The sequence below is a fragment of the Oryctolagus cuniculus genome, chromosome 17 (genome assembly GCF_051225735.1).
Source record: "Oryctolagus cuniculus isolate XC-2025 breed Fujian yellow rabbit chromosome 17, ASM5122573v1, whole genome shotgun sequence".
In the NCBI taxonomy this organism is placed as follows: Eukaryota; Metazoa; Chordata; class Mammalia; order Lagomorpha; family Leporidae; genus Oryctolagus; species Oryctolagus cuniculus.
Window position 1 is genome coordinate 16,082,833 of NC_142883.1, and position 130,221 is coordinate 16,213,053.

At 41.2% G+C, this 130,221-nt stretch overlaps 1 protein-coding gene across 1 annotated transcript; it reads right to left on the bottom strand.

Moving 5' to 3' along the window:
- Nucleotides 1-2,364: 2,364 nt before the first annotated feature.
- On the bottom strand, nt 2,365-62,923 carry EFCAB3 (EF-hand calcium binding domain 3). The gene is made up of 20 exons (XM_051825081.3): nt 62,899-62,923; nt 61,044-61,148; nt 59,345-59,398; nt 58,419-58,523; nt 55,794-55,847; nt 54,738-54,842; nt 54,610-54,663; nt 53,804-53,908; nt 50,178-50,231; nt 47,470-47,574; nt 42,597-42,650; nt 36,491-36,581; nt 33,620-33,696; nt 28,663-28,806; nt 26,483-26,554; nt 24,386-24,506; nt 12,007-12,200; nt 10,926-11,110; nt 7,046-7,168; nt 2,365-2,775 (listed from the first exon to the last, which is right to left on the bottom strand). Exons 1-20 carry the CDS (start codon nt 62,921-62,923, stop codon nt 2,449-2,451), a joined length of 2,154 nt encoding a protein of 717 aa, XP_051681041.3. The 3' UTR covers nt 2,365-2,448.
- Between the last annotated feature and the right edge of the window lie 67,298 nt (nt 62,924-130,221).

A 130,221-nucleotide genomic window follows, 5' to 3' on the forward strand; every position in this document is an offset into this window, starting at 1 on the left:
CAGACCTACTTAGAAACATTCTGTCTTGTCATCCTATAAATACAAGGAATATTCTAAGAATTCTAATATTTTGGCATCCAAATTATGTCTCTTACATTCCCTATTATACTCATAGCTATTCTAAAAAAGTCTCCTGTCAAATCATTATTCTTGATTTTGGATTAGAAAATATGATTACTTATCTATAAGGTTCTTTTCTCTAACATCGCAAGTTTGTAAAGAATGGCAAATATTTTTAGACTCTCACATATTCAGATAATGCAAAAATACTTCAAGGGTATTTCAGTAAATAGTTTTGGAATCGCTCACTATTTTCATTGCTTTTTGATAATTTTAAATCATAATCTGTCCTCATCAATATTGAACATTTCTGTTCTCTGGATCATACTTTTTGAGAATAATGATTTTAAAAGTATGTGTATGCCAGTTAGGGTGGACGTAGTCACACAACTGCAAACCAGTCTCTTGGAAGACTGTTAAAAATAGGTGATCTAACCCCTTACATTTTTAGATAAGTATTGACACAGGAGATGAAGCACTTTTGCTACCCTAACATAGGTTAATGTGGATTACAACTTCGTAGATTCAGATTTCCTGAGTCTAGAAGTGATCTGTCTGTGGTCAGCCATAAAGAACCACAGACAAATGTTCTAAGAACTCTTAAGAGTGGAGCTGGGAAGAATCAAAATGTTCTGGATGATACATACTTAAATACGATTAAAATAGTAAATTTTATGTAACATATATGAGAGTTCTTCAAAAAGTTCATGGAAATATAATTAAAGATAAATACTGGTACATGAATTTTTGAAATTGATGCATATTAGGGATCTTCAGAAGGTTCATTGGAAATGCATATTAAGAAAAAATTATGCATAGACTTCAAGTTTTTTCAACCAAAACAAGTTTTCTCTCTTTTTAAAGATTTCTTTCTTTTGGGGCTGGTGCTGTGGTGCAGTGGGTTAAAACCCTGGCCTGAAGCACTGGCAGCCCATATGGGCGCCAGTTCGAGACCTGGCTGCTCCTCTTCCTGTCCAGCTCTCTGCTATGGCCTGGGATAGCAGTAGAAGGTGGCCCAAGTCCTTGGGCCCCTGCACCCACATGGGAGACCTGGAAGAAGCTCCTGGCTCCTGGCTTTGGATCAGCACAGCTCTGGCTGTTGTGGTCATCTGGGGAGTGAACCAGCGGATGGAAGACCTCTCTCTCTGTCTCTTTCTCTGTAACTCTTTCAAATAAATAAAATAAAATAATTTTTTTTTGACAGGCAGAGTGGACAGTGAGAGAGAGAGACAGAGAGAAAGGTCTTCCTTTGCCGTTGGTTCACCCTCCAATGGCCGCCGCGGCCGGTGCGCTGCGGCCGGTGCACCGCGCTGATCCGATGGCAGGAGCCAGGTACTTCTCCTGGTCTCCCATGGGGTGCAGGGCACAAGGACTTGGGCCATCCTCCACTGCACTCCCTGGCCACAGCAGAGAGCTGGCCTGGAAGAGGGGCAACCGGGACAGAATCCGGCGCCCCGACCGGGACTAGAACCTGGTGTGCCGGCGCCGCAAGGTGGAGGATTAGCCTAATGAGCCACGGCGCCAGCCAATAAAATAAAATCTTAAAAAAAGAGATTTCTTTCTTTTTTGAAAGGCCAAATTACAAGGGGTGAGGGGGGAGAGAGAGAGAAAGAGAATCTCCCATCTGCTGGTTCACTCCCCAAATGGCTGCAATGGCCAGGGCTGGGCCAGGCTGAAGCCAGGAGCCAGGAGCTTTATCCAGGTCTCTCACATTGGTGCAGGAGACCAAGCATTTGGGACATTTGCAGGGAGCTGGATTGGAAGTGGAACAGCCAGGACTTGAACCAGCATCCATATTGGATGCTGGTGCCGTAGGTGGTGGCTTAACCCACTGTGCCACAGTGTCAACCCCAGTTATGTGTGCTTCTATATTAAATGTGTTAAAGTATGCAACAACAAATGTGATGAGTGAGACCATCTATTTTTAAGAGTAATCCAAGCAATAGGTGGTGTGCAGGTGTGTGACTGAGGAACCTGGGAACACCCACTTTAGTGAAGGGTCCCGGGGTGCTGGTGATTCTATTCCATGAAAATGAAAGGTCTTTTTCATCTGTCGTCTCTGGTCTCTTTCACAGTGATACCAAAACCTCGGGTGCTCATGACTTGCCGAGTCCTTAGCTCAAAGGCCAGATCTCTTCCTCCCTGCTGAGGCGCAGGCAGCTTTTAGCCAGCTGGGGGCAGCAGACTGCAGCTGATTGCTAGGCGCCTATTTGCTAGTAGAGACTTAGAAAAGGGAAACCATTTTATGACTTAAATTTTACTGGTCAGAATCCAAAAGATGTCAAAATTTCCAGCTGCAAAGAATGTACCAGACAAAATCAAGAAAGCATAATTTTGATAACTATGAAAAAGTAGTTTACGATGAGCTGTTTAGAAAACGTAGAAATTTCATTGTCGAAATCCTTTGAAACTTTTCCTTTTCCTTTTCCTTCCTGTCTCTGTGTCGCGCTCACTGATATCCGGTGAGGAAGAGAAGCCAGAGTGGTGGAAGGAGCTTCTGTTCATGTAGGCATCATGTAACCGTAAGTCCTTAGGAGAAAGCAATTCTTGGCAAACATTCCAGGACCATGTGTAAGTAGAGAAGGTGTCATAAAAGGACTCATTATTAGTCTCTATCCCAATCAAATCCCCTCGGATCTTCCGCCAGAGGTTTAGCATTTCTCTTCGATGCTCAAGGGCAATTCCTAAATTATAGTTATCAGTAGCTCTCTTCACCTGCAGGGAGAGAAAAGAAGTTTACTGTAGTTACCTTAAACTATCTTTGGTTTATAGGCCACAGTTACAAATATCACATGAGTTATGTTCCCAGACTACTTGATAGTCACCGAGTTTGTAGGTTGGGCAGTGCCTGTGGAGGAGGCTAGGAACTGATAGACAATCAAAATGTTTAGTTGCGAATAGTGAGAAGAAATTTTATAAGAATATTACAAACATTACAGAGTAAAATAGAAAGAAATGTGTGATGGAGACAGAATCTGAATATAGAATTGGTATCCACGTCAGCCAAGGACAGGGAGAGCCATCTGAGAGAAAATGCTGATTAGGTCACCAAGGACTGGGTCAAACTGAGGGAATGAGTGGTGATGGGAAAGTGTTCCAGGGAGAGGGACAGCATAAACAAAAGCTCAAAGACAGCAAACATCCTGGACTTGGTAGGAGGGTACAGGCACTTTGGCACTGTTAGATGTCCAGGTTAAAGTTGGAGAGAAACAACAATCATGGAGGAGAGGCAGGTCCCTAGACTTACTCTTTTTTATTTATTTTTATTTTTTTGACAGGCAGAGTTAGACAGTGAGAGAGACAGAGAGAAAGGTCTTCCTTTTCCGTTGGTTCACCACCAAGTGGCCACTACGGCCGGCACGTTGCGGTCAGCGCGCTGCGCCCATCCGAAGCCAGGAGCCAGCTGCTTCCTCCTGGTCTCCCATGCGGGTGCAGGGCCCAAGCACTTGGGCCATTCTCCACTGCCTGCCCGGGCCACAGCAGAGAGCTGGAGTGGAAGAGGAACAACCGGGACAGAATCCGGCGCCCCAACCGGGACTAGAACCCGGGGTGCCGGTGCCACAGGCGGAGGATTAGCCTAGTGAGCCGTGGCGCCGGCCAAGACTTACTCTAGTAAGTCAGGGATCTCAGTGAGGCCAAGGACAGCCCTTTGCTCAATGAAAATCATGCTGCAGTGTAGACTGTTTGTGATGGAAGTAGATAGTGTTCCCCAGTTGTTTGGAGCAGAAAAATAGTTGCAAACCCCTGCTTTCCTTTAGGGAAGTGTTCAGTTCTAAGCTGGACAGTGAAATGGTTGACTCTTTTTGCTAGATCACTGGCAGCTGTGTGGAGAGTGCTTGGTGGGGATTAGCCACGGTGATTAGGCTGCTTGTCCAGCAATGAGGAGTTGTTGGGCAGGCAAGACCTCAAGAGGACCTCAACTGAGGCAGTGGTAATAGGACTGGAGTGAAGGTAATGCCTCTAGGACAACGAGAGGGACTGGCTTTGTTGATTGGTGGACTGAGAAATGAGGCAAAAAGCCTAAGTAAGGGATGGCTTCTGGCCTTGTAGCTTCAGCCACTGAGTAGAAGATGCTATCCACAACCATGGTATAGAATGCCCAAGGGAGAGCCAGTTTGTGCCAGGAGACAAGGAGTTTGGTTTTGGTCATGTTGAGCTTGATGTGAGACATAGCGTAGAGGTGGGAATGTTTATCAGGTGGTCAGTGAGGTAAGATAGAAGTACAGTGAAGAATTCCAGGCCAGGGATGGACCTGAGAGTTATCACTGTAAGAGTAGCAGCTGAAACAAGGAGGTAGATTGAGAGAGCTCAAAGAATACTGGTCCTGCTGTTCCTTGACCTGAAGCAGAGACTCCAATATTCTGCAGCAACTGACTGGGTTACAGGGATGACAGACTATTGATTTGTAAAGCCTCTTTGCCTTATAGAAGCTGGTAGCCCAGGGTTGGAGGCTCTGTCTGGAAGCAGAGTGACTACATGCCCTGATGAGACAGAGGCCTGGCAGCTCACTCTGTGTTCTTGTGGCTACAGTAGTGCACTTTTGTGGTTCCATTAACCCCATGTTGACCACTGCCAATTTCCTTCTCTATGCCTCCCACCCTCACTCCAAATTTATTGAGGGTATGATCTCCATTTCTTCTTTATGGTATCTCATAATTTCAGATCTTCTAGATAAACAGTTACTGAACAAATGGGTAGAAGAGTGTAAATGATAACAGCAGTAGGATGAGACTAGAAAATGAGGAAATATCAATACTTAAGGGACAAACATTCAGGAAAGACAAGAGAGAGAAAAGGATATAGAGCTACAATGAAAGCCAAAAAATGCAGTATTATAAAGCCAGGGGGGCAGAAGTATTAAGGAGAGCTTGATCATTAGTGTCAAATGCAAAAGGGGAGTGGCATAAAATAAATACACCCTAGTGTATCTCCGTGAGATACAAACATTGCTAAGGGGCTGGCATTTGGCATAGTGGGAGGCCATGGACTTGGAAGGCCCACAGTCCATGTCAGAGTGTCTAAGGTAGTGTCCTGGCTCTGCTTCTGAATCCAGCTTCCTGCTAATGCAGACCTTGAGAGGCAGCAGGTGATGGTTTAAGTAAGTGGGTCTCTGCCACCCACATGGTATAACAAAATTTATTTGAAAGGCAGAGAGACAGAGATAGAGATCTTCCATTTGTTGGTTCACTCCCCAAATGCTTGCAATAGCTGGGGCTGGGCCAGGCTGAAGCCAGGAGTCCAGAACTCAGTCTAAGTCCCTCATGTGGAGTAGGGGGGATCCAAGTTCTTGAACCATCACCTGCTACCTCCATAGGATGCATATTAGCAGGGAGCTGGAATCAGAAGTGGAGCTGCAACTTGTACCCAGATACTCCAATATGTGGCCCTCCATGTGGCATCTGTACCTCTGGACCAAACACACACCCTGGAGACCTGGATTCAGTTCCTGGTTTCTAACTTTGGTCTGGTACAGCCCTGGCTGTTGTGGACATTTGGTGGGTAAATCAGTAGATGCAAGATTTGTCTGTCTCCTTCTGTCTCTGTCTCCTTGCCTTTCTAAATAAATACATAAATAAATAAGTAAAATTTAAAGAAATAAGAAGTCAGAGCACAAAAGTATATAGGCGGGGCTGGCGCTGTGATGTAGCTGGTAAAGCCACTGCAGCATTTATTATAGCAGCTAGGAAGATAATAATAATAATAATAATAGCTTAAAGGGGGGGGGCATGGGCATCCCATATGGGCGCTGGTTCAAGTCCTAGCTGTTTCATTTCTGATCCAGCTCGCTGCTATAGCTTGGGAAAGCAGTAGAGGATGGCTCAAGTCCTTGGGCTCCTGCACCTGCATGAGAGACCTGGAAGAAGCTCTTGGCTCCTGGCTTTGCATCGGCGCAGGTCTGGCCATTGCGGCCATTTGGGGAGTGAACCAACGGATGGAAGACCTCTCTCTCTCTCTCTCTCTCTCTCTGCCTCTCCTTCTCTATGTAACTCTGACTTTCAAATAAATAAATAAATACATACATATTAAAAAGTATATAGGCAGCATAGAGCTGTGGTTAAAAGTGAGTATTTTGGAGCCAAGCTGTCCTTGCTTCAAATCCTTGATGCATTATAAGCTATGTACCTTTGGGCAAATCACTTAACATGTTTGTGCATATCTGCAAAATGACAAGGTTGACAACAGTGCTTACCTGACAGGGTTGCTGTGCTAATTAAGTGAATCAATACCTGCAGGCATTTGTAGAGTACTTGTAGTGCCTGGCAGTTAGGAAGCACCCTTAAAATGTTGTTTTTAAAAGGATTTATTTATTTATTTGAAAGGCAGTGTGACAGAGAGGAAGAGAGCACTTCCACTTGATGGCTTGCTCCTCAAACGGCCGTAACAGCCAGGGCAAGGCCAGGTCGAAGCCAGGAACTCCATCCAGGTCTCCCATATTAGTAGCAGGAATACAGCACTGGGCCATCAACCACTGCCTTCCCAGGCACGTCAGCAGGAAGCTGGATTGGAAGTGGAGCAGCTAGGACTTGAACTGCTACCCCGATACAGGATGCTGGCAGTGCAAGTGGAGGCCTGACCTGCTGTGACAGTGTGCCCCCCCCCTTTAAGCTATTATTATTATTATTATCTTCGTAGCTGCTATAATAAAGATACTTTCACTCCTCATGTTGCCTGAGTACACCACTCACCGCAACAGTACGTTTACTGCCTTAATCAGTTTGCTTTTCCAGAGGAACAAATGTCCCAGAAACGATGCTGAGTATAGCCGCATAGGTGATTAGCGGAATGAATCGTCATACTTCACATTTGAATCCATCAGATTAAAGAGCAAAAAATGTCATTACAATGGATTAAAATGAGAAGCTACCTTACCTCCTTTTAAAGACACAGAACAGGTAAAAATTCTCTTAGTTTTATGGTGTGGTGTTGAAGCGAAAAATACTTCTGTCAGTGCTTTCTGGGGAGGCGTTCAACAACAGATACTCACGTGCTGCTTAATGGCAGCTGCATCAGCCACCGTCCACGTCTGCTTCCTCTTGAACGTCTGATCAATGGCGAGTATGTCACTCGTATAGCCGGAGGCAGGGTCGATGGGCTTTATGTTTGCTGCCTTTGTGCACATTTTGAAAAGGTTAGTGATAATTTTAGTTTGGATTATATAACACAGACATAATAAACAGAAGAATATTTTATTCTAAAATGATTTGTATAGGATTTATAAGATAATTGCTGGCAGGCTCTGTGGCTCACTTGGCTAATCCTCCACCTGCGGCGCCAGCACCCCGGGTTCTAGTCCCAGTTGGGGCACCAGATTCTGTCCCGGTTGCTCCTCTTCCAGTCCAGCTCTCTGCTGTGGCCCGGGAAGGCAGTGGAGGATGGCCCAAGTGCCTGGGTCCCTGTACCCGCATGGGAGACTGGGGGGAAGTACCCGGCTCCTGGCTTCGGAGAGGTGCAGCGTTGGCCATAGCAGCCATTTGGGGAGTGAACCAACGGAAGGAAGACCTTTCTCTCTGTCTCTCTCTCTCTCACTAACTCTGCCTTGCAAAAAAAAAAAAAAAAAAAAAAGCCAAACTATTTGTTGGCTGTTTGAGAGCCCCTAGTGTGGTTCCATGTGTACATGGGCCTTGAGTCAATTCTTTTTAGTAATGATGAAGCCTGCACAGGAGCAGTGTCCACCACATAGTTTATGTATAGAATGGACAGGGAGGGCAGAGAGAGGCCAGTTCCATCCTGACCCCAATTTCCCAAGGCATCACAAAGCACTGGGAATGAATGTGCAGGGGCCAGCACTGTGGCGCAGTGGGTAAAGCTGCCACCTGCAGTGCTGGCATCCCATATGGGCGCCGGTTCCAGTCCCGCTGCCCCACTTCCAATTAGCTCTCTGCCATGGCCTGGGAGAGCAGTGGAAGATGGCTCAAGTCCTTGGGCCCCTGTACCCACGTGGGAGACCCAGAAAAAGTTCCTGGCTCCTGGCTTAGGATCGGCACAGCTCTGGCTGTTGCAGCCAACTGGGGAATGAACCAGCAGATGGAAGACCCCCTCCCCTGCCCCGTGTCTCCTTTTTCTGTGTAACTCTTTCAAATAAATAAATAAATATTAAAACAAAAAGAAGATGAATGTGCCTTCCACCAGACACTGCTCAACCTCTGGTACTGTCAGTCTTCTCATGGGGACCAGCCACGTGTTTTCCCTGTTTTGGGGCTACTGAACAAGGCACAAGGAAATCACATAACTACACTGACTGCTTTCTTTGAAAATGTGTATCACCTAGTCTTAGGCCCTCAGTATTGCTTGATAGTTCTCTTCTTCATTAGCTGTTGATTATATTACAGTGCTCCTAGTTGCTGCTGGAAAACCAGACCTTAAACTGCCTTATACCTTTAAAGCTATCTAATATAAATTTTCTTTCAAGACTTTTTATTAGCAATAATTATGCATATTTATGAGCTACAGTGTGACCTTTCAATAGATGTATGTAATGTGTACTGTTCAAACAGGGTAATCAACATTTCTCTGCTATTGACATTACTTTATGATTGAAGGCTTGCAGCTACTAGGTTAGTGTGAACCATAGTCTCCCCACTATGCTGTGTAACACTAGGAACTTAGGATAACATGAATTTTCTCAACCCTTCTTTCCACCTTTCCTTTCTCCATTCTTTAATTAATTTTTCCTGCTTTGTTCTTATATAGGAGAGTTTTTCCTGATTTACAAGGCCAAGGTCTCCTCCTTATTCTTTCTTTACTCATTACTAGATATTTTCTCTCTATAGGGCCAGCTTCATGAGTGCACGAACTGTAAAATTACACCTTGCACTTAGGAGTGCCCTGTATTTGGTTTGAAGATCTGCTGTTGTCTTGAAATTCTTGGTTATTTTCAAAGAATGAACCTACAGTCAGTCCTGAATGTGCCTTCTACATTCAATTTTTCTTTCCCCTGAGCAGTGATTTGCAGACTTGACTGCATGTTAGAACTTTAAAAATATTGAGGCCTGAGTCACATGCCCAGAGATCTGATTCAGTTAAAAAGGGCTGTGGGCCAGTGCCGCGGCTCAAAGGCTAATCCTCTGCCTGCGGCGCTGGCACCCTGGGTTCTAGTCCCGGCTGGGGCGCTGGATTCTGTCCCGGTTGCTCTTCTTCCTGTCCAGCTCTCTGCTGTGGCCCGGGAGTACAGTGGAGGATGGCCCAAGTGCTTGGGTCCCTGCACCCGCATGGGAGACCAGGAGAAGCACCTGGCTCCTGGCTTGGGATCAGTGTGGTACGCCGGCTGCAGCGCGCCAGCTGCAGCAGCCATTGGGGGGTAAAGGTAAAGGAAGACCTTTCTCTCTGTCTCTCTCTCTCACTGTCCACTCTGCCTGTCAAAAAAAAAAAAAAAAAAAAAAGAGCTGTGGTGGCTACAGATGGGCTCAAGTATCTCAAGTCCTGAAACCACTTTTTCAAACTCTGATTCTGTATCAAGCTGTATGTCCAGTTCCTTTTTCCTTAGCAGTTAAGTTTTTTATAGGATGAGTTGATTTACATGTTCATTTATTTAATTTTGTCTGCTTTATCAGTTTCTGATGATACGTGATAAAACTCTTCCATTGTGATTGTGAATTTGCCTATTCATTTAGCAGTGTCCCTTATATTTTGTAATATAATATATACATAATGATTTTAAAAAGTCTAAAGTTAATCCTTGCAATTATAATTATAGCCTTATCTGTCAATTTTCCAGGTGCATAGAGGGCTCAGAATATTATATCTTCTTTTTTTTTTAAGATTTGTTTTATTTATTTGACAGGCAAAATTAGAGAGAGAGAGAGACTATCATCTGCTAGTTCACTCCCCAAATGGCTACAACTGGGGCTGGGCCAGGCCAAAGCCTGGAGACTGGAACGCCATCCAGGTTTCCCATGTGGGTGGCAGGTGCCCAAGCACCAGGGCTATCTTTGGCTGCTTTCTCAGCCGCATTAACAGGGAGCTGGTGCTGAAGTGGAGCAGCTGGGACTCGAATTGTCCCAAACAGAAACTTACCCTGCTGTACCACAACGCCTGCCCCAATTTTCTTACTTTTTTTTTTTTTTTGACAGGCAGAGTGGACAGTGAGAGAGAGAGACAGAGAGAAAGGTCTTCCTTTGCCGTTGGTTCACCCTCCAAGGGCCGCTGCGGCCGGTGTGCTGCGGCCAGCGCACCACGCTGATCTGATGGCAGGAGCCAGGTACTTATCCTGGTCTTCCATGGGGTGCAGCTTGGGCCATCCTCCACTGCACTCCCTGGCCACAGCAGAGAGGTGGCCTGGAAGAGGGGCAACCGGGACAGAATCCAGTGCCCTGACCGGGACTAGAACCCAGCGTGCCGGCGCCGCAAGGCTGAGGATTAGCCTAGTGAGCCGTGGCGCCGGCCTTCTTACATTTTTAACTCTCACTTTTTTTTTTTTTTTTTTTTTTTTGGACAGGCAGAGTGGACAGTGAGAGAGAGAGACAGAGAGAAAGGTCTTCCTTTTGCCGTTGGTTCACCCTCAAATTAATGAAACCAATGATAGGTCTAACAAATACCATATAGCGCTCTGTCCAAACGAAAGGGATTCAGGAGTCTTTCATTCTGAGAATCTCCCAACCCTCGTCCACATGGGAGGGAGGACCTGAGGACATTTTCTGGTTATTCTCCTTAGGTTTTCCATCTCCAAGTCCAAACCTACTGTTGCATTTTTCAGTAAACTTAACTATCTATTGCAGTTAAATGAAAGAGTTACACCTGGATTTAAATTCAGGGTCATGGTTATAGAATCTGGTTAGAAATATGACTAAAAATACTTATCATAAAAAGCATAGTATTAGTTCTGCTAAGTACTTCAGTTAACTAATGTTATGTCATCTAAATCTCACCTGTGCTTTCCAGTCTCTTTTATGAAAAAAATAGTCCTCAAAGAAATTCAGAGGCTCCTTTCTCCTTAGCATTTCTAATTTCTGCATGTCTTTGAATGGCTTTCCCATCACCACCCCGTCCACGTTAGGAAACAAGGGAAAGATGGGTATTTTTGAATATGGGCTATCTGAAGGGGAGTTGCATCCTAGAAAGATCAAAACAAAAACAGTATCACAAACAATGTTGGAAGAAACTAACTTAAAAGACAAACATGGAGCCTGCTCTGCTCTCTGTTCCTTTCCTCAGGGCCCACAGCCCCTCTTCTCCGCGCTCTTGCCCCTCCCCACCCAGCCACAGGCTTTAGGCTTCCTCCAGGTGTCGGAGGGTTCAGAGAAGATGCACTGTGGGGACCTATGAGCCAGCCATGGGCCCACATGCTAAGGCTTGGCTTGCTGACCATTGGCATTAGTTACTGCTGTGTGGATGTTTATGGTTTCTGTTGAGCTGTGATATCGGGACCGTTTCATAACCCCAGGCTAGAGTCAAAACAACTATGGCCTTGGGGCTTCCCGTACTTCTTTTCCCACTGACCAAGGCTGAGCAAACACCAGGTGGAAGCTTGTTGTTAGCACCTGAGTCACCTGCTACGTGACCAGGAGCTTGATTGGATGAAGGCGCGTGATCACCTTTATGGTTGGACAAGGAGCGCATGGACTGTGCGTGATCAGGCACCCAATTGGAGCACCGCCGCATGGACTGTAGCATGGACTAAGCTTGCATTACACGCTTCAACAATGATATACTATATAAGCTGTTTGTGATATGGTACGGGAGCTTCCCCTTTCTTTCGGAGCTCCCCTTGCTCAAGTGTTTCTTTCTATCCTGTTTAAATAAAAGTCTGCTGAAGACCGATCAGCTGGGAGCAGTGTCGTTCCTTTGCGGGCAAGGGAGCGACAATGCACATTTGCTTTCAGATGATATCTGTGACTGGGACTGGCCACTCTTCATAGGCTGCGCTCCTGCTCTTGGCCTATTTGCTTCTGACTGGTTATATGTGAATAAATCCTTTAGAACAGTGGGGAGACAGCAAATGGTTCTTACTCTTGAGCTCTTCAAGAAATTTAAACAAATCCTTCTCTTTCATTATTGTCATCCGGGCAGCATTAGCAAAGGCAGCTGTGCTTGAGCTTGGAGGTGTGCATATATCTGGCCTGAGTCTCCTTTTTCCATAACCCATAGTATAGGGATTCCAATATATTCCTGTGCCAGTGTCCTGGAATTTTCTTCGAAAATAGCTTAAAAAGAAAAAGTAATTCAGAAGTGGATACAAGAAGTAAACAAGTAAGATTTACATATGGGATAAATGTATCTTAAATTTAATTTGCATACTCATTCAATAATACTTGAGTGCCTATTTCTATGACATTTGTAGAGTACACATATATATGCATATATAAGTATACATACATAATAATAATATATCTATTTGTAGAATATCTACTTTTCACAGGCCATTTGACTATTTCATATTTACAGCCCTTAGTCTTTGGTTTCCTTCTTCCCAAAGACTCTCAGTTGTATGTAGAAAGCCTATGATTCTTGACAAATCTGTAAATGGCACCAGCTTGAATACATATGTTCATAATGCCGCTTATACTGTATCAGTCTGTGTTGGCTTAAAAACTTTTTTTTTAAAGCTTTTTATTTGTTTATTTGACAGGTAGAGTTACAGACAGTGAGAAAGAGACAGAGAGAAAGGTCTTCCTTCCATTGGTTCACCCCCAAATGGCCACCACAGCCAGAGCTACACCAATCGGAAGCCAGGAGCCAGGTGCTTCTCCTGGTCTCCCATGCAGGTGCAGGGCCCAAGCACTTGGGCCATCCTCCACTGCCTTCCTGGGCCACAGCAGAGAGCTGGACTGGAAGAGGAGCAACAGGACTAGAACCCAGCACCGATATGGGATGCTGGCGCCACAGGCAGAGGATTAGCCAAGTGAGCCACAGCGCCAGCCCCCAACTTTTTTAATTGAAAGAAATTCTTATAGAGAAATTAGAAAAATAGGAAAGTATAAAGAAGAAAGTACTATCAGTAATGTTACTATTCAGCATAAATCACTACGGATGGCATTTCTTTCCAGTCCTTTTTTTTGGAGGGGGGGATGCTGTATGTGTATATGAACAGGTTTAGGAGATAGGTGACAGGGTACTTTGTTAATCTTTAAGCATATATTCAGCAGACTATGTATGATAAGGTATTCTAATTCACAGTACACAGATACCAAAAAACAAATGCTTCGGACATCAATGACTCAGAGATGAGATGCCTTGCTGCGAGAAGGGTGCACTTCACCGTGCTGGGGCAAGGGCCTGGCCGTGCACTGCTTCTGAGGTGGAAGGATTTGTTTCTCACTGCTTTGGTGGAGGAGGCTTCAGCACAAGTGTGGCAGACCTGCCTGTTAGCTGTGCTGATCAGACAGCCATTCTTCTTGCTGTCTCAGAGGACAAAGGTCCAGGACATTGCTTCTTACTATTCTATGGTCAGATTTTTCTTTCTTTCTGTTTTGTAAAGATTTTTTTATTTATTTGAAAGGCGGAGTTCCAGAGAGTTGAGAGGAGAGATCTTCCATCTACTGGTTCACTCCCTAAATGGCTGCAGTAGCTGGGGCTGGGTCAGGCTGAAGCCAGAAGCCAGGAGCCTGGAACCAGGAGCTTCATCCAGGTCCCATGTGGGTGTAGGGGCGCAAGCATGTGGGCCATTTTCAACTGCTTTTCCTAGCCACATTAGCAGGAAGCTGGACTGGAAGTGGTGCAGCCAGGGACTCGAACCAGCACTCATATTGGATGCGAGTACTGCAGGCGCCAGCTTGACCTGCTACGCCACAGTGCCAGCCTGGAGTTCACTCTAGAACAGCATCAGGAGGCTTCACTTCTCTCTGGATGATGCCAGGCAACCTTTTTTCCCCTTCAGCCTAGCAGGAAAGAGCTCATTCTACTGTGTGTACTGCAGCCACGGTTGCACAGATGTGACTGCAGCATTCTGACTCTAGACTCATTTATAATCAGATACGTCTTTGCCTACCTGAGCCCAACTATCCACAATGTCCTCACCTTGAAAATAATTTTAGTTCTCTTAATGTCATTTAACTCACACCAGCTCCTTTGAGGTTCAGCTTTTCTTCCCCTCAAATTATGGTCTATATCCTCTGTATATAGTTCTTGGCACCACTGGGAACTTGTTAGAAATACAAATTCTACAGCCAGTGCCGCGGCTTACTTAGTTGATCCTCTGCCTGCAGTGCCGGCGCTCTGGGTTCTAGTCCCGGTCGGGGCACCGGATTCTGTCCCAGTTGCTCCTCTTCCTGTCAAGCTTTCTGTTGTGGCCCGGGAAGGCAGTGGAGGATGGCCCAAGTGCTTGGGCCCTGCACCCCATGGGAGACCAGGAGAAGCACTTGGCTCCTGGCTTCAGATCGGCGCTGCACGCCGGCCGTAGCAGCCATTTAGGGGGTGACCCAACGGAAGGAAGACCTTTCTCTCTGTCTCTCTCTCTCACTGTCTAACTCTGCCTGTCAAAAAATAAAAAAATAAAAAAAAAATACAAATCTTAGGCCATACTTGTAAGTCTACTAAATCATCAGTGCTGAGTTTAATGTCTTAGAAATCACCCCAGGTGACTATGACACATACTTATGCTAGAAGACTTCTTCTCTAGCCTATAGCCTTCCTTTTTTCCTGAAATTCTGATCTTTGTTTGACAGTTGTATACCGTATTTACACTAATTGTTTCATGTATGTTTCTTTTTTTCAAAAGATTTATTTATTTATTTATTTGAGGGGTAGAGTTACAGACAGTGAGAGGGAGAGACAGAGAGAGAGGTCTTCCATCCACTGGTTCACTCCCCAGATGGCCGCAATGGCTGGAGCTGCGCCGATCTGAAGCCAGGAGCCAGGAGTTTCTTCAGGGTCTCCCATGTGGGTTCAGGGGCCCAAGGACTTGGGCCACCTTCTACTGCTTTCCCAGACCACAGTAGAGAGCTGGATCGGAAGTGGAGCTGCTAGGACTAGAACTGGTGCCCATATGGGATGCCGTCGCCCCAGGCAGAGGATTAACCTACTGTGCCATGGCGCTGGCCCCTCATGTATATTTCATAATCAAGCCATTGTCTTATCTGTGCTTTTGTTCCTACAAGTTATATAATCCTACTATATTTGCATAGTCCAGTTATGCAGAATTTTGGGGTATATCTAAAAATATAGGAGAGATATTTTTAGCAACATGATATTAAGAAGTTTAATAAATGGAAATATTATATATATCCAAAATAAAAAATCAAGCCTGCATGGAGGCCCTGAGATATCCTGGGTGAGCCCACTCTTCACACATTTCCTTCACCTACCAACAGTGGTGCTGTCTCAGGTTTCACAGCTTTCCCGAGATTTCAGTGAATTCACTGAACAATTCTAGCCGTGTACTTTAGGCACATCATTCAGTTCCATTATCCGGGTGTCTGAGTAGCTCTCTACTTCACAGTATCAGTATGAGGAGTAAATGAAGTCACACATGCAAAGACCTTAGGACAGAATGTGAAGCAAAGTAAAAACTCAACACATGGAAGGTGTGTTGGTACTCTGGTTCTTGGTAAGATCTGTATTCAAACACACCAGGATTTCTGTATGTTCCACTGTTGTATTGAAGAGATCTTTTGGCTCTTGACCCAGACATTTTCTTCACCATTCTCCGGGGAGGAAATCCCTCTGCCTCTCTCCTATTTGTATCTCCTGTTTGGTGGATGCTGTGCCTTCCAGTTTATTGTGTATTCTTCCTCCTGGGGGAAGGTGTATCCTGTAGGAGCTTCCTGAGGAATAATGTATAAGAAAACTCTTTGAGCTTTGATAATCCAAAATTTTCTTCACCTTTATACTTTGAACAGTTTGATAGGTTAGGTTGGAAATCATTTTTCTTCATGCATTGGTCCACTGTCTTTTGTATTCCAGAAGTCTTATGTTCCTTTTTTGTATAGAAAAAATATTTTTTCCTTATTGGAGGCTTTTAGAGTTTTTTTTTCCCTGGTAACTAAAATGATCTCTGTCATTAATGTCTTGTACTATGTGAATTAACGGTAATACTAGTCTTCAAACAGTACTTTATACTTTGTGTGTCTGTGTGGGTGCAAACTGTTGAAATCTTTTCTTAGTATATACTAAGTTGATCTTCCATATATAAAGATAATTAAAAATGAATCTTGATGAAGAATGGGATGGGAGAGGGAGTGGGAGATGGGATGGTTTGTGGGTGGGAGGGTGGTTATGGGGGGAAAACCGCTATAATCCAAAAGTTGTACTTTCAAAATTTATATTAAATAAAATTTTCTAAAAAAATAAAAAAATTTCCTTCCTTCGTTTGGTTTTCTTGTTCACTGTCTTGAAAGATTATTATTTAATGTTGGATTGATTTTCTTACCTTTTTAATTTTTTCTCTGTCTTTAATATTCTGAGATATTTCCGGAATGGAATATTTCATTTGTACTCTCCTATTTTAATTTCCAAGAGCTTCAACTTTGTGTTTTGGTTCTCATTTGATTATTTATTTTATATAGTTTCCTGTTCTTATTTCATGAATGCAAACTCTCATCTCTTAGAAAATCTTATAATATTCTTCTATGTAATGCATTATCTCTGGTTCCTGAATCCATTCTTCACCTCCTTCTTTCTTTCTGTTTTAATCTTTCTTTGACAACCCAGATTTTCCTTAAATATCTCCTAATCCTTGGATGTCTATTCATATGTCAGAGCAAGAGTAGTCACTCTTTTTTTGTGTGTGTGTTTTTTTTTTAATTTTCTTTTTTAAAAATTTTATTTATTTCGTTATTTGAAAGTCAGAGTTACACAGAAAGAGAAGAGGCAGAGAGAGAGAGAGAGAGAGAGAGAGAGAGTCTTCCATTCGCTGGTTCACTCCCCAGCTGGCTGCAAGAGCCAGAGCCAGGAGCTTCTTTCCGTGTCTCCCACGTGGTTGCAGGCGCCCAAGGACTTTTGCCAGCTTCTACTGCTTTCCCAGACCTTAGCAGAGAGCTGGATCAGAAGTGGAGCAGTGGGATGCCAGTGCCGCAGGCAGAGGATTAACCTACTGCGCCACAGCGCCGGCCCCAGTAGTCACTCTTTAAAGCCAGTTAGCAACTCTGCTATGTGGGTCTGATTGAGTGGGAGCTCCACTGTCAGGTAACTGTCTGGAGACTTGCTTTATTAAAGGGATCTGAAATTTTTAAAAGATTGATACATACTAATCGGACACACTGGGGCCAGCATTGTGGTGCAGCAGGTTAAGCTGACACTGGCATCCCAAATCAGGGTGCCACTGGAGTCCTGGCTGCTCTGCGGATGATCCAGCTCCCTACTAATGTGTCTGGGAAGGCAGCAGAGCAGGACTCAAGAACCCGAGTCCCTGCCACTCAGGTGGGAGCTCCCGGCTTGTGGCTTTGGACTAGCCAAGCCCTGGCTGTTGCGGCCATTTGGGGAGTGAGTCAGGAGACGGAAAATCCTCCTCTCTATGTCTCTCCCTCTCTTTCTCTGTCACTCTGCCTGTAATAAATAAATACACACATAAGTAAATCTTTTAAAAATAATTGGAAGGGAAATAACATAACAGGATACAATGTGTTTTGTTTTGTTTTTTTTTTTTTTTTGGACAGGCAGAGTGGACAGTGAGAGAGAGAGAGAGAGAAAGGTCTTCCTTTTGCCGTTGATTCACCCTCCAATGGCTGCCGCAGCCGGTGCGCTGCAGCCGGCGCACCACACTGAACCGATGGCAGGAGCCAGGTGCTTCTCCTGGTCTCCCATGCAGGTGCAGGGCCCAAGCACTTGGGCCATCCTCCACTGCACTCCCTGGCCACAGCAGAGAGGTGGCCTGGAAGAGGAGCAACCGGGACAGAATCCGGTGCCCCGACCGGGACTAGAACCCAGTGTGCCGGCGCCGTAAGGCGGAGGATTAGCCTATTGAGCCACGGCGCCGGCCCAAAGTGATATTTCAATACATGTCTACCAGGGTAATTGAAAATGTTCTTGGAAAAATGAGTTACAATCTAAGTTTCTGGGACTGGTGTTTGGCCTAGTAGTGATACCAGTTAAGATGCCCTTGTCCCACATCCGAGTGCCTAGGCTCTGATCCTGACTCTAGCTCCTGCTAATGCAGAGCCTGAGAGGAGCAGTGATGGCTCCATGAATTGGACTCTTGTCACCCATGTGGGAGACCTGGGTTGAATTCCTTCCTCCAGGGGCTACTGCAGGCATCTGGGGAATGAATCAGCAGATGGGAACTTTGACTGTCTCTCACTGTCCCTCTCTGCCTCTCTCTCTCAAAAGAAAAAAAGGATATTTCAATACAAAATAATTCACCTAATAAAATTATTTTATTATTCAGAAAGTTCACGGAAATATGTATTATGCAACACTATTCATAGATGTCAAGTGTTTTTACAGTAAAATAAAATTATCTTGTAATTCCATTTTTCCACAAACTTTTTGAAGTCTCTTTGTACAATGTGTAATAAGATCAGGGTAATCTGTTTATCCAGAACTTCAATATTTTTATTTTCTTTATGTGGGAAATATTCAAAATTCTAGTGAGTGATTTTTGAAATATAAAATTAAATGCTGTCAATCATAGTTACCTGACTGTTACATTAGGAATTTTTCCTCCTATCAAGTTGTACCCTTGAGCTCATTAACTGTCCTCTTTGCATCCCCTTATTCCAAGCCTATTCTATCACCATTCTATTCTCTGAGAGCAACTTTTTTTTCAAAAGGTTTATTCATTTATTTTAAAGTCAAAGTTACAGAGAAGGAGAGCCAGAGAGAGAGAGAGAGATCCTCCATCCACTGCTATATTCCCCAGATGGCCACAATGGCCAGGACTGGGCCAGGCTGAAGGAAGGTGCCAGGAGCTTCTTCTGGGTCTCCCACATGAGTGCAAGGGCCCAAGAACTTGGGCCATCTTCTGGTGCTTTCCCAGGCACATTAGCAGGGAGCTAGATTGGAAGTAGAGCAGCCGGGACTCGAACTGGTGTACAAATGGGATGCCGGTGCTGCAGGCAGCGGCTTTACCTATTAGAGGTCCAACTCCAAGATCAACCCTTTAGCTTCTACATAGAAATGAAAACAGGCAGTATTTGTCTTTCTGTACCTGACTTGTTTCAATCAGCATAATGTCCTCCAGTTCAAACCATGTTGTTACAAATGACAGGATTTCATTATTTTTTATGGATGAATAATATTCCATTGTGGAAATAAACCATATTTCCATTATCCATTGATTTGTTGATGGACACCTATGTTGATTGTATACCTGGGCTGCATTAGGAATCGGAGGTAATTACCTCTTATTTCTTTTCCTTTGGATATATACCTACTTTGGATCATATAGTCCTTCTATTTCTAGTATTCTTGCATACTGTTTTCCATTTGACTGTACTAATTTACATTCCCATCAAGTGTATGTCCCTTTTCTCATCTTTGCCAGCATTCATTGTTTAATTATGTTTGAATGGCAGATTGAGAGAGAGAGAGAGAGAGGCAGACAGGGATATCTCCCATCCTCTGGTTCACTATACAAATGCCTGCAACAACCAGGGCTGGGCGAGGCTGAAGCCAGGAGTTAGGAACTCTATCCTGGACTCCCGCATGAGTGGCAGGAACCTAAATACTTGGGATCATCTGCTGCTGCTTCCCAGGCACATTGGCAGGAAGCTGGATTAGAAATGGAGGCAGCACTCAATCCTAGGAACTCTGACGTGTGATGTGTGAGTCCCAAGCAGCAACTTAACACATTGTGCCACAACACTCTCATTGTGGTTTTGATTTATATTTCCCTGATGATTAGTGGTGTTGAATATTTTTTCATATATATGTGATTGTTTATACTTTTTTTTGAGAAATATTTATTCAGATAATTTCCCCATTAAATTTTTTTCATTTATTTGAGAGGAAGAGAGAGAAAGAAAGAAGGGGGAGATACATAGACAGAGAGATAGTGCTGCCATCTGCTGGTTTACTCCCCAGGTGTCACAAAAGATGGGTTGTGTGGGGCTGAGCTGGGAGCTGGGTCTTCCACATGGGTGCCAGGAAACCACTTACCCGAGGAATCACTGCTGCATCCCAGGAAACGCATTAGCTGGAAGCTGGAGTCAGGAGCTAAGTTTGGGCATTGAATCCACTCTATACAGTTTTCTGTTCCAGGATGCAGGCATCTTCACCAGTCTTTAATTTCTAGCTTGAATGTCTACCCCCATTTACTCATTTTTTAAATGAATTATTTCTTTTTTGATGAGTTTTTGAGTTATTTTGGGTATTAATCCTTTGTCAGATGATATCTTCTATTTCATTTTTTTTTAGTAGTTTTTATGGTTGTTTCTTTATTCTGTTGATTTCTTCCTTTGCACTGCACAAACTTTTCAGTTTGATGTAATCCCATTTGTCCATTTTTGCTTTTGTTGCCTATGCTTTTGGGGTCTTATCCAAAAAATCATCGCCTACACTTATGTCTTAAAGTGTTTCCTATATATTTTTTCTCATTGTTTCATATATTTTGTTTAATTATTTAATACATTTTAAAAAATATTTATTTACTTATTTGAAAGGCAGAGTTACAGAGAGGCAGAGGCAGAGGGAGAGAGAGAGGTCTTCCATCTGATGGTTCACTTACAAGATGGCTGCAAGGGTTGGAGCTGGGCCAATTTGAAGCCAGGAGCCAGGAGCTTCTTCTGGGTCTCACGTGGGTGCAGGGGCCCAAGGACTTGGGCCATCTTCCACTGCCCTCCCACGCCACATCAGAGAGCTGGATTGGAAGTGGAACAGCCAGGACTCGAACTGGTGCCCATATGGGATGCTGGCTCTGCAGGTGGCAGCTTCATCCACTATGCCACGGCAGGCGGCCCTCTTTGATCCATTTTATGTTGATTTTTTGTATAATGTGAGAGACAGGGATCAAGTCTCAGTCTTTTCTATATGGATGTCCAGTTTTCCCAGCACCATTTATTGAAGAGGCTATCCTTTCTCCAATGTGTGTTTTTGGCAGCTTTGTCGAGAATCAGTTAGCTGAAAATGTGTAGATTTATCTCTGAGATCTCCATCATGTTTTACTGGTCTGTGTTTCTATTTTTATGTCAGTACCAATACAGTTTAGGTTACTAAGGCTTGGTATTGGGATGCTTCCAATTTTGTTTTTTGCTGTACTCAGTTGCTTTGTGGTTCTGTGGTTCTTTATGGATTTTAGGATTATTTTTCTAGTTATGTGAGGAATGTAATGAGTTTTAATGGGGCTTGCATTAAATCTACAAATTGCTTCAGGTGGTACGGACATTCTAACATTAATTCTTTCAATCCATGGATATGTGAGGTCTTTCCATTCTTTGTGTCTTCTCCAATTAATTTCATCAGTGATTTTCATTGTGGAGATCTTTTATTTCCTTGGTTAAATTTATTCCTTTTAATTTTTTGTAGCTATTGTCAGTGGGACTGCTTTTGTGATTTGTTTCTCAATAAGTCCATTATTGATGTATAAAATGCTACCAATTTTTGTATGTTGGTTTTGTATCCTGCACCATTACTGAATTTATCAGTTCTAGTAGTCTTTGGGTGGAGTCTTTCTGCAAAGGGGGACAATCTGACTTCCTCCCTTCCTATGTCTTTTATTTCCTCTTTCCCAATTGCTCTAATACTTTCAGTACTCTATTGGAGTGATGAGAGCGGATATCCTTGTCTTGTTACAGATCTTATCTATTTAAAAGATTTCTTTCTTTCTTTATTTGAAAAGCAGAATGACAGGGTGGGGAGAGAGGGAAATTGAGATCAGAAAGAAGAAGGGAGAGAGAGAGGGAGGGAGAGGAGGAGAAGGGGAGGGGGAAGGAGAGGGAGACTATCTCCCACTTGCTGGTTCAATCCTTAAATGGCTACAATGGCCAGGACCTGGCTAGGCCAAAGCCAGGAGTCTGGAATTCCCCGTGGGTCTCCCCATATGGGTAGCATGGGCCCAAGTATTTGAGCTATTTTCTGCTGCTTTTCCAGGTTCATTAGCCAGGAGCTGGACCAGAAGTAGAGCAGCCAGGACTTGAACTGGCAGTTTGATATGGGGGATGTCTGCATACTAGTGGTGGCTTAACTCACTGAGGTTCTAGTTCATAAAGAAAATGCTTTCAGCTGTTCCCCCTTCAGTATGATGCTGGCTGTGGGTTTACAATATGAAAAATTTATTACATTGAGATTTTCCTGTATAACTCATTTGTTCAGGGATTTGTCATGAAGGGATTTTGAATTTTATCAAGTGCTTTTTCTGCATCTTTTTTGACATTATGATTTTTATTCTTCATTTTGTTGGATATTGGTAATGTTGATAATATGTTGATGTGATATGTTATGTGTATTCATTTGTGTATGTTGAACCATTGTTGGATCCCTAGGATAAATTCTACTTGATCATGATGAATGATCTTTTTGATGTGCTGTTGGTATCCCTTTGCTAGTATTCATTCTGTTGATGATTTTTCTGTCTATGTTCATCATGGATATTGGTTTATAGTTTGTTTTTGTTTTGTCCTTGTTTTGTTTTGGTATCAGAGTAATGCTGGCCTTGAAGAATGAGCTTGGAAGAGTTCCTTTCCTTCCGATTTTTTTTTTTTTTGAAGAATTGGTGTAAGTTCTTACTTAAAAGTTTGGAAAAGATTGGCAATGAAGCCATCTGGTCTTGGGCTTTTCTTTGGGAGACTTTTGACTACTAATTCAATCTTACTACTCACTGTTGGTCTGTTCAGGTTTTCCATGTTTGCCTAGTTCAATTTTGGTAGGTTAAGTGTGCCCAGAAATTTATCCATTTCTTTTAGGTTTTTCTTTTTTTTTTTTTTTTCTGGGGGTAACTTTAATTTTTTCTTCTGTGGTAGGTTTTTCATACACCTGCTCATAGCAGTCTTTGCTGACAGTCACATTGCCTCCTTTTTCATGTCTGATTTTACTTACTTGTACCCTTTCTGTTTTTCTTGATTAGTCTAGCTAAAGGTTTGTTAATTTATCTTTTCAAAAGGCCTTGAGTTGTATGGGGTAAGGGACAGAGATCAATCGTTCTTCTGAATATGGATATCTGATTTTCCCAGCACCATTTATTGAATAGACTGTTTTTTTCTCCACTGTGTGTTCTTGGTGCCTTTGTTGAGAATTCGTTAGATGTAGGTGCATGGCTTTATTTCTGGGCTTTCTATTCTATTCTATTTGTTTATGTGTCTGTTTTTATGTCAGTAACATGATGCATCAAGGATCTTTTAACTGTGTATTAGTATTTTTTTTTCTCTTAAGCTAGTGAATTTTCCTAATATCATATATCATTCCCACAATTGTCATTCAAAGTGGCTAGTATTCTCTTCAAATGAGTAAATTGAGGTTAAGAAGTAAGCCGTGTGCTAAAACTAACTGTGTATTAAAAGCAGGTATTTAAATAATTGTCTTTCAATTAGAATGAAAAGTAGAATTTTCTATACTCTCTGTTCTATATCTGACAGAGAAATTTGATAGAATAAAGATACTACTACTGAGGGGCAGAAGAATATTTTTATATTGTTCTTGATATTCTATAATTTTAGGTCTAAGTAGGATATAAGAAGGCTTATACATTAACAATTAACATTAACATCAGCAATGATAACATTTGTCTGATTTATTTAATACAATGATAAATATAACTTGCAGACTTTTATTTTTAGTGCTATTTGCTGGAGTAAATGAACATAATTGTGTGAGAGAACGTTTCCTCATCCTTTATTCTCAAGTCTAATTCTGGCTCTGCTCAACCCAAATGCTATTTTTGGAGGTCCCGACTTGCTGTACTTCGTCTCAAGAGTGAGAGGACTCTTTTTTTTTTTTTTTTTTTTTTGACAGGCAGAGTGGACAGTGAGAGAGAGAGACAGAGAGAGAGAAAGGTCTTCCTTTGCCGTTGGATCACCCTCCAATGGCCGCCGCTGCAGCCGGCGCACCGCGCTGATCCGATGGCAGGAGCCAGGATCCAGGTGCTTTTCCTGGTCTCCCATGGGGTGCAGGGCCCAAGCACCTGGGCCATCCGTGAGAGGACTCTTGAGAGTGGCTGATAGCTCAGTGTGAATGAGATTCTTGTATTCCAAACTGGATTTCCAACCCACCCAAAGTCATCCCTAGAAAAGTCTTTTTCTGCTGGGATTCTTTGGCCTGGGGCAGAAGAAACTTTATGGACTACCATAGACCCCCAGTGGGACCCTGAAATGATCTGAAGTCAGCCTTGCAATTTCCGAGCTGGGCAGGACAGTGGTGTCCTGAGTTTCGCTCAGATACCTTCTTTGTTTTGGACCAGAGCCTGTGGAGTAGCTGTTACTCCAGAGAGAGTACTCCACAGAGAGTAACAGCCGTGTTACTGCCATGTTACAATCCTCATACTTCTTCTGATAAGGCCATTTTTGCTTCTGTCCTTGCCACTTACCTTACTATTTCCATTATAGCCTTTCGCGGTAGGGCTGAGGTCTCTACAAGCTTTGATAGGATTTCAAACAATAGGATCCCTGGGTTGCCAGCAAAATCTGAACAGATTCCCTTTTCCGGAACTAGAGACGTTAAAAAAAAAAAAAAAAAAAAAGAGATTTCAAAACGTGTTCTGAACAAATTGTCTATCACAAAAGTAATAAACTGACAGTTTTTTTCCCCGAGTATTTTTAATAATATCAAGTCACAGCCTCACAGCCTAGTGATACAGTAAAGCATTAAAAATCTGTTCTACTTGGTAGAAAGGTCATTTTGATTGCTGAGTAGACAGAATAATCATGGAATAATTAAAATAAAATGAAAAATACTTCTAGCTCAATTACTTCTGTAAACATAACAAGAAACTGTTAGGAAGGATTATAGTCTTGCTCTTCTATCTAGGCAATGGAATTGTTGATAAGCATATCTGAGGTGTGTAGGTAGTGCCCATTTACTATTGCAGTACCTGTAGGCAGTAACTTTTTGGCCTAAGGATGGCTCATATCTTATGAGTAGGTTTTCCAAATGGTATATAGTAATGAAGTAGGCAGGCATACAGGTTAAAATTGTTAAATTTGTGAACTGGAAGACCACGCCTTTGCCGTGCTCCTGTGTGACCTCATTCCCCTACCTGGCCACACCTGGGTGCCCACCAGCCAATCAGGTTAACCACTCCCCTTTGGAAGTGGGTTATAAAATTAAGTAACCACCTTTATGGAGATTTCTTTATATGCTTAGCATTTTAGTGCTCAGAATAATTTTTGGTGACTTTCATCATTTTATGTTGTAAATCTGATTTCAAGTATTTATATCAATTCTTTACTCATTAGTCCCTAGCCACAAATACTTCCTGTACTACAATAATTATTTTAACAGCTTCAACATTGTAGTAAATTTTAAGACTTCAAAGAAACAGCTACTCATATACCCCCGCTCTCTTGCTCTGATATTTAGATAGATAGGACTGATTATATGTAATATATTACATATGATCATATACAGATATAAATATCATTTATGCAATTCATTATATGAATATCCTGGCCTCTTGCTAGGAAGGGGGCTTGCTGTAGCCCTGCGCCTCCAGGGCACATGGCCTTTGGGCCATGTGCTCTAGGCTTCCTGGCCTAGATGCTCATCCAGGTGGCTGGTTCCTGGTGCTTGGTATGAACCCCTATTCACCTCTCTCCCCTAAATAAGCTCTCACTCTCCTATGCATCTTTCTCACTAAATAAAAGTTTAAAACGTACCATGCTGCCTTGTTTATCTGTGCCAGTATTTAGAATTCTCTAAATATTAGGCAAGAACCCTCTTGGGCTTATTAATATCGGGGATTTAGTAATAAGCCCATGGTGAATCGTAAGGCACCCCAAATTCCGGTAGCGCATGTGGCACCCTAGATAGCATTTCTAGGGAACTTTAAGGGGCCACATTTCAGTGTAAATTTTAGGGGGTCATCTCCGATTTCAGTAAGAGTATTTGGGATTTAGAAGGTATTTACCCTAGAGTAACAGATTTTCCTGTTAAACTCATAAACAAATCTTGAGCGTACCAGCAATATTGCAAGTATACCTGCCTATTATCTATTACCTTGCCCAAGAGTGCGGTAACCTCTGGCAGACTCTCAGCACTGAGGAGAGAGGCTTCACCAGGGTGAGGAAGCTCCATACCCCAAATTTGCATGAGAAACAGCATTTTTGTTTTCCCCAAAACAAAACATTCCTTTTGTAAAAGGAATGCCTCCCAAAGTGGAGCATGCAGTTGGTGAACAATTCAGGCACTATGGAAGATGCACTCCTTGAGTGTTCTCTGAGGCCAGAGGGCAGTGTCTTCCGTAGGAGGCCTTTAGGTAATGCCAGTGCCTGCTTGAGGTTTTTAAGTTAAAATTCCAAAACCATCAATTTGCTTCTAAATATTGTTTTGGAGGAGCAGTACAAAAGTAAACCACACCCCAAACTACACTTTCCTGATTTGTCTCCTGACTGGGTTCCTGAGTAATGTTAATTTACTATGTAGCTACCCAACTGCCTGCCATCCATTCAGTAAGACCTCTACTTACCTACAGCTTTGAAGAAGCGGTTCTTATCTGTTAGCACTTTTACGAAGTCTGAGAAGTTCACCTTCCCATCTCCTATAACAGAAATCTAAGGTTCAGAACAAGGCTAAGATATATTTTAATTATCACAACAGATATTGACATAAAGATTGAAATACTCCAGACCATTTAAAACCAGATCATTGTAGGGCTGGAGCTGTGTTTAAGGTTAGCACCGGTTTTCTTCTTTTTTAAAAATTTTATTTAACAGGAGTGGGAGTGTGGTACAGTGGTTAAGTCACCACGGGTCACCCATATCCCCATATCAGAGTATCTGGTTCAAGTCCTGGCTTGCCTGCTTTGGATCCAGCTTCTTGCTAATGTGTACCCTGGGAGGCAGCAGGTAATGAGTCAAATGTTTGCGTCCTTGCCACCTATATGGGGACCTGGATTGACTTGAAGGCATCTGGCTTCAGCTTGGCCCAGTCCTGCCTGTTGTAGGCATTCAGGGAGTGAACCAATAGATGGAAGATCTCTATTTTTCTGCCTTTCAAATGGAATGCCAGTAAATTTTTAAAAAGTTGAAAAAAGTTCACAGAATTAAAAATATGCTAAAAAATAAAAAATATCAACAAAAGATTTCTGGTTTTTAAAAATTCAATATTGAGCCGGCGCCATGGCTTAATAGGCTAATCCTCTGCCTTGCGGCGCCGGCACACCGGGTTCTAGTCCGGACGGGGTGCTGGATTCTGTCCCGGTTGCCCCTCTTCCAGGCCAGCTCTCTGCTGTGGCCCGGGAGTGCAGTGGAGGATGGCCCAAGTGCTTGGGCCCTGCACCCCATGGGAGACCAGGAGAAGCACCTGGCTCCTGCCTTCAGATCAGTGCGATGCGCTGGCCGCGGCGGCCATTGGAGGGTGAACCAACAGTAAAGGAAGACCTTTCTCTCTTTCTCTCTCTCTCACTGTCCACTCTGCCTGTCAAAAAAAAAAAAAAAAAAAAAAAAATTCAATACTGGTGGGCCCTAAAGATGCAATGAAGATTTGTACTGTTATGAATCAAACAGAAACATAGAGCTTAGATTTTCTTACACTAAGAAAATGTGTCAAATAGAAAAAGAAAACACAAACAAAAAATAATAAGAAAATAAAATGTGTGATTTTTGAAGTTGTTAATGCTTTTGTATCTGTTATTTCAAAATGCCCTCCAAAATATAATCTGAATTTCATATTGAAACAAGACAATCACTCTTAGCTTCCACATAGGATTTTTCAAAGAATAGTGCATTTTAAAAAATATTTTATTTATTTATTTGAGATGCAGAGTTAGAGAGAGAGAGAGAAAGAGAGAGAGAGAAACAGTCTTCCATCCATTGGTTCACTCATCAAATGGCTGCAATGGTCAGAGGTGGGCCAATATGAAGCCAGGAGCCAGGAGCTTCTTTTGGGTCTCTCCACATAGGTGCAGAGGTCCAGGCACTTGGGCAATCCTTCACTGCTTTCCCAGGCCATAAGCAGAGAGTTGGATTAGAAGAGGAGCAGCCAGGACAAGAACAGGCACCCATATGGGATGTTGACACTGCAAGCAGAGGCTTATCCTACTACATCACAGCACTGGACCCAGAATAGTGCATTTTATAACTATAATTTGATTTATGACTTATACACATAACTCTCATTGATATTCTTAAGGAGAAACAGTCCCCCTTATCTATGGAGGATATGTTCCAAGACTCCAGTGGTTACCCAATACCTGATAGTACTGAACTCTACATTTGCTATGTTTTATAATATTCTATCATACATACCTATGATAAATTTTAATTCATAAATTAGGGACATTAAGAGATTAGCTGATAAAATATAACAATTATAATAATGTATTGTGAGAAAAGGTATGTGAATATGGTCTCTCTTCAAAGAGTAAAGACAAATACTAACATTTTCAGATCACAGGTAATTGAAACCATGGTAATGGGGACTACTACATACTCTTTCAGCAAATAAATGAATGTATTTCTCATGTTTATGTAGTTACAGGGGGATGGAAACATTTGGGGAGTGAAACAACAGAAGGAAGGTCTCTGTTGGTCTGTCTCTGTCTTTCAAATAAAATTTTATACACACACACATACACATGGTCAGTGACACAAAATATGTATTCACAAAAATCTCATGAGAAAAATAACAAGAAGTCAAAATACTCACCATCAATATCAGCACATTTTAATTCATTGTAGACTTCATGCTTGGTTAGATTCATTCCCAACTTAGCTAAAGTACACATCATTCCATGTAAATCAATACAGCCAGTTTTATCCTTGTTGAAGAAGTTGTAGGCATGTTGGAAGGCTGGGTATAGAAGGATTATGTTAGTAAGTACAATTATTCAAGAAGAAATATATATATTGTCAATGGGACTAGCATAGACAATACAGTTGGCTAGAGATCATGTTCCGGAAAAATGTTGAGAGAAAAATGAAGAGTTAACAGACATTTCTTATAAAGGATAGTGTCCTTCCCTGGTATTTGAACTGATTAGTAGAAAACCAAATGTGGTAGGCGGGTGGTCTTCCAAAGAAGCCCATACCTTACATCCTTGGAACCTGTGAATATGCTACAAAAGGAACATTAGACACAATTATGATAGATTATACTGAATTATGAGTGGAACAGTCTGATTACATGATCTCTTACAAACCGAGATGCAAGAGAGGTACAGCAGACGAAGTCAGGGAGATTCAGAGCATGAGAAGGACTTGACCTACCACTGCTGGATTGAAGATGAAGGGGCAACATGGTGATGTGGAAAGCAGCAACTCTAAGGGGCTGAGAGAGGCTCCCAGCTGATGGACAGCAAGAGAACTGGGACCTCAGACCTACAACTGCAAGGGACAGAATTCTACCAAAAATATAAATGGCATGGGAAGCAGATTCTTTTTTCAGAGTCCCCAAATAAGAGCCTATATTGGTCAACACCTTAATTTTGGCCCCATAAGACCTGAGAAAAGAAACCAGCTGAGCCTAACTGGACTTCTGACCTGTAGAACTGTGGACTAGTAAGTTTGTGTTGTTCTAAGATGTTAAATCTGTGATCATTTGTTAGAGTAGCAACATAAATTTGACACAAATTATATGTATGTGTGTGAATGTTTTGTATAGACCCAATGCTTTTTCAGAGAAATACTCAAGATATTCTAAAATTAGTGAATTAAGAAATAAGCACAGATAAAGTATATCCCAAAAGATACAAGAATAAAACTTATTTCTTACCACATTCAAGTGTTAGCATTTCTATGTACAAAAGTGGCTAATCCTGTGGAGATAATGGTAGTTATCCTATCATATTACCTATGTGTGAAAAGGTAACGTTTTCCTCTTAATAAAAGATAGGCATATCTAAGACCAGAACCAAATCACCTCTAATTTGTTTCTATGAGTATGCTTTAAAAAGTTTGTGGAAAAGTGGAATCAAAAGCTAAGTTTATTTTGGTTCAAAATATTTGAAATCCATGTATAAAGTTTTTATAATACAAATTTTCCATGAACTTTCCAAAAGCTCCTAATATTTTCCCCAGTATTTCTTTTTATTTTTAAAAATTTTTTTATTACTTTTTTATTTTTATTTTATTATTATTTTTGACAGGCAGAGTTAGACAGAGAGGGAGAACAGAGAAAAAGGTCTTCCTTTTCCATTGGTTCACTCCCCAAATGGCCGCTACAGCTGGCGTGCTGTGGCCATTGCGCTGCGCCCATCCGAAGTCAGAGGCCAGGTACTTCTCCTGGTCTCCCATGCGGGTGCAGGGCCCAAGGACCTGGGCCATCCTCCACTGCACTCCTGGGCCACAGCAGAGAGCTGGACTGGAAGAGGAGCAACTGGGACAGAATCCGGCGCCCCAACCGGGACTAGAACCCAGGGTGCCGGCGCCACAGGTGGAGGATTAGCCAAGTGAGCCACGGCACTGTCCTCCCTGTCGCTCCCCCTCTTCGTGGAGGAACGACACAGGACCCTGCGCTGTTCTTTCGTCTGCTCGGCCCTCCCCGGGTTTGCTGCTGGTTCTTCCCGGGTTGGCTACTATCCCTTCCACCTCCGTGGAAGGGCAGTTCCCCCTGGCCACATTCCCCACTTCCGCAGGGGAGCGGCACACCGCCGGCCGGTTCTCTCGGGGGCTGCACGGGTGTTCCTTCAGCTAGATGTTCCCCATAGATGTTCCCTGGTGCATGCCGTCTCTCTCCTCCTTTATAGTCCTCCTCCGCCAATCCTAACTCGGCTGCCCACACGCCGAGTACGCTGCTCTCCTCCAATCAATAGCAAGTCCTACAGTTTATTAGTTGAACTGGAGGCAGCTGTGCGGAAGCTGTTTACTTCTCTCCCAGCGCCATATTGTGGGAGAGCAGATGCATAGAATAAGTCTTAATTCCAGTAACTCAGTCCAGTCCGGGCTGCTCCCCACACTCCCCAGTATTTCTATCATGTTAGTAGGCATTCATTCATCCTTCATTCATGCAACTTAACCAGCAAATATTTATTTCATGCTTTTTTATGTGCCAGAGGCTGTTCTAAGTGCTTAGGATACATTAGTTCACTAAATAAACAAAGATATCTACCCTCAAATAAATGTGGTATGTGCTATAAAAATATAAAGAAGTCATGCTGGGTAGGGGGATTGGAAAGAAAGACAAATACTCATAGAATTCTTACAGACTCCCATCTTTATATCTACCTCCCTACCAGCATCTGTACCCACGTCTTCTGCCTTCCTCCTGTTGCACAAATGAACTTCACACTAGAGATAATCCCTCCATTATGCATTGGAGCCCATCTTTTCTCTCACATTCAAAGAAGTTACCAAGAAAGGGTATCCTTATTTCTAACACTAATAGTTTTTCAATGTTATATTGGTGCTATTTTCATACAAAGGTACTCTTATTTCTTCCTCAAAAAATATATATTATGATCTGATTTCTCCCTTTATCTACCACTATTTTGGTCATTTGTCTTTTCTTCATATTAAAATTCCACCATTTATTTCTAGCAGTATGGACTTGGGATGATTTATACTTTAGGTTATGATTCAAACCTTTATTATTCTTTTTTAAAGATTATTTATTTGAAAGGCAGAGTGACAGAGAAAGAGAGAGAGAATCTTCCATTTTCTAGTTCATTCCCCAAATGGCCACAACAGCCATGGCTGGGCCAGGCTGAAGCCAGGAGCCAAGAACTCCATGCAGGTCTCCCACACAGGTGGCGGGGCTCAAGCACTTGGGCCATCTTCCACAGCTTTCCCAGGTGCATTAGCAGGGAGCTGGACGGGAAGTGGAATAGATGGACTGGAGTTGGCACTCCAATATGGGTTGCCAGTATTGCAGGCAGTGGCTTAATCCACTGTGGCATACCTGTTTTCTTATTTCTCTTTTGTTTAAATTGTTCAAGAAACTGGTAGAAGGCAGATTATGTAGGCACAGATACTGGCAGGGAGAGAATGAGTTAGGAGGTGGGAGTCCATGGGAATTGATTGCTTCAGTTGTTTTCAAGGAAGTAGGAAGCACAGCCATCAACTGAGAGTGAGGATGGGAGATGTTGGGGGATTTTGAGGCATTCATTAAACAGTTACTAATGAAAAAATGAATTTCATAGGAAAGTTGTGAGGATTAAGCACTAGAGTGACCACAATATCTAGTTTCTACATTTGAGGCTCTGACATCTGGGGCTATGTTGACCTTAGAGGGACCATCTCCCCGAGGACTAGTCAGTTCCTAGAGATGGAAAAAACAAAACAACAACAAAAGACTAGCTGTGAGTCTTATGCAAACCCAACAATCTAGAGCTTATAGCCCCCAAATACTTGCTGTCTTGGACTCTTACACCCTGGGCCACTATTGGCCTCTTCTAATAATCCAGGGCCAGGTTTTAGACAACTAGGAATATCCCCTGGAGCCCAGGGCTCACTGAAATCATACAGACTAGCTGATACTAAACCTGTCTGTCCATTTCTTTCTGTGAAAACCATACTAAAGGCTGTTTTCCACATTCTGTGCCCAACCCCTAACCCTTGACCCCATGTCTGACCCTGGTATGTCTTCATGTGGCTCTGTGAATAGTGTGCTGTGCTTCCTGATTCTTAGGGGTCTGACAGTATAACAATCTTCCTTCATGACAGACACTTCTGTGTCTGCCTGTCTTACCACATCTGATTAAAAGAAATACCTTAAAATAAATATCACCTTATATTAAGGCATTTTAGAAAGCTTAAAATTTTCTTAAAACCATCAACTGTTATTCTTAAGGATTCCTCTCAGTTTTACAATTAGGAAAGCAAAGCTGATCTTGACCATTCTTTACATTTTCGCAACCATCTTTCCTAGCAATAAAGGATAATCTGATTGTTCTCCTATGTTAATTTTTCAATTGGTTCCTAATTTGGAGAGGTGAAGCTTTAGCTTCTGCAGAATTCAAACACAGCCGTGCTTGACTTCACTCAGCCTTTCCAGTGCATAAGGCCTTCCCTTCTTCCAGACTTAAGACTCTGTGCCTTCTGCCTGGAACACTGTGCTCTTTGCCTGACACACCCCTGCTCACCATTCAGCTTTCTCTGGGACTCTCCTCTGCTCCAAAGCCCAGATAGGACACTTTCCTTTATGCTCCCACAACACTCTATGCTTCTTCTATCATAGCTTGCGTCACATTTCATTTACATGACTCACTCAATAAATTCATGGTTTAACTATCTTCTCTCTTCTTGTCAGGATGATGTCCGATGTATTGTGTTGCTCACTTATAGGACACTGTTGCCTTTAAATATTTATTTTAAGTTAGCTCATTTTGTTATTAGAATTTTTTTCTCTGAGAAATCCTGGAATATTAGTTGTGTTTGTACTGTTTCATTACTTGACTCATAGTTGACCTTGCTTTTATTCTTTTCCATACCCACAAGTTCTTTTTAGAATAAAATATTTAGTCAGTACTGTAAGTTCTAGAGAGACGCCCATTTGAAAGCAATCCCCTCTCATTTCACAACATTTTTTCCTCCCTCTTTTTCCACTCTCTTAAATGACAAGGGTAGTGTAGATAACCCTTGAAATTCCAGATCTCTTTTAGAGAAGAGAGGATCAGATCTATCAAGGGGCATTGTTTGTGCTTTAACTTTGAGATGATTCTCATTACCTTCCACTTGTGAAGGGCTCAACTTCTTCTCTTTGTGTTGTGATTGGCATTGAAGAGATTCTGGAAAATCTTTATACCTGAGAAGAGACAGGAAAAGACTTAGATCACACACACCACAAACACATGAAACCAGCAAATATCAGTCCTGTTCATCAGTTTTTGTTGACTGGGATGACTGTAAACATCACAACATACCCAGAGGCACATTACATATCTGTTCCTGTCACTACCAATGGCTAGAGTATAGACAAGTAGAACATGTTGGCCACTGAGGACCACCTCTGCCTATACTTGCCATTATCCTTAGCTCCCTTAATAAATTCTGATTTCCCCCATTTTGCAAAACAGGAAACCAGGGCTCAAAGGGACTAAATAATTTGTCCCAAGTCACTCAAGTAATAAATGGAAGACCTGGGATTCAAACCCAGGTTTGTCTGAATCCAAAGCTAAAGGCTAAATTTGTCTGATTTCTGGTGTTAGAAACATATTATTTCACATATTTAAAAGTTTATTACTTTTATATATTTGAAAAACAGAGTGAAGAGAGAGGGAGAAGGAGAAAGGGAGAGAGAGAGAGAGAGAGAGAGGGAGAGAGAGGGAGAGAGAATCTTCCATCCATTGGTTCACTCCCCAAGTGACCCCAACAGCTGTGGCTGGACCAGGCTGGAGCCAGGAATCCCATCCAAGTCACCCATGTAGGTGGCAGGGACTCAAATACTTTGCCATCACCTGCTGAGCCATCACCTGCTGCTTCCCATGATGTACATTATCAGGAAGCTGGAATCAGAAGTGGAGTTGGGACTCAAACCCATGTATTCCAATATGGGATGTAGGTACCCCAAGTAGCATCTGAACTGCCGTGTCAAAGGCTTCTCTTGTCTCTTCTTTGTCACCTACTTGAACTTCTGAAAACTCAAGTTTGCCTTTACTCTGATAAGTTATCTTATATTTGTTATAGTTCTAAATATACACAAATATCTTTTGCTTGATGTAAAAGATGCATTAGGTGGGGAAATATGTTGTTCTCAAGAAGCAAGAGGAAAGTACAAGGCCAAGTGGTGTCAAGTTTTTATTGATTACATCAAAAAAAGATATTGCACAATTTCAAACCTTTACTTGGATTGAACATTGGAGAAACTAATTTTATAATGTTTCAAAGAATTGAAGAATCTTAGATTTGTAATGAACTCAGTCAACCTCTCATCAAATGTAAGATTTTCCTAAAGATATGGTATTATGTGGTCTTTGCATGACTACTTTCAGTGATAAGGAACTCTGCTTCAAAAGACAGCTCGACAGGGGTGGGGGACATCTGGCCTGTGGGCCATAGAAGGCTGGAGAAGTTACTTGATTTGACTCTGCCCTGGTGACCACAGGTAGGACTCAAAATTCAATAAATCAATAGCAGGCTAGTTTTTAAACTGATCATTTCACATGGCCCACAAATGATTCTATAAATATCCAAATGGCCCTTGACAGCAAAAAGATTCTACAGTCTACAGGGTAGGGAAATGTGACATCAAGGGTTTGATTGTTATAAGATCATCTTGTCCATTTCTTTCTTAGGAAAAGTCTGTAGGGGCCGGTGCTGTGGTATAGCAGGTAAAGTCGCTGCATGCAGTGCTGGCATCCCATATGGGCACCGGTTCGAGTCCCAACAGCTTCACTTCCAATCTAGTTCTCTGCTATGGCCTGGGAAAGCAGTAGAAGATGGCCTAGATCCTTGGCCCCGTACCCTCGTGGAAGACCTGGAAGAAGCTCCTGGCTCCTGGCTTCAGATCAGTGCATCTCCGGCCTTTGTGGCCAATAGGGGAGTGACCCAGTGGATGGAAGACCTCTCTTTCTCTTCCTCTCCTTCTCTCTTTGTGTAACTCTGACTTTCAAATCAATAAATAAATCTTAAAAAAAAATTAAAAAGTCTGTAATATATTTCTTTAGCTGTGGCATACCCAAGTTCACTAGGAAAAGTACCTTCAAACTGGAAAGGGAAATGGACAATTGTGGGGGAGGAGACACTTGTGGGCCCTCACTTTCCGTCCTTAGTAGGTTTATTGGAAGTGGTTTTTGCTGAGAAAAAACCATTGCTAATGACACAGGCAAATTTCCCTCCCCAATTTTAGCCCATGGTTGGTCATGGTTGACTTACCAGATTTCACTTGATTGGTCATATTTAACGTATTTAACTATTCTTTGTATTTCGACTTGCTTAGGGGCTTAGATCTTCCTTATGATCTTATTCTCCTTTAAATTGGCACTCAAAATCTATACAACTGGTAACTCCTTGAGTATTAAAGGATATTCCGCACCCTAACACAAAAACAGCCTCTCGTTTGGGAGAACAGGAAGAACTGTTTCTCCAGTCAAAAGGCTGATCTTGGGGCAAGTATTTGGCCTTGTGCTTATAATGCCAGTTGACACCAGAGTCCCATATCAGAGTCCTGGGTTTGATTCTTGGCTTTGGCTGCTGACTCCAGCTTCCTGGTAATGCAGACCCCGGGAGGCAGCAGGGATGGCTCAAGTGATTGCGTTTCTGCCCTCCTTATGCAAGACCTGGCTTGAGTTCCCAGCTTCTGGCTTTAGTTTTGGTCTGGTTGTGGCTATTGCAGATACAGGAAGAGTGAACTAGCAGGAGATTCATTCATTCTCTCTCTCTCTCTCTCTCTCAATAAATTAATTTAAAGTTAAAAAAAGAAAATATATTTTCAAAATTTATCCTTGTTTTAATAACAAATCTATCTCAATTCAGAATATCTTCAGAACAGACATTTGAAGAACATTCTAACTTGTCTCTTCATAGCCTTCGTAGGTATTAAATATGTTCATAACCTTAATAACTCTTCATCATAATGCATTAATAAATTTATTACCTACCTCTTGCTGGGGGAGAGAGGTACTTTTGTTAGAGGATTCAGCTTGAATTTTGATTTAAGTTCCGAAATTTCCATGTGGTCAGTGACTCTGTCTGGAATTCAGAAGATATCATTAAAGATCAACTCACAAATTGATTCCTTTACTTTTAAAAAAATGTTTTCCTCCTCTTCACCCTTCCCGGAAGCCTCCACTCTACAGCCCTTATGTTCTTTCTCAACTTTCCCAGCTCAAGACCTGAAGTTTGAAAAGCCTGGGACCTCAAGGAATGGTAATACATGCAATTCAAGTTAGTTATATGCAAAGGTGGAGGCCATGTGGAAGGGTACCTTTATTGTTCACATATCTCTAAGCAAAATTTCTTGCCATTGCTCCCTTTCAAATAGTGCTAAGTGGAATGAGCCAGTCACACAAACACAGACACTGGATGTTCTCACTTGGATGCGGAATCTTAGAGTCAAACTCAGGGGAAGGTGGTGTTGTGCAGAGGGTTAGGCTGCTGTTTGAGATGACTGAATCTCTTGTCAGGGTACTGATTTGAGTCCTGGCTCCTCCCTTTCCTACTCAGTGCCCTTCTAATGTGCCTAGGAAGGCAGCAGGTAAGGACCCAGGGCCTTGGGTCCCAGCTACCCCTACGGGAGGCCTGGATGTGTTAGGTAGGAAGTTAGATATGAGCTTATGTGTGTGTGACAGGCCTAAAGAGAAGACATCTATGTCCAGCATATGTATCTACATCTCAAAGTCATCCCGAAAACGTTTCAGGGGCAGCCCTGCATTCGCATCCTGCCCTGCCCCCTTCTACCTGATGACCTGCCAGGTGGGAGCCCCGCCCCTTCTGCCTGACAAATCTTCCACAATCTCCCAGATGCAGCCCAGTATCTGCATTTCAAACACCCTGCTCGGATCCCCATTCTCTAGGGGGTCCTGCTCACCCTTCCTCTGAACCCAGGATGGCGCCAGCTAGGTTTCCTCCTGTCTGATGCCTTCAAGGGAAAACTCGGATAGGAGCTTCTTAATATTTACAGGCATAAAATCCTTTGTTTCAGGAGGAGATGTGTGAAGACAGAGACCCATCTCCTTAACCCCCCCACCCCACCACCACCACCTCAACCGGACTGCACGCTCAGCCCTCGGCCTCTCTGCTGTCGCCCGCCTGCCTGGCCAGGTGTAATATCTCCACTCAACCATGTAACTGCACTCTTCCCCCAGTCCATGCAACTGAGCACTCTCTCTCAGGTCCTGTCTGGAGAGGTGCCCATCCGTCCTTACAGATGTCCCTGCCCTAATAAACTTTGCTACTTTTACTTTCCACTACTCTGTCTCACGCCTGAATTCTTTCTTGCGCGAAGACAAGAACCCTGCCATTTCTCCGGTAACAGATGGAGTTTTGGGCTCCTGATAAACCTGGCCCATCCCTAGCTGTTGGAACATTTAGGAAGTGAACTGGCAGTTGGAAGATTCTCTCTCTCTCTCTATTATTCTGCCTTACAAATAAATAAATAAATCTTAAACAAATAGTCAAACTCAGAAGCAGAGAGTGGTATGATAGTTACCATGGGCTGGGAGGAGGGCAATTTGGGGAGATTCTGGTCAAAGGCTACAGTTTCAGTTATGGAAGACTAGTGAATTCTGAAGGTCTAACATACAGCATGGGGACTGCAGGTAACCTAACTGTATATGAAATTTGCTAAGGGAGTACAGCCTAAGTGTTCTCACTGAACCTTTTCCACAAATGCTAACTATGAGGTGAAGAATATATTAATTAACTTGACTGTAGTGATTATTTTACAATGGATATGTATGTCAAATTGTAGGCCTTAAATAATAAAAATAGGGCCATGTGATAGAGATAAGGCATCCTAGATATAGACGGAACAATATTTGCATGTCATAATAGACAGAGAATAAAATGTTACAGAAATTCTAAAATAGTTGCCTTGTTGTTTATATCTGAGATATCTGCCTGGTGGTAAGTCAGTTCTCCCAGTTTCTTTCTGGGACACCCATGCAGACACTCGCTGTGTCAGTTGTAGTGAACCTGCTGGTCTCCTAGAAGCAGGGTCAGGTGGGATGCACGCTGTCTTGCTACTCCAAACCGGGGAGTGGACCCCAACTGCTAGAGCTCGCCCTAGTGCTCCCTTCCGTCTTCTGTGGGCTTGAGAACTAACAGGTCTCTGGACCAGAAGCTTGGTGGGAAGGTCTCCCTGCTTTGTTTGTTGGTTTTCTCTTTCCAATTTCCTTTCAAATGTAGAGGTTAATAGGTGGTTCACTGACAAGAAAACTGGATGGCTAACTTAGGAATAATGGACAGTAAATACTGTTAAGCCATGAAGAAAAAAATTCCCTGCACATTTGGTTAGAATTCATTCCATTTTCTCAGATGTTCACCTTGCAACCTGGAAAGCAGTTGTTTGTAAACAACTCAGATATACATGCTCAAAATCTGAACACCTACCAAAGAGCTGGGAACTCCAGAGAGGCTCAACAGTTTAGGCACTTGAAAGGTGCTGTGGAATCATCCTCGTGGTTTGAAATAATCATTATTTAAAAAAAAAAACCCTCAGTCTCTCATAAAAGATGATAATTTTTTAAAAAGGACTCCGCATAAGAATCCTACAAAATCCTGATATTCACCTACTTTTCAGCTGTGCTTCTACTTCCGGGCTTCAATCAGATCCAGAATCCAATAAAGGGTTTGTTCCGTCATACAACTGTGACCTCATTCATTGCTTAGGCTCATTCCCAGGGAGAGAATGACCCACAGGCTCTTTCTACCCTCACAGCATGTTTCCTGTGCTTAGTGAGGTGCCTTGGGATATGTGAGGGCGTGAATACCAGAGTCAGAAAATTTTGATGCTGTTGGGATTTGGGAAGGGGAAAGTTTGTTTTTCTTAATCTAAGTCTTGTATCAATTTATTGTCATTAGTGAGCTGAAAGTTATTCAAGTAAAACATTTTGCCCAGATGCCTTAACTAAATGGTGATTAAGGACCATTTCATTAATTGCTTAGGCCTTAAACAGGGACAAAAAGTCAAATTCTGTTAAGCTTGTAGTCTTTAGTATTAGTGGGGAAAATATTTTTAAAAAATTAAAATTTATCTTCTTTAAGCAGAAACCAATGTATTCCTGATCTGACATGTCTCACCTAGCTTTGTGAATCTTGTAGCACAGTAGTTAGGAGTGCCTTTAGCCAATCAGAGCTAAGCTAGGTAGGTACTGGGGCCCTTAATAGTGTTTTTTTTTTTTTTTTTTAAGATTCATTTTATTATTTGAAAGGCAGAGTTACATAGGGAGAGAGGGAGAGAGGAAGAGAGGGAGAGAGGGAGAGAGGGAGAGAGGGAGAGAGGGAGAGAGGGAGAGAGGGAGAGAGGGAGAGAGAGATCTTTCATCTGCTGGTTCACTCCCCAAATGGCCGCAATGGCTGGGGCTAGGCCAGGCCAAAGCCAGGAGCCCAGAGATTCTTCCAAGTCTCCCACGTGGGTACAGGGGCCCATGCATTTGAGCCATCTTCCGCTGCTTTCCCAGGTGCATTAGCACAGAGCTGTATCAAAGTGGAGCCGCTGAGACTCAAACTGGTGCCCACATAGGATGATGGCGTTGCAGGCAGCAACTTAACCCACTGCATAGAGGGTAAAGCCACCACCAGCTGTGCTAGCATCCCATATGGGCGTCAGTTTGAGACCCAGCTGCTCCTCTTCCAGTTCAGCTCTCTGTTATGGCCTGGGGAGGCAGCAGAAGATGGCCCAAGTGTGTGGGGCCCTGCACCCATGTGAGAGACCCAGAAGAAATTCCTGGCTCCTGGCTTTGGATTGGCCCAATTCCGGCCATTGTAGCCATTTGGGAAGTGAATCAGCAGATGGAAGATCTCTCTTTCTCTTTCTGCCTCTGCCTCTGCCTTTCTCTAACTCTGCCTTTTAAATGAATAAATGAATAAATCTTTTTTAAAATGACCCTAATACAACTGTTTGAATTAGCAACTCTTTAATTATCTGACTACAGTAGACTGGAATCTCTATCGGTCAGTATTTATTAAGCACCTACTATGCACTGAAAAATGAAGCCTCAGCAAGAGAAGGAACTTTGCTTATTTCTTGTTTATTGCTGAACGTTTTTAAGCAGTGCCTTATACGTATTGATGAATACAGATTATACCTGATCATGTAGCACTACTTCTAAATTCAGCAGCATGATTCAAACGCTGGGCTTAAAGCTGCCAAGCGAACACTCCTGAAAGTTTTCTGCCACCAGCAACATTAGCAGCAATAGTTGGGATAGACTGTTCTTATTCAAACAAGTATTATTATTTTTTTCTTTTTTCTTTTTTTACAAATAATAAAATACAGCAAGACTCACTTGGAAACATTAAGTGTGGGTTCCTAGAATTCAAATTTATCTCCTCTTATTAAAGTTCACTTTGTGGATACTTGCTTAAGATCTCAAATTATTCTTAAATCCTTTTAGAAATGCAACTGGGCTTATATACATATACCACTTTTAAAAATCACACTTCTTGGGAAATGCAGGTGCAGATAGTAAATTAGTATTGCTTAAGACTGAAGTACAAGACTGAGGTTGTGGGGGTGGGAAGAGGGAAGAGGAAAAATTTCACCTTTGTCTCTACCAATCAATTTCACAGCATAGGGGCTGGTGCCGTGGCTCACTTGGTTAATCCTCCGCCTGCGGCGCCGGCATCCCATATGGGTGCCGGGTTCTAGTCCCAGTTGATCCTCTTCCAGTCAAGCTCTCTGCTGTGGCCCGGGAGGGCAGTGGAGGATGGCCCAAGTGCTTGGGCCCTTGCACCCACATGGGAAACCAGGAAGAAGCACCTGGCTCCTGGCTTTGGATCGGCGCAGGCCTGCTGTAGCAGCCATTTGGGGAGTGAACCAACAGAAGGAAGACCTTTCTCTCTGTCTCTCTCCCTGTCTATAACTCTGTCAAATAAAAAAAATTTTTCACAGCCTAATGTTCAAACCTTCCATTCATTCTTTTCTATGTAATCATAGAACATAGCATTTTGGCAATGGGGAACTTATTCAGAAATAATTAAATGTGTTAAGGGGGCTGTAAACAAAAAGTACTGAGGTCATCTATTAAATTTCAGAGGTAGGTCATTAGAGATATTTATATGTAGTGAGGAATTTAACATTAGTATGAAAATGTAAGTGTAAATTTTGGAAGCCAGAGTTGAATATCAAATACATGAAATGGGCATTTGCATAGTGGAAAAGATATTGCTTTGGTGTCTTACCATAATGGACTGCCTAGTTTTGAGTATCAGCTCCCCCCCCCCCCCCTTTTTTTTGACAGGCAGAGTTAGACAGTGAGAGAGAGAGAGACAGAGAGAAAGGTCTTCCTTCTGTTGGTTCACCCCCCAAATGTCTGCTGCGGCTGGCGCGCCGTACTGATCCGAAGGCAGGAGCCAGGTGCTTCCTCCTGGTCTCCCATGCGGGTGCAGGGCCCAAGCACTTGGGCCATCTTCCACTGCCTTCCCGGGCCACAGCAGAGAGCTGGACTGGAAGAGGAGCAACCAGGACAGAATCCGGCGCCCCGACCGGGACTAGAACCTGGTGTGCCGGCGCCGCAGGCCTAGTGAGCCGCGGCACTGGCCCCCCTTTTGATTTTAGCTTCCTGCTAATGCACACCCTAGGAGGCAGCAGGTGATGGCTCAAATACCTAGGTCCCTGCTATCCACATGGGAGACCCAGATTAAGTTTTGGGTTCTTAGTGATGGCCTTGCCCAGTCTGGCTGCTCTGGGTATTTGGGAAGTGAACAAGCAGATGAAGAGCTCTCTCTTTGTATATATCTATTTCTGTCTCTTTCTCTCTCCCTTTTTGACCTTCTGACTTTTAAATAAGTGAAAGTAACTAAGTGAAAAATTTAAAAGTCAAAGGAAAAATTGTGTATGCATAGAAAAAAATTATGGTGATAAAGTTACAGATTATCATTAGGGGATATAATTAAGAATTATTAAAACTTTTCTTTATTATTGTTTTATTTTCTAAACATAGCAGTTTTCTATAATACCCACATATTACTTTTGTAATCAAGAGAAAAACAAAATAAATACGCAATGTCAGATTACCAAATTTATAACAAGTTTTCACTCACATTTAATCTTCTTCAGGCCCTCCTTTATTGACTGCACAGTAACCTTTCCATTTCCTGGAATGGGAGTCAAATCATAAACATAAAAATGGATGAAAATTACTTTATTAATAAATATTAAAATATTTTATCAACACATATTATTTATCGATAAATATTGAAATATAATTAAATGTCAAAATGTTATATTGAAATAACCTACTATGCTGAATTGCTTCCATGAGTTTTAGAAGAATAGGAAACACTGGTTTGCTTTGGAATTTGCATTCATTTTTCTCTCAGATGAATATAATACAAAAAAAGAATGGATTTTCTCAGGTAGACAAAAATCTCTACTTTTTAAATGTGCTTCCTTGTGGCTGAGGTCATAGTATAGCAGCCTAAGCCACGATCTGTGATGCCGGTGTCCCATATGAGCACTGGCTGGAGTCCTGGCTGCTACACTTCTCATCCAGCTCCCTGCTAATGCACTAGGAAAACAGCAGGAGATGGCCCCTGCTGTCCATGTAGGAGACTCTGATGGGATTCTGGGCTCCTGGCTTTGGCCTAAACCAGCCTCAGCTGTTGTGGCCATCTGGGAAGTGAACCAATGGATGGAGGATCTCTCTTTGTGTCTTCCTCTTTTTGTCACTCTGCCTTTTAAATAAATAAATAAAATTTTTGTATGTGTGTGTGTATGTAAAGTATAGACACACATATATCTGTGTATATGTACAACAGCACTCCTTCTCTGTGCTTCAGGGGATGTCCACGTTCCTTAGATCACAGACAGGAAAAGGACATCACAAACAGAACCACGTCTCCACTTGAGCAGCATCTTTGCCAAATTCACATTGACAACATTAAAAAAAGGGAAGAGACAAAGAGAAATATGTTGGGAAATATTCAGAGCCGGAACTGGTGGTGATGTGGGAGGAATCTTGCTGTGTTTTCTGTTTTGAAAAGTATTTTTGAGCCAACACACTGGCAGTGGTGTGCTTGTCACCACTGAGGATAGAGCATGCTTCTCTCACCAGAAGGATCTGTCCACATTTGTTCAGCCCCAGGTCTTCTCTAGGAAGCCCAGGGTGACCAAATGTTCCCTTAGCACCTTTGCGTACATTCACTGTATTTCAACATTAATTTGTTAATGTGCCTAAATTCTCTATTTGACTATAAGCTCTTTGAGGACATGGGTTTGACTCATTCATTTTTTGTGTCCTTAGCATTTCACACACAGCCTAGCACAGAAAGAGGTTCCCTTCCTTTAAAGACTTTATGCTGTTTTGGGCATCTGACCTAAGGAAGAGAGCAAAAGGGTGCCAGTGAGTACTGAAGGACATTGACAGAGATGTGCAGAACAGGACCAGAAAAGCAGGAAGAGAGTAGTTGGTACCTTAGAAGTTAACAAGAGGGGCCAGTGCTGTGGCGTAGTAGGCTAAGCCTCCGCCTACAGCACTGCACCAGCATCCCATATAGGCAGCGGTTCGTGTCCTGACTGCTCCAGCTCTCTGCTATGGCCTGGGAAAGCAGTGGAGGATGGCCCAAGTCCTTGGGCTTCTGTACCTGCATGTGAGATTTGGAAAAAGCTCCTGGTTCCTGGCTTTGGATCAGCCCAGCTCTGCCAGCTGTGGCCATTTGGGGAGTGAACCAGTGGACAGAAGAACTTTCTCTTTGTCTCTCCCTCTCTCTGTAACTCTACCTCTCAAATAAATAAATAAAATCTTTAAAAAAATACAGAAGTTAATGAGAAATCTAAAAACTTATTTATTTCTCCATTTGTTTGTTTGACAGATAAAATTGTACATAGAGTATGCATTACATTTTAGAAATTATTTGTTTTTAAATTGACAAAAATTATGGTGTACAACATGATGTATATTATGGAATACCAAATGAAGCTAATTACATGTGCAATACCTCACATACTTACATAGTTAATTTTTTGTGCTGAGGACACCTATAATCTATTAGCAATTTTTCTTTTTTTTTTTTTAAAGAGAGAGACTATTTTTATTTGTTTATTTATTTGAAAGCCAGAGTTACACAGAGAGAGGAGAGGCAGAGAGAGAGAGAGAGAGAGGGAGAGAGAGAGGTCTTCCACCCGATGGTTCACTCCCCAGATGGCCGTAATGGCTGGAGCTGCGCTGATCTGAAGCCAGGAGCCAGGAGCCAGGAGCTTCTTTTGGGTCTCCCACACGGGTGCAGGGGTCCAAGGACTTGGGCCATCTTCTACTGCCTTCCCAGGCCACAGCAGAGAGCTGGATGGGAAGTGGAGCAGCCGGGTCTCGAACCAGCGCCCATATGGGATGTCAGCACTTCAGGCCAAGGCGTTAACCTGCTATGCCACAGTGCCGGCCCCAAGAGAGAGTATTTTTTTAAAAAAGATTTTACTTATTTGTGCAGATTACGTCAAGGGACTGACTGCTCACACAGGAGAAGGCCCAGTGAAGGACTTGGCATGAGGCCCCGAGCCCGAGAGTCGTCAAGGATGTTTACCTCTGCAGCAGCAAGACGAGGCGGCTGGGCCTCGACTGATAAATCCCCTAGAAAAAAACCCTACTAGTAGGCATGTAGGCCTTGGACCTTGCTTGTTTTCTTAATCTGCTGGCTATGCTGTTTTGCACCATAATAGGCATGCTGAGAAATAAAGTTTTGGCAGTCTCTCTAAGAGTTGTCCGTGTCCTATGTTTTCCAGAGAAGAGTCTCGCAGGTCCTGGGAGCCTAGAGCCCCCACAATTTGAAAGGTAGAGTTACAGAGAGTGAAGGAGATACACAGAGAGAGAGGTCTTCCATCCACTGGTTCACTCCCCAGATGGCCACAATGGCCAGGGCTGTGCCAGAGGGAAGCCAGGAGGCAGGAGCTTCATCTGGGTCTCCCAAACTGCTGCAGGGACCCTAGCTCTTGCGCCATCCTCCTATGCTTTTCCAGGCACCTTAGCAGAGAGCTGGATCAGAAGTGGAGCAGCTGGGACTGGAACTGGTGCACATATAGGATCTGGCATCGCAGGTGGCAGCTTTACCGGCTATACCACAATGCCTGCCCCAGCAATTTTCAAGTATACAGTAATTTTTTTTTAAGCAACTATAAAATTCATGCTGCACAACAGATCTCTCTCTCTTTCTCTCTTAAAGATTTATTTTATTTGAAAGGCAGAGTTAGGGAGGAAGAGAGAGAGAGTGAGAGAGAGAGAGAGGGAGGGAGAGGAAGGGCGAGGGAGAGGCAGATGGCCACAATGGCCAGAGCTGAGCTAATCTGAAGCCAGGAGCCAGGAGCTTCATCAGAAACCAGACAAGAATATGATCTTGTATTGTGAATCTTTAAAACCATGAACCAAAATAAACATTCATCCTTCATAAGTATCTTGTCTTAGGTATGCAGTTGTAGTAACATATGGCTGACTGATAGAGCAACCAATAAATAATTATTGGTTGAATAAATCAACCCACAATCTCATAAATTCAAGAGCAGAACTCTTCAGAAACTATCTGCAACTTCACTGAAGTATTGTAATAAGAAATGCTGCCCTCCCCTCCAAAGCACTTACATAATTTTATTTTTTTGGTATCAGAATTTAAAAGAAAGTAGTAGAAATAAAAAGTAGTTGTATAACATGACTCAGTGAGTAACTCATGTAACTAGACTCAATAAACAAATAAAAGTCTCAGTAAACACAATAAACAAACCAACCAATCAACCCAAACTCTCCCTCTCCTCCTGTGTATCTCCCCAAGGTGCATTTTATTTTTTTAGTTCCAATCATTGTCATGTTTTTCCTTCTTCTGTGGGATAGTATTGTGTCCTCAGACACATTGGTTGTATTTGTGATTTACAAAATGGAAATCCAGGCAAAATCAAAGTATCAACTCTTCATCTTTTAGGTCCTTGATACACAAATTATGGCCTGTGGACCAGCATCACTGGAATCACTTGGTAGCTTACTAGAAATGCAGAATCTGGGACAGGCACTGTGGCACAGCAGGTTAGACTGCTGCCATGATGCCAGCATCCCATAAGGGCCTACTAAAAGATAGCCATTGCATTTACTCACTGTAAGGCTGGGAACTCCCAAAGTCAGGCAATCTGTGTATAATTTTCAGATATGCCAGTGTTTTCAACTATACATTGTTATGCAGAGAGCATGCTATTACAGAACTCATGCAAACGATCACATTGCCACAAATACCTTCATGAAAGTTTTTGAATTTTAGAGAAATTAAATGGGGATGGAGAGGTAAATGCCTTTGTTTACCAAATTATAATCTAAACCATAGAAAATATCAGGAAAAAGTTTTCCTGCACCCTAGAAGATGAACCATTCAAATACAGAACCAACAATATATTTTTTTTTTTATTTTGACAGGCAGAGTGGACAGTGAGAGAGAGAGACAGAGAGAAAGGTCTTCCTTTTGCCGTTGGTTCACCCTCCAATGGCCGCCGCGGCTGGCGTGCTGTGGCCGGCGCACCGCACTGATCCGATGGTAGGAGCCAGGTACTTTTCCTGGTCTCCCATGGGGTGCAGGGCCCAAGCACTTGGGCCATCCTCCACTGCACTCCCGGGCCACAGCAGAGAGCTGGCCTGGAAGAGGGGCAACCGGGACAGAATCTGGTGCCCTGACCGGGACTAGAACCCGGTGTGCCGGCGCCGCAAGGTAGGTGGAGGATTAGCCTAGTGAGCGGTGGCGCCGGCCCAGAACCAACAATATTTTAAATAAAAGACATAGAAATCCACAATTTTCATTAATTCATTCAGCCTCACATAACTAATTCTTGTTTGATCTCCATTAGCGGTTTTATGAATTTTCTACTTTTTTTCCCCCTTCTGAGTACAGGAACTTCCTTTTTTTTTTTTTTTCTTCATGGAAGACAACAGAATTACTTTAAAAGAACACTTACCGTTATATGTCAAGTGAGGAATCAACTCTTTCATTTCTTCTTTTGTGAGCTCATTTCCCTCACTTGCTAGAAAGTTGTCTAAATCCTGGGTGTCAATCACCTCTCCTTAGAAATGGTGAGAAATGAGTGCAGAAATATTACAGAACCATTTACAAAGAATAAAAGATACTATCTGTGCTTATATAGATCATCACCCATGTATACTCAGGATTATTAGCAGAATCAGAAAAAAATTCCATGTCTTTAATTCTGATTCAACGAGACAGAGGTGGCTACAAAGAAGACAGTACACTGGAGGTTAGGAAATAGTTGGTAGGCTGTTGTGAAATCCATAGCAAATTAAACTACTTATAGGGATTTACTTTTATTTTCTCTTTTCTTCCTATCCCACTTGAATATCTAATTTTTTTCTATACAACAGTTTTTAAAATTTAACATAAAATTTATTTAAAAATACATTTGCCTGTATTTATGCTTCCTGGTCATTACACATTCCAAGAATTTTATTTATCTTAACATACTCAGAATGAATTGAATTTTTCCTCATTCAATGAAAAAATAATGCAGCAACATTAATGATTAATGTAAAAGGGACAAAATATAATTTTACCACCCTACACAAAAGCCATTTTTAGCTTTTCATATTCCATTCTGGTCTTTCACAATGCAACTGTACTTTTACATTGTGGTAATCTAATACACATATAATTCTGTATTTTGCTTTTTAAATTTAAAATAATTCTGTTATAAACATGCTTTCATGTTGCTATATGATGTTCACAGTTAACATTCCAACACATAATATTCTATTTAACTGATCTAAAAAGATTTATGTAGCAATTCCTATATGGCTAGATATATTTTTAAATTTTAAACCATTTATTTAAGGAATACAAACTTCATGCATTTCATAAGCACAACTTTAGGAATATACCTTCCTTCCTACCCTCTCTTCCACCCCTCCTCCTCCCTCCTCCTCCCTCTCCCATCCTCAGTCCCATTCTCCACTAAGATCCATTTTCAAATAACTTTATACACAGACGACTAACTCTATACTAAGTAAAGAGTCCAACAATTCACAAGAAAAAAAACCAATAATAACAAAAAACTGTTCCTCAACAGTTGGGACAGGGCTATTCGGTCATTGCATCTTGAGGTTAATTTCACTTTAAAAAAAATTTTTTTTTAGAAACTTAGAATCACCCAAGAATGATACATCTTTTGTAAGCACTTAATTATATGAAGACATAATTATAATACAACTCTTTGAGGCCAGAGGTTCTGCATGGGAAGTTAGTGCACAGTGCCTCTTGTTAATTTAACAATTAACAATCTTATGCATGACATCAGTGATCACCTGAGGCTCTTGACATGAGCTGCCTAGGCTATGGAAGCCTTTTGAATCCACAGACTCCTTCAGTATTTAGACAAGGCCATAAGCAAAGTGGAAGTTCTCGCCTCCCTTCAGAGGAAAGTACCTCCTTCTTTGATGATCACTTCTTTCCATTGGGGGTCTCAGCCACCGAGGTCCTTCATGTAGGACCTTTTTTGCCATAGTGTCATGGCTTTCCATGCTTGAAATATGGCTAGATATTTTTAATCTGTGTCAATTTTCTCACTGTATGAGCATGAAAGTCTTTAGGTAGAGATTTCTTTACAATGACGTTATTTCCACAGGATAACTTTCTAGGAGTGAAGTGAGTGGGGAAAGGGGTATGAACAGTTCTGTGACTGCTAATATCTATTACTACACTGAAGAACTCTTTTGGGGAAAATTTCAGAGAATACTATGAGCATTGTTTTATAAGTGCAGATTAGTTGTTTACTCAACTTTACCAGTATCCAAAAGAATGAAACATGAGTTATATATTTTTAAATTCTTTTAAAAATTAATATACAGAGAACAGATTTAATGTAGTTAATAGATATAATTCTAAGAATATAATGATACTTCCTTCCCTTCTTCTCTCTCTCCTTCTTTTTAACTTTTGTGGTGACATATTTTTATTTATTTATTTATTTTTGACAGGCAGAGTGGACAGTGAGAGAGAGACAGAGAGAAAGGTCTTCCTTTTTCCATTGGTTCACCACCCAGTGGCTGCTCTGGTGGCGCGCTGTGGCACACCGTGCTAATCTGAAGCCAGGATCCAGGTGCTTCTCCTGGTCTCCCATGCGGGTGCAGGGCCCAAGGACTTGGTCCATCCTCCTACTGCACTCCCGGGCCACAGCAGAGAGCTGGACTGGAAGAGGAGCAACCGGGACAGAATCCAGCGCCCCGACCGGGACTAGAACCCGGGGTGCCGGTGCCGCAGGTAGAGGATTAGCCTAGTGAGCTGCGGTGCTGGCCTGCGGTGACATATTTTTAATTTACTTTATAATCACATATTTAATGCTCCACTAAATAAAGAGTTCAACAAGTAAAAGCAGAAAGACCACTGTTTAGCAGAAATATAGACAAGGCTACAAATAATTATCAAATCCCGAAGTGTCAATTTCACTCATAATACATTAAATTTTTTTGGTACTCTATATATTACCTACCACAAATCAGAAAAAATATGTGATATTTGTCTTTTTGGCTTATCTCACTAAGCATGTTATATTAAATAATTTTAATATTTATGAATGGGAAACATTGATCTCTAACATTAATCACAAAGTATTATGATGCTATTTATAATATCTTTCCATCATAGCTCTTAACTTACCCTTGATGTAATTGACAGCATCCATCAATTCATTCAGATCAACTGTTCTGTCACCTGTAAGGCAAGAGAAGCATACTTCAGAGCCAGAAGACTGATGTTACTGAGACTAAAATTTGTATTGTATAGAATTCTGAAATTATGAATATCATGAGACTTTTCTTTTTCTAATTTTCCTTATAATTTCATGTTCTTCATAAGATATCTCTTATCTTCAGAGTTAACAGGGTTATTTTAGAAACAAAGAAAGCTTTCAATCTACAATTATCATTATTGTATCTTCCTTTTTTCTTTGCTTTTAAAAATTATTTATTTATTAGAGAGAGAGAGAGAGAGAGAGAGAGAGACAGAGTAAGTCACCTAGGGTTCTCCCATCCACTGGTTCACTCCCTAAATGCCTACAACATTCAGAGCTGGCCCAAGCCAAAGTAAAGAGCCTGGAACTCAACCCAGGTCTCTAATGTGGATGGCAGGGACCTAAATACTTCAGACATCGCCTGCTGTCTCCCAGGGAGCACGTTAGCAGTCATTCTAGAGCAGAGCCAGGACTCAAGCCCAGGCACTCCTACATGTGATACAGGTGTCTCAAGTGGCACATTAATTGGTATGCCAAGTGCTTGCCTAAATTAAGAAATGATTGGTTACACTGTAGTGGAAGATAAACAATGATACATAACCAAAGAATAAATTGAGTTACTGCTAAGATGCTACAAAAATAAAATAGGCCTGTATAACTAAGAGCAATGAGGGATGGGAATGCTGTAGATAGGCCATTAGCCAAAAAGTCTCTCTGAGGACTATTTGGGTTGAGGCTTGAATGATGAGAAGGGGAGTGAAGAACTGGAGGATGATCACTTCATGTGAGAGTATGTGCAATAGGCCTAGGATGGGAATGAATTTGATATGACTGAGAGACCCCGAAAAGGCCCATATGATAGGTACCAAATTATGAAAGGCTTTGTACACCATGATGATAAAGTTTGGATTTTATTCTGGTTGCAATGGAATGTCATTGGAGGCCTTGGAAAGGGGAGAGTAACTTGCCCTGACCTGACTTTGCCAAGGTCACTCTGGTTAGTATGTGCAGGATGAAACAACTGGAGGAACAGAGACTAAATCACTGTTTCAGTGGCCCAGGAAAGAGATGATGGGGCTCAGGTTATGGTTGCAGCAGTGAAGATGGTGATAAGTAGACGGATTTAGGACATAGTTTTCAGGAAAACCTAGATTTGAATTTGGAACATGGCGGAAAGGGAAAAATCAAGAACGACAGCTTGTTCTCTCCCTCCTTCTCATCAGCAAGGTTCTTTGAGATGCCTTTACTGAGATGGGAAGAACTTGAGATTTTGGGGGGAAATAATCAATATTTCCATTAAATTGATGATGCCTGTTAGAAATCCAAGTGGAAGACAGGTGTTTGGCACCGTGTTAAGATGTTGCTTGGGAAGGCTGCATCCCATATCAGATACAGTGCTTGACTTGAGTCTGGCTCCTCCACTTCTGGTACAGCTTCCTGCTGATTTGTACTCTCAGAGGTTACAGTGGTGGTTAAAGTTCTTGGGTACCTGCCAATTGCATGGGAGAGTTCCTTGCTTAGCCTGGCCCAGTCCTGGCTATTGTGAGCATTTTGGGAATGAACCAGTAGATTGAACATCTTTCTCTTTTGTTTCCATTGAAATGACGAACAAATAAAAATTACACACACAACAAAGAAATCCAAGTGAAACAAATACTGATGTGAGATACCATTCCTGACATAGGGAGATAGAGCTAGATATAAATTTACTCTATCAGCCTTGAGAAGGTATTTGACCCAATGGATGTAATATCCTAGGAAGAAGGTGTAGATAAAAAAAGCAGCAAAGGGACTAGTGCTGGGGCACTTCATTATTTAGAGATTTTGTTGGGGAGGAAGAGTCAGAAAGGGAAACTGAGAAGCTGTCAGTGAAGGAAGAAGCAAAGGGCTTCAGAAGTCTAGGGTGGGGCTGGTGCTGTGGTGTAGCGGGCTAAAGCCTCCATCTGTGGCACCAGCATCCCATATGGGCACCATTTTAAGTCTCGCCTGCTCCTCTTCCAATCCAGCTCTCTGCTATGGCCTGGGAAAGCAGCAGACGATGGCCCAAGTGCTTGGGCCCCTGAACCTATGTGGGAGCCCTGGAAAAAGCTCCTGGCTCCTCGTTTCCAGATCAGCCCAGGACTGCGGCCATTTGGGAAGTAAACTAGTAGATGGAAGACCTCTCTCTGTCTGTCTGTAACTCTATATTTCAAAATAAATAAATAAAATATTTTTTAAAAGTCTAGCAAAAAATGGTTCAATAAAGAGGGGTAGGGGGCCAGTGCTGTGGCACAGCAGGTAAAGTCACCACTTGCAGTGCTGGCATCCCATAAGGGCGCCTGTTCAAGTCCCAGCTGCTCCACTTCCAATTCAGCTCTGTGCTAAGGCCTGGGAAAGCAGTGGAAGATGGTCCAAGTCCTTGGGCCCCTGCACCCATGTGGGAGACCTGGAAGAAGGTCCCGGCTTTGGATCGGTGCAGCTCCAGCTGTTGTGGTCAACTGGGGAGTGAAACAGTGGATGGAAGACTCTCTCTCTCTCCATCTCTTTCTCTCTGTGTGTAATTCTGACTTTAAAATAAATAAATAAATCTTAAAAAAGAGGGGAGTTGTTACTATGTCAAATGATGCAAGTAAAATAAAAACAGACAATTGACTATGAATATTAGCAAGGGGGTCATTGATGATCTTATTCAGAGCTGATTCAGTGTGTGGTGGGGATGAAAACCTGATTGGAGAACTGGGGAGTGAATGGGAAGTGAAATGGAGATAATGAATGAAGACAACTTTCTGAGACAGCTCTCCTGTGAAGAGGAACTAAGAGATGGATTGGCAGCTAACAGATGATTGGCACCATGGAAAATCATAGCAGCCTGTCAATGGAAATAGGTGGAGAGGGAGGAAGTGATGGCACAGGGGAGAAAAAGGGGCATTGCAGGAGTTGCCTTTGCAGAGGCAAGAGGAAGTGGGGTCAAGCACAAGTGGAAAGGTTGGTTCATGATAGAGACAGATTCTTTTCCCTTTATAGCAAGACAGAGGCAGGACATATAGACATAGCAATAGGTAGGTTGAAAGAAATGGAGGTAGGAAAATGAGGACATTCTTGTCTAAGTGTTTTCTCTATGAAGTCTGAGGTGATGTCATCAGCTGACAGTTGAGATGAAGAGATGCTAGAAATTTGAGTGGAGACAGTATGGAATTGTCTCTGAGCATGAGAAAGTCAACTTTCAGCAATGTACAAGGACTTTTTGTACCTTAGGGGTATTAGTTCTTTGTCTTGCAACTATTGTCACCTTCTTCATCATTTTACTTTTGGTTTTCTTAATTTTTCTGTTAAATTTCCCTTCAATTCATTTTCCTTCCAGCTCCCTTAGGTGTGTGGCATTCCCAGGCATGGCTGGGTCCTGCAAGTGGAATCCCTTACACACATTTTGAAAAGTGTTTTGAAGATGGGATTTCTTCATAAGTTAGGATTCAGTCTTCCTATTTATATTTATGTCACTATGAACAAAATGGCTTTCAGCAATTCTAACTGTTCAAACATTCCTCTAGAGAATAGTGATGTCTGTAATACTCACCATCAGTCGATAGTTGGGTCATTAATTCCTTGTGTTCTTTATTTGTGATTTGAATTCCCATGCTTTCCAAAAGAGACTCAACTTTCTTGACTTTGACCCGTGGGCCTTTGGAGTAAAGGGCATGAAATAGGAATATGAATGATTATGCTTAAAAGTGAAAAATGCTAATTGTAGTCATCCATCAAAAACCCCAATTGAAGGGTAAAGCACAAGAGCACAAAGAAACTTACATGTGTGTGTCTCCCTAGTGTCTCATAACATTTGTGTAAGTGTGTTTCCCTAGATTCAGATGTCTGTTAAAGTAGGAAAAAAGTGAGAAAGGTAACAACTGAATTGTTAGTAGTGTTTACCTTTATGGACTGGATTAGGGGGACTTTCATTTCATTATATTCATTTTTCAAGAGAATAATTTCCTTGTAGTATTTTTTGTGTTTCTTAGAGTATTTTCTAGCTCAAAATTAAAAGAATATTTATCTATACAGAATAGGTATGCAAAGTGGAAATAGGATATTTCCCTAATACTGATCCAGGGGACTTTGTTTTGTTTCTGTGATGGGTTAATAAAGAGGAAGTAGGCAGGTCTAATGATTCATGGATGATACAACGACCAATCTATGTAAGTCTAGTCAGAAAAGAGTGTTAGAGTCTTCCTACAGTAATGTGACATTTATGTTCCAAGAAAGAATGCTAAGGTATAAGTAGTAATAATGAATCAATAAATTGGCAGAAAGCAAAGTTGGAATGTTTAAAAGAAAATGTTAAACATAAGGATTTTATACTTGTTTTTCATCATGCTTCTTACTCACCTTTGAGGGCTTTCACACCTTTTAGCAATCTATTCTTGGGTACCTTCCCACTAGCTGTAAGATAAGACGTAATTCAGAACAGAGGTTAAAATGGTGGGAAGATTAACAAAACATCACTGAATACTCACGGTAAAGGGACATAGACTTCAGCAGTTCCTTGTGTTCTTCAGCAGTGAGTACCAGCCCCATTTCCCTCAGCACATTGTCCAGGTTACTGACATCAATCTTGTCTCCTTTGGAAAGATGGGAATTGGTAATATGTAAGAATATCAGGAACAATGATTATGAAAATAATGACCTATGTGGCATTATCTTTAATTAGAAGACTAAAACTGCACAGATTTAAGGGACATGTGGATGTGTAATCTAAGTCAGAAGAAGAAATTATACTTTTAATTCATGAGAAAGAAAAGTTCATATAATTCAGGTGCAATTCAAATACCATCATATTACCTGAATTATGGGGTCTTTGGAAAAGAAACTATATATATATATATATATATATATATATATATATATTTTGACAGGCAGAGTGGACAGTGAGAGAGAGAGACAGAGAGAAAGGTCTTCCTTTTGCCGTTGGTTCACCCTCCAATGGCTGCCGCGGCCGGCGCGCTGCGGCTGGCGCACTGCGCTGATCCGATGGCAGGAGCCAGGTGCTTCTCCTGGTCTCCCATGGGGTGCAGGGCCCAAGTACTTGGGCCATCCTCCACTGCACTCCCTGGCCACAGCAGAGAGCTGGCCTGGAAGAGGGGCAACCGGGACAGAATCCGGCACCCCGACCGGGACTAGAACCTGGTGTGCCGGTGCCGCTAGGCGGAGGATTAGCCTAGTGAGCTGCGGCGCCGGCCAAGAAACAATATTTTAATGACCATACTACAAAAGCTTCATCTTAAATGGTTTTGGCTAATGTCATGATGGCCTAAATAATGGTATGTGAAAAATACAATTGTTAAAAACTCAAGATAGGTCTACACAGGAAAAATCCCAAATCAAACAGTAAGATTATGAAACAAACATTTAACTACTAAGTATAACTACTAACTACTAAGCATGAATGGCAATTTAGTATGTCATCAATAACTTGAAGGGGGAAAATGACTGTAAAGTATCCTAATGTTTTTTCTATGAAGCATTAAGGTCTTGGTTAATGATTGTCCTTTTTACCAAAATTTCTTTCTCACCTGTGAATGTTTTTGCTTCATCCATCACCACATTCAAATCAACCAGTTCATTCTCTGTAGGAAAAGACAATTCAGATACACACTTAGGAAAATGATATGAAAAATTTAAGTTACAATGTAAAGGGATGGAATTCAGCTATTTTTCATGATTTTCTCTGGAAACTCTTTTAACTAAAAATAAAAAAGAAACATAAGCTAGAAAGAGATAAAGACATAAATTCAAAGTCAACTTCCATTTAACTACTTCTACTTCTACTGTGTATAAAGTATCAAATGACTCAACACTGCTATGAAGCAAGTTTAACAGTAGTGCCTTCTAGTAGGCCTCCTCCTTCAAACTCATAAGGGGAGTATTTGTCCACTGACATACTTGAATTTTAAACCTGGAAGTCATTTATTTACATAAGCAGCTAATCCTGGAACCTTAACAGCATGCCATCTCATCTCTCTCTATAAATTTTGCTTATGTTTCTTCCCCTACCCCTCAAGACTGTAAACTCTTTGACAGCAGGGATCATGCTTTAATTCTTTTGTCACTACCAGATATTAATTGTCCACTTTGTTCAGTGTTTGTATGTAGAGCTTGTGCCAGCCAAACAAATAAGTGAATTCCAGTGACACAGAAAGAGTCACCCTGTTGGAGTAGAAAAAAATATTCAGTAATTTTTAAAAAATTTTTAAAATAAAAAAAAAATCTCATTGGTAACAATACCTTTATTAGTTGCAAACATTTTAAAAAAATATTTAATTATTTGTTTGAAAGCCTGTGTGTGTGTGTGTGTAAGAGAGAGAGAGAGCTATGATTTTCCATCTGCTGGTTCACTTCCCAAATGGTCTCAACAGCCAGGACTGTGCCAGGCTGAAGCCAGAAGACAGCATCTCTGTTCTGGTCTTTCTATGGGTGGCAGGAGAGCAAGCACTTGGATTGTTTTCAGTTGTCTTCCTAGGTGCATCAGCAGGAAGCTGAGACAGAAGCAGAGTGGCTGGGACTCAAACCAGTGCTGATATGGGATGCTGGTATCACAAGTGGTGGCTTAACTCACTGTGCCACAATGCCAGTCCCTGCAGTTGGAAGCATTTTTGAGAACTTCTAGCTAACATGAGTATGTAGGGGGAAATATCACAGTTAAAAAATAATTTGTGGCGATTTTTTTTTATGATAAAAACAGGGGCCATATAAAATTATAAATAATTCTCAACATTCTTAAACTCAGGAAAGTGAGGTTCGAAATTATAAGCTAGGCCAAAATTTTTTCTAGTGTCGGCTACAGATAGGGATAGCATGGAAGAGGTTTGCTTTAGCAGTGACTTAACTTTAGTTATGCCTGCCAGTCACTAGTTGATAGTAGAAACCTTGAGTTAGAAGAGAACTATTTATTTATTTTAAGTTGGCACATACTGGCTCTACCTGAGAGATGTGATATCTGGCTCTCAGATAGAAGTATGATTTTCATTAGATTTGCATCTATTTAAAAAATTTATTTCAGGGAGCCAGCATTGTTGTGTAGCAGATTAAGCTGCAAAGGAAGACCTTTCTCTCTCTCTCTCTCTCTCTCTCTCTCACTGTCCACTCTGCCTGTCATCCCATATGGGTGCATGTTTGAGTTCTGACTGCTCCACTTCAGATTCAGCTCCCAGCTAATGCACCTGGGACAGCAGAGGAAGATGACCCCAGTCTTTGGGCCCCTGAACCCATGTGGGAGACCCAGATGAAGCTCCTGGCTTTTGACTTTGGCCTGGCCCAGCCCTGGCTGTTGCGGCCATTTGGGGAGTGAACCAGTGGATAGATTTCTCTATCCCTGTCTCTCCCTCTCTCTTTAAAATAAATAAAAAATAAAAAATAAATATAAAAATTTATTTTTAAGGCAGGGAGGGAAAGGGACCCCCCCCCCACACACACCCACCCCACACACAAACGGAGAGAAATAGAGAAAAATCTTCCATCTGCTGGCTCACTCCCCAAATGTCTACATCAGCTGGGACTGGGTCAGGCCAAAGTCAGGAGCCTGGGACTGAATCTGGGTCTCCCATGTGGTTGGCAGGGACCTCATTACTTGGACCATCAGTTGCTACCTCTTAGGGTGCGCACCAGCAGGAAGCTGGAATTGGATGATGCAGACGCAGAACTCAAACCCAAGAACTCTGATATGTTTCCCAAGAGGTATCTTAACTACTTTGCAAACAACCTCTCCTTTATCAGGTTTTAAATGTGGAACCTACTGGCTCAGGGATTGAACCCAAGAAAGCTCTAATGAGGCAAATCTTAACCTGGGCTTATCCCTAAGCAGTTTCTTCATAATGAATTATGTCAGCTTTGACTGTTTGACAGTTTTGTCCAGCTAAATTGATCTGAGTTATTATTGAAACATCATCCTAACTAAAAATAAAAGGTATACATGGGAAGGAAGGAAGGGAGAAAGAAAGATGTGTGAAGCAAATATGGCAAAATGATAACATTTGTTGGCTGTGCTTACCAGGCACACAGCATTTGTCACGTTGCTCTCTGTTTTCACGTGTTCTTGAAATAGTACATAAGTTTTCAAAGAGATTAAAAAATAATTTCAGAAAAACACTTTCAGGGGACCTAAACTTGTTCCTTGGTACAGCGGTATCTGCAATACTTACCATCAACTGGCAGATGGTTCAGTAGTTCCTTATACTCCTCCTTCTCAAGTTCAATTTCCATGCTCTCCATAAGGGTCTCCAGGTTACTGACATGGGCTTTTTTCCCTTAGGAAATAAGAAGGTGGAAACAAGAAATGCAAGTAATTCCAAGAAGTGGAAGATGCTAGCTTGGGGAGCATGTGTCACTCTAAGTGGTGAGTGAAACATACTAGCCATTTAAGTGACCCACACAGTGTGGAGAGTTGAGAGAGAAGCTCACTCAACATTGAGCTATAATTTCCAATTGAAGTAATCATGGATAAAAAAGAAGTAGACACATCTGATGAATTTTTTTTTGACAGGCAGAGTGGACAGTGAGAGAGAGAGAGAGAGAGAGAGAGAGAGAGAAAGGTCTTCCTTTGCCATTGGTTCACCCTCCAATGGCCGCTGCGGCTGGCACGCTGCAGCCAGCGCACCACGCTGATCCGATGGCAGGAGCCAGGTGCTTCTCCTGGTCTCCCATGGGGTGCAGGGCCCAAGGACTTGGGCCATCCTCCACTGCACTCCCTGGCCACAGCAGAGAGCTGGACTGGAAGAGGGGCAACTGGGACAGAATCCGGTGCCCCAACCGGGACTAGAACCCGGTGTGCCGGCGCCGCAAGGCGGAGGATTAGCCTACTGAGCCACGGCGCCGGCCACATCTGATGAATTGTAATAAAGCCAACCAACCTATATAAAAGTAGAATTTGAAACTTGCTATAGAGGCGTAGTTAACGATGACTTCCTCAAATACAGTAACCCCCCCAAAGAATGGAAGATTGTGAGGCATCAATTCAGAATCAGAAAACTAGAGGAACAATGGGATAGCAAGATTTTAATAAGTGAGAAATTTTAAAAAGCAAATGCAAAACATAATAAATTTTAGCTGCTGTTCTAATTAGTCTTACCTTGGAGAGGCTTTATACTATCCAGTAATCTTTTCTGATACACTTTTCCGTCTTCTGTAAGATACAGTAACATTGAATCAGAAAAAAGAACAAGAAACTGTTCAACTTTATGAAACATTTATATCATTCACCTAGAAATTTATTCTGTTCTATCCTCAAATAATAAGTAAATATGGTCAATGTACCCCCTAGTTGGAACACCTGGCATTGGTTGATGTTCCCCACAAAAACACACATACATGCTTCTTTGTTTTGCTTTGCTTTCTTGTTGGTTGCCTTTTATTTTACTTTGACCCCTTTGCCTTTCCCTCTTTTCCCTGCCTATGCCCTGGGTATATGAAGCATTCCTATATGTTTAATATAAAAAGTAGACCTAATAAAGGGATAATATTAAAAAGTTACCAACATGAACAGAATAAAAATAAACATTTAAATAAAAATTAAAAAATTTCTCTAAACAAATTCTTTCCACAAATAGAGGTGAAATAACTGGAACAGAGAACAGGGAGCATCTGCTAGCCCCTCCATCCTAGTGGACTCTGTCATTCCGGGAGGCCAACACCCTGTGCCAGGGATGTCTGCAGTGTGGAAAGAGCACTCAGTGGGGCAGGTGTGCAGTGAGGCTGCTGCCTGGGACACCTGCATCCCATATCCGCGCACCTGGGCTTGCGTTCTGGCTTTGCTTCCATCTCAGCTTCCTGCTAATGTGCACGACGGGAGGCAGCAGGTGATGGCTCGAGTGCTTGGGTCCCTGCCACCCCTGTAGGAGACCTGGATCGATTTCTAGCCTCCTGGTTTTGGCTTGACCCAGCCTGGCTGTTGCAGACTTTTGGGGAATGAATCAGCAGATGGAAACTCCTTCTCTGTCTCTGCCTATCTTTCTGTTGCCCTGCCTTTTAAATAAAATATTTAAATAAACAAACAAATAAAACTTAAAGAAAGAACTCCCAATGTCTGGCATGTGTCTCAAGTACATTACAGCTTGTGCATATCTCTTCCTGCGTTCTCAGAATCAAAGCCCTAAGGAGGCTGTACTTCTCACAACTGGTCTCCTGAAAGAGCACTCTGGGAGGAATGCTAGACAAAATGAGTGGCCACAGCCTTAGGTGTATGTGGGGAAAATCCTGACAAGGATTGAACATTCGCTGCCCGTGATGCTACTTCCGCCTCTAGGGACACCACAATCCCGAGTGGTGTGGAACAAGAACTATGGGGGCTGGGAGAATGTTTTTGTGATAGTACAGGCTGGCCTCTAGGGCCTTTGGGGCAAGTATGCAAGTGTCCAGGAGGAGGACTTGAGTGGTTGACTGGTTGTGTCACTGACTGATCAGAATGGATACGGATGGTGTAAGCATGGGATCCTGAAGGACCCCTGCTCTCAGTTGTTTGTCTTTTGGTTGCTGTATTGTGGTGAGATATGAGGGCTACTAGTGCATGGACTGAGGACTGGGACGCATTGGGGACAACAGAAGAATCTGTGTAGTTGTTTAAATACTCAGTGAGATCCAAGTATCTGAATGCAAAAAGAGAAGACTCATTTAAAAGTTTCTCACTTCTAAATTAAAACACAAGTGAAAAGGACAGGATTTTTTTTTTTTTTTAATTCAAGAACCATGCTTTTCTGAGGGTATTTCCCACAGTCCTTACCCAGAATTCCACACAGTTTCCCTGGGTGCCATGCTAGTGGCTAAATACTCACGGCTGATTGGCAGAGTTTTTAACAGCATCGACTGTTCTTTTTCAGTGAGCCTGATTCCCATGTTTCCCAGCACATTTGTTAAGTCACTGGTTTCAACCTTTTTTCCTATGAGTAGATGAAAATTGTTTCAGTTGACAACAATAACATTTAATTACTGAAAATTATGAAAAACAGCATCCAGAACAGCGCTACCTATAACTGCAGAACAAAGTATAAATACATGAGCCAACTTCACTTACATAGAGTTATTCTGAAATTCAGGATCTGAAAGCGTTCTTGAATCTAAATAAGACAATAACACTTCTATTACATGTATGGGTCAATGTAATTGTAAAGAGTGACATGGGGACTGTATAATTCCTGAAAGACCTATGATAGTGTTAGGGTTTGAATGTTTGAATCCTCTTCAAAATTCACATTGAAACATTTTTTAAAAAAAATTTTTGACAGGCAGAGTGGACAGTGAGAGAGAGAGAGAGAGAGAGAGAGAAAGGTGTCTTCCTTTGCCATTGGTTCACCCTCCAATGGCCACCGCGGCCGGCGTGCTATGGCCGGTGCACCGTGCTGATCCAATGGCAGGAGCCAGGTGCTTCTCCTGGTCTCCCATGGGGTGCAGGACCCAAGGACTTGGGCCATCCTCCACTGCACTCCCTGGCCACAGCAGAGAGCTGGCCTGGAAGAGGGGCAACCGGGACAGAATCCGGTGCCCCAACTGGGACTAGAACCCGGTGTGCCAGCACCGCAAGGTGGAGGATTAGCCTAGTGAGCCGCGGCACCGGCCACATTGAAACTTAACCTCCAGTGCAGTGGCATTAAGAAGTGGCACCACTGGGGCTGGCGCTGTGGTGTAGTGGGTAAAGCCGCTGCCTGCAGCGCCAGCATCCCATATGGGCGCCGGTTCGAGTACCAGCTACTCCACTTCCATCCAGCTCTCTGCTATGGCCTGGGAAAGCAGAGTAAGATGGCCCATGTCCTTGAGCCTCTGCACCCATATGGGAGACCTGGAAGAAGCTCCTGGCTCCTGGCTTCAGATCAGTGCAGCTCTGGCTGTTGTGGCCAACTGGGGTATGAACCAGTGGATGGAAGACCTCTTGCTTTCTCTGCCTCTCCTTCTCTCTCTGTAAATCTGACTTTTAAATAAATAAATAAATCTTTGGGGGAAAAAAAAAGAAGTGGCACCGTTAAGAGGTGATGAGGTCATGGGTCTCCTCCCTTATGACCAGGACTCAGGCAATATAGCAATTGGCTCTTTTTTTCCTTTATGCCTTCCACCAATGTGGGGACTCAGTATTTGGGGCATCACTTCTAAGCAAACAGCACTTCTCATCAGACACCAAGCATGCGGTGCCTTGATGTTGGACTTCCCAGCTTCTAGAGTGATGAGAAATAAATTTCTACTGTTTACAAATTACCCAGTCTGTGGGATTTTGTTATAGAAGCCTGAGTTGACTAAGACAGATGGTGTATAGAATCTACATAATTCCATCTGCATATAATATCTCTGTTACTACTTCATGGCCTGAATTATGGGATCGACTATTCATAGTGACTATATTTCCTGATGCAAAGACTTTCTACTGCAATATGCAGTGTTCAGTTACACTTTGGTTTATAAACAGTCAAAAAAACACATTACTGACCCATATATTGAATCAGTTAATACTTCATGAGAGTGTTGTATGCTTCCTAAATATCTAATAGTCTAACTCTTATCAATAAGACAAAATGATCAACAGGTAAAAGAGCAGGGGGAACTAATAATTGATTGATGAAAGGGGTAAGCTGCTTTAAAAAGGTAATTCTCTACAAAGATTAAGATCTCAATTTTGTAAAATTTACAGAAACTCACAATCACCTGTAAAAGTGTTTGCTGCATCCATCAACACATTCAGGTCGACCTTTTTATTTTCTGTAAGGAAATTCAGAATTTAGAGATTAAGATACTGAGACTTAAAAAGTTATATAAAATTCTTAAAATGTATATGGGATTACAGTAATTTTATGTTTTATTCTAGATTTTTTAAATTATTTTTAAATATATAGGAATATATAACAGAGGAAAGATTTAAGCTTTAAGTATATGTTTATTCATATATAACTATAACTTCTTTATTTCATAAGCTGTTAGCTGTTTAAAGTCTTTTTTAAAATTTATTTTTCAGGAATATAAATTTCATAAGCACAACTTTAGGCATATAGTGATTCTTCCCACCATACCTGCTTCCCACCCACACTCCCACCCCTCCCCTTCCTCCTTCTCCCCTTGCCAGTCCCATCTCCATTAAGATTCATTTTCAATTAGCTTTATACACAGAAGACCAACTCTATACTAAGTAAAGATTTCAACAATTTGCACACATACACACACACAAACAAGTTTTACAGTTAACACTCATAATAAAACTCATTGAGCACAGGGGTCCTGATTGGAAAGTTAGTGCACAGTGACTTCTGTTGCTAAATTAACAATTAACACTCTTATGTATGATGTCAGTGCCACCTGAGGCTCTTTACATGAGCTGCCATGACTATAGAAGCCTTTTGAGTCCATAAACTCTGTCAGTATTTGGACAAGGCCATAAGCAAAGTGAAAATTCTCTCCTCCCTTCAGAGAAAAGTCCATCCTTCTTTGATGGCCACTTTTTTACATTGTGGTCTCACTCATAGAGATCCTTCACGTAGAACATTTTTTTTTTTTTTTTTTTTTTTTTTTTTGCCACAGTGTCTTGGCTTTCCATACCTCAATGCTTTTGTGGGCATTTCAGCCAGACCAGGAAGCCTTAAGGGCTGATTCTGAGGTCAGAGTGTTACTTAAAGCAATTGTCATTCTATGAGTCTGCTGTGTGGATGCTTCCCATGTTGGGACATTCTCTCCTTTTTAATTCTATCTATTATTATTACCAGGCACTTGATCCTATTTATACAACTAAAATATTTTTTAAAAAAAGATTTATTTATTTGAAAGGCAGAGTTACAGAAAGGGGGGGGGGGAGAGAGAGATTGTCCATCTGCTGACTCACTCCTCAGTTGGTCGCAATGGTGAGAGAGAGAGAGAGAGAGAGGTCCTCTGATTGCCATATCTACTAGTTCACTCCCCAAATGGCTGCAACAGCCAGGGCTGGACCAGGCTGAAGCCAGGAACAGGAAACTCAATTCAGGTCTCCCATGTGGGTGGCAGGAACTATCACCTCTTCCAGAGTGTGCATTAATATGAAACTGGACCAGAAGTGGAGGAGCTAGGACTCCAAGGAGGCACTCCAATATGGGATGTTAGCACCCTAAGGTGACTTAACTGCTGTGCCAAGTGTCCTCCCCTCTTCCTTTTATTTTCTCTTACCCTTCCCTGTTTCCTGTTATTTTTCTTCTATATCCTACTCTTTGATTCCACTTTTCATCTCTCAAATATTCCTTTATTGCATTTTTTTGGTATCCCTGTAGCTTCAGGGACCCTTTGAGGTTCTATTTTAACCCTGCTGGTTTTTCTTAGGGGTTGAAGTTACCTTTCTTTCTTTCTTTCTTTCTTTTTTTTTTTTTTTGACAGGCAGAGTGGACAGTGAGAGAGAGAGACAGAGAGAAAGGTCTTCCTTTGCCGTTGGTTCACTCTCCAATGGCTGCCGCGGCTGGCGTACCGCGCTGATCCGAAGGCAGGAGCCAGGTGCTTCTCCTGGTCTCCCATGGGGTGCAGGGCCCAAGCACCTGGGCCATCCTCCACTGCACTCCCTGGCCACAGCAGAGAGCTGGACTGGAAGAGGGGCAACCGGGACAGAATCTGGTGCCCTGACCGGGACTAGAACCCGGTGTGCCAGCGCCGCAGGTGGAGGATTAGCCTATTGAGCCGCGGCGCCAGCCACCTTTCTTTTTTATTTCTTTTAAAAAGATTTATTATTTACTTGAAGGGCAGAGTTACAGAAAGGCAGAGAGAGAGAGAGAGAGAGAGCGCGAGATTTTCCATCTGCTGATTCACTGCTCAGCTGGCAGCAACAACAGCCAGAGCTGGACCAATCTGAAGCCAGGAGCCAGGAGCTTCTTCCAGGTCTCACATGCAGGTGCAAGAGCCCAGGGACTTGGTCCATCTTCTGTTGCTTTCCCAGGCACTAGCAGAGAGCTGGATCAGAAGTGGAGCAGCTGGGGCCGGCACTGTGGCATAGTGGGTAAAGCTGCCGCTTGCAGTGCTGGCATCCCATATGGATGCTGGTTCCAGCCCTGGCTGCTCCATTTCCAATCCAGCTCTCTGCTGTGGCCTGGGAAAGCAGCAGAAGATGCCCAAGTCCTTGGGCCCTTGCACTCGTGTGGGAGACCTGGAAGAAGCTCCTGGCTCCTGGCTTCAGATCGGCGCAGCTCCAGCCATTGTGGCCATCTGAGGAGTGAACCAGCAAATGGAAGACCTCTCTCCTCTCTCTTGCTCTCTCTCTCTCTCTGCCTCTCCTTCTCTCTATGTGTAAATTTAACTTTCAAGTAAATAAATAAATCTGGAAAAAATGGAGCAGCTGAGACTCAAACTGCTACCCACAGGGGATGCTGGCACTGCAGGTGACAACTTTATCTGCTACACCACAGCACCGGGCATGAAGACACCTTTCTAAAGATTAATAACATAGAGCCTGGCATTGTGGCACAGTGGGTTAAGCTGCCACCTGGGACACCTGCATCCCATATCAGAGTGCTGGCTGAATTCCCTGTTACTCTGCTTCAGATCCAGCTCTCTGTTAATGGACATGGGAAGCATCAGATGATGGTTCAGGTACTTGAAACCCTGCCGCCCACAGCGGGACAGATGGGGCTCCTGGCTTCTCATTTTGGCCCAGCCCTGCCCTGGATGTTGCAGCCATCCGGGGAGTGAAACAGCAGCTGGAAGATCTGTCTCTCCTCTGTCCCCACTCTTTCAAATAAATAAATAAATAAATCTTTAAAATTAGTATTAACATTATGATTAGGGAATGCATTTTCATAGTCTGATACTGAGTGTCCTCTAAGGACCTTAATTCAACCATGTCCTAAGCACATTTTCTCTTCATTTTGCTCTCTCTATGGTCTCCCCACTGATCCCTTTTTCATTGCTTTCTGGCAATTATATAAGCTATAAATCTTTGGCTCACACTTTTAATACCTCTCTCCCTTTTCTCCACCACGTCACATCAGTTTTCCCCATTTATGGCCAGGATGGTTCCCTAGGTAAGGCCCAATTCATGTCTCATCAGCACTGTTTTAAATTGTTTCTCTGTCCCCAGTTTTCCGTCCCCACCATGTCTTTCCTCGCTTTAGCTATAGATTGAAAGTGTCTTAAATGCTTACCAGCAACTGGTAGGGTGGCCTGCAGATTCTTGATTTCTTTTTCTTCAAGTGTGAATCCAGTGTTTTCTAGAACTTCTCTTATGTCACTGATACTAACCCTCCCTCCTTAACAAAAAGAAGGAAAAGTAAATAAGGATGTCATAAAATGAAAAATACAGGCCATAAACCCCTACCTAAAAATGAAATCAGAAAAAAACTATTTATAATATATCATGTGGGAGTCAGTAACAGAACATGCTTCCATTATTAAAATTGTTGGAGCTGTTTATATTGGGAAAAAGATATAAAGAAGTTGGCAACTCTGGCAAACTCGGGAAAAAGGACAACCAAATCATGTTATTCTGATCAAAAAGTAAGATTTGAAACTTGCTACGGTAATAATAAATCACCTCTGAAATGTAACTATATATAAAGGAGGACTCTAGAAAGACTTGGTGTTTAAAATGTAAAAGGAGAAATAACAGAAAACAAGAAGAAATCACCAAAGAAATAATTGCTAAAATTAAATATATAGAAACAAAAAATGTTCATATATAAAAATACAACATGATGAACAAAAGACTTGTAGTTACTTATGCTTAGGGAGGGTTGAGGGCTATAGATAATGACTTCTAATGGGTACAGAGTATCCTTTTCAGGTGCTGAAATGTACTAAAATTGAATGTGGTGATGGTTGCACAACTGTTAGTATATTAAAAGTCACAAAATTATATAATTTAATTGAATGAATTATATGGTATATGAATTATATCTTGATCAAGCTGTTGTGAAAATAAAACAAAATAAAATGCAACTAGTCAATTGAGAAAATATTTACTATAGCTATGATGATGTGCTAATATTTAATATGTAAAGACATCATTCAAATTAATAGGAAAAATGTTCAGACTCTAATAGACTAATGGACAAATGCCCTGGAAAAAAAACTTAAAGACTGATAGGCATATATAAACATTTTCTGCTTCATTCATAAAAAAAAATAAAAACAACAATTTGACCCAATTTTTCACCTATCCAGTTAGTAGGAATCAAAAAACATGAAAATAATATATTTTGGTTAGGGTACAGTAGTTATAGGTATTCTCACAATGTACAGAGGTGTAAATTAATACAATCTTTTGGGGAGGTAAATTGAGGTACACATCAAAGCCTCAAACATGGTAAGGCCTTTGACCTAGTAATTCCTGCTGAAAGAATATGTCCAAAGAAAATAACTTTAATGTTGGATCAAGATTTATGTACCAAGATCACATGCATACAAACAAAACCCTGAGATCACCTAAATGCTCAATGAGAGAATGATTAAATTATAATACAACCATATGATCTAGTCATTAAAAACAATGTTTATAGAAATGTTTTAAAGGACATGGTGAAATTCCTATACTAAAAGTGTGAGTTACATAAACTATCCTGTAAGAGTTTAATCAGAAATATACACACGTACATAGGGAAAAGAGTTAATTCTAATAAAAAGTAATATTTGATTATAAATAATTACATTATGCTACACTATATATTCCAGGTTATCCCCAAATGTTCAGCACCTAGTAGACAACCAAATATTTATTAAATAAAGTGTATTATTTTATGCTTGTTTTTTGCCAGAAAAAAATGAAGTAGAAAAATCTCAAATTGGATTATCCTTATGCTTTTTTCACTCACGTTTGAAGGATTTCACAGCATCCAGTAATTCTTTCTTGAATATCTTTTTATCATCTGTAGAACAAGACAATTATATTCTTAGAGTCATAAAACCAAAGCATATACTTATCAAGGGAAATTTAGAAACTTATCATATTTTATCCTTAATGAAATGAGATATTTGTAAAACTCAATGTAATGAACCTAACAACCAGATAGACTACAAACCTGTTGTTAGTGGCACCCAATGGTGCTGAAATATTCATAGCATTTTCCCCCCATTTTCTCCCTTCTAATTTGACTTTATCTTCTCTTTCTTCAGCCTTCTTACCTTTCTTTTTCTTTCAGCTTATGCTTTAAACCTTATATTTCTCTCAAGGGAATGTAATAGCTTGTTTGTCCTATGATAGGACATCTGACTGAAGTGGTCCCTGTTTCCTAAACCAAAATCTTAATGATAAGAACAGAATTTTTAGAAATGTTAGCTAGGATTTACTGTTTAAAAATATTTTTAATTGACATAAAATATTCAAATGTTAAACTTTCTAATACGAAACTCTAAAAAAAGATATATATTAAAGTTTTATTTATTTGAGAGGCAGAGCAACAGAGAGAGCGAGAGAAACAGCAAGAGAGAGCCTATCACTCCTTCACTCCCCAAATCCCCACAACAATCTGGCAAACCAGGAAGCCAGAAGCTCAATCCAGGTCTCTCCTGCGGGAGGCAGGAACTCAACTACTGTCTCCCAGGGTATGCACTGGCAGGAAGCTAGAACTGAGAGTGGAGCTGGAACTCAAACCCAGACTCCTGGGCTTCCCAACTGTCGTCTGAAGTGGTAGGCCAAATATGTGCTTCTAAAAAGATATTTTAAATTGACACAAAATATTTCAAATATTAAGATTTCTAACACAAAATTTTAAAACCAACCATTCCTGAAATTTAAGAGGGAAGGAACTTCAGGAAATATAGTCCATGCTTCCCCAAGATGGACGATGGAGCCATGCACACAGCAGATAATCAATAAAGCTTATTGAATAAAATACATTTTCACTCATGAGCAAAGGAAAATACATATAAATACTTACCAGATATTGGCAGCATTTTCAGAAGCTTTTTGTATTCCTTATTTGTCATCTCTATTCCCATGTTTTTCAGAAAATCTTTCACATCCCCAACATGAATCTTCTCTCCTTCAGAAAAAGAGAAACAGTCTTAGGCGAGAGAATATAAGAAGTGTGTGATATCTGTATAACCTGGTAGCATTATAATTACATAGGTAAAATGCTAATGTTGTCTATATCTATATGAGGGTACTTCAAAAGATTCATGGAACAAAATGTTAAAAAATTGTAAAATAATGGGGCCAGTGCTGTGGCATAATTGGTAAAGCTGCTGCCTTCCGATGCCAGCATCACATATGGTTATCAGTTTCAGTCCTGGGTGCTCCACTTCTGATCCAGCTCTCTGCTATGGCCTGGGAAAGCAGAAGATGGCCCAAGTGCTTGGTCCCCTGCACCCAGGTGGGAGACCTAGAAGAAGGTCCTGGATCCTGACTTCCGCCTGGCTCAGTCCTGACTGTTGTGGCCATTTGGGGAGCGAACCAGTGGATGGACGATCTCTCTGTCTCTACCTCTGCCTCTCTGTAACTCTGCTTTTCAAATAAATAAATAAATCTTTAAAAATATTGTAAAATAATAATTTTTAAATATAAGAAAAAGTTCATGGAAAATAGAAATAAAAGTTAAGCTTACTTTGTGTTAAAAATTTGAAATTCAGGGCCGGTGCCGCGGCTCACTAGATTCACTAGATTAATCCTCCGCCTGTGGCACCAGCACCCCGGGTCCCAGTTGGAGCACCGGATTCTGTCCCGGTTGCTCCTCTTCCAGTCCAGCTCTCTGCTGTGGCCCAGGAAGGCAGTGGAGAATGGCCCAAGTGCTTGGGCCCCGCACCCGCATGGGAGACCAGGAAGAAGCAACTGGCTCTCGGCGCAGCATGCTGGCAGCAGCGTGCTGGCCGTAGTGGCCATTTTGGGGGTGAACCAACAAAAGGAAGACCTTTCTCTCTGTCTCTCTCTCACTGTCTAACTCTGCCTGTCAAAAAAAAATCTGAAATTCATGCAGTTTTTTCATAAAACCACTTCCCATGAACTTTCTGAAGACCTCATAAACACACACAGATTATGTGCATATATGTTATAATGTTAGTATATTAAAAAATATATAAAATCTTTCTCAGATGCAAGAGGAAGAGCAAAGCACAATGAAGTCTTTTTTAATACTTCTTTCATGACAATATAATACAAAGCAAACAGATTCAATGTAGTTCAAAGATACAATTCTAAGAATCCAGTGATATTCCTCCCTCTTTCCCAACTTTTCCCTCCCTCTTTTCTTCTCCCTTTCTTCCTTTATAATGAAGTCTTATTTAGCTTTTGAAGTCAAAAAGGGGAGCCACCTAGCTTTGGCTTGGTTCAGCTATGGCCATTGAAGCCATCTGGGGAATGAACCAGCAGATAAAAGTTTCTCTCTCTCTCTCTCTCTCTGTAACTCTTTCAAAACAAATAAATCAATCTTAGAAAAAAAAAATGGAGGCAGAAATTTTCTTTTAACCTAAAATAGAACCTCTTGCAACAATTAAACAATATGATAAATAAAATAGGGATTGCACAATTTCTCAGTAATTTGGAAGCTTTCTGATAGCTAATATAACAAATTCAACTACTATAATAATAGCTCCAGTCTTCTTTGTCTTTTCTCTGGTTTTCCCTATCTTCTTCCTCTTCTTTTTTCGCTTGAACTGTGGGGTAAGTTTTTAAAACGACAAAAAGCTGGTAGCCTGAAAAATTTTAACTTTCAGTGAATTTATGTTATATAATTACATTGTAAGCTTTGGGAAGGAGAAATAATGCTTTTAAATTTAGCTGTAAATCACATTTCTGCTTTGCCAGCTGGCTCCATGGTGAATTTTGCCAATGCCATGTTCTAGAAAGTCAGAAACGCTGAAAGACGAAATTTCTTCTTGCAGAATAGAAGCCAGCCTTCAGTATTTCAGTCTTCTGGAAACAGCTTCAAGATACTCTCAGGGACATTAGCATCAGATTTCATAATTCCATCACAAAATGACAATCTACAAGTTTGATTCAGCCAAATTATGATTCAAAGATGCTTGTAGAAAGAAAAGATTTTCAAAGACTGACTTTTACTCAAATAACTAAACCCCAATAGGAGACAAAAGTTAGAAGTAGTGATGTGAAAAAAAAAATGATAAGTATGCTTAAATCTTGCAGAAGTTTAGATTAAAATTGAGTTATTCTTGCTTTCAATATACTCACTTGAGAATACCCTGTTTCAGGTTAAATACAGTTTCTGTTATTCGGAGCCTGCTGCCACCCAGCTGAACTAGAACGGAAGTGAACAATGCTGACTGTTTCATTTTAAATTGACCATAACTTCAAGTGAGTCCATAATGCTTTCGGCTTTATGTTTTGCTAATCCATTAACCTTCCCACTCTTCTTGATGACACCGTGCCTCTTTCTCTTCTTTTCAAACCATGGTTTCCTCTTCTTTCACTTGGTCACTTTTATACTATTTTTTTTCTTTTATCTTTTTAATTAAAAAAAGCCTTTTTTTGGACACCACTTTGTTTACCTGTCTTTTCACTTCTTTGCCCTCCAGCAGAAAAACTCTTCAGATAGTCACATTGATTCTAAACCTTATCCTCCCATCCTTTTGAACTCATTTTAGTCAAGTTTCTTTCTGCATTTACCACTGGCAATTTCTCTTTTGGATACTGCCTATGATCTCCATGAACTAAATACAATGGTCCATTCTCAGCTCTTACTTTACCTGACCTATCAACAGCGTTTGTCTCTGTTGATTTACCCTCCTCTCTGGTACGCATAGCAGATGCTGAAGATGTCCTCCTACTCACATCCTTTTGGCAATTACCATTTCAACGCATGCTAGTCCACTTTGTTGTTTTAATATTGAAAAATTGCTATTTCACCAAAAAATGTGAATTTAATAAAAGAATGACAATCTACAAGTTCAAAATATTTTTACTAAGCACCAAGTAGAGTAGTTTCCAGCCTTTTAAAGAAGAACTCTTTTATTATTGAAAGAGTGCCTACAATTTAGTTTGACTTTTTTAAAAAAATACTGATTTATTTATTTGAAAGGCAGAGTTACAGAGAGAAAGAGAGAGTGTTAGAGAGAGAGAGATCTTCCATCTGCTGGTTCACTCCCCATGCAGATGGAAGAGGCCCAGTACTCGGGCCATCTTCTGCCTCTTTCCCAGGCACATTAGCAGGGAGTTGGATGGCAAGTGGAGCAACCGACTCTGAACCGGCACTTATATGGGATTCCAGTGTTGCAGGTGGCAGCTTTGCTTGTTGCACTACAGTGTTGGGCTCCTTATTTAAAAATTTAAACAAGAGATCTACAGTGGCCAAAGATTCTAATTAGCACAAAAGCATCAGCTTAACACCCTTATATTGTGAGTAAAAACAACTTATAAAGATTTGTTTATTTATTTTATTATTTGGAAGGCAGAATGACAGAGAGAGGGAGACAGGAAAAAAAAAAATCTTTCATCTGCTGGTTCACTTCCCAGATGGCTACAATAGCCAGGGCTGGATCAGGCTGAAGCCCAGAACCAGGAACTCAATCCAGGTCTCCCAAGTGGGTGACAAGGAATCAAGTGTTTAAGCCACCACCTGCTGCTTCTCAAGTGCATTAGCAGAGCGGGGTTGGAAGCAGAGCAGCCAAAACTTGAACTAGTGTTCTGATAAGGGATGCAGACACACTAAGCAGTTTTTAATGTACTGTGCCACAAGACTTGCCCCCAAACAACCAAACAATTTTTGGTGTGAGTGGACAGTGAGAGAGAGAGACAGAGAGAAAGGTCTTCCTTTGCCGTTGGTTCACCCTCCAATGGCCGCCGCGGCTGGCGCGCTGAGGCCGGTGCACCTTGCTGATCCGAAGCCAGGAGCCAGGTACTTACCCTGGTCTCCCATGGGGTGCAGGGCCCAAGCACTTGGGCCATCCTGCACTGCACTCCCAGGCCACAGCAGAGAGCTGGCCTGGAAGAGGGGCAACTGGGACAGAATCCGGTGCCCTGACCGGGACTAGAACCGGGTGTGCTGGTGCCGCAAGGCGGAGGATTAGCCTAGTGAGCCGCGGCGCCGGCTCAATTTTTAAAAGCTTTGTGTAACCTATACATTCTAATTGAGGGGTTCGTTGGTAATCATAGGTTCATGTGTCAAATGACCTAGCTATATTACTGCTCCTTTGGGGCTATATATATATATATATTTTTTTTTTTTTCCCAGATATTCCCCCTATGGGATTAAGCTCCAGGTATCTTCAAAGCTAACTTGCTTGCTCAATACTTTCAGCTGCTTTTGTTCATTTCTCACACCTCACCTCCTATCTAGGTTTCCCGGGGCCACTTTCTAAGGAAACTTCCTGCATATGTGATCCTTATCTCAGAGTTTGTTTCCTGGGTCACTATATTCTCTTGGTTCATTTCAGGACATTATATTCTCTTGGTTTTCCACTGCATACTTTTTCTTTTATCCTTTGCTTTAAGACCTCTTAATAATGAATTGCCCTCAGGATTCATTACTTAGCTTGCTCCATTTATTCTTACTCCTTGGGTAAATTCAAACTCATGACTGAAAATACCATTTATATGCCTATCACTTTCTTTTTTTATTTAAAAATTTATTTATTTAATTTGAAAGTCAGAGTTACAGAGAGATAGAGGGAGGAAGGTAGAGAGAGAGAGAGAGAGAGAGAGTGAGAGGGAGATGGAGAGAGAGAGGGAAAATGGCTGCAACTGCCAGGGCTGGGCAGGAGCTTCATCTTGGTTTCCCACGTGTCTGCAGGGGCTGAAGGAATTAGGCCACCTTCCTGTGCTTTTCGAAGGTCATTAGCAGGGAGCTGGATCAGAAATGGAGCATCTGGGACACAAATTGGCCTCCCATATGGGATGCTGGTGTCACAGGCAGCAGTTTCACCTGCTGTGCCACAATGCTGGCCCCACAATTGCATTTTTTTTATTTGACAGGTAGAGTTATAGACAGGGAGAGAGAGAGAGACAGAGAGAAAGGTCTTCCTTCTGTTGGTTCACTCCCCAAATGGCCACCACGGCCGGCGCTGCGCCAATCCGAAGCCAGGAGCCAGGTGCCTCTTCCTGGTCTCCCACGTGGGTGCAGGGGCTCAAGCACCTGGGCCATCCTCCACTGCCCTTCTGGGCCACAGCAGAGAGCTGGACTGGAAGAGGAGCAATCGGGACTAGAACCTGGCGCCCATATGGGATGCCGGTGTCACAGGTGGAGGATTAACCAAGTGAGCCATGGTGCTGGCCCACAATTGCATATTTTTTAATCCAATACATTTTTCTTGAATTCCTGTCTAGCTAGTAATTTTGTACTTGACATCTGAATATAGAGGTCTTCAGATATCTCAAAAAGTCCTGAACTCTTAATTCTCTTTCACCCAAACTTGTACTGCTGGCAACAGTTAATGGTAAGTACATCCTTTTAGTCAGTTGCTCAGGACAACAGTCTTAGAGTCATTTTTAACTTCCTCCTTTATCTCAGGGATGGGGAACATCTGCCCCGTGGGCTGAACAAAGCCTGCAAAATCATTTTATCTCGTTCTACCAAGGCAATTGCAAGCAAGACTCAAATTTCAATAAATCTATAGTAGGCTAATTTTTAAGTTGATAATTTTGTATGATCTGTGAATGATGTTATAAATATTCAAATAGCATTTGACTGAAAACAGGTTCCCACCCCTGCTTTATACAGTGCTTCATATATCTAAGCCGTCAAGAAATTCTGCGGACTCTTTAAAAAAACATATCCAGGGAGTGTGTTCCTAGCCTAGCAGTTAAGATGTCAGTTAAGAAACCTGCATCTTATGTTGAAGTCCCTGGGTGCATTTCCTGGCTCTGGCCCTTAACTCCAGCTTCCTGCTGCTTCCTGTCTCCTGGGAGACAATGGTGATGCCTCAAGTAATTGGGTTCCTGCCACCCACAAGGGAGACCTGAATTGAGTTCCTGGCTCCTGGCTTTGACACTGGCCCAGCCCAGACATTGCAGGTATTTGGGGAGTGAACCAGTAGATTGGCGCTCTTTCTCTTTATTTGTCTCTCCATCTGTTTTGCAAATAAACAAGTTAAGTTATTAAAAAAATATATTCAGAGCCCAACTACTTTTTATCATCTTCATTGCTTGCTTTTTTTTTTTTAAAAAAAAAGATTTATTTATTTTATTTGAAAGTCAGAATTACACAGAGAGAGAAGGAGAGGCAGAGAGAAAGGTCTTCCATCCGCTGGTTCACTCCCTAATTGGCTACAATGGTTGGAGCCGCGCTGATCCAAAGCCAGGGACCTGGAGCCTCTTCCAGGTCTCCCACTTGGGCCATCTTCTACTACTTTCCCAGGTCATAGCAGAGAGCTGGATTGGAAGTGGAGCAGCCAGGATTTGAACCAGTGCCCATATGGGATGCTGGCACTGCAGGCAGCGGACTTCTCTGCTAGGCCACAGCGCTGGCCCCATCTTCACTGCTTTCTACCCTGGTTTATGTCACCACTGTCTCTAACATTGGTGACTCTAAAGGCCCCCTAAATGGTCTCCTTGTTTCTACTTTGGCTCCTTCCTTCCACTTCCCCCAAGTCAATTCTCAACCTAAACTCCAGAAAGATCTGATCAAAAGCTGGATCAGATCCTACCACGCCTCTGCTCTAAACTTTGCAATGGCTTTTCATTTATCTCAGAAAATAAGCCCAGTCCTTGCAGGGCTTTAATAATCCTGACAGATTTTGTGTCTATTTCCTTTCTCTTTATCCTCTATTACTTTTTTTTCTTAGTTTTTCTTTAGCGTTCACAACTTTCTCACATACTGTACACATATCATGCACTTACATTTTAGCTTTACTATCTATTGCTTGTTTCTCCTACTAGAATGTAAGCTCCATGAGGGCAGCGCTCTTTGTTCCATTTACTATTGTATCTCAAGTGCCTAAAACAATGCCTGCCAAAGTAGCAAATACTCAACAGATGTTAAAATGAATGAATGAAGGAAATATTATTGTGTTGAAAATATAGTTTCTTATTAAACATAAATAACACACAGTATAATCCCCATTGTAACATCTCACATACCTGTAATCTTTTTAACTTCATCCATCAACACATTCAAATCAATATTTCCTTTATCTTTAAGACAAAAAGAAGAGATTAATATAAAAATGATATAAAATCCTCCTTAAATTATGAAATAGAAACCCAAAATTCAATATTTTGAACACATTCCTGAGAAGTTTATTATTTTATCACATCAGATACTTACCAATTTAATGAATACAGCTTCTGTTATTTACTCTATAAACTATCAAAATCCAGACAGCACAATGCAAGAGCAAAGCTCAAAGCACTCTTCTTTCCTTCAGGACAATCTATTAAGTTATTATTTTCAGGGGGTAGGATTTATTTATTTATTTGAAAGGGAGAGAGAGAGAGAGAGAGAGAGAGAGAGAGAGAGAGAAAGAAAGAATCCTCTATTCACTGGTTTACTCCTCAAATGACCGCAATAGCTGGAGCTGGGCTGATCTGAAGCCAGGAGCCAGTGGCTTCTTCTGGGTATCCCATGTGGGTGTATCCTGGGGCCATCTTTCACTGCTTTCCCAGGCATATTACCAGGGAGCTAAATCAGAAGTGGAGCAGCCGGGACTCCAACTGGTGCCCCTATGGCATGCTGGTATCACAGGTGGTAGCTTTACCCATACATTATAGACAGTGTACCTAGTTTCTTTAGTTAGTATTTTTCACCCTCAAGTCTGAAGCCACTGTAGTCAATGGATACATTTTATTTTATTTTATTTTTTTTTATCTTTTATTTAATGAATATAAATTTCCAAAGTACGACTCATGTGTTACAATGGCTTCCCCCCCCATACCGTCCCTCCCACCCACAACCCTCCCCTTTCCCACTCCCTCTCCCCTTCCAGTCAATGGATACATTTTAAACAATTTGTAAAATTACAAATTTGAGGGGCTGGCACTGTGGCGTAGCAGGTTGAGCCTCTGCCTGTGGCACTGGCATCCTATATGGACAGTTGTTTGAGTCCCAGCTATTCTGCTTCTGATCTGGCTCCCTGCTGGTAGCCTGGGAAAGCAGTGGAATGTGGCCCAAGGACTTGGGTCCCTGTACCTATGTAAGGGACCCAGAGGAAGCTCCTGGATCCTGGCTTCAGGTTGGCTCAGCTCTGATGTTGCAGCCATTTGGGGAGTGAACCAGCAGATGGAAGACCTCTCTCTCTCTCTGCCTCTGCTGCTCAAATATATAAATATTTAAAAAAATTCTATTATTTTAATAGGTAGGATTATGTTTGGAACCTTCAAGTTAACATCCTCTCATGATAAAAACCTTAAGTAAATTGGGACTAGAAGGAACATTTCTCAACACAATCAAGGCAATATACGACAAACCCACAGCCAGCATCATTTTGAAGGGAAAAGTCAGAAGCAATTCCACTAAGATTGGAAAGTGGACAAGGATGTCCACTGTCACCATTGCTATTCAATATATTTCTGGAAATTTTTTCCAGAGCCATTAGGCAAGAAAAAGAAATTTAAAAGGATAAAAGTTGGAAAGGAAGAAGTCAAATTATTCCTGTTTGCAGTTAACACGATCCTATATATGGTGAACTAAAGACTCCACTAAGAGATTTTGGAACTTGTAAGAGAGTTGGTAAATTACAGGATATAAAATTAATATACAAAAATCAATAACCTTTGTATACACAAATAATGCCATGGCTGAGTAGAACTTGTAAGATCAGTCCTATTCACCAATAGCTACAAAAAATTTAAATACTTTGGAATAAATTTAACCAAGGAGGTGAAAGAGTTCTACAGTGAAAATTATAAAACATTAGAGAAGTAGAAGAAGACACACAAAAAATGGAAAAATCCTCCATGTTGGTGGATTTGAAGAATTAATATAATCAATATGTCTATACAGATTCAATGTGATCTAATCAAAATATCAAAATTCTTCTCAGATCTAGAAAAAAAATGCCAAAATTCATATGTAAATACAAGAGACCCCAAATAGCTACAGCAATCTTAAACAATAGAAACAAATCCAGAGACATCACAATAACAGGGCAGTTATAACCAAAACAGCCTGGTACTAGCACAAAAATAGAAATGCAGACCGATGGAACAGAATAGCAACCCCAGAGATCAACCCACACACTTACAACCAACTAATCTTTGACAAAGGAGCTAAAATCAATCCTTGGAGAAAAGACAGTCTTTTCAAAAAACAGTGCTGGGAAAATCAGATCTATGTGTGTGGAAATATGAAGCAAGACCCGTACCTTACACTTTATACAAAAACCAACTCCCAGTGGATCAAAGATCTATATCTATAAGTTTATACCATCAACTTATGAGGAAAACATTGGGGAAACTCTGGAAGACATTGGCATAGGCAAAGGCTTCTTGGAAAAGATTCCAGAAGCACAGGCAATAAAGGTGATAATGGGATTACATCAAACTACAAAGCTTCTGCACTGCAAAGGAGACACTCAACAAAGTCAACAGGCAATGGCCATAATGTGAGAAAATATTTGCAAACTATGCAACTGATAAAGGGTTAATATCCAGAATCTATAGAGCTCAAGAAACTCAACAACAAAAAAACAAAACAAACAACCCAGTTAAGAAATGGGCAAAGGCGATGAACAGGTATTTTTCAAAGGATTAAATACCAATGTTCCACAGACATACATGAAAAAATGCTAAGGATCTCTAGTGATCGGGGAATTGCATATAAAAACCACCATGAGGTTAGAATGGCTATCATTCAAAAAAATTAAAAAACAATAAATACTGGCAAGATGTAGCGAAAAAGGTACCCTAATCCACTGTTGGTGGGAATGCAACTATTACAACCACTATAGAAGACAGTATGAAGATTCCTCAGAGATCTGAAAGTAGACCTACTATATGACACAGCCATCCCAATCCTGAGAATTTACCCAAACAAAATAAAATAAGCATATGAAAGAGTTATTTGTGCATCCCTGTTTATTGCAGCTCTGTTCCCAATAGCTAAGATATGGAATCAATCCAGATGTGCATCAGCTGATGACTGGATAAGTAAAATGTGATATATAAACACTATGGATTACTACTCAGCCCCAAGAAGAATGAAATCCTGTCTTTTGTAATAAAATGGATATGACTGGAAACCATTATTCTTAGCAAAATAAGCCAGTCTCAAAGACAAATTCATATCTTTTCTCTGCTATGTGGCAGTTAATATAGAATTAAAAAATACATAGGAATGAAATGGACATTTTGTGATATGATTGTTATTTTTGACCTGTGGGGAGCAACTTGGACTAGACTAAGTTACTGGAATTAAGACTTATTCTATGCATCTGCTCTCCCACAATATGGTGCTGAGAAGGGAGAACCAGCTTCTACACAGCTGCCTCCAGTTCAACCAATAAACTCTAGGACCTGCTCCTGATTGGAGGAGAGCAGCGTACTCGGCGTGTGGGTAGCAGAGTTGGGATTGGTGGAAGAGGACTATAAAGGAGGAGAGAGACAACATGCACCAGGAACATCTAAGGGGAACATCTATCTGAAGGAACACCTGTGCAGCCCCTGAGAGAGCCGGCCGGCGGTGTGCCGCTCCCCCGCGGAAGTGGGGAAAGTGGCTAGGGGGAACCGCCCTTCCACGGAGGTGGAGGGACGGTAGCCAACCCGGGAAGAACCAGCAGCAAACCCGGGGAGGGCCGAGCAGACGAAAGAACAGCGCAGGGTCCTGTGTTGTTCCTCCATGAAGAGGGGGAGCGACATGACCCTTGTTTATACTCCTGTGACACTCTTGTCTTCCTACTTTTTGCTTGTTGAATATTATGGTTGGAGGCAAATTAAGCCTTAATATAGAGTGGATTAAAATTATGTTTTTGCAAAAACTGATGAGTAGTTGGAGGGAAGGAGATTTGGGTGATGGTGCAAGTAAGGGAATTGTGGTGGTCTACCTGGAGCTGTACCTATGGAATGCATGAAATATGTTTTGTTTGTATTAGTTAAAAATTTAAAAAAATAAAAGTACTATACACTGAGTTGCATTAATTTTATACTTTATTTATTTATTTATTTATTTATTTTTGACAGACAGAGTTAGTGAGAGAGAGAGACAGAGAGAAAGGTCTTCCTTCCGTTGGTTCACCCCCCAAATGGCTGCTACAGCTGACGCGCTGTGCCTATCCAAAGCCAGGAGCCAGGTGCTTCCTCCTGGTCTCCCATGCGGGTGCAGGGCCCAAGCACTTGGGCCATCCTCCACTGCCTTCCCGGGCCACAGCAAAGAGCTGGACTGGAAGAGGAGGAACCGGGACTAAACCCTGGGTGTCGGCACCACAGGCGGAGGATTAGCCAAGTGAGCCGCGGCACCAGCTTTAATTTTTTTTTTTTTTTTGACAGGCAGAGTGGACAGTGAGAGAGAGAGACAGGGAGAAAAGTCTTCCTTTACTGTTGGTTCACCCTCCAATGACCGCCGCGGCTGGTGCTCTGCGGCCGGCGCACCACGCTGATCTGATGGCAGGAGCCAGGTACTTATCCTGGTCTCCCTTGAGGTGCAGGGCCCAAGCACCTGGGCCATCCTCCACTGCACTCCCTGGCCACAGCAGAGAGCTGGCCTGGAAGAGGGGCAACCGGGACAGAATCAGGCGCCCCGACCGGGACTAGAACCCGGTGTGCCAGCGCTGCAAGGCGGAGGATTAGCCTAGTGAATCACGGCGCCAGCCCCGGCTTTAATTTTATACTTTTGCTATTTCTTCTTGGGACAGGTATTCCTGACCATTTTCTGGTGATATTTTCTCTTTTAAAAATGCTTTATAATTTATTCATTTTAAAACAATTTATAGCATTTTGCCATATTCATTTTTGTTGACTTTTTCTGAGTTCCAGTAACATAAAATTTCTATCTAATATGAGAGTACTTAAAAAATTCATGGAAAATGGAATTATATGTTTATTTAGGTGTAAATATTTGAAATTCATTCATAGTTTTTCATGATATTTATTTTCCAGGAACTTTTTGAAGTCCTCTTGTATGTGCCAACTTTAGCTAATTCTATTCATAACATTACTATATATATATATATATATCCTCTTAATTTTTGTAAATTCTAGTAGTTCATGGCAGTATAGCACTATGGTTAAGATAAAACTTTTGGAGACAGATTTTCTGTCCTCCCACCACCTCTGACCCCACCACTTACTAGCTCTCTGACTTTCACAAGTTAATGACTTCTCTGTGCTGTGGTTTCCTTACAGGCAAAATGGGATAAATGGTAAATATAGAATATAGAATTGTTTGAAAAATTAAATAAGTTAAATATATAAAGTGCTTAGAATAGTGCCTTGCACACATCATAACTAAATTTCATAAGTCATTGTTATCTAATGCTGATTAGCAACAAGGACTGAAAAGTTAATATCCTAAATATCCTCCTTAGACCTTGGCATTTCCTGTGGTGTTACAAGAAGAGTTGACAGTTGCCATTTTTGTTAGCTGATTCTTGGTGATTGTTCTAAATGTTCTAAGCAATGTTTGCTTGCTGTGGTCAAGGCCTCACTTTCTTTTTTACACATACAAACTATCTTCAATTATTCCAACCTTGATATAAAGCTCATATTCAAAGTTTTACTAAGGAGCATATTGATATTAAAAACTCTCACCATCAACTGGTAGGTGGTCCATAAGTATTTGGGTGTCTTTCTCCTTGAGGTCAATTCTTGCATTTTTCAGGAAAGTTTTCACTTTATCAGAAGACACCTTTGTCCCTTAGGAAAGAAGGAGATGGATAGGAGAAATATTTGTGTGATGTAAAGAATGGATAATTCTAGTGCATGTCTAAGCATCAATACCATATATAGAGATTGAAGAGAAAAAAATACTTAAAATATTCCAGTGAATCTGATTTTGGTGTCTAAGTCAGGAATTCTTAAACTGATCTGTGGGATTCTGTTATGGCTTTTAAGGGAACTTTTAAGAGAACAAAGTGAAGAGTTAGCGGTTTCTGGTAAGCCATGACAAAGACCAAATTAATGTCTGTAAATATGTCTGCACAACATGATTTGAACCTTGCTAAATTAATGGAGAAAAATAAATAAATGAATTAATAAATAAAGTGCATGGGTCTCACCATGAGGGGAGAGAGAGAGAAAGAGAGAGAAAACGCTAGCTCTTCCATCCCCTGGCTCACTCCTCAAATGGCTATAATGGCCAGGGCTGGCTCAGACTGAAGACAGGAACCAGGAGATTCCTCCAAGTCTCCATTTGAGTGCAGGGGCCATCCTCTGTTGCTTTTCCAAGAGCATTAGCAGGGAGCTGAATCAGGAGTGGAGCAACTAGGGCTCGAACTGGTGCTCATATGGGATGCTGGTGTTGCAGCAGGTGGTGGCTTTACCTGCTATGCTGCAACGCCGCCCCTGGAATTTTTTTTTAAGATTATTTTTACTTTATTTGAAAGGCATAGAGACAAAGAAAAATATAGGGGAGATGTTAGAGAGATCTTCCATCTTCTTGTTCATACCCCAGCTGCCCGTAACAACTGGGGCTGGACCAGGTCTGTCAGAAGCCCAGAATCCAATCCAATCTTCCTCATGGATCATAGAGACCCTAGTACTCAAGCCTCCCAGGATGTGCATTAGGTGGTAAGCTGGTTTAGAAGTGGAGCCAGAACTAGACCCAGGCACTCTGTGAGATATGGATGCTGGGTGTCTCAAGTGGCATCTAAACCACTGAGTCAAACACTATCCTCTACATCCCAAATTTTTAATGTCAGATGATATTCCAGGTCCTATTTTTGGAAATTCAAGATCAATATGACTAGAAAAGGTCCTAATGATCTGAATGTTGAAAAATTGCTTTTCCTACTGATTCTCTTATATGACTTTATTTTGGAACCATTTTTTGGGTCTACTGTACTTAAACCATTTTGATGACTATAGTGTACATAAAGCATTTAAAAATAAACACTGAATTAATAAATAGTTGGGACAGCAGGATCAATAATTTGATAATTACAAAATTAGAAAGTTTTTAAAGACAGTAGAAAAGCTCAGTTTTACCTGCCTTTTCACCATGCATCTCACTTACCTTGAAGATTATTCAATTCTTTCATCAATCGGTTCTTATATACCCTTTTTTTGTCTGTAAGACAGGGAAAAATTCAAGTCTCAGGCAACAATAAAGGTATTCAAAAATAGCATAAACAGGCCGGCGTCGCGGCTCACTAGGCTAATCCTCCGCCTTGCGGCGCCGGCACACCGGGTTCTAGTCCTGGTTGGGGCGCCGGATTCTGTCCCGGTTGCCCCTCTTCCAGGCCAGCTCTCTGCTGTGGCCAGGGAGTGCAGTGGAGGATGGCCCAAGTGCTTGGGCCCTGCACCCCAAGGGAGACCAGGATAAGTACCTGGCTCCTACCATTGGATCAGTGCGGTGCGCCGGCCGCGGCAGCCATTGGAGGGTGAATCAACGGCAAAGGAAGACCTTTCTCTCTCTCTCTCTCTCTCACTGTCCACTCTGCCTGTCAAAAAATAAAAATAAATAAATAAATAAAAATAAACAAAAATAGCATAAACTTGCATAATTTATAAAACAGACTTTCAAATGTCTTATTCTAAAAATTTATATACTTTCACTTTCAAGAATAAAACTCAGGAATTAAAACAGCCCTCAACTTGATGAAATCCTTTTGGTAGTGGGAGGGATGGAACATTTCTTACACACAGAGTTACAAAAGTTCATATGCTCAACCTTCTTCAAAGGCTATTATGGTATATTAAAGTAATTATTTTATTATGTGAAAGAGAGAAAGAGAGAGATCTCATCTACTTATTTGCTCCCAAAATGCTTGCAACAGCTAGGGCTGGGCCAGGTGAATCCAAGAGAGAGTTTAATTTGCATCTTTTACATGGGTGGCAGGGACCCAAATACTTGAGCCATCACTTGCTGCCTCCCATGGTGCACATCGGCAGGAAGCTGGAATCAGAAGTGGAACTCGGATTGCAGCCTAGGCAATCTGAGGTATGGGTGTCTCAGGAAGCATCTTAACTTCTACACCAAGTGCATTCCTTTATTTGAGTGTTACACACCCACACACACACACAAAGTCCTATCTGCTAGCCCACTCCCTAAATGCTGACATAGCTGAGACCTAAGCTAAGAGTCAGGAACTCAATCCAGGTTTCTTGTGTGGGTTACAGGAAACCAACTATTTGAGCCATAACCAGGGCTCCTCAAGGTTCTCATTATCAGGAATCAGAAGCTGAAGCTAGGAATTGAACCAAGGTACTCTGGTGTAGGATGTGAGCTCTTTTCTTTTCTTTTTCTTTTTCTTTTTCTTTTTTTTTTGATAGGCAGAGTGGACAGTGAGAGAGAGAGACAGAGAGAAAGGTCTTCCTTCCGTTGGTTCACCCCCCAAAGGCCGCTGCAGCCAGCACGCTGTGACCGGCGCACCATACTGATCCGAAGGCAGGAGCCAGGCGTTTCTCCTGTTCTCCCATGGGGTGCAGGACCCAAGCACTTGGGCCATCCTCCACTGCACTCCTGGGCCACAGCAGAGAGCTGGACAGGAAGAGGAGCAACCGGGACAGATTCCGGTGCCCCGACTAGGACTAGAACCCGGGGTGCAGGTGCCACAGGCAGAGGATTAGCCTAGTAAGCCACGGCGCTGGCCACCCCTACGATTTTTTTAATACTCACTATCAGTTGGCAGATTATTCAGCAGGTGCATCTCTTTATCTTCTTTGAGTTTTATCCCCATATTTTCCAGAAAGTTTTTCAGGTTACTAACATTAATCTTTTCACCTTTAAAAAGTAAAAAGTTATTAAGTTTTAAAATTGGAAAAATAATGATTCTACATTATGAAATATACCTGTACAGCATTATTTATTGATTAAACATTAATTAAACATGAAAAGAATTCTGGCTATTAAAACACAATCCTAGAGCTTTTTGGCTAAAAGAGTAATGATTAAAGTTAGGCTGTGATTAAGATGGCAGAGTAGGGAGGGAGCTTGCTGCTCTAATCTATGAGAAGATAGTTTAAAAAAAGTGGAGAGTGCAAGTCGCAGGGAAGAGTTTGGGAGAAAACAGCAGAGGAAACTCTATGCAAATTGGAGGGACACAGTGGACCTACTTGGAAGGCAAGGACACATACAACTCAGGACTCCATCAGCTGAGAGCCTTGTACTAGCATTGGAGAGTGAGGTGAGACTAGACTGCAGCAGCCCAAGTTACTGGCAAAAAAGGTGCAGGAAAAGCCTAGAGGGAATCCAGCTTGGATCCCTGTGGGGGATAGTGTACCTGCCTAACTAGAAGAGGAAAAATAAAGAGGAGGCACGTTTTCTCTCTCCCCAGTCACCCTGCAATGGCATCCAGTAACAAGCTGACAGGCAGCAGGCACCATTTTGGACATACATAACAGCTGCACCCAGCAACCAGCCAAGCTGAGACTCCTGAGTCTAGTGGGGAGAACAGACAGGAGGCTGGGTGCTCGTTACTGAGAGGCTTATGTGCCAGGACTGTGAAAACACTGAGGTTGTGTGAGAGGACTCGGGATGTGGCTGGGACTTTGGGCAGTCACTGGGGGAGGCTCCACGTGATCAGGGCTCCCTGGTGAACTGGTGAAGGACATTGCTGGGGAATCTGAGCTTACACTGAGGACTGAACAGATCCTTTGTGTGGTCCTTGTGGCAGAGTGGACAAATAAAACACCCACTGTGGCTAGTGCCCAGGCAATGATCTCCTTTGAGGAGAGGAGCTCAGCTGAGTCTACGTCAACAGACAAGAACAAACCTCCCTTCTATTAAAAAAAAAAAAAAGAGATTTACCTCGCCAAACCTGATGTGTCACCTCAGACATGCCCTTTACTGAACAGAGCTCCTTGGCCACACCTACCACATGCCAGTAGGTATTCCCTGAAAGCAGACACTCCACTAATCCACTCAGACACAGTCCAAAGATAAAAACTGCCACAGTGAAAAAACAAAGAAGAAACCAATGAGTATTTCCACAGGTGCTGAAAAAAAATGCATCAATTCAAGAAACAAGAATAAGGAAGACAACATGATGCCCTAAAAAGAACACAACACTATAATACTAGATTGTGAAAATGATGAGAATGAAGAAATGCCAGAAATGGAATTCAAAAAATTGATCATAGGATTACTTAGAAGTAATCAGAAGAAAATGCATGAACTAATGAAATCCATACATGACAAGAAAGAAAATTTCTCCCACAAAATTGAATTTTTTTTTTAACCAGGCAGAGTGGACAGTGAGAGAGAGAGACAGAGAGAAAGGTCTTCCTTTTGCCGTTGGTTCACCCTCCAATGGCTGGCGCGGCCAGCGTGCTGCGGCCGGCGCACCGTGCCAATCCGAAGGCAGGAGCCAGGTGCTATCCTGGTCTCCCATGGGGTGCAGGGCCCAAGCACCTGGGCCATCCTCCACCTCACTCCCAGGCCACAGCAGAGAGCTGGCCTGGAAGAGGGGCAACCGGGACAGAATCTGGCGCCCCGACCGGGACTAGAACCTGGTGTGCCGGCGCTGCTAGGCGGAGGATTAGCCTGTTGAGCCGTGGCACCGGCCAAAAGTGAATCTTAAAGAGAAAGCAAAATGATATCTTGGAAATGAAGAATTCAATAGAACAAGAAAAATCAATGGAAAGCCTTACAACAGGATCTGTGAAGCAGAAGAGAGAATATCCGACTTAAAAGACAAAGCACAGAAAATTATACAGTCAGGCCACACACAGGAAGAAATTAGAAAACTAAAAAACACTGTTGGGAATCTATGGGATGCTATCAAATGATCCAACATATGGGTTCTAGGAGTTCCTGAAGGCATGGAAAGACAGAAAGTATTAGAAAACCTTTTTAGTGAAGTAATAACAGAAAAATTCCCCAATTTGGAGAAAGAAAGAAACATCCAAGTATAGAAAGCACACAGAACTCCTAATAGACATGACCAGAAAGATCTTTGCCATGACACACTGTAATCCAACTCTCCATAGTAAAACATAAGGAAAAGATTCTAAATTGTGAATGAGAGAAATACCAATTACTTTCAGAGGATCTCCAATTAGACTCACAGTGGACTTCTCATCAGAAACCCTACAGGCTAGGAGAGAACAGCAAGATACATTCCAAGTCTTAAGAGAAAAAAGAAAACTGTTAACCCAGAATCACTATACCATCCAAAACTCTCATTAATGAGTGAAGGTGAAATAAAGACCTTTCATGACAAACAAAAATTGATAGAATTTGTCACCACCTATGTAGCCCTGCAGAAGATGCTTAAGGATGTGCTGCACACAGAAACATGGTCATCACTATGAAAGGTGAAGGTTTTATAGTCTTCTTAATCCCATGTTATTGCACTATATGCCTCAAGACCACTCAATTCTTTCCTTTTTTTTTTTTTGACGAGCAATTATTTAATTTAAAGCCCCCAAATAAAGCAAGATAAGTCAAAATTATTTGATCTCAAGTTGCTGTTTGTTGGCTCTCCTGTCTTAACATTTTATTTCAGAATAGTTTTACCCTTACAAAACAACAAGTGTAAGGTAATATTATAAGGAGTTTCTATTAATGCTCACTCCACTTTCCCTGTCATCAGCATCTCATACTAGCCTCTCTGTCACAATTAATGAACCACACCCAGCTTCCCCTATTTTGTTTTATCCAAACTCCTTTTATTCTCCACTTCTAGCTTCTAGTAATCAATATTCTTTGTCCAGATTGAGTTTTTTTAAATTTTTGTATTTAAGGAAGAGAATTTTCACATTTAAGGGAGAACATACAGTATTTGTCTATGTCTAGCTTATTTCATTCAACATGATATCCTCTGATTCCATCCATTTTGCTACAAATGATAGGATTTTATTCTTTTTTTATAGCTGAATAGTATTCCATTGTGTGGAAATAAAATTTTCTTTATTTATTAATCTGATGATGGACACCTTGACTGATTACGTATTTTGACTTTGGTGAACAGTGCTGCTATAAACATGGTGGAGCAGGTATCTCTTGACTCAGTGAGTTCATATCTTTGTGATATGTATCCAGTAGTGGGAATGTTATATCATATGACAGGTCTATTTCGAGTTTTTAAAGAAACCTCCATGCTGTTTGCCACAGTGCCTGTACTAATTTACAATCCCACCAACAGTGTATAACAGTGTCCCTTTCTTCACATCTTCACTGGAATTTGTAATTCTCTGCCTTTCAAAAAGTAAAAAAAAATTAAAATTTATTTATGTTCAATTATTTATACATTCAATTATTATATATAGTCATTGTCTATATTTCCACTAAACTAACGTCTTTTAACTTTTTATTTTTTAAACCTCTTATTCAGTGAAGTATTAAGCCTTTTTACTGTAATGTAAATTTAAAATAGGTTTACTCAAAAACTAAAAAAAGAAAAAAGAGTAGAAGGAAGGAAGTGGAAAGGAGATAGGGAAGGAGGGAGGAGGGCAATTTCATTATGTTCTTAGACTTGTATCTACAAATCATATTGAATCTGTTAAAACTGATTAAAATTAAAATAAAAAAATTTTATAAATTTTTTAAATTAGCCATTTAGAACAGATTCAATGTGATTTGCAGATACAATTCTAAGAACACAATGATGGGGCCAGTGCTATGGTGTAGTGGGTAAAGTCACCTGCCTATGACTCTGGTATCCCATATGGGCACCAGCTTGAGTCCTGGCTGCTTTACTTTCTTTCTTTCTTTTTTCTTTTTTCTTTTTTTTTGACAGGCAGAGTGGACAGTGAGAGAGAGAGATACAGAGAGAAAGGTTTTCCTTTGCTGTTGGTTCACCCTCCAGTGGCTGCTGCGGCCAGCGCATCGCGCTGATCCGAAGCCAGGAGCCAGGTGCCTTCTCCTGGTCTCCCATGGGGTGCAGGGCCCAAGCACTCGGGCCATTTTTCCACTGCACTCCTTGGCCACAGCAGAGAGCTGGCCTGGAAGAGGGGCAACCGGGACAGACTCCGGCGCCCCGACCGGGACTAGAACCCAGTGTGCCGGCGCCGCAAGGCGGAGGATTAGCCTAGTGAGCCGTGGCGCTGGCCAATAGTATAACATTCTTAACCATTGGTTTGACAGTGTTCTATTTCCTTTGTCTGTAGACAGAGGCTTCTTAAGCCAGCTGAGCTTTCTGTTGTGTCTCAGGATTCAATGAGACTGCTTTTCTCTCTTCTTCGTGGCAACTAGCATGCAGTCTACTTTCTCTGAAGTTCTTTCCATAAAGGTGTCCAGGAAGTTAGGTGAAATCTCCCAAGCTCTTGTCTATTTTTCTGTCACAGAAAAACTAACATGTACAGATTTTTTATTCTAAGGACTTTAATATAAAGTATTCTAGAGGATCAACGATCACTCAGCTCTCAAAAGTAAGGGTAAGACACAAAGCTGACAGGTGTGTTTAGTAATTAATCTGGTTTTAGTTCCTAGTTATGAGGATGGAAATCACCATTTATCCTTGCCCCTTGCAACTCTTCCCATCTGCTTGCAGGATGGCTTGCGGTTTTCCCTCACGGTGGCTCTTTTCTGCAGCTCATAGATGCAGCTTAGGCAGACAATTTGGATGTCTCACTCACTTTCAGTTCCAGCATAGAAAACTCTTGCTTCCCATCCTCTAGAACCACGGTGAGGGAAACACCTGAGGAGTGAGCCTATCATCTGTGGAGTACCCAGGAGAAAGTGTGTGCCAGGGTGGTTTCTCTCAAAATGCTTCAGATTCTCCTGTGAAGCCTTGGACCGTAGGTTTCTAATATTTTCCTGTAACCAGCTGAAGAGAAGGACTCTCCAGACACAGCAGAGTAACTGCAAACATTTGATAAGACATTGACCTTCTGCCTCAAGGGCGTTGGTCAACAGTATGCTTTACCCACACAACTCCTGTTTCCTAAAAGCCCTTTAAAATGTTTTTTCCTCTGCAGTCTATTTGCTTTACCACCTGAACTTTCTTTTCCATTGCTAGGCTTCGTTTTGACCCTTCCCACACAGTGCCTTCCTCAGATACGGATTTCTTTACACCTCATTTCTTTACAGGCTTTTCCTTTCCTTTCTTACAAGCTACACTTCGCCTCTTCATAACAGACTGTCCTAGTGCCTGTTAGTGCAAGTTGCTCATTTTTATATACCTCATTGGTCTCAAGGCTTGACATTCTCCTAGGCTGCCATTGCTGCTTTGTACCCACACCAAACAATTCTTTTGAAGCTTAGAAAATTTGGTCTCCTTTTTTTGGTCACCTATTGATTTCACAGTCAATTCAGAAACTTTTTCTGTGACCCATAGTCGTTCTCCACCCAAACTCATGCCATCATTAAAGAATTCCAGCCTTTATATGGACATCTCATCCAACAGTTAAGGACCCAAACTTCCTGACCTTCTTGTCCTTACTGACTATCTCTTAAATTCTATATGAGTTAACTATCATGAACTCATCCTGAATTTTGTCATCTCCTAGAAGTGCTCCACTTTTTTAAAAAAGAGATTTATTTACTTATTTGAAAGTCAGAAAGAGAGAGAGAGAGAGAGAGAGAGAGAGAGAGAGAGGGAGAAAGATCTTTCACTGTTTTATAACCCAAACGGCTGCACCTGCTAGGGCTGGGCTGATCTGAAGCCAGGGTCCAGGAGCCAGGAGCTTCTTCTGGGTCTCCCACATGGGTGCAGGGGCCCAAGCACTTGAGAATTCTTCCATTACTTTCCCAGGCCATTATCAGGGAAGTGGATTGGAAGTGGAATAGCTGGGACTCGAAACGGTGCCCACATGGGATGCTGGCAGTGTAGGTGGTGGCTTTACCTGCTATACCATGACACCAGCCCCAGAACTGCACTTCTAAAATCTTAAATTCTAACATATTAACTTCTGGCCATAATCTCACATTCTTCTATAGTACTTCTTTTACGTCCTTACTCATACCACACCTATTATAATCTCATAGAAACTTTAATTCACTTTTCTTCAAGTCCATAATTTCCACCAAAACTTCATTTCCTCCCCTATACACACTAAGCCACTTAACAACTCTCTTGACTACACATTTTAAACTCACTACACTTTCATTCTTTGGTACATCAGCCTAAGTTCTAAACTGGTCCAACTAATGAGTATTATATAATCCTGTGAAAAATTGCTGTTATTCTGATATCCAATTGTGATTAGTCTCTTGGTGCTTCTCAGAAATATCTTCATGTACTCCTGATAAACTCTAGTTCATGTTCTTTAGCAAAGTTATACCAAATCATCAATGTTCTCCTTGAGTCCCTCATCATACCAGTGTTCCTTTCCTTTTGGTAGATGTTTCTGCTTCCTGCTGTTCAGAGAACATTGACACTTCTTTTAAGAATCAGCTCATGTGTTGGTGCCCACTCTATCAAATCATTTCTCAACCTTTATTTCTCAGGTGCAAGTGACCGTTTTGCCCCCTTTTTTACTTGCACAGACTTTCAACATTGTACCTACAATATTTTATTGCATTTCTGTTTACATATATATGTTTTCTCCTGTGTCAATGATATAAACTACTATAAAGTTGTTTTTTTGTGGAATATAATAGACATTTAATAATCAGTTCATCAAAAATCTAACCAACCTGTAAAAAGACTGCCTTCATCCATTACTGCATCCATGTTAACCTCTCCTGAATCTGAAAGACAAGACAGAATTGTTTGCATGAAGATGATAATAGAAAGAAATATAGGTATAAAATAAATATACACATTTTTATGATTTTTCTCTAGATTTATCCTGTTTTCATTCCTGTGGGGAGCAACTCGGACTAGACTAAGTTACTGAAATTAAGACTTATTCTATGCATCTGCTCTCCCACAATATGGTGCTGGGAGAGGAGTAAACAGCTTCTACACAGCTGCCTCCAGTTCAACCAATAAACTGTAGGACCTGCTCCTGATTGGAGGAGAGCAGCGTACTCGGCGTGTGGGTAGCAGAGTTGGGATTGGTGGAAGAGGACTATAAAGGAGGAGAAAGACAACATGCACCAGGAACACCTGAGGAACATCTGAGCAGCCCCCGAGAGAGCCGGCCGGCGGTGTGCCGCTCCCCCGCGGAAGTGGGGAAAATGGCAGGGGGAACCGCCCTTCCACGGAGGTGGAAGGGACGGTAGCCAACCCGGGAAGAACCAGCAGCAAACCCGGGGAGGGCCGAGCAGACAAAAGAACAGCGCAGGGTCCAGTGTCGCTCCTCCACGAAGAGGGGGAGCGACATAATGGTGCCGTGACTCGGATAGGAAGCCTAGGCAGGGTCTAGTGTCGTTCCTCCACGAAGAGGGAGAGTAACACATTCCAAATGGAAAATGTGAAAAAACAAGTATGATTATTCAAAAGGATACTTACTTCCCATTTCTAATATTACTTTTTATTCTAATCAGATAGTGAACTCCATCTAGTAGAATTCTAGACCAACACTCAAAGAGCAGCCCTCTCTGCATTGTCTGGAAGAACTCTATTTTAGGATTTTAAGACCGGAAAGCAACTTCGACCACAAATTTCCCAATAGGAATTATCTGACACAGAGCACTGCCAATGCATATTTTTATCCTGAATCCACAGGATAGCTTAGGCTGTTTTTCTTTCACATATAAAAGAGCTTTGATCAACCTATGGAACTTTAACAATATTTAAATATTTTTAATATTTATTTTGTACTTTTCTTTTAAATCAGGCTACTGAAAATAGACAGCATGACAGATGGTCACTGCCTCAGAGGAAGATGTCTTATTCATTCTCATGTATTTATGTTTTGTGTATCCATTTGGATACTGAATGTCCCACAGAGACCCATATGTTAAATGTTTGGGTCCCAATCCCAACTTCTTACATTAAAATTGTACTGAGTGGAAACATTTCATTATGTCATTGGCATTTTAAAAAAAGATGTATTTATTTATGTGAAAGGCAGAGTTTCAGAGAGAGAAGGTGAGACAGAGAGAGAGATTGAGATCTTCTAGGTTCACTACCCAAATGGCCATAATGGCTGGGGCTGGGCTAGGGGTCAGGAGGTTTATCTTGGTCTCCTACATGGATGCAGGGGCCCAAATACATAGGCCATCTTCCGCTGCTTTCCCAGGCACATTTGCAGGGAGCTGGATTGGAAGTGCTACAGCTGAGACTTGAACTGGTGCCCATATGGGATGCTGGCGATGCAGATGGTGGCTTTAACCTGCTGTGCCATAGCACTGGCCATAGCATTTGTTTTTAAAGATTTATATTTACCTTAATATGGTTTTCCTTCTCATTCTGCTTATTACATTCAAACTTTCCTTATCATATGTTCCCTCCATTTATTTATCTATTTGCCTTTCCTTTCAGCCTGCTAATAATTTCATCAGTGTTCTGACACATTGCTAACGCTTAGCTAAATTTGAATTATTTTTTAAAAGATTTATTTATTTATTTGAAAGTCAGAATTACACAGAGAGAGGAGGGGGAGAGAGAGAGAGAGAGAGAGAGAGAGAGAGAGAGAGGTCTTCCATCTGATGGTTCACTCCCTAGATGGCTGCAAAAGCCGGAGCTGCACTGATTCGAAGCCAGGAGCCAGGAGCTTCTTCCAGGTCTCCCACGTGGGTGCAGGGGCCCAAGGACTTGGGCCATCTTCTACTGCTTTCCCAGGCCAGAGCAGAGAGCCAGATCGGAAGAGGAGCAGCTAGGTCTTTAACCAGTGCCCATATGGGATGCTGGTGCTTCAGGCCAGGGCGTTAACCCGCTGTGTCACAGCGCTGGCCCCTAAATTTGAATTATTAAAGTGTTTTAATAATTATTAAAGTGAATTATTAAAGATAGATATCCAACTATCTTTATGTATATTTATAACTCAATGTTCTATAGATATCTTGAATGCAACTTGAATGCAAAACTGAAACTATTCTCTTGAAATTGTAACCTGAGGGGTGGCAATGTGACATAGTGGGTAAAGCTGCTGCCTGCAGTGCCAGCATCCTATATGGGCGCCGTTCAAGTCCTGGCTGCTCTACTTCTGATCCAGCTCTCTGCTATGTCCTGGGAAAGTTATAGAAGGTGGCTTGGATCCTTGGGCCCCTGAACCTGCATGGGAGACCTAGAAGAAGCTCCTGGCTCCTGGCTTCAGATTGGCCCAGCTCTGGCCGTTGCGGCCATTAGGGAGTGAATCAGTGGATGGAAAAACAAACTCTCTTTCTCTCTCTGCCTCTGCCTCTCTGTAACTTTGCCTTTCACCCCCCCCCCCCAAAAAAAAAAAACCAACAATAAAAGAGAAATCATAACCTGAAACTCTTTTTAAATTCTTGAAATAACCTGTGATTGATGACTTAACATCAAGACATCCCTTCCTAAAATTTTCCATTCTTTTAAAAACTGATATATAACCAGTTCTAAGCCTTATTAATTTGTTGTAAAGTTAAATTGAAAATTAATTTAAAAAATTTAAATTCTAAAATATTTCCTAATCATTTTCTTATCCATCAAGTTCAATTTCCTTTCCCAAGCTCTCACCATCTCTTACTAAGTCATGGAAATATCTTCTAAATTTGAGTGTTTGCTTCCAGTAATGCCTTCTAAATTACCATTAGCACTGAGTTTCCAAACAATAAATACTTTAGATATACCACTGCCTACCATACCTACAGTATGAAGGCTAAAATTGAAGACAAGAATAGACAATTCAAGCAAAATAGTTGGAAACTTCAATATTCCACTCAATGATATATAGAGCTACTAAACATAAAATCAATAGGATAAAGAATATTGAAGAATATTATCTGCCATGGAACAAGCCTCATGCAGTTTGAAAGGACTGAAATCATAGAAAGTATGTTTTTTGACTACAAAGGAATAATTGAAAATCAACATAGAGGAAAATTTAGTAAATTTAGAAATTAAGCAGCACATCTCTAAGTAATCCATGGGCCAACAAATCATATGGGAAAACAAAAAGTATTTTGAATTGAATGAAATGAAAGCAAAATATATGAAAAATCTGGGATGTAGCCAAAGCAGTACTTAGAGGAAAATCTGTAGTTGTAAACATCTAAATTAGAAAATAAGATCTTAAATAATCCAAACTTTAATCCTAAGAATCAAGAAAAAGGAGAGTAAGTGGAAAGAAGGAAAGATAAGAGCTAAAATCAATAAAACAGAAAAAGAAACTTAGTGGAAAACATTGATTTTTTTTTGCAAAGGTCAACAAAATTTACAAACCTTTATTTAGACTAAATAAAAGTTGAATCACCACTGACTGTAAAGAAGTTAAAATAATTTTAAAGGAATATAATGAACAATTTCACAGCAACAAATTAGACAACTTAAATGAAGTGGACATTTTTCTAGAAAGGCACAAATTATTGAAACTGACCCAAAAGGATGAGGTTAAACTCCACAGCATAGGTTAAGGTCCTTTCAGGTGTTCAGCCTTGGTAGCCTACCTGTCCAGTCTTTGTCCCATCATTGTATGCCATGAAGTCTATCTTGTAGTAGTAAGGAAATACTCGCCTTTCTCCTATCATCCCATCACTTTCCATGTATTTATGTTTTTGTGTGTATTGTTCTTCTCCTCTGGAATGCCTATTTTTTTTAAACTGGAGAATCTCTACCCCTCTTCTGAAAAGCTTTTCCTGTGATCTTTGCCCTGGCAAGCTTAACGTTTTTACCAATTTGAATCCCACCGAAAATGTTTTCAGTATTATAGCATAACCACATGCATTATGATATCAGGCCTGTTGGCATGTAAAATTCCTTCTTATTCTATGAACTCTGAAAGTTAAGAATATCTGTTATTTTGTTTTTATAGTTTTAATAGCTTATTAGGTATGCAGTAAAGTCTACTGCATGAATTGATGAATTCTTGAGGACTGGACCCCTCTTTCTCCCCCTCCTTCTCCCCTTCCCTTTTCCCCTTCCCCCTTTCCTTCTTCCCCTCCCTCCTCTCCCTCCCCTCCCCTCCCCTCCCCTCCCCTCCCCTTCCTTCCTTCCTTCCTTCCTTCCTTCCTTCCTTCCTTCACAGAGCTACAGACAGAGGGAGGGAAAGACAGAGAGAGGTCTTCCATCTGCTGATTCACTCCTCAAATGGCCACAATGGCCAGAGCTGGGCTGATCCAAAGCCAGGAGCCAGGAGCTTCCTCCAGGTCTCCCACAAGGGTGTAAGGGCCCAAGCACATGTCCCATCTTACACTGCTTTCCCAGGCCATTAGCAGGGAACTGGATTGGAAGTAGAGCAGCTGGACTGGAACCAGAGCGCATATGGGATGCTAGCACTGCAGTCAGAAGCTTAACCTACTAGCCACAGTGCCAGCCCCTGGACCCCATCTTTTAATTTTTAAAAGTCTCTGTAAGTCTAAATATACTTTCAGAAGTTCTGAAACATGAATCCAAAGTTTCATTGAAGGAGCAACTCACCGTCAATTGGCAGGTTTTTTGTCAGATCTTTGTATTCTCCTTCCTCAAGCACAAAGCCCATCTTTTTCATGAAGGGTTCTAGCTCTTTAGAATCAACTTTTACTCCTTAGAAAAATGAGAATGGGAATGAGAAGCAAATAAAGATGATAAAATTAAAGATACTAGGCATGTCCATATGTTAATCTGCGGGTGAACAACAGTCATTTACATAAAAAGAACTGTTATGTGACTCAGAAACAGGACGCACTTCCTAGTTTTTTCCCCAGAGGATCTGACTACAGCTGTCATGAGACACTTCCAAGGAAGAAACTAGGGTTAGGCAAGTCTGGTGCATTCCAGAAAGAAACTACCTTTATAATTCTATTCAGAAAATAGACTTGAAATATAGGGATAGTTAAAAACCATTTCTTCAAATGTAGTAATGTTCAAAGACATAAATGATGAGATACAAACAATAAGTAAATAGGTTGACAAATTTGTCATCACCCAAAATACATGCAGTTTTAAGAAAGTAAATGTAGAACATAAGTCCTCTTATTTTTACCTGATTTCTCACTTACCTTTGAGAGACCTTATGCCATCCAGCAATCTATGCTTATACAACCTTCCAGCAGCTGTAAGACAAGGCAGGGTATAATGATTGATAAGGAGACCTGCTGAAATAATCACACATTTCAGAAAGAATAACTCTTGAATTTTTATTCAATGTTGTTTCTATTTATATGCAAAATAAGAGTTAAACCAATAGAAGAAAAGTCTTAAAACAATCAAAACAATGAACAGTAGTAACTTAGCATACTTTTCTCACATCTCTATTTTATTCTGCTTTCTGCTCTTCTACCCCTCTGCCTAATCTCATACATACTAGTGTTCCCTAGAATAACATTAAATAAAGTGGAATTTGTGAGTGAAGAGATTGCTGAGTCAAAAAACTTATGACCATGACAGTATTTCTTTAAATGTCAATATTGAACATTTCTATTTATTTTCCACATGACATAAAATGTATATTGTTTTAGAAATTTTCGTTGATGAGACCATGAAAATAAACTCTTCTTTAAGTTAATCCTTTAAAGAGAGATTTTTTCTATCACAGGATTCATATTTTACATAAATTCAAATACTGACTTCTAGTCCCACAGACAGTGAATTAGGATGAGTTTCTGGCTCCCTACATACAAAAATCAAATCTGGAGTAGCTAAACTCTGAGAAGAAACTTAGATTCTAGGACCCAAGACAAAAGCCACAACAAAACTTCTGGGAAATGGAAGGCTGTATGGGTGTATGTGTAAAACAGTTTAAAATGGAGGACTGCTGATTGTTGCAGTAAAAGAATCAATTGGGGAAACTTTTTGTTTAATAAGGGCTTCCTAGAACTATTGTTTTTTAAAATATTCATTTATTTTTCTTCAATTTTATTTGAAGGCAGAGAGACAGATGGATAGCAGATACTGGTTCACTCTCCAAATACCTGCTACAGCTGGGATTGGCTTAGGTTGAAGCTAAGATCCTGAAATTTGATCAAGGGACAAAGAAGGCTGGGATATATCTGTAAGAGGGCAAATAGAAAAAAAAAACTTCATCATAAATATGTACATACCTAACAATATGGCCTCAAAATTAATACATAAAGCAGCAATTGACCACTACAAGCAGAAACACTTGTATTAGTAATTGTACCCGGAGATTTTTAATAGTCCACTTAGAAACATTAAGGATGCAAACAAAAATAAAAGAAATAACGAGGGGCCAGCATCATGATACAATGAGCTAAGCTGCTGGCTACAATGCTGGCATCCCACATCAGATTGCTGGTTCAAGTCTCGTCTGTTCCGCTTTTGATCCAGCTCCCTGTTAATGTGCTTAGGAAAGCAGCAAAAGATGACCCAATTACTTGGGACCCTGCCCCATGTCAGGGAGACCCAAATAGAGCTCAGGGCTAGCTCAGGGTCCCTGACTTTGTAGACCAACCCCAGACGTTATAGCCATTTGGAGAGTGAACCAGCAGATGGAAGATCTCTCTCTCTCTCTCTCCTCTTCAAATAAATAATTTTCAAAAAAGGCATTAATAGAAGATAAACAGAAGTAATATTAAAAACTTGAACAAAAAATACAATTAATGTTTAAGCACATTTACTAACAAAAATTTTTCACTCTTTTGAACACTCATGGAACAACTCAAAAACCCTCATTTCTCAGGGATCAGCATCACAAAGAATGTAGTCCTTGACAATGATGTAATAAAATTAGAACTTAATAATAAAATAATTATTAAACATTATAATATTTCAAGAGGGAAGACTTCACTAAAATAATTCAGCCAATCATTAAACAAGTAAATAATAACAAACCTTGGGGGCAGAGTGATCAGTATCTAGAGTCTCTATAATGTATTATCTAAAAAGTCTGATTTCCAACCCAAAACCGTGAATATGAAAAGAAATGCCACTGCATCTTCTACACCATGTCAACATAAGATCATACGTGGTTCCCTAAACTTGCCATGGGCAGGTGCACCTCTTGCCTTTTTTATGCTTTCCCTTTTAGTTCTTGTCATCTCCCACTAACAAACTTCAGGCTGATCTGAAATAATATCCACTGTGTGACGTCTTGGTGTATCTAGGCATAGGTTGGTCAATCTCTCCTTTGTACTTTCATAGTAGTATGTATTTATTGATAATATAGCACTTACCATAGTGTATCATATTGCTTATACATGCTGTCCATCTACACATTGAATTCTCTTAGGACAGGTACTTTGTCTTATTCATATTTGTGACTCAGAGCCTGATATAAGTCTAGTACCAATGAAAACCAATAAACATTTATTAGATAAGTGAATAATTAAATTAAATGCTTACAATCAATTGGCAAACTTTTCATTAAGACATTGTTTTCCTTCAGGCGATGTCTTAATCCTATGTTTTTAAGAATGTTTTCCAGGTCCTCATGGTCAATTTCTTTTCCTTAATAAGGAATATAATGGTAAAAAGTCAAATTCCAAATTTAAATAATAATAAATAAAACTAACTATGTTTATGTAGCATAATCCTTAAACACAGCATAAAACGCAACAGAAACAGTGAATGTCATCCACTTAATAGAATTATTAGGGGAATTTCATAAACACAGCTTCTTCCTGGTAAAATAAGCCATTCAGTTTTGGAAACAAGAAACAATACAGCAGAAAGAAAATCATTTGTTTTCAAGACCAATGAGTGAGCTGGTATAAATAATTTTTCCAGCATGTAATATTTGCTCTATGGTTTTATTTTTTCCTGAATTATGACTTTGTTTACAGTGGTCACATTACCTGTATATCTAATTTGCCTTGCCATCTTGCTATTAAAACAGTAGAAACAGAATTTTTATTATTGGGACAGGTATTTGGCACAGCAGATAAGATGCCTCTTTGATACTTGCATCCTATATCAGAGTGCCAAGGTCTAAGTCCTAGCTCTACTTAAAATTCCAGCTTCCTTCTAACAAACACTCTGGGAGGCAGTAGGTGATGGTTCAAGTGTATGTATCCTTGCTACCCGTGTGGGAGACCTAGATTGAGTTCCCGTTTCCTGGTTTCAGCCTGGCTCAATCTCAGCTGTTACAGGCATTTGTGGAGCGTTCTAGGTACAGCAAGATTTGTCTACCCAAAACTCATGCAGCTGTTTAAATTCCGATGTCTGAATGTTAATGGTTGATTGATTAAGGGCAGAGACTTGGGGCCAGCGCTGTGGTGTAGCAGGTAAAGCCACCGCCTGCAGTGCCGGCATCCCATGTGGGTGCCAGTTCAGGACCCTGCTGCTCCTTTTCCAATCCAGCTCTCTTCTCTGGCCTGGGAAAGCAGTAGAAGATGGCCCAAGGCCTTGGGCCCCTGTATCTATGTGGGAGACCTAGAAGAAGCTCCTGGCTCCTGGCTTCAGATCAGCACAGCTCCGGCCATTGTGGCCAGTTGGGGAGTGAACCAGCAGATGGAAAAACTAATTCATTCTCTCTGTCTCTCTCTCTGCCTCTCCTTCTCTCTGTGTAACTCTGACTTTCAAATAAATAAATATTAAAAAAAAAGGGTAGTGACTTGATCTAATGGTGGCACCTGAGAGGTGGGACTTTGGGTCACTGGGGCATGCTCTTGGAAGGTGGTTCTCTTGAGAGGTTTGATTTATTTTGGTTCAAGGTCATACTAGGTTTTCTGTCTCTGCTTCCTGCCTTACAGTGTGATCATTGCCACTGCACCTGCCATAAATAGCCTCCATAAGATGTCAGACTATGGGGTTGCCTGATCCTGTAACCTCAATTGTAAACTGAAATACACCTTTTCTTTCCAAAGAAGCTCCTCTCATGCATTTCAGTTTAAGTAATGAAAAGTGGACTAGGACAGGGAGTGAACAAATGGACGGAAGATCTCTCTGTCTCCATCTCATTTTTTCTGCCTTTCAAATAAAATGAAAATAAATAAATAAAAATAAATTGTATTATTGAAAAATTACAAAGAATATATAGTTTGTTATTTAGGCATTACAGTGTGGCTTTGAAAATAAGATATAGGGGGCCAGTGCTGTAGTGCAGCAGGCTAAACTTCTGCCTGCCATGCCGGCATTCCATATGGGCACCAGTTCATGTGCTGGCTGATGTTCTTTCAATCCAGCTCTCTGAGGTGGCCTGGGAAGGCAGTGGAGGGTGGCCCAGTGCTTGGGCTCCTGAACACACATGGGAGACCAGGAGGAAACACCTGGCTCCTGGCCTCTGATCAGCCCAGCTCTGGCCATTGTGGTCATATGGGGAGTAAACCAGTGGATGAAAGGCCTTTCTGTCTCTTCCTCTCTCTCTCTCTCTCTAATTCTACCTCTCAAATAAATAAATAAAATCTTTTTAAAAAAGCAAGATGGGACCGGCTCCATGGTGCAGTAGGTTAATCCTCCGCCTGAGGCACCAGCATCCCATATAGGCGCTGATTCTAGTCCCGGCTGCCCCTCTTCCAATCCAGCTCTCTGCTATGGCCTGGGAAAGCAGTAGAAGATGGCCCAAGTTCTTGGGGCCCTGCACCCGCATGGGAGACCTGGAAGAAGCTCCTGGCTCCTGGCTTCAGATTGGTGCAGCTCCGGCCATTGCAGCCATCTGGGGAGTGAACCAACGGAAGGAAGACCTTTCTCTCTGTCTCTCCTCACTGTCTGTAGCTCTACCTCTTAAATAAATTAAAAATACATTTTTAAAAAAGTAAGATGTAGGTAACAATTGATTATAATAATAAATAACATTTAATTTAAAAAGTATGGCTTTAGTTGTACACAGATTAATATAATAGCAGGATTAATATGTAAGGGACAGGAGAACAGAAAACACTTCAAAAATAATTTTGCTTGTTAAGCAGTAAGAGATCATTTTTATTATGTCTTCTCATCATTTTTTCTTACTCACCTAAAAATTCATCTACTTCACTCAGAAGTGAATCCATTTGAACTCTTTTCTCATCTATAAGACACAATTTAAATATGGTCTTGTTATGGATTGAATTATGTTGCACCCAGATCCACAAGTTGAAGCTCTAACCTCCAATGTGACTATTTGGAGTAATATTTTTAGAAGGCAATTAAAGTTAAATGAACTTATGAGATGAACCATAATATTATGGTTTTATAAGATGAGGATCTGTGTGTTTTCCTCTCCACCATGTGAGGACATCGTGAGGAGGCCGTGTCTGCCAGTCAGGAAGAGAATCTTACTAGAAACCAAACTGCCCTTGAGCTTGGACTTCCCAGACTTCAGAACTGCGAGAAAACAAACTCTTGTTGTTTAAGCCACCCAGTCTGTGGTTTTCTGTTATAGCAGCAAGCAGAACCCCAATTACATAAATTCTTAAACTGTGAAGTAAAGTGTTAAGGATTTAACATCACCTAGGGTTTTTTCCAGTTAGATATTTTGTTTTCACTGTGCAGAAGCACAGAATTGATAAAAATAATCTAAATATGACAAACGTTATAATATTTAGTCAAATACTCTGTTTTTGTTCCTTACTTATTGATATAGAAGAGAAAAGAAAGGCGAGAAATTGTTTTCATTTTTAAATTCATCAAACGTTTGCTGGATATCTGTTATATGAGAGGCCCTTTCAGTGCTGGGTATATAATAACAGACAACATGAAGTGGCTGTGGCAGCTGTCACTGATGTCAAAGCAATCGCTGGATTATGAAAACCTTCAGGCTCAGCAATACGGCATGTCATTGAAACATGGAAATCTACTTTTTTCTAATTATTTGAAGTATTTTAAATATTTCTCTAGCTGTTCTTTCAATTCTTTTGGTTTATTTCTGTGTCTTTGCCTCTTTAGTTATATTTTTGAAATTCAGTTTTTTTTTAACCTTCACAGAGCAAAACTCTAGTAATATTTACTTTGAGATATTCAGCTGGTCTGCCTTCTAGATAATTTAGGGTGAGGCCATATTCTGATTCCAACAGAAGCTTTTACAAAATCTTACTTGGCTCATGTGTTACACAAAGTTGTGCAAAAAAGAATTAGACTAGGCAATAAATAAGAGACTACTTTCTTGGCAAGCAGAAAGTCTTAGGATTTCAAGCACGACCACATGTTAGATAAGCTTGGGTAAATCGGTAGTTCTGGGTTACATATCAGACTATTAATCTATAGCATTATCTTCAGATACTAAAAATACAGATGTTCAAGAAGAGTTAAACAGTATTCTAATCACATTTTGTTGCGAAGAATCATGTAAAAAGCTGTTAAACCCAAATGAATATATCAATATATATGTTTCTTTTTATTGTAAAGGTTAGCTATTTCAACAAAAATAACTATAGCAAGATTGTTTATGTAAAATGAAGATTTGGGACCAGCATCGTAGCACAGTGGGTTAAGCTGCTGCCTACAATGCTGACATCCCCTACGAGCTACAGTTCAAGTCCTGGCTGCTCCACTTCTGATCCAACTCTCTGCTAATGCACCTGGGGAAGTAACTAAGATGGTCTAAGTTCTTGGGCCCCTGCCACCACGTGGGAGACCAGGATGAAGGTCCTGGCTCTTGGCTTTGGCTGGCCCAGCGCTGATTGTTACAGCCATCTGAGGAGTGAACCAGAGGGTGGAAGATCTCATTCTCTCTGTCTTTCCTTCTATCTCTCTCTCTGTACTCTGCTTAAAATAAAATAAATAAAATAAAAAAGTAAAATAAAGATTTGCGGACTCAACCCCAGACCCACTTGATCACAATCCTGAGAATCTAAAGTTTGAGACCTAGGAATTTATTAAGTATAATTCTTAGATATATGTTATATACATTTTGCTGTTATACAAAGAGCATTTAACAATTTCCACTGTTTTCTTTTATTCTCTTTGTTTAATGCTCTGTGAATTCTTTCATTATTTTATCCTCCCTCCCCTAAAATATGAATTTATTAGAAAACTTATCTACTTAACCCCAACACTGACCATTTTGGTATTTGCTGGCATGGAAACTCTGGTAGCAGAAACATAAGCAAGTGTGGATATTTTATCTAGGGTAATATTAACAGACTATATTTCTCAGTTCTTCAGTAATAGATCTCTATATACTTTTGAACTTTTGCCTGAAATTAACAAATATACTTGAGATGTTTCCACGGAAAAATAAGTTTTTCTTACAGGGTACTCTGTACATGGAATGCTCACCATTAATTGGCAGGTGTTTGCACAGTTCCTCAATTTCTTCTTCTTCAAGTGAGAATCCCATGTTTTCAAGAACATCATCTATTTTATCAACAATAACCTTTCCTCCTTAAGAGGGGATAAGAATAAAAGAAATTTGTATTCATGCCAACAAGAGAAAAAAAATTCTTGCTCGTATCAACCAACAGAAATAGGAAGTAAAAATCAATGACATCATAAAGTTCTTGGATATTAGGAATAGAAAATTTCTCTCTCATCAATGTTCCAGGGAAAACTGTTTTAGCAATTTGTAGGATGAATATACCCAGAAGGAAGACAAGAGTAGGAAAGACTGATGAATTATAGCAAAGAAACAACCAATCCCCAAATTCCTTAACAGTAAATAATATATGAAATTTACTATCTTGACAAAATAGTGTAGCTTATTAGCCCAAATGTGATTGAGAACAAGTAAGAATGCCATTACACAGTTTAAAGAATGCTATAACAAAATTAGTCATCCGGGGCCGGCGCTGGCCTGAAGCGCCGGCATCCTATATGGGCGCCGGTTCTAGTTTCGGCTGCTCTTTTTCTGATCCAGCTCTCTGCTATGGCCTGTGATAGCAGTAGAAGATGGCCCAAGTGCTTGGGCCCCTGCACCCACATGGGAGACCCAGAAGAAGCTCCTGGCTCCTGGCTTTGGATCGGCACAGCTCTAGCCATTACGGCCATCTAGGGAGTGAACCAGTGGATGGAAAACCTCTCTCTCTGTCTCTACCTCTCTCTGTAACTCTTTCAAATAAATAAAATAAAAATAATCTTAATAAAACCCCAAATTATTCATCTGATCCTTGACAGATAAGAGAGGCTTTAGATAAGTAAATGCGAAAGCTTGAAGACATCAGTTTTATCTTTCTCAGTGTGCTTTTCACTTACCTCTGTAAGCTTTCACTCCATCCATCAGCCTATTTTTATACACCTTTCGATTTTCTGTATGATAAAAGTCATTTAGTTAGTAAAAGTCATTCGGCACATATTTATAAATATTGCTTCCCTGAGTCATACCATGGACATGACAACATGCCCTTCTTTCCCCACATTATGAACACTGTGTGATATTAATAGCTCTGTTTTCAAGAAAAATAACACAGATGTGTGTGTATACAATGTCTACATTTGAAGTGAATGTGGCAAAATGTCAAAACATTATTAAGTTTGAACTAAATTTTTTTAAAAAGTGGAAATTTAGAAAGACAGTAAATTTTAACTATTTATAAATTTTACAAATTTTCTTAATTATGATCCAAAAAAGGAAGCAAAGAAATTAATAAGATTCTCAAGGTTAACTATTCATTCTTTCACATCTGATTACTACTAGTAGAACTCTAACATGGTAAAATATAGATGTTTTCCCTTTTTTGAAGTGTATTTTCCTTCCTTTCTACATCTTTTCTGATTATAATCTTTTCTAGTCTTAGTTTTAGGCTTGTTATAGATACTGGTTGGAACATTTATAATGGCTTATTTGTAATATCAATACCCCAGTGAGAACATTATCATTCAAATTAAGATCTAAATAGAAAGGACAGGATATTTTACATCAGAATTGTTTTTTTCTACACAACTTTTCTCTTCATTCTTAGTAGAAGATTAAACATTAATACTTCTGGAATGTTCTGTGTTCAAGTCTGAAGCCCAGGATTCTCTGAAATTGATTGGGATGTCTGAAATGCTCACCGTCCAATGGCAGTGTGTCCAATAGTTCCTGATTTTCCTGATCTGTTAGCTCAATACCTAATTCTTTCAGATAAAGTTGTATGTCACTGGCATCAATCTTCTCACCTTTAGAAAGATGCAACATTGTAAATGATCTTTTTCATATATAATAATTATAAAGAGAATTATAATAAAACAGCAATTTATCAACTGTAAGGTATAATTACAGATCAATAAAGACTTGGTAAGACTTTAATTAAACTGCAGAACATCACAAGAAGGAGCTAAAAATAGGGCATCTTTGCTTTAAGGCTGGTCAAATAATGCATTTATTAAATGCTCTAAAAACAGTATGATAGCCACTCAGCCTATGATAAAATAGACTTCTTAAAAAATGGACACTTCGGGGCTGGCGCTGTGGCCCTGCCCTGACGTGCCAGCATCCCATATGGACTCTGGTTCTCGTCCCGGCTGCTCCTCTTCTGATCCGGCTCTCTGCTGTGGCCTGGGAAAGCAGTAGAGGATGGCCCAAGTGCTTGGGCCCCTGCACCCACGTGGGTACCCGGAGGAAGCTCCTGGCTCCGGTTTTGGATCGGTGCAGCTCTGGCTGTTGCAGCCATCTGGGAAGTGAACCATCGTATGGAAGACCTTTCTCTCTGTCTCTACCTCTCTCTGTAACTCTGTCTTTCAAATAAATAAAATAAATCTTAAAAAAAAAAAAAAACCCAGATACTTCTACTAAAGTAGAGAGTAAAAAATCCATCTATACCCTTAAAAACAAACATCATTGGTGCATTGTTAAGATAAAGTTTGTATGCCATTTGCAGAATACTGGGATATGCAACTAAAATACATGTGCATAAAATAAAGGATCATATTATTTTGTATCTTTTTATCATGACTTCTTACCTACCACAAAATAAGTCGATTATATTCATTAAGGAATTCAGTGAAATCCTTCCATTATCTGAAATACAAAGTACAAATCAGATATAGATATAATTTTTATCTGTATCAAGAATGGAGTTACTTTTTTCCACAACATCTTCTAAGCTGCTATCACCTTCATAGAGGACATCTGTTGATTTTTGAATGTTTTCTGGTATCCTACTACCTTAAAGAATTCTAAAGAGAATGGTTTAGCATGCTAAATTAGTTGTAAGGTTCTTCTCACAAATGGTCATGTTGATCTAAACAATATACCTTTGGTGCTATATGAATTATCTTAACTAGAAATCATTGACCCTCTATCTCAACCATACTCTGACATTCATCTCATATTTGATAAACAAAAACACAAACACAATTGCTTCTATTTATGTATTGTTTGTCAAACAATTCCAAACTCTTTACTTTCTCACTGGGTTTTGTAAATCTCTGACATTTTCCAACATCTGTTTTAGCACCTATTCTATTATTTTCTTCTGAAGTATGTCTTTGCCTTTTCTAGCTAAATCTAAATATATCCATTCTGCTAATATTCCTCTGTCAATTTTGAGTTTAATACTCGGGAGTCATATTTTCATCCCTGAGGATTATAACTCTACAAATTCTTCTTATTCTCTAAATGAAACTGAACATTAGCACTCTCAGAAGTTCCACAAGATGACATTGAAGATTGTTCCGAAAGGAAATGGTAAGTAGTAAATGAAATGCTCACCGTCAATTGTCAAATGGTTCCGTAGATCTTCCATTTCTTTTTCTTCAAGTTCACAGTCCATGTTTTCCAGGATGGTTTCTAATTTATTTTCAAAGACTTTCCCACCTTAAGAAACAGATGAAATAAGAAACATGAAATTATGCCTAAATTTAAAAATTATAGGTATTTCCATGCACCACATCTCAGTGTGAAAAGGAAAAACAAATTTGCAATGCAGACATTCGAAGTCAACATTTATAATTAAAGTGGCAGGGGTCTGAGCAAAAGTGTATCCTTACACATGTCACAAGACACTCTATTAAGTTTTTTGGTAGAATCTGATGTAAAGAAAATTAGCATGGTTTATCATTCATTCTTCATTTATTATTCATAGTGGAGAAATGAGTCAGAAACAATAGCCATAATTATGACTACTACAAAGTTTGAAATCTGTCATTTTAACAATAAATTATCTCTACAAATGAGAGGTTATCTGAGCTTGAGATACAAATCATAATGGAGAATAAAGAGTAATAAATTGACTGTTAAAATAACACAGTGGTTAAGAATTTGGGTTTAAATCCTGCCTATTTCCAAGTTCAAACTGTATGACATTAGGTAAGTGAATCAACATCTCTAACCTGTGAATGGTTATAATAAAAGTAACTACTTGATAGTATTTCTGTGAGATTAAGCAAATTAACAGATATAAGTATTTAGAAGAGTGCTTGATATTATACTCAAGGGAAATTAGCTATTTTGGGGGCCGGTGTTGTATCATAGTTGGTAAAGACACTGCCTGTGATGCCGCCATCCCACATGGGCGCTGGTTCGTGTCCTGGTTGCTCCACTTCCAATCCAGCTGCCTGTTAATGGCCTGGGAAAAGCAGCAAAAGATGGCTCAAGTTTTTGGGCCCTTGCCACCCATGTGAGAGACCTGGATGAAGCTCTTTGCTCCTGGCTTTGGCATGGCCAGCCCTGGCAGTTGTAGTCATCTGGGAAGTGAATGAGTGGGTGGAAAATCTCTCTTTCCCTCTCTACCCATAGCTGTGACTTTCAAATAAATAAAATATTTTTTTAAAATTAGCTGTTTTTACCATTATGTAATGAAAGAAATTTTTCAAAATAAAACAAAAAGCTAATAGATCTCAGTTTTACTGGACTTCTTGCTATGTTTATCACTCACCATGGAAAGTCTTTAAACCACTTAGCAATCGATTCTGATATACCTTTCCATCAGCTGTAAGAGAAAACATAATAACTGATGTTATAGAAAAAATGATACAGAAATTCATTATACGAGTATAGGCTATTATTTTATAAAGATAATAATCTTCTAAAAATTTTATTTAAGATACACAAATTTCATGTATTTCATATATACAGATTCAGGAACATAGTGATACCTCCCACCCTACCCTCCCTTTCACCCATGCTCCCATCATTCTTCCTCCTCCTTTTCCTAGTCTCACTTTTAATTTTTACCAAGATCTATTTTCAGTTTACTTTATTTTCATAAGATTAACCCTTTACTAAATAAAGAGTTCAACAATGACAATAATCTTAAATGATTTGCTTTCTGGATTTATCCAATTTCTTATCCACACATCTTTCTCTTTCTCTTACTTCCTCCCCCTTCCTTTCTATTCCTTAAAGATTAAAATGAAGAAATAAAATTCTAAATTTATCCATTTTACTATGCTGAAACTTTTTATCCTGCCTTTTGGCTCACTTTAATCCTGCTGCTATTACCTAACTTCTCCCTACCACTACTTATTTCTCTATTTGCTTAGGTACTGGTGACATTCTGAATAAAAAATGTTTAATTAATTAAAAAATTAATCAGTAAACTAGCAGTTCATTTATACATTCATTTCTTATTTCCTTAATTTATTGATTAAATTTTAAAGTTTAATCTCAACAGGGTAAGCTCCACCCCCTACTGCAGTCTCTATGATGGCAAGGATTTTTCATCTTATCATCTAAGAAGTACCCAATAAACATGTTGAATACAAATCTATGTGGAATAAATGTTCAATGATTTTCCACCTCCACCAACAATACATACATATAAAACAAGTTCCCTTGCAGGCCAAAACTCTATAAGAAATGCTCACAAGTAATTGGCAGTGTTTTTAGCAGCTTCCAGTGTTCCTTAGGTGTGAGTTCTATCCCTATGTTTTTCAAAACACCACCTACTTCACTGGAATTGATCTTGGGTCCTTTGAAAAGATGAAAATGATGATGAGTGAGCATGTTAAGAACAAAATGATTTAAAACTCTATCATGTAAGTTTAACTGCAGGATTAAATGGTCAAAATGCTGAGTAGTCAAGGCTCTTAAGGGGCTGGCAGAAATACTGATAGAAAATTTCCTAATTTTAGAGAGAAAAACAGCTATTGAATGCTCTAATAACAATTGGATAAATCAACATTATGAAGTGGGGCTGCTTAAAGGTCTGGAGTGACTACTGTATAAATGACTATTTCAATAACTCTGTAAAGACAGCATCCATATTACTTTTTATCTGCTTATGTGATAAGGTGAATTTTTCCTAAAAAATACCAATTACTGTGGTAAGATATGTTTTTTGTCTGTTTAAACAATGGAAAAGTGGTGTGCATTGCAGAAAAAGTAACAGAGAAAATACAGGGTACTTAACTAAGACCTAATAATTTAGTAGTTTTGTCAAAAAGTATACAACCAAAAACTAATTGGATCATTGGATAAGCTATACCATTGCTATGAGGGTACTTTTAAGGGTAAGGCTAGACCACACTTATACCACAATGTTGCCCTAGATTCTCAGTGGTCCTCACTCCTGTACTGGTTTCTGGCCTCAATGGGGGACTAAGAATGCCTACCACCTCCTTTAATGGAGAAATGGAATTAAAAGATAGTGTGAATTCTCCCTAAATCTTTTGAAGTCCCCTCATATACCAAGAAGCCTAATATGTCTAAGTAAGTATAAAAGGAATTAGAATATTAAAAAGTGTAACAGAAAAAGTATTAGAATACTGCTATTTCTAATAATTTCCCTCTAAACCTTTCACTCACCTGTAAATAACTTTGCATTTTCTACCATCTTACTCAGTTCAACAGTATTTTCATCTGTAAGATAAGGTACAAATGAGATCAAGCCATAATAATGGCTCAGAAATTATGCTCTAAGGAACCTACATCGTGGAACATAACACCAAAATACAGTTTACTCTGATTTGTTTTTATAAATTCATCCATTTTCATTCCAAAATAAGCATGAAATTGAAGAAAGAAGGTCTAAATATAATTATAAAGCAGAGAAGAATAAATTACAGAAGAATAATATACAGGATTCTATACACAATGGTACTAGGAAGCTTTACCTGAAAGGTCATACTAAGGGGCACTGCTTTAACTCACAGGGAAATACTAAGTATCAGAATTTGCCCATTACCATAGCTTTCTAGCTCATCCTGATGATATTAAAAGAAATCTTCAAAACTAGGTATGGGCTGAGCACCCACCCTGTTGACTGACATCGTAAAGGTTGCCTCCATGGTCTACTTTGAGACCAGGAGAAAGAGGAGCAAGCTAGCAGCAGGAGCAATGTAAGGCTAGGCAGCAGGTCAACTAATGGCTGCTTTATGTGGTGATCTGCTGTCAAGGAGACCCATCGAGGTCAGTCCACCCCCAAATAGCACCTTTTTTTGATACGAAGAGCCAGGGCATTGGGCAAGCAGCTGTCGTGAAAGAAACTGGCTTCGGCCAGCTCTGTCAAGTACAAGGCCACCAGAAATGGAAGTGCCCTGGGGGGTTGAAGGACTCCTGAGTTAGAATTGCAGACCCTGTGGGCTCCAAGCTAAAAAGCCCTTCGCTCTGCCCAGCTTCCAACACTAACCCTTGCTATTGAGGGGATGGCCTAGGGTCAATGAAAACGTAAATTTCCATTCAGAGGCTATTTTGTACTAGCTTCCTGTTCAGCTCTCCTCTTAGTCCAGCTCTCCTCCTAGTCCAGCCATGTAAATGGGAGTCAACAGGGTGCCTTCCTTAAGGAGGTTCACACCTCCCTTGTAATGTCTCTTATAGCACCCCATGGATAGGTCTGGAGCTCACACATACCTGGCCAGCCCTTAAAGTCTATCCAATGTACGTTTCTCCGAAGGGAGGGGAGAACTTCCACTTTGCTATGACAAATACTGACAGAGTTTGTGGATTCAAAAGGCTTCCATAGCCTACCTAGGCAGCTTAAGTCAAGAGCCTCGGGTGATCACTGACATCATATGTAAGAGTGTTAATTGCTAAATTAACAACAGGAGTCACTGTGCACTAACTTCCATGCAGGACCTCTGTCCTCAAAGAGTTGTATTATGAAAGCTAATAGTAAAACTTTTTCTCAAAAATTTACTTCATTTTAGTGTATCAAGTAGAGGATATTCTTATGTCTCATAAGTTTTAGATAAGCCTAAGTGCCCAATGTCATTGCATGTTTCCTTAGGTGCCTTTTTTTTTTTTTTTTTTTTTTTACAGGCAGAGTGGACAGTGAGAGAGAGAGAGACAGAGAGAAAGGTCTTCCTTTTGCCGTTGGTTCACCCTCCAATGGCCTCCGAGGCCGGTGCGCTGATCCAAAGGCAGGAGCCAGGTGCTTTTCCTGGTCTCCCATGGGGTGCAGGGCCCAAGCACTTGGGCCATCCTCTACTGCACTCCCTGGCCACAGCAGAGAGCTGGCCTGGAAGAGGGGCAACTGGGACAGAATTCAGTGCCCCGACCGGGACTAGAACCCGGTGTGCCGGCGCCGCAAGGTAGGTGGAGGATTAGCCTAGTGAGCCGCAGCGCCGGCCCCCTTAAGTGCTTCTTCCATCAATTAATGATAAACTTGTTCTCAAAGAAAAAAAAAAGTATATTATGGAAAAAATTAAAAGAAAAATAAGAAAGGAAGTAGGAGGAAGAGGGAGAAGGAGAAAGGGGGGGAGGATAGGGTGGGAAGTGTCATTATGTTCTTTTTTTTTTTTTTTTTTGACAGGTAGAGAGATAGACAGTGAGAGAGAGACAGAAAGGTCTTCCTTCCGCTGGTTCACTCCCCAAATGGCAGCTACGGCCAGTGCTGTGCCAATCTGAAGCCAGGAGCCAGGTGCTTCCTCCTGGTCTCCCATGTGGGTACAGGAGCCCAAGCACTTGGGCCATCCTCCACTGCCCTCCCAGACCACAGCAGAGAGCTGGACTGGAAGAGGAGCAACCAGGACTAGAACTGGTGCCCATAAGGGATGCTGGCGCCGCAGACAGAGGATTAGCCAAGTGAGCCACAGCACTGGCCCCGTGTCATTGTGTTCTTAAAACTGTATGTATGAGATACATGAAATTTGTTCCATTTATATAGATTAAAAAATTTAATAAAAAAGCCTATTAAAATATTATTAAGCCTAGAAAGCCCCTCTTTGCCATTAAATGAGTTAAAAAAAAAAACTCATTTAGGGCTTAGAGTAACAGCTAACTTGGACAGTTCTCCTATTTGGAAAGGTCATCACAGAGGACTTAAGGGATCTATCTCTTGAGGGGGTGCAGAATAATCCAGTTTGCATATGGTTTATTAGTCTGTTTCCCTCCCAACCCCAGACTCTGGCCTTGTGCATTAGCTAACACCCTTAACTTCCCAGCAGAATGTAGCTACCAGGCATCCAGGGAAAAAGTATAGCTAGTCTGCCAGAAAGTTAATTATTTAACCCTTATCCTCCCCCCTGGGGAATGAAAACCAGCCCCAAATAGGATACAGGCCATGCAACAAATTCCTACTTCTGCAAACTTAAGACAGTACCAGCATTTCCCTAACTGGTTAGAATTCCTAGACACAGAGAAAAGGCAAAGTTCCTAAATCAGGCCCTCAACAGTGAGCCAAAGCAGAGCCCCCTCCTTTTGGAAAACAAAACACAGCCTTCATCTGTTAAAAGGCTGCCATGACTAGGGCCCCCATAATAGGATTACCAAACCCAGTCCTTCAAAACAAGCAGGCCCTAAAAATGCTAACTGCTGCCCAAGAAAGTGCTCCCAAACTAGATCAAACTAGATGGGTGAAAATCATGTCCATACTTTCTTGGATGAGGCCAGTCAACCCCAGGACCAGGTCAAGCAGGGATGGAATATCTGGTCTAACATCTGGTCATGGAAATTCTGGTCATTGCCCCTCCTTGGTGACAGAGCTTCCACACGCTTTCCTCTTCTCTTTAGACTACAAGGTTTTAATGCCCTTGTTTTGTCTCTAACAGAACACAAGCCATCCAGCTTCAGCTGCTTCTGAGACAGGCTTCCAGCCTATACCATCCGACAAGATGAAAAGTCCTCTAGACCAAGCATGACAATCTTTTTCAAGGCTACTCTCAAACACCATAGGGCAGGTAACAAGGGAAAAATACCCATAACCACTTCTATACCCATTTTTCAGCTGTGAAGAAATTATAGGGGGCTGGCGCTGTGGTGCAGTAGTAGACTAAGCTTCTGCCTGTAGTGCCAGAATCCCATATGGGTGCCAGTTCTAGTCCTGATGCTCCTCTTTCAGTCCGGCTCTCTGCTGTGGCTTGGCAAAGCAGCAGAAGATGGCCCAAACTCTTAGACCCCTGCATCAGCGTGGGAGACCTGGAAGAAGCTTCTGGCTCCTGGCTTTGGGTTGGCTCAGCTCTGGCTGTTGCAGCCATCTGGGGAGTGAACCAGCGGATGGAAGACCTTTCTGTCTCTCCCTCTCACTGTCTTTAACTCAAATAAATAAATAAAATCTTAAAAAAAAGAAACTATAGAAGATGGACCTCCATCCATTCTATCCCCATAAGATAATGGGATTTTCTCTTTTGGAGGGGAATGTTAGAAAGTTAGAAATTAGCCCATCAGTGGAGGATGGCCCAAGTGCTTGGGCCCTGCACCCGCATGGGAGACCAGGAAGAAGCACCTGGCTCCTGGCTTTGGATTGGCATAGCGCTGGCCGTGGCAGCCATTTGGGGGGTGAACAAACGGAAGGAAGACCTTTCTCTCTCTCTCTCTCTCACTGTCTAACTCTGTCAAATAAAAGAAAGAAAGAAAGAAAGAAAGAAAGAAAGAAAGAGAGAGAGAGAGAGAGAGAGAAACCAGCCTATGTGTAGGAGAGGGGCCTAAGGAGAACAAATTGCTCTGGAGAGCTATCCAACAGCTTCATGAGCAGCCCAGTATTTTACACTGCAAAGCCCTGCCCAGACATGATGACTTTCAGGTGGTCTCAGCCCTTCCCCCGAGGGAAGCTCCCCAGAATTCTCTCTCCTCTGTACTACGTGGGGTATTTGGCCTGATAACACTGAGCAATCACACCATCACATTCTTCCTCCAAGACAAGCGCCCTAGGCTCCCACGCGCAGCACCAGAACCTGGGGAGGAATTTTCCTAATTTATACTCAGCAAACCCTTTGTCAAGGAGGGGAAGGAGAAACAGCGGGAAGAACTGGACCCCTTTCCCATATAAGCCCCAGTCTGAACACATGGCTCTCACTCAGCTCTCAGCTCTCTACTGAGCCGACTGCCTGGCCTGCCAGGTATCTTCTCCCTATTTAACCTTGCTTTCCCCAGTCTGAGTACTCTCTCTCAGATTTGGTCCCATCCATTCTGATGGATGCCTTACCCCTTGCTACTTTGCTACATTGTTTACCATTGGGGGGATGAGGTGGGCATTGCTTGATCTCCTTTCCATTTGGCCTGTTCCACATTAGAATCTGGGAGTAGTCCTGTTTGAGCACTTTACTACTAAGGATTTAAAAGCAATACGCAGGCGGAGCCAAGATGGCGGAATAGTGAGGGCGCGCACCGATAGTCCGGGAAAATTTAGTTTAATAAAAGGGGAGTTACGGTAGCCTCAGAAAAAAGAACCAGGAAAATATTGCAGAGGAAACTCTTCTGGATCCAGTGGCCGTGAATCGGAGGACCTACTGGGAGAACAAGGTCCCCCACCGCGCGGAAGCCGAGCCGCGGGACCGAGCCGCGGGACAGAGCTGCGCAAGCTGCAGGGTCTGCGCACCAGTGCTCGAAGGGGAGTGCGTGCCACACAGACAACAGCGGGGGACACTTGGGACGTCCAGGGCTCCGAGTCCACACATCGGCGCTGGAAGGGGAGCGGACCTGCGTGGAGAGCGTGGGAGCCCACAGTTCGGGACACCAGCGGCAGACTCAACACACCAGCGCTGGAACGCGAGGTGAGCCGAACCTCAATAACCCGAGACACCGGCAGGCAAGCGGAGAGAGGAGACTAGAGCGAATGACCCCCGGGGTGGGGGGGGACTTCACCAAGCTAACTGGAAGAGAGAGAGAGGAAAAAAAAAAAGGTGACTGGTACGGACACGGGTTTCTCTCTCTCCGCTCACCTCTCAAGGGCGAGCAAGACAAAGAGCAGGCGCCATCTTGGACATACGTCATAAGCAGAGCGACCTCAGGTCTGCAGCGGCCCTGAGCCTAGCAGAAAAACCTGACTCTGGGCGGGGCGAATTAACAGGAGATTAGGACCTAGTAAATTTGTGGTGCTACTGAACTGAGACTGTGAAAAAAGAGACGGTGGGGGAGAGAACTCACAGAATTCACATGAGCACTCTCCAGAGACGCTACAATTCCGTAACTTTGGCAACCCAGTGGGAGGCTGAAGGAGAATTTGAGCCCACTCTGAGGGCCGAACAGATTCCCTGTGGGGATCTTGGGAAAGAGCTTCCGATCTCTGGCTCCTGCGGGTATATCATTTGCCTGCTAACTTCCTCCAACTTCGTTCAGCTGTGCAGAATAACTTCCCTTTTGAATCAAAAAAAAAAAAGAGAGAGAGAGAGTGAGAGAGAGAGGTTTACCACGCCTAACCTGGGAGTGTCACCTTTGGCACACCAAACAGAGCTCTCAGGCCACACCCATCTCAAGCCCTAAGGCTCCATCAAAAACAGATAGTCCACTTAATCTAGAGTCATAGTATAACAAGAAAAAGCACCACAGTGAAGAAACCAAATATCTCCAATATGCCAAATAACAAACGCAAAAACCAAGGTAATAAAAACAAGGAAGTCACCATGAAGCCCTCAAATGAAAAAGACACCCCAATTCAAGATTATGAGGATGATGACATAGAAGAAATGCAAGAAGCAGATCTCAAAAAATTGATAAGAACATTAAGAAGTTCTCAAAAACAAATTCTTGAACTACAGAAATCCTTAATGGACAAGATAGAAAATCTCTCTCGTGAAAATGAAATATTAAGGAGGAATCAAAATGAAACGAAACAACTAGTACAACAGGAAACTGGGATAGTGACTGAAGTGAAGAATTCAATAGATCAAATGAAAAACAAAATAGAGAGCCTTACAAACAGAATGGGAGAAGCAGAAGAGAGAATATCGGACTTAGAAGACAGAGAACAGGAAAGGATACAGTCAAACCAAAGAAAAGACGAGGAAATTAGAAATCTAAAACATATTGTCGGGAATCTTCAGGATACTATTAAAAAACCCAACATTCGGGTTCTAGGAGTTCCTGAAGGCATGGAGAGGGAGAAAGGATTAGAAGGCCTTTTTAGTGAGATATTAGCAGAAAATTTCCCAGGTTTGGAGAAGGACAGAGAAATCCTAGTACAGGAAGCTCACAGAACCCCTAATAAACACGACCAAAAGAGATCCTCACCACGACACGTTGTAATTAAACTCTCCACAGTGAAACATAAAGAAAAGATCCTAAAATGTGCAAGAGAGAACGTCAGATTACTCTCAGAGGATCTCCAATCAGACTCACAGCTGACTTCTCATCAGAAACTCTACAAGCTAGGAGGGAATGGCGAGATATAGCCCAGGTACTAAGAGAGAAAAACTGCCAGCCCAGAATATTATATCCTGCAAAGCTCTCATTTGTGAATGAAGGTGAAATAAAGACTTTTCATAGCAAACAGAAATTGAAAGACTTTGTTGCCACTCGTCCAGCCCTGCAAAAGATGCTTAAAGATGTGTTACACACAGAAACAAAGAAACACGGTCTTCAATATGAAAGAAGGTAAAGGAAGGAAACCAAGGAAGGAAAGCTCACAGCAAAAGATCACAGAGAATTCAAAGCATATATTAGAACTTATCTTTGGCAAATGGCAGGGCAAAGTTACCACTTATCATTAGTCACATTGAACGTGAATGGCCTGAACTGTCCAGTTAAAAGACACTGATTGACTGATTGGGTTAAGGAACAAAACCCATCTATTTGCTGCTTACAAGAAACACATCTTTCCAACAAAGATCCATACAAACTGAAAGTGAAAGGCTGGAAAAAGATATACCATGCCAACAGAAATGAAAAAAGAGCGGGCGTAGCCATCTTAATATCAGACACCATAACTTTACCACAAAAACCGTTAAGAGAGACAAAGAGGGACACTACATAATGATTAAGGGATCAATTCAACAGGAAGATATAACAATTATCAATGTATATGCACCTAACTACAGGGCACTGGTTTATCTAAAAGATTTGTTAACGGACTTAAAGGGAGACTTAGACCCCAATACAATAGTACTGGGGGACTTCAATACTCCACTCTCAGAAATAGACAGATCAATAGGACAGAAGATCAACAAGGATACAGTAGATTTAAACGACACTATAGCCCAAATGGATCTAACAGATATATACAGAACTTTCAATCCTACAGCTAAAGATTTTACATTCTTCTCAGCAGTACATGGAACCTTCTCTAGGATTGACCACATACTAGGCCATAAAGCAAGTCTCAGCAAATTCAAAAGAATTAGAATCATACCATGCAGCTTCTCAGACCATAAAGGAATGAAGTTGGAAATTAGCAACTCAGGAATCCCTAGAGCATACGCAAACACATGGAGATTGAACAACATGCTCCTGAATGAACAATGGGTCATAGAAGAAATCAAAAGAGAAATCAAAAACTTTCTGGAAGTAAATGAGGATAACAGCACAACATACCAAAACTTATGGGATGCAGCAAAAGCAGTGTTAAGAGGGAAGTTTATATCAATAGGTGCCTACATCAAGAAATTGGAAAGGCACCAAATAGATGAGCTTTCAAATCACCTCAAGGATCTAGAAAACCTACAGCAAACCAGACCCAAATCTAGTAGGAGAAGAGAAATAATTAAAATCAGAGAAGAAATCAACAGGATTGAATCAAGAAAAACATTACAAAAAATCAGCCAAACGAGGAGCTGGTTTTTTGAAAAAATAAACAAAATTGACACCCCATTGGCCCAACTAACTAAAAAAAGAAGAGAAAAGACCCAAATCAATAAAATCAGAGATGAAAAAGGAAAGGTAACAACAGACACCACAGAAATAAAAAGAATCATCAGAAATTACTACAAGGACTTGTATGCCAGCAAACAGGGAAACCTATCAGAAATGGATAGATTCCTGGACACATGCAAACTACCTAAATTGAACCAGGAAGACATCGAAAACCTAAACAGACCCATAACTGAGACAGAAATTGAAACAGTAATAAGGCCCTCCCAACAAAGAAAAGCCCAGGACCAGATGGATTCACTGCTGAATTCTACCAGACATTTAAAGAAGAACTAACTCCAATCCTTCTCCAACTATTCAGAACAATCAAAGAAGAGGGAATCCTCCCAAATTCTTTCTATGAAGCCAGCATCACCTTAATTCCTAAGCCGGAAAGAGATGCAGCATTGAAAGAGAATTACAGACCAATATCCCTGATGAACATAGATGCAAAAATCCTCAATAAAATTCTGGCCAATAGAATGCAACAACACATCAGAAAGATCATCCACCCAGACCAAGTGGGATTTATCCCTGGTATGCAGGGATGGTTTAATGTGCGCAAGACAATCAATATGATACACCACATTAACAGACTGCAGAAGAAAAACCATATGATTATCTCAATAGATGCTGAGAAAGCATTTGATAAAATACAACACCCGTTCATGATGAAAACTCTAAGCAAACTGGGTTTGGAAGGAACATTCCTCAATACAATCAAAGCAATATATGAAAAACCCACAGCCAACATCCTATTGAATGGGGAAAAGTTGGAAGTATTTCCACTGAGATCTGGTACCAGACAGGGATGTCCACTCTCACCACTGCTATTCAATATAGTTCTGGAGGTTCTAGCTGCCGCTCCTCCGCACGCGGAGGAGCCGCACCGGACCAGGCGCTTGTTGTTCCCTTTTTTTACAAGTCCTTTCTATAGTAAAGTAAGAATAAGTAAACAGCAAACTCCCAAAGCAAGAATGAGTAGAGAGAAATGAGAAAGAACGAAGTAACGAACTTCCCCGCGAACTCTCCAACGCACTCTCCAACCAACCCACACCACCATGCCGTCTCTCTCCTCCTATATAGTCCTCCTCCGCCAATCCCAACTCGGCTGCCCACACGCCGAGCACGCCGCTCTCCTCCAATCAGGAGCGGCTCCTGCAGCTTGTCAAGTTGGTGAGAGGCAGCTGGGTAGAAGCTGTTTACTCCTCTCCCAGCGCCATATTGTGGGAGAGCAGATGCATAGAATAAGTCTTAATTCCAGTAACAGTCTAGTCCGAGTTGCTCCCCACACTAGCCAGAGCTATTAGGCAAGAAAAAGAAATTAAAGGGATACAAATTGGGAAGGAAGAACTCAAACTATCCCTCTTTGCAGATGACATGATTCTTTATTTAGGGGACCCAAAGAACTCTACTAAGAGACTATTGGAACTCATAGAAGAGTTTGGCAAAGTGGCAGGGTATAAAATCAATGCACAAAAATCAACAGCCTTTGTATACACAGACAATGCCATGGCTGAGGAAGAACTTCTAAGATCAATCCCATTCACAATAGCTACAAAAACAATCAAATACCTTGGAATAAACTTAACCAAGGACGTTAAAGATCTCTACGATGAAAATTACAAAACCTTAAAGAAAGAAATAGAAGAGGATACCAAAAAATGGAAAAATCTTCCATGCTCATGGATTGGAAGAATCAACATCATCAAAATGTCCATTCTCCCAAAAGCAATTTACAGATTCAATGCAATACCAATCAAGATACCGAAGACCTTCTTCTCAGATCTGGAAAAATTGGTGCTGAAATTTATATGGAGGCACAAGAGACCTCGAATAGCTAAAGCAATCTTGTACAACAAAAACAAAGCCGGAGGCATCACAATACCAGATTTCAGGACATACTACAGGGCAGTTGTAATCAAAACAGCATGGTACTGGTACAGAAACAGATGGATAGACCAATGGAACAGAATTGAAACACCAGAAATCAACCCATACATCTACAGCCAACTTATATTTGATCAAGGATCTAAAACTAATTCCTGGAGCAAGGACAGTCTATTCAATAAATGGTGCTGGGAAAACTGGATTTCCACATGCAGAAGCATGAAGCAAGACCCCTACCTTACACCTTACACAAAAATCCACTCAACATGGATTAAAGACCTAAATCTACGACCTGACACCATCAAGTTACTAGAGAACATTGGAGAAACCCTTCAAGATATTGGCACAGGCAAAGAGTTTCTGGAAAAGACCCAGGAGGCACAGGCAGTCAAAGCCAAAATTAACTATTGGGATTGCATCAAATTGAGAAGTTTCTGTACTGCAAAAGAAACAGTCAGGAGAGTGAAGAGACAACCGACAGAATGGGAAAAAATATTTGCAAACTATGCAACAGATAAAGGGTTAATAACCAGAATCTACAAAGAGATCAAGAAACTCCACAAAAACAAAACCAACAACCCACTCAAGAGATGGGCCAAGGACCTCAATAGACATTTTTCAAAAGAGGAAATCCAAATGGCCAACAGGCACATGAAAAAATGTTCAAGGTCATTAGCAATCAGGGAAATGCAAATCAAAACCACAATGAGGTTCCACCTCACCCCGGTTAGAATGGCTCACATTCAGAAATCTACCAACAACAGATGCTGGCGAGGATGTGGAGAAAAAGGGACACTAACCCACTGTTGGTGGGAATGCAAACTGGTCAAGCCACTATGGAAGTCAGTCTGGAGATCCCTCAGAAACCTGAAGATAACCCTACCGTTCGACCCAGCCATCCCGCTCCTTGGAATTTACCCAAAGGAATTTAAATTGGCAAACAAAAAAGCGGTCTGCACCCTAATGTTTATTGCAGCTCAATTCACAATAGCTAAGACCTGGAACCAACCTAAATGCCCATCAACAGTAGACTGGATAAAGAAATTATGGGATATGTACTCTTTAGAATACTATACCGCAGTAAGAAACAACGAAATCCAGTCATTTGCAACAAAATGGAGGAAACTGGAACACATCATGCTGAGTGAAATAAGCCAGTCCCAAAGGGACAAATATCATATGTTCTCCCTGATCGGTGACAACTGACTGAACACCAAAAAGGAAACCTGTTGAAGTGGAATGGACACTATGGGAAACGGTGACTTGATCAGCATAGCCCTGACTGTTAATGAACAACTTAATACATTATCCCTCTTAGTAGTTTTTTTGTCTGTTCTGCTTAATATGACTGGTTTAATTCTGTAATTAATACACAGTTATTCTTAAGTGTTGAAATTTAACTGAAATGTGATCCCTGTTAAACATAAGAGTAGGAATAAGAGAGGGAAGAGATATATAATTTGGGACATGCTCAAGCTGACTTGCCCCAAATGGTAGAGTTAGAAACATACCAGGGGACTCCAATTTAATCCCATCAAGGTGGCATGTACCAATGCCATCTCACTATTCCAAGTGATCAATTTCAGTTCACAATTGATCATAATGAAAGGACTAAGTGTCAAAGGGAGCACATAAACAAATCTAGTACCTGCTAACACTAACCGATAGAATAAATAAAGGGGAGAGTGATCCAACATGGGAAGTGAGATACTCAGCAGACTCATAGAATGGCAGATGTCCTAAATAGCACTCTGGCCTCAGAATAAGCCCTAAAGGCATTCGGATCTGGCTGAAAAGCCCATGAGAGTATTTCAGGCATGGAAAGCCAAGACACTCTGGCAAAAGATCTCTGTGAGTGAGATCTCAGTGGAAAGAACAGGTCTTCAAAGAAGGAGGTACCTTTCTCTGAAGGGAGGAGAGAACCTCCACTTTGACTATGACCTTGTCTAAACAAGATAAGAATCGGAGAACTCAGAGGGCTTCCATAGCCTTGGAAACTCATGACTGGAGCATAGGGAGATTACTGATGCCATAGACAGGAGTGTCAATTGGTAAAGTCAACAACAGGAGTCACTGTGCACTTACTCCTCATGTAGGATCTCTGTCCTTAATGTGCTGTGCATTGAAATTTAATGCTATAACGAGTACTCAAACAATATATTTCACTTTGTGTTTCTATGGGGGTGTAAACTGTTGAAATCTTTACTTAATGCATACTAAACTGATCCTCTGCAAAAAAAAAAAAATTATCAACTCCCAACTTGACTCTCACTGGGATTAAACATGACAATAGGTCTGATCTGATTTCATCATCATTTAAAAAAAATCATCTATTATTCCTCACTTTATGTTTCTGTGTGGGAGCAAACTGTTGAAATCCTTACTTAATGTATACTAAGCTGATCTTCTGTATATTAAGATTATCGAAAATGAATCTTGATGTGAATGGAAGGGGAGAGGGAGTGGGAAAGGGGAGGGCTGTGGGTGGGAGGGACGGTATGGGGGGGAAGCCATTGTAATCCATAAATCGTATTTTGGAAATTTATATTCATTAAATAAAAGTTTAAAAAAAAAAAGCAATATGCAAGGGTACTTTAAGAAGTTCACTCCTAAAATGGTTGCAACAGCCAGATCTAGGCCAGGCTAGAGCCAAGAACTCCATCCTGGTCTCCCACATGGGTAACAGAGGCCCAGGTACTTGGGGCCATCCTCTGCTGCCTTCCCAGGTGTGTAAGTAGGAAGCTGGATTGAAAGCAGAGCAGCCAGGATTCAAATCAGCACTCTGATATGGGACAACAGCATTAAAGTGGTTTAAACCTCTGCCCCAAGAGGTAGGATCATTACGAGGTGATAAGATCATGAGAGATCTGCCCTCATGAGTGGATTAATGTCATTGCAGGGGTGATTTTGTTATTGTGATGTTTGATTGGTTACAAAAATGAGTTCATGGATGAGTGTTAGGTACAGAAGTTAAGATGAAGCTTGGGGCCGGCACCGCGGCTCACTAGGCTAATCCTCCACCTTGCGGCACCGGCACACCGGGCTCCAGTCCCGGTTGGGGCGCCAGATTCTGTCCCGGTTGCCCCTCTTCCAGGCCAGCTCTCTGCTGTGGCCAGGGAGTGCAGTGGAGGATGGCCCAAGTGCTTGGGCCCTGCACCCCATGGGAGACCAGGAGAAGCACCTGGCTCCTGCCATCGGATCAGTGCGGTGTACCGGCCGCAGCACGCTGGCTGCGGCGGCCATTGGAGGGTGAACCAACGGCAAAGGAAGACCTTTCTCTCTGTCTCTCTCTCTCTCACTGTCTACTCTGTCAAAAAAAAAAAAAAAGATGAAGCTTGGGATGTCTGCAAATAAAATAAAAATAAACAAATAAATAGAAGATACAAGCTTAAAAATTAAAAGAGATAGTGTGTTCATCCCTCTCTTGAACTCTTTTTCTTGCTAACTTGCATTTGCTCTCACATAGATGCTCTCTCTGTTTCTTTTTTTATTTCCGTCTTTGTCTCTCTTTCTCATACCCCTCTCTTGTTCTTCTGCCTTGACCACGGCCTGTGGCACCAAGAAGGGCCTCACCAGATGCTGGTCCCTCGATCTGGGATTTTCCAGCTTCCAGATCCATGAGAAGTAAATTTTTGTTCACTATAAATTACTTAGTCTCAGGTATTCTGTTATAGCAGACAAGATAGGTATTCTACATTTTTATAGTGCAGTGAGAATCTTAGACCATTGGTTTCTAAATCAATATATCATTCACAATCTCAGTTCCACACGCTACAATATAGTATAACGCTCAGAAAAATCACTGTTGTCACCAGAGAGGATATATTTTCTATTTTTTTCATGAGATTTTGAAAACTAACACACCTTTTAAAATATATATAATCAAAGCAACATGCTTTACATGTTAATTTCATATTATCCTTTGCTGAGAGCTGGGTATAACAAAATTAAGCCCTCCCACTGTGACTTGGTAAACTAGTATCTATTGTGCTTCACTTGGTAATAGTGCCTTCCTTTTTTTTGGAAGGCAATCACTTCTCACCCTCTGTGAACATTCTGTTGGTGCTGGCAATCAAAGTTCCTACTCTACTCTGGCCATTTGGAGATGTGATTCAAATTAGACTTGAACTCTTTTCTTTGAGCCTGAATTTTGCAAAGCATGATATAAAGGTGATTCATTCCAGTTTCATTTCCCTGGTGAAAACATTCATTAGTTCCTTTTTTCTGGGCCCTTTTATAATGCCTTAGTTTTGCCCTTGCCAATCCTAGTCTTTCAGCTGTTTGATTTTGTGAATCACTCTATGGACTTGTAAAAATGTTCTTTGTGCTTTATTTGGCTAGATTTAGGTTTGTTGGGGTTTTTGGTTTGTTTTTGACTGCAACCACAGAATCTTTGATTTTCTCATTGATGTTTTTAGGCCAAACTAAAAACATTATTTTTCCTTAGTGTCAAGCCTAGCTGTAGGTTAAGCCATCATGGAACATGTATGATGATACCACTGGATTACTGTAACTATACTAGTCAGTTACCAATTGTGTACAGCATTGAAACCATTTGCTTTAGATTCACTGGAAGTGGCTTGTCAGTGTGCGCAATTTGTCTCCCCACTTCTCAGTATGATATGGAGAAGATTCTGATTTAAAACATGACTTTAAAGTATGGCTTTCTGGGACTGGCACTGTGGCAGAGTGGATAAAATTGTTACCTGTAATCCCATATGGGTGCCAGTTTGAGTCCCAGCTGGTCCACTTCTGATCCAGCTCCCTGCTAATGGCCTGGGAGGAGCAGCAGACGATGGGCCAAGTGTTTGGGCTTCTTGCCACCCATGTGGGAGACCCAGATACTCACATGGGAGACCCAGATGAACTTCCTGGCTCCTGGCTTTGGCCTTGCACCTGCTGGCCATTGAGGCCATCTGGGGAGTGAACTAGCAGATGGACAATTTCTCTCTCCCTCTCTCTAATTCTTTCAAATAAATAAATAAATCTTGTTTAAAAAAATAAAGTATTGGCTTTCCCCAAAGGATATTAGTCTATGATTCAGTCCCTCAGGAAGCAATTCAATTTTGTTTCATTTGTTTACGATGTCAGCAAACACATTAAATAGTTTCATTCAGAGAAGGCAGAGTCCTTGTCCTTTTATTAACATATCTATTATCTTGCAAAAAACATTTAACTTTTTAAAAGAATTTTTTTGGGATAGACGTTTGGTGCAGTAGTTAAGATGCCACTTGGGACACTGTGTCCTCTATCAGAGCGCCCAGGTTCAAAACCTATTCTGCTTCCATTTACAGCTTCTGGCTAATGTGCACCCTGGGAGGCAGCAGTGATGGCTTAAGTACTTGGGTCCCTATCCCGCAAATGGGATTCTCAGATTAAGTTCTGGTTCCAGCCTCAGCTATTGTAGGCATTTTGAGTGTGAACCAATGTATGGAAGATCTCTTTCTCTCTTTGTCTGTTTCTTTGTTGCTGCCTTTCAAATAAAATGGGATAAAATTAGTTTTAATTTAAAGTACATCAATTTAGGTGCCTCCTGGAAGATGGTGGAATAGGGAGGGAGCACACCGAAGGTCCACTAAGGGAAGGTTCAAAGAGGGGTGAGAATTTGTAGTTTTTAAGGAATGAGAAGCCCTTCCTGAAACTGGGGAGAAAGGGTGGACACGCGAGGAGGACGCGGACGCCTGAGACGCAGGACACCAGCAGGAGTGTGTACGCACCAGCGCTGGAAGCCGAGGTGAGACAGGGCGCTCGCCCAGCACCGCGGCACAGTTGCCGCCACCCCTCCCCCAACCCACCCTGGGATGGACACTGAGACACGCACGACTGAGTGGGGGAGGAAATAGAAAACGGAACAGAGTGAGTGGCACCTGCAGAAAGAGTGTGCGATTCAGGGAGACTGAGTAAGCCAGTATCTCTTGGCGCCTCCTTGGAGCTGTAGCAGGCGGGAGGCAGCCATTCTGTCTGTTTACATTCGGGCTTAAAGGAGAACTGTCTTTGTCTCCACACTAACCTTCAGAGGCAGAGCCCAAAGGTGGAGAGGAGCAACAGGACACTTCTTGCTCGAGGGAGGGCAGCTCAAAGCCCTGACACCCATCTACTCAAGTTACAAGGAAAAAAAAAAACAACTGAACAGCGCCTGTTGGGGAAAGGGCAGGATCCAGAGCTGCAGTGGGCAGAGAGCAGCCATCCTGTCTGTTTACGTTCGGGCTGTGTAGAGCAGCCTGCTTACACTGGATATTGGTACAGACTCACAGCAGCCTATAGCAGAGGGAAATCAACCTGAAAAATCACCCAGACAGTATGCCAAAAAACAAAACAAAAACCCACAATAAGAATATAGAAGAACATATAAACTTGCCAATGGAGCAGGCTAAACCAACCATAACAGAGGCAGAAGAAGAAGTTGAAAACATGCCAGAAAAAGAATTCAGAAAATTAATAATCAGAATACTGAGAAATAATGAGAAACAGTGTCGAGAGCTGAATGAAAAACAAGCCCAAGGATTAGAGATCCTAAAGAGAAGCCAGAATGAGATACTAGAACTGAAAAACTCAATTGACCATATAAAAAACACTGTGGAATCCCTCGGAAATCGAACAGATGAAATAGAAGACAGAATATCAGAATTCGAAGACAAACTTCCAGAAATAATACAGTCAGTTCAAACGCAGGAAGAAGAAAAAAAATTAAAAAATACGGTTGGAGACCTACAAGATTCAATCAAACGGTGTAATGTTCAGATAATAGGAGTCCCTGAGGGGGTGGAAAGAGAGAATGGATTGGAAGCTGTCTTCAACGAAATAATATCAGAAAACTTCAAACAAAGGCAGCTGGATAACAACACACAAATACAACAGATAGACAGGACTCCAAACAGAGTAGACCAGAAGAGAAATTCACCATGACACACTGTGGCAACACTCAGTTCAGTGACACACAAAGAACAAATCCTAAAATGTGCCAGAGAAAAGCGACAAATCACATTCAGGGGTAAGTCAATCAGACTCACCCCAGACTTCTCATCGCAAACACTACAGGCAAGGAGACAATGGCATGATATATTTCAAGTTTTAAAAGACAAACAATGCCAACCTAGAATACTATTTCCTGCAAAGCTATCATTTATGAATGAAGGGGAAATAAAGATCTTCCACGACAAACAGAAACTGAAAGAATTTGTATACACGCGTCCAACCCTACAACACTTGCTCAAAGACGTGCTGCACACAGAAATACAAAAACAAGAACTTCACTGCAAAAAAAAGCGAATGTAGAGTAACCCACAAACAAAGTTCAAAATACATAAACAGCTCGTTTCAGGAAACATGAAGGGGAAAAGACAGTACTTAACAGAAATCACATTGAATGTGAATGGTCTTAATTCCATGACAAAGAGATATAGACTAGCTGATTGGATAAAGAAAGAGAATCCATCTATATGCTGCCTTCAGGAGACACACCTCATCAGCAAAGATGCACGCAGACTAAGAGTGAAAGGATGGAAAAAGATACTCCAAGCTAACGGAAATCAAAAAAGAGCTGGTGTGGCCAACCTAATATCAGACAAAATAGACTTTAACATAAAAACTATTAAAAGAGACAGAGAAGGGCACTATATAATGATTAAAGGATCTATCCAACAGGAAGACATTACTATTATAAACGTATACGCACCTAATTACAGGGCGCCTGGCTACCTGAAAGAATTACTAAAGGGTTTAAAGGGAGATATAGACTCAAATACAATAGTAACAGGGGACTTCAACACCCACTCTCACCAATGGACAGATCAACCAGACAGAAATTCAACAAGGAAACAACTGAGCTAATTGACGCCATAGACCAAATAGACCTAATAGATATCTTCAGAACCTTCCACCCCACAGACACAGAGTTCACGTATTTCTCCCCAGTACATGGAGCATTCTCTAGGATTGACCATACACTAGGCCATAAAGGGAACCTCAACAAATTTAAAAAAATTGAAACTATACCATGCAGCTTCTCAGACCATCGCACAGTGAAACTTGAAATCAACAACCCAAGAATCTCTACACCATATGCAAATATATGGAGAATGGACAACATGATCCTAAATGAACAGTGGGTCATCGAAGAAATTAAAAGAGAAATCAAAAGATTTCTAGAAACAAATGAAAATGATAACACAACCTATCAAAACCTGTGGGATACAGCAAAAGCAGTGCTAAGAGGAAAGTTTATAGCAATTAGTGCCTACATCAAGAAGCTGGAAAGGAACCAAACAAATGAACTCTCCATGCACCTCAAGGATTTAGAAAAACAGCAGCAAATCAAGCCCAAATCCAAAAGGAGGAAAGAAATACTAAAGATCAGAGAAGAAATAAACAGAATTGAAACCAAAAAAACAATACAAAAGTTCAACAAAACCAGGAGCTGGTTCTTTGAAAAAATAAAATCGACACACCATTGGCCCAACTAGCCAAAAAAAGGAGAGAGAAGACCCAAATCTGTAAAATCAAAGATAGTAATGGAAATGTAACAACAGACACAACAGAAATAAAAAGAATCATCAGAAACTACTACAAAGAGATGTATGCTAACAAATTGGGGAACCTGGAAGAAATGGATAGATTCCTGGACAAATACAACCTTCCTAAACTGAGCCGTGAAGATACAGAAAATCTAAACAGACCCATAACCAGGGAAGAAATTGAATCAGTAATAAACACACTACCGAAAAAGAAGAGCCCAGGACCAGATGGCTTCACTGCCGAATTTTACCAGACATTTAGAGAACAACTAACCCCAGTTCTTCTCAAATTATTCAAAACAATTGAAAGAGAGGGAATCCTTCCAAATTCCTTCTAAGCCAATATCACCTTAATTCCTAAGCCCGGAAAAGACACAACAGAGAAAGAAAACTACAGACCTATCTCCCTGATGAACATAGATGCAAAAATACTCAACAACATTCTGGCAAACCGAATCCAACTACACATCAGAAAGATCATTCACCTGGACCAAGTGGGATTTATCCCTGGTATGCAGGGATGGTTCAATATTCGAAAGTCAATCAATGTAATACATCACATTAATAAATTGAGAAACAAAAATCATATGGTTATCTCAATAGATGCAGAGAAAGCATTTGACAAAATACAACACCCTTTCACGATGAGAACCCTAAGCAAATTGGGGTTAGAAGGAACATTCCTCAACACAATTAAAGCAGTCTATGATAAACCAAAGGCCAGCATCATATTGAATGGGGAAAAGTTGGAGGCATTTCCATTGAAAACTGGCACCAGACAGGGATGCCCACTCTCACCATTGCTATTCAATATAGTCCTAGAAGTGTTAGCCAGAGCCATCAGGCAAGAAAAAGAAATTAAAGGGATACAAATGGGAAAGGAGGAAGTTAAACTATCCCTATTTGCAGATGACATGATACTATTTATAGGGGACCGGATAAACTCCTATAAGAGACTACTGGAACTCATAGAAGAGTTTGATAAAGTAGCAGGATACAAAGTCAACGCTCAGAAATCAACAGCCTTTGTATACACAGACAATGCCAGGGCCGAGGAAGAACTACTATCCCATTCACGATAGCCACAAAAACAATAAAGTACCT

Coding starts and splice junctions, on each gene's coding strand:
- EFCAB3 (XM_051825081.3), bottom strand. CDS start 62,923: ATGGATGCAGCAAACACTTTTACAG. Junction 58,524..59,344: donor TAGTATAAAGCCTCTCCAAG/GTAAGACTAATT, acceptor TTATTTCCTAAG/GGAAAAAAGCCCATGTCAGT. Junction 7,169..10,925: donor AAAGAGACTGGAAAGCACAG/GTGAGATTTAGA, acceptor ATGTGCACAAAG/GCAGCAAACATAAAGCCCAT.